Below are 102,686 nucleotides of genomic sequence, written 5' to 3'. Positions count from 1 at the left end.
ACAGAGAGAGACAGAGAGAGACAGAGAGAGAGAGAATTGTAAAGGAATATTTAAAATTCTACCTAAAAATACTTAAGTTTCATGGTTCATGACTGGGCTCAAGTGATAAAAGGCTAACAGATCAACTATTCATGAAAGCAGCTGATAGCAGGATACTTTTTTTAGGATGATTTAAAGAATAAAATGCAGGAAAAGCAAGTATCATCAATCAGCCATGATTTATTAAAAGCAAAAGCATTCCCATGAATACCTACACACACACACACACACACACACACACACACACACACACACACACCCCTCCAACAGTGTAGGCTTTTTGTTTGAAGTTGGGATGAATTCCCCTTTGCCCTCAAGAGTTGGCTAGTATAGGGAACTATTACAGGGGATTAAATATTCCAGATAATAGAGAGACCCTTCCCACCACAGAACCCTACAAGTAAGAGATTTGAACGTCCTGTGGTAGGGTGTGTGGGAAGAGTCTTAGTCTTAGAGAGGGACAGGACTCTTCCTAGAGCCTCTTTTCATTGTCTGTTTGTCTGCCAAGAATCTGTCTGAGTCTTTATTCCTTAAAGTTAAAATGCAATTGGATGGTTAACAAAAATAGTTTTGTTCTTCATCTTATCAATTTTTCTAAGTGGTTATATATGTTAAAGCTCACAAAAGATACTTTAGAATATGATGAAGGCAATGATACTAAACATATCCATTTTACACTAGTTGATAACTAGTAGAGATTTCAGAAAAAGCAAACAATTTTTTTTTTTTTTTTCGAGACAGGTTTTCTCTGTATAGCCCTGGCTGTCCTGGAACTCACTTTGTAGACCAGGATGGCCTCGAACTCAGAAATCTGCATGCCTCTGCCTCCTGATTGCTGGGATTAAAGGCGTGTGCCACCACACCCGACAAAAGCAAACAAATTTAAACGGAGTAACAAACTTAAAACCTCTGAGGATCCAGAGCAAAACCCTTGGGCAATAATTTATTACTTATGGCAGGTTTTCCATGACCAGAACAACAAAAAAAAAATCTTATACTCTTTTCCCGGAGACATTATATAAATTTTTAAACTGAAGCAAATGGCACTCCCCATAAGAAAAATAGGTGAAGGGGCTGGAGACTCCACTCAGCAATTTTTTTTTCTGAGGATCTGGGCTCAATTCACATCACCTACAGGGTGGCTCACAACCACCTGTAACTCCAGAGGATCTCAAACCCTTTCTGTCCCCTTCGGGCACTGGACATGCTTGTTTCACATAACTACTTGCAGGGGAAACACCTATTACACACATAGAATAAAAATAAATAAAAACTTTTTTAAAAGAAAGAAAAGTAGGTCTGAGTGATGATGAACTTGTTTTCTTAGACTCATAGAAATAATTTTTAAAAAAGGTATTGAAATTGTTTTGTGTTTTTTTGTATTTGTGTGTGTGTGTGTGTGTGTGTATGAGAGAGAGAGAGAGAGAGAGAGAGAGAGAGAGAGAGAGACTTGTGCTCCTTTAGAGGTCAGAAAACATGCTGCAGGAGGTGTGACCTCTCCTCAAGAGAATGCCTGAGGTTAAACCCAGGCGGTAGGCTTGGCTCCAAGTGCCTTTACTTTCTGGATCATCTAAAAAGCCTCTTTATAGGCTTTCATCATGAAAAAATTTAGAGATATAAAGGATAAATGGACAATGACATGAATAGCTATAGACTCATCCCATAATTTCTATAGCAGTAAGACTGTTGCCAAATTTGTTTTCTTTTCTCTCTGGACAAACTATTTGTAGCTGGAGACATTGCCTTTATTCTTTAATTTTATACAATAACAACCTATTGATATAATCACATCATTTTCATTAACAAAAGAATTCCAATTCTATATTACCCAGTATCTAGCCCACATTAAAACTACCCATAACCTGTTCCAGGTTTTCAATCCAGGAGCTAATAGGATTTGCATATAGCATTTTCCCGGCCCCCCACCAGCCCAAAAATCTTGCTAGCTTCTCCCTTTTGTCATTCCCTTGTTTCAGCCTCCTGAGTACTGGCATCAGTGGCCTGTGGGCCACACTGGGCAAAATCTTCCATAGCATCAGGCAGACATCTAGATCTTTGTTTTCTTTCTTTGCCTTTAGGTGCTGGGGATCGAATCCAGGGCCTTGAACATGCTGGGCAAGATTACATCACAAGCCTGCATTTTGTTTCCTTTTCTTTCTTTCACTTTTAATTGACTTTAAAAACAAATTTATTTGGGAGCCAAAGAAACAGCTCAGCCCACTTACTGTTCTTTCAGAGAAGCTAGGATCTGTTCCTAAAACCCACATGGTGGCTCATAAGCAAGCACATCTGTAACTCCATTTCCAGGTTATCCTACCCCCTCTTCCGACAACCTTGGGCACCCAGAACTCTCAGTACTCTGTAGTACAAGTAGGACAAGTACATACATGCAGACCAAAGAGCCATACACATACACATAAAATTAAATATAAATTAAAAAATAAAACCCCTTATTTCTGTATTTTTATTACTGTGTATATTCATATGAAGTGTGTGGGGGCACACACACCAAGGCAGAGAATAATTTTCTGTAGCCATTTTACACCTTCCATTTTTATGCAGGTTCTAGTCAACAAATTCAGGCCGCCAGGTTTGCTCACCAAGTGCAATTACCAATGAACGCTCCTGCCTCCCCATTTTCCAGAGATGGCTGTTTTTAGGAAATAATCCTCCTTTTACTTTGTTTCCATCTGTCTCTTAACATTGACTTTTACATTTTTATATTGGGAAGCAAATGTAGGCAAAAACACTTAGTATACACCCCATAGCAGAATCTGACTTATTTAAATCTTGTAATAGCCCTGGTTGGCCTTGGACTCAGTAAGTAGCCTAGACTGGCCTTGAATGCCTTAATTGTCCTGTCTCTACTTCCTAAGAGCTGGCATGATAACAGGTGTGGCCCACGGTGCCCACTTGGTTCAGTTGGTTTTCAAAACAGCCCAAGGGTAGTTGTTTTGTGGAATGTCCCAACATACAGTTTATGGCATTTGACTTCTAGACTTGACATTACATCATAGAAACATGGTGGCACCTTGAACATGCTCTGGCCTGTTTGTGGGTTGTGATCCACAGAAGTTGTCTATCCTTAAGGAGACCAGAGTGTAAGTGTTATTAAAGGCAGTGGTGGTGTATATCTTTAATTCCAGCCAGCACTCTGGAGGTAGAGGCAGGCTGATGTCTGTGAGTCTGAGGTCAGCCCAGTATAAGTTCCAGGATAGCCAAGGCTACACAGAGAAACCCTGTTTCAAAAAACCAAAACCAAAACAAAAAAAAAACAAAACAAACAACACACACACACACACACACACACACACACCCACATACACACACACAAGACGACCAGAGATCTCCTATTAGTTGAGTTAAGCCTTAAGCTCTTCAAAGACCTGGTTCATTTCAGAAAGATATTTTATTTAAATAATATTGTCAGAACAAAAGCTTTCAAGATCTGGAACATGTCTGTTTCAATCTGTTGATTTCCTGGCAATTCCTTGGTTTATAGTCATTAAAGGGGTCACATTCCCTATTATGCAAATCTTTAGGAAGCAGCATCAAAGAGTTCTGTCTTTTTACCATCAAATGTCCTTCAGCTACAGTTCAACTTTGATCAACTTTACCGTGGATTAAAATAACAGTAAAGTTGAGTTCACTGAGATCTTTTGACAGTACTTCCATGCAAAATTTGATCAGGTTCCCAAATTCTACCTCTCCTTTTCCCAAAGCACCTTGCTGGGTGTACAGGGGAAAGCTCTCACAGGAACCTCATCTTCAACTCCTTCAAACACTCCAACCTTGAATCTGTTTTACTGGTGAAAAACCCTTCACTTTTTTTTTTCTCTCCCAGACAGGAATCTTAGACTAGCCTGGACTAGAGGTTGACCTTGAACTTTCTGATCCTCTTGTCTCCAAGTGCGAGGATTATAGGCATCTGTCACCATGCCAGTTGATGTATTACTGGGCATTTAACACAATGCCTCTTGCAAACTAGCCAAGTGTCTTATCAACTAAGCTATATGTTCCCCTTTGCCCAAATGAATCGGGCTACATGAACTAGAAGGAATGGGCCATCCCAGGGCATTAGAAGTAAACAGGATTAGAAGGAATCCTACATGTGAAAGATCACGTAGTATAAGGGTATTTCTACCACAGCCCTGTAATGACTGCTTATAAACACATGTCGTTTGGGGTTGATACTTCTCTTGGAATACAGGCTTAAATAAACAAGTTTGTCTCTGGCTGACTGTGATGTTCTAGGGCCACAGACACAAGACTCTAATGGCCTGATTGACTGGCTTCCAGTTTCATAGTGTAGCACCTCGAGTTCTCAAACAGTTTACTTGAGTACTGAGTGAATAGCTAGTCTCTTATAAGTTTGGGGACTTTCCTAAGGTAAACAAATGGCTGGACTGCAAAAGTAATCACTGCATTTCCTCCCACCCTCATCCTGGTTTCCAGAATTCCTTTGCTCTCCTTTCACTAGCCTGCTTTCCCAAGTTTGATTTCCTATCCTGTGAAAGTATTGAAATTGCAAAAGAGACCTTTTTAATTATAAGTACTACAGTAATGAATTCAAGTACACTCATTTATCATAAAGGGCTTTCCCATCTGTCTCTAAAGCATACTTAGAAATGCTGTGTATTTGATAACATTAGCACCAAGCATCTTCCACATGTTAATGTTTAGCATTTTTAGATGTTGTTGCCATTTCCCTCCTCCTTACAACTTGGTGGTGGTTTCAGAAACAGCACATTCATCTGTGTATTAAGGACTGCCTGTGTGGTCTCTTCCTAATTTATTTGTTCTCCTGTCCTAGGGGATCCATCACAATCCCCCTAGGCAGGGAGATTAGGGAATGGGGCTGTCTGCCTTTGCCCACCCTGCCAGATGAGGAAACACAACTTCCCCAAGTCCCTCAAGTTCTTCTGGCCACTGTACAAATTGTTCTTGAGCATGGAGAGTTTCCAAAAGCCCTCATTAGCAACTCACAGCAAACATTTCTTTGCATTAGCTAATGATCCGGCCACACTTGTAAGCAAACAAAACCAATGTATCTAATCAATGCTGAAAACCAACCAAATGACTATTAAACATCTGGATGTAATTTTCTAGTTAGAACAAAATGAAAACATATGCAGGTCCCTTTGATCTTCATCTTAACAAAGAAATTGTTGATAAAAAGCATACTGGTCAGTCAATGTGTAATTTTCATGACGTCTGCTGGTTTCTCTTCAAATGCTCCCAGTTTAATTTGGTTGGTTTCCTGCAATCTCTAATTTTACCATATTGTGTGAAACCACAAGAGATTCTTTGGATGTGTTTTTATTTGCGGTTTTACTGCTGCATGGATCTGCTACTGATTTTTTTTTTTTCTTCTCTGCCTACTCCCCCCAACTTCCTCTCTTTGGGAATGGGATTTGAACGAAACGTTACAAGCACCACTGAGAAAAATTTCTTGTGTACTCTCCTCCTAGGTTTAAGAAAACACTTCAAACCAAACCAAACCAAACCAAACCAAACCAAACCAAACCAAACCAAACCAAACCCAAATCAACCCAGCCAGAGCATGTTGACTCTTGCTTATAATCCCATTAGTTTATAGGCAGAGACAGGGGGACTGGGCTAGCTGGGTTTTACATAGTTAGCTCCAGGCTAGCTAAGTTTATAAGCAATACCCCGTCTCAAATAAAAACATTACAAAACAAAGGCTGGGGATGTAGCTAAGCTGGTGGAATCCTTTCCTTGCCTGCACAAACCCTGTGTGGTGGCACTCTCATAATCCTAGAAGCAGGAGAATCAGTTTGAGGCCAGCTGGGACTACATGAAACCCCGTCTCAAAACAAAAGAAGACAAAATAGCCATGTTTATTTATTTCAAATGATTATTTATACTGTGTTGAAAAACTGTAATTAGAAAGAAATGAATGAAAATACACCTATATGTGCATCAAGATAAAATGAACCCAATAACAAACTCCTCTAGAGGATGAATGGGTATTATTTTTTCCAAGACACCTTTGGAGGTGGTATATTTAACATTATTGACAGATTTCAAAACAAAAGACTAAAGCCAGACTTGGTGGTACGTGTCTGCACCAAATCTCAGCACTTGAGAAGCAGTGGGAAGAGGACAGCTACATATTCAAGTTTGAGGCCAGTGTAGTCTACATACACAGTGAGTTCTAAGTTAGTTGCAATGCAGATTGAGACTGCTGTCTCAAAAACCAAATATACAAAAGTGTGAAATATCAAAAATTAGAGATCTATGAGTAAGACTATGTTCTTTTAAACAAGCAGGAGGTAACTGCACATATATTATTCATTTCAAGCACAGGATTAAAGCAACTTGATTGACCTAAACACCATCATCTGTAACAGTCTGATGAGTTTTACAATATAGTTATTATAGCACGCCAATCAGAACAAATATGATCTTGAGAATGAAAAAGGACAAAGCCCTCTCCTATTCTCAAGGAAGATAACCTAAATGGAAAGATGCCTTCAAAATCTAGACATCTTATATGTGCAATCAGAGGGCTTCCAATTTTAAAATACTGCATTAAAAAAAAAATCCAAAGAGTTGGTTTTCAAAGGCTGTTCCTAAGAAAGTATTAGTTAATAGAGTCATTTTAGTTTTTATTCACAACCAATTGTGAACTCTATTGAGTTCTGTGAACAGGTAGTGGAGAGTAAAGACAGAAAGTTAGAACTGATTTGGGGAGTGGGCAAGTAGCAACACTTTGCTTCTGACCCTAAACTTAGTATTTTTAAACTTAATTATCAGTGTGTTCCAGTAAGTGAAGTAACACCTGACAGATAAAACTTTTGGATAGGACCCCGGGGAGAAAACTTCACAGTAGGCACAAGCATAGACTTGCAGCATCCCAAGTGTTTCCAACCCAGCCTGGGAGGTGATCAAATGGACTGGCCACGGACTGGAGAAAGTGATCAAATCCCTAGAGAGAGTATGCTTTCTCAAGAACATCAGGATCACAGGAGTTCAAAAAGCGCTGAAGTGTTCCTTTGGCCAACCCACACACCACCAAATCTAACCAAGGAAAGAGAGCCCTGGTTTTCTTCTTTTTCATTTTGCATTCTATGAAAACTAGTAACATAAACCTCTTCCCAATTCCAAGAACGAGCAACAACCTCAAATTACACTGAATCAGTTTAAGCATTTATTGAGGTCTACAGATTGGTTGATGCTTTTCTTCTGTTGTTCATTTATATTTGATGCACTTTCAGACACGTAAGTAGTATACATGTTTAAAAAGATCATTTCAAATACCATAATGTAGTACCCATTTTTTTTTCGAGTATTTCAAAGAAAAAAATCTGTTAGGAGCAAATTTATATCTATTTCAGAAAGCTCCTTTCAGAAAGTCTCTATAAAGTAAAACAATGGGGACGGATGTATTGACGCCCCAAACTTGTTAACTAAGTTTCAACAAAAGATAAATACTTGCCAAAGCAGTGCCTTTCTTACCAGAGAAGTTACCACCAAGAAGCTAAAACTGCATCATTCACTCGTGGTTCAAATAAAAAACAGCTTCATGAACTGCTCTTAAAAGAAGGCACACAGGTGACGATACTACAGATTTTCTGTTAGAGAAACAGAAAAAAAAAAAAAAAAAACCCAGAAACAAATAAACAAAACCGGCGGCTCAACATTAGCTCGGTAGAATGTCTCCTTTATTTAAAACTTCGAAATTCCTCTTAAGTCAATCCTCATCAAACAAGATCCTCAAGCTGCTTCATTTACCAATTCTCAGTAGTTCGCACGCTTCTGCCAAAGCAACTTGGGAGGGGGAGGGGCAGGTTTCAGGTCTCAACCTTGATTTATCCCATTGCCTTTCATTTCCAGACATTTGAAACTGACTAGTGCTTTCCAGGCAGTCTCCAAAAAACGCTTGGCCATTTCCCTCCTATCCAAACAGTGAAAGCATTCCAAAACCGGAACTCATATTTCTCACGGGGCGCATCTCCTCTGTGCCTGAGACACGTGTATCAAAGACTGCCGGCACCGGCACCTAAGGGATCTTTCATGCGAAATGGAGACAGGTCGACCTTTCAAGAAGTGGCGCAAAATCCTTCGAAGCCGGTGCAGCGGTTCCAGTCTTGCCACGCTGTGTGTGCATGCCAGCTGCTGCGATACTCACGCACTTCCCATCAAAGGCACAGTTAACTTCTCGTGCGTCCGTGGAACGGCAGCTCGCGGAAAAATAAGCCTCCGATAAAGTTGTGAATGAAATCTCACCTTCAGAGTAGCACAAAGGGAACCAATACGGAAAAGCCGCGTTCTGTTCTTGTTACCAAGACGCATCCCTCCCCCAACAAGAAACCCCGTGGTTAGTCTCTGGTACTTTCACTGAGATTTCCTTCCAGGAAAAGCGGAGCGAGCCACAGGCTTCTGCAAACTTCAACCCCCTGCTTTTTTCTTGCCTGCCGCGCGCAGGTCGCTCGGGCTCGCGCGCACTCGCGCGCTCCCTTACTCGCCCCACGTTACTTTGATTGACAGCTCGGCCCGCCGCTCTCCTTCCCACCGACCTTCCGAAGCAGCTTGCCAATCTCGGCGTCTAGCCGCTCCCCATTGGCTGGCGTGGGCGCCCCGCAGCTCCTCGGGCACCGCGGCACTCAGAGCGCACAGGACGCGCTGGCGGAGGAGGGGCCCAGGTGGGTGGGCGGGGAGACGAGGCACAGAGGCCGCGCGAGGTGGGCGGGGCGAAGGCCAACACAGGCTGCGGCCGGCCTGCGTCAGTGCCCCACGTTGGTGCGGCGCACGCGGTTGGCTGAGCGGCTGCGGCTCCGCCCACGTCCGTGGCCGCCTGGGTGCTTGCAGCCCCCGCCACACGGCTCGGGCGGGGTGCTGGTTTGCTAGCGAGTGTGAAACCGCGTGTTAATGTAAGCGGCGCAAGAGGCGCGGGCGGCGGCAGGAGCAGCGGCGGGGACCCCGCGTCCCGGGGCAGAAGCCGGGACTCGCCTTCGACGTGGCCCGCCGCGGAGGGAGACAGAGCGGCAGCGTGCTCTCCGTCGCGTGGACGTTTGCCTCCGGGTCGTGAGAGAACTTTGCGGTGGCAGGAGCTGGTCAGCCCTTTGCTAAGAGCCAAGGAGGGGAAGGCAGGCGCAGGGAGCGCCCGAGCCGCGGAGAGCGACCGGCTGCCTGATGCCCGGGGTAGAGGCGCGGCGGGCGGCCAAAGAGCTGCACCGGGATCACTAGCCATCGACTGGAGGGAGGGCACATACTGGCGTGACCCTGCCAGGACCCCGCTAGGCTTCGAAGCTCCACGCCCCGCCGGAGACTCGGCAACGCCGGTGGAGAGCGACCGGTGACCCGGAGCTTACCGTCGTGGGAGCGGGTGACCTCCCGACCCGAGACGCGGCTCTCGCCGCTGGCTGTCTACGTGGGTTTTAGCCAAGGCGCCACCTGCACGACCGCCGACGCAGGGAGGAGACGCACAGCCCTCCTGCATTTGTGAGCCGCCGAAGGGAGCTCGCCGGGGGCACCGGGTGGAGGGCCACCGGAGGTCCGGGCGCCCCCGCTGCGCAGACTCGCAAGCGCGGGGCCGGCCGAGCCGCCCGCAATGTGGCCCTGAGGGCGGGGGCCGCACCCGTCGCGCCCTGGCCTTGCATCCCGAGTGCCCCGTGCGCCGGCCTGCTGCGCTGCTTCACGTTCCTCGGCGGGATTCAAGTTGGAAGTGGCGCGGAGGATAGAGCTATCCCGGAACAGAGCCGCGGCTGCCGCCAGAGCGATGTTCCCGCAGAGCCGGCACCCAGTGAGTCGCCGGCGTGGGTGGGACCTTGCCCCGCGCGGGAGCCCACGAAGCCCCATTTCCCCTTGCCCGGCCCCCTCCCACTGGATGTCTAGACGGGCGGACGGGCGTCGCGCAGTCACGGCCCGCTTATCCCGAGGCCGAAGTGAGCCCTCATCTCGCCTGTTTACATGTAGTCAGTGCGGCCGGGACTGGAGGCCGAGAGGGAGTTGGTATTTCATCTCCAGGTCCCGGGTCTTTCTCTCACCGGTTGGGGAGGGGCGGCCTGGACATCGAAACTCTGATTTGGGCCTTTTCAGCCTCCTCCGGGCCGGGTGACCCCAGAGCTCCGGGCACGCGCTGTCCACACTGGAGGCAGACTTATTTCTGAGCCTCCTGAGAAATTAGGGCCCCAGGAAGATCCGCTTTCTCCCTCTCTAAAGTGAACCGAGGGTTCTAGTTTGGGCCTCTGTTTTCCACCACTTCTAACTTTATGTATTTATTTATTTTTTGTTTATGTCCCATCCGCTTCTCCCTCTTACTTTTCTGCTTTATGCCCTCATCCTCATATCTCCTCCCTTGGTCCCTCATGCTGGTCACCTGCAGACGCCGCACCAAGCTGCAGGCCAGCCCTTTAAGTTCACTATCCCGGAGTCTCTGGACCGGATTAAAGAGGAATTCCAGTTCCTGCAGGCGCAGTATCACAGGTTCGTGTCGACCTGCTCAGGGTGGTGGTCACCTGGGGCGGGGGGGGGGGTGTCCCTTCTCACACACTGCCAGGCTGCTAGGGCTGCTGTACTTAGGGCTTGTGTCCAGGCGGTGGCGTGTGGAGTCACCGTTAAGCCCTGTCATTCACGTTAGCCCCCTTTCATCGCTCTTCCTGGGCCGTCCCTTCTGTTGTCTCCTCCTCCTCCCATTGTTTCCCCTTTGCGCATTTGTGGCTGTTCCAGGGAGTCCCTTTTCGTGTATTTTGGAGTTGCATGAGAACCGTCAATATTTGAGCTTCGTTTATTTATTTTGCAACAGGCTGAACTGAAACATGGGTTCAATCAATGGCTCAGTCCCTGAGTGTGTGTTCAGGAAAGCAAAGCCATGTTGCAATAGCTGTTTGCCATACAAGAAAATTGGATTGTCTGAGACAAAGTCCATTAGGGGATGCTAGATGCCGATAGCTGGGGCCTTCAAGGGTTATTAGGTGGTAAGGTATAGATAATGTGCGTGTTTGAGTAGACCAGGAGACTAGAGTCACATTCACCTCTGTTCTGGGCTCTTATGTAAGGATACCTTCTATGGATAGTTTAGTGGAAATTCTAGCTAAGCCCCCATCTATAGATAATAGAAAAGCTAATTATTTTTCTATGATGAGGTTTTGACTCATTGTTGCTAGGCAATAACTTCAAAGGTGATTTTTACTTTTGTCAAGCCTGAGGAAAAGGACCAAAGAAAAGCTTGGTGGCTTGAGTCTGAGTTTTCTTAAGTTAGTCAGAGGCTTTCTGATTTTTGACCTTTTATCTACTTTTATATCATATCTCCAGAACGTGGGGCATACTTGGGCACACTGTTTACTGAACAGGGACAGAAGAACTTCAACCCACTTCATTGCTGTAGCTGCTTGTCATAGCTTGGCAGCCATTCAAAAGGTTTTGAAAGGCACTAGTCACTGTACGGAGTGACTTTACCAGTAAAGTTTTCAAACCTGAAGACTGCCTGTGCTGGAGAATGGGGCTTGTGGGAAGGATGGAATTTTGATGCAGGCAAGAGAAGATTGGTGAGGACAGCTGAGGAATCTGTTTTGATAGGTTTTTCCTCTCACCAGTGTGCCCTAAGGAACAAAAAGAACAGTAGTTGGTGGATAGTCCCCATTGTTCACCACTTTTTCCAGCATTGAATACAAAGACAGCTTTTAGGATGTTTTCCCGGCTTACAACTTTTCCAAATTGTTTTTGCTTGAAATGCAAATATGTGAGGCAGATGTTAAAACAAGTGACATAATGTTTACCTTAAGCTGCCTATTTTGTTTTCCTAGTCTTAAATTGGAGTGTGAGAAACTGGCAAGTGAAAAGACAGAAATGCAGAGGCACTACGTGATGGTAGGTATCAAAGCCAGGGAGACGTTTCTCTCTGTATGTGATAGTGTGTGCCCTTGCTACAAACGGGAGTTAACGACATGCTTGGTTCTTCTCTTTACAGTATTATGAAATGTCATATGGATTAAACATTGAAATGCATAAACAGGTAAGCTGGAGCTAAATCTTAAGCTGTGAGATCAGTTTATAGGATCTTACAATACCGACTTTGTCCTTGGTCCCTGCATGTTGCGGGGCTGGGTGCTTGTGGGCTCTTTTTCTGCCCGGCTTTGAGTTGGTGTTAGTACTCTGCAGTAAGGGTTGTTTCTTCACGGTTACAGGACTAGGTAGGTGAGATGCTTTGGATGTGCTTATGGGTAGACAGGAACTGAGCTCCGTTTACTTTTCCACATGGATGGATTCCTCCTGTAAAGATCTCAGATATCTTGTGGTTCCTGGAGTTTAGAACAGCTAATATTTTCTTATGTTTGCGTATAAAATGTGGAAAGTACTTGGAAGTTTCTTTAATTGGATTTAATAAAGCATATGACTTGAGAGTGCTCTTAGGCTTTGGGGTTCCATAAAGTGACACTCAGGATTAGTGGCTTATTAGCAAACATGTTTTTGAAAAATTTCTCAGTTGATGCAGATTTGGAGGTGGAAAAAAAATGTCCTTTTACTGCCAATGAACGTGTTGGAAGGTGCTTCAGCCTTAGTGGTTTTAAAAGCATGAAAAGATTAGTGACTGGAAAGCTTTAGCAATGACTTGCGTTTGCAAGTTCCCATAAAATTCACACTTATGGTTACTATAATGGTGTATAAAAAGAGTATTGAGCTGGAACAAGACACTAAGGACCTCGTAAGAGAAGAAAAGCTAAATGATTGCTTAGCCCAGAGGACCCTCAATTGAGTAGTCATTGTCTGCCAAAGAAAGCATTAATGGCAGGGTGCAAGTGTTCTGGAGATATGCTGACATTCACTTTATCAAAATGCTGGTACAATAAGTCTTTTAGAAATCGATTGACTCTTAAAAAATTATCATCAGATGAAGTTGCACAGTTGGACACGTTTCAAAGTGCAACAATACATTTCTTACTTGATGTATATGTGCTATTTCATCTCAGACTCTTGTTTCATTAAATTAAAGAGCATGGCTGACTGGCTGGGGCATGGTGGAGAAATTGATTAGTTCGGCCTTCAGATCTTCCTTATATTCAAAGATTTTCATTAAGCAAGTTTGTTTCAGAGTTGAATTCTGCTTTTGTAACTCTGTACTCTTTGATTTTTTTAATTCGTCGTAGATTTCATAGTCTTCTATGTTAGATCTATTCTCAGATAAATGGTTTCAGAGCACAAAGTTCAGAGCCTTTCCCTAGTAATGTAATGATCCTTTTGAAAACTGTTTGTTTTACTGATTTGCAAATTCTTTGGGGGGGGTTGTTTTTCTGTGTTTCTGTGGCTAGTACTATGTTGAGGTTTTAAGTCAATGGTAGTCAGCTAGAATATCTTTGGGCATTTAAATTAAGTATGTAAATAAACTTGGTGTAGGTGTTTAATTTGTATCTTTTAAGTTACTCTGTTGGGTACTTTGTTTTTTCTGTTAAGTATTCTGAGCACTTAGCTTTTTCTTAAGGATTGAATGACTCCTGTACAGTGGAACTGCAAGCAACTCTCAGTCCTGGGATATGGGTTGGTCTTAATGGGGAAGCAGGAAGGTGTGTAGTTCTGGGTTCTGGTGGCTTTTTTTTACTATGTAGAGAGAAGGAGTAAGGAGCCATAAGGGGAGGGTGAACTCTGGGGTGAACAAAGTTTTCTCTTGGCTTCTGTACTGTTCTGTGTTGGGCATAAATGGTTATATACTGTCTCTTTGTATGGCAGTATGCATTAATAATACACTGTGTGTAATTTGGCCAGTAATTTGAAACAAGTGGGAAGCTGAGAGAGACCATATTTTTCATAGTAAGAGTATTAAGCCCCCTGAAATTTATGTCTTACTGTAAATGCTGACAGATCCTTCACTAGAATAGTGTGCAAAGTCGTGCTGTAATTTAGTTTAAAGTGATCTTACGTTTGAAAAACATCCTTCTCTGAATGTCACATGTTAATAGTAAGTTTTGAGGAGGCATTTGGTGCTGTTGGTGATCATAATTCTTATTAAAACTAGTGACGCCTGGCCCCCAGGGTGTAGCCAGGCTCAAATTGATGCTTTTTGCCGCCTGATCACCAGCATGGTCTAAGTGCTCATTATATTGTAGAGAGGGCCTTTGGAGCTCTCATTAGATTTGACAGGAATTCTCTCTAGGGGGAAACTGGGCATTAGCAAGACTCCTGACAGGCTGAAATTATTCCTGCTTTATGGCTTATAACCAAATGCTAGCAAGGCATCATCAGGGGACACAAAAAATTGTCATTTCTGACAACATCTTTGTTACTGAAGAAAGGATAGCACTGAGAAAAGGGTAGCAATGGGGAATTTTGCAGGGAGAGCACTTGAATGCTGTTAAGATTTGTCTCTAGTACAGCTCCTGCTTTTCCTTCCTAGCTTTCAACAGCTTTGTCAAGATCTCACCACTGACTTTTCTGTCTGGGAGTTTTAAAGTGGAAGTACATCCCAATCAAGAGCGGTATAATTGTGGTTTCCTTCCTTGGTGCGGTGCCCACAGTCCATGTTTATGTTGTGTCAACACTTCCTGATATAATCTTCCCATGACTGTTTCTCCTCCATTCTGCGGCTGGTTACAGAAAAGGCAGCTTATTGAGACATTTTTTTTTCCCTTAGTGATTTTTTAATAGGTTTTTGATGCCTTTCTCTTTCCTGTGTGGGTGGTAAATTTTTTTTTCTGATCAGCAGAGAGGTGGGACTTATTTGTGAGAAAGCAAGGCAATTCCGAGAACACTGAAGTGTTGAAAATTACATTGAAAATAACAAGCTGGTGTGAGTCTGGGTTCAAGAGCTGATCCCCAGTGTATGTACTGTAATTTTTTGTTGTGTCCTATGTCCCTTAATAGTTTGGGAAACAAGATGCATTGTATCACCTCTATATCTTTTCTACATGATGATAGAGCCAAGGATATAAGCATAGTGCGGTAGCAAGCACCTATACCAGCTTGGCAGTAAAGCAGGGGGATTTCGAATCTGAGATCAGCCAGGGTTGAGACCACCCCTCAAAGAAAAGATAGATGCAGCTGTAAATGGTTGTCCTCAACTTTGACTGTATCATTTTTAGTGGTAGTCTGCCTCCTATCTCACACATTGAGACTCGATGGGTGCCTTGTTCTACCTTGACAGAGCACCTGGAGGTGAGTGCTCAGCATCGTGGGAACTTGACCTGGGATTGCTTGATTCAGGAGTTACCAGAGCTGCATCCCATATCATTCAGGCTGCCTTGGGAATATGAAGCCAGTTGCAGAATCACTTTTGGACTTGTGTCCTGACCTATATCTCCTGCTGCGTGTCTTTCCAGGTCACTCGCTCTGTGTTGATCAGATTAAAATTTATAATTAAAAGCAGGTGGCCAGATGAATGTTCTGCAAGTTAGGAAAGTGACCAGTGTTGGTTTTCAGTTATTTGCTATTTGTGGGGATCCAGCCAGTGGAAGGTAGAACGCTGTGTCCCATCGAGCAGGACTGTCGTCATCCTAAATTGTATTCAAGAGCAAAATAAACATGGCAGGAATATGTTGGAGACTGGCAGCTAAGCAGTCACGGTTTATAATTGCTTTCTGTTAGAGTGGGTAGGATGACTTCTTGGGACTTCAGCCTGACACGGGGAAGGAAAGATGATCATTTTTCCCAGATCTGACTTTGGTGGGTGAAGAAGTCACATGATATTTCAGTAAAAACACAGTATTTTACATTGAATGAATTTTGGAGTGAAGGTACCATTCACAATTTAGATACATACTTTTAAACTGTGCCTAGAAAACAGATTTTTCTTTGGTATGTGCATGCTTGTAAATAACTGGTAGGGATTCATTCCTTAGGTGAGGCATTCCCTATTTTCCTTGTTCTCCTTCCATTCTGCTGCTGAGGAATGGCTCTTATTCCTCATGAACCTCTACTGCCCAATGCCCCAGGTTCTACTTTTTTAGTTGTGTGAGTTGTTTGTTTTCAGTTTCTTGTTTTGAGAATCTTAAAATATCTATCATATTTTATTTATTTTGCCTGTGTATATATGTGTATGTTGTGTGGGCACTCCATGTGCATTTGCATCTTAATTGGCTCCAAGATCTTTTCAAGGATGGAACCCAAGACCACCACACATGTCAGATATCTCATCTACTACTGAGCTATTAAAACCTTTCAGTCCTGAGAGACTCCCCTCCTCTCCCAATAACAGGCCCAGGAGTGACTAGCCAGAGGGCAGCACTTAGATTTAAGCTCTACCAAGTTTTAATCACCTTGTAGTACAAAGAGGGTAGCTGTCATCAAGATTGGAGTGTCCCTTAACTTGGTTTTCATGAGCCAGGCTTGTCCTTTACAAGCATAAGTTCAACGAGATAAAGCTGGTGTATTTAAAGCTTGGAGTCTGGAGTACAAGATTAGCTAGCAGGATTTTTTTTTTTTTTTTAAGCCAAACAGGCTTGATTTCCTACTACCAACAGTTTTTTTTTTTTTTTTTTCCCAGTCCTTTTCTATTGTCTAGGGGCCCATGTACCCAGACAAGGGACTTGCAGAATCTGGCTTGAAAATTAAGGAGGCATCAGAAAACAAGTTATTATAATTACTAGCTTTAAAAACAGATTTATATTCAGTTATGTGTATGTTGGGGGTTTCTACAGCACAGCAAGTTACGTGGCAGGTTCATGAGGAGGTGAGAAAAAGGAGTTGGAACCCCTGGAGCTGGGTTGCAGGTGTTTGTGGTCCATCCTGTGTGGGTTCAGGGAACTGGGAAAAGTCTTCTGCAAGAGCTGCTGCTGTTGTTTAGACGGGATCTCTGCTCTGTATATCCAAGCTGGCCTCAGACTAAGAATTGGACCTGGGAAGCTCTCAGTGCCATAGTCGCCTCTCCCACCTGACTATACTGTCTGAGGCAGACCCTGAGATCTATGGATTTGCTTCGGATACTTAAAGGTCACATACTTAGGGGCTGGGCATCTCAGGACTAAGGTTCCCTGGCCCTCAGCTTATGTCTATATAAACTGAAAGTGTGAATGAATTAAAGTCTGTTACCCAGTGCATGAGCCACACCAGCACTTGTTTACAGATCCAGCACTCTGTACAGACGGAGGGGAGCTCTTTACAGGAGCACTTAAGATGTTCTACCAAATAGTGTTTATCAAGAACCACAAACAGAAACACCTTTCTTCAGTAAATAAATCACCTCGAGTGGTTTTGAAAGATAGCTTTAGTTACTGGTTTATGACCACTTTACATTTCTGTCCAGTTGAGTTTTTGTTCTTTTCCTACTGTGGTTTCCAGAAGTGAATTAAATAAGAAGAAACAGAAGAAGCAGCCCAGGAGACTTTGACTCAGCCAACCCGTCCATCTCCATTGCTTGTGGATATTGTTTGGGAGGGTACGACAGCTGGAGCCCAGCTGGCCTTGAACTGTGACAAAATTGAATGTTTATACTTTAGGGTAGCCATTATAATAGTGTTAAAGAAGTGTATAGTACAATACGTAATGTGGGAAACCACTCTCCGCAACACCACACCCATGCCTTGAAACTTGGTAGTACTTGGGATGGAACCCAAGGCCTCACACATTCTTAGGCAAGTATTTTACATACCCAGCCCAACTTGTTATTTTAAAGATTGCTGGGGTATGTGTGTTAGGAGGCTAAGGGTAGGTGGGTGCATACTCATAAGTAGGAGAAAGATTTTCTGCTTTTTTTCTGGGGCAGAGTTTGATAGGATATTCACATACTGTTGATAGAACTTTTCATTGTATTTTGTATGTGATAACAGAAAAAAACTACAAAGAGTGATAGTTTCATAATTTCTCAGCTTATGCACTTACGATGTCTTTTTATGATGATGCAACAGTTACCTAGTAACCTGTGTTTAGCACAATTATTTCAAATGTTAACATTTAACATATGACTTGTTTATTACTTTGACCTACTTTGAAGCAACCACAGAATCATTAGCATTGACTTCTTTCCCATTTATATTTTCATAATGGTTTTCTTAGCTTAGGGTCAGTGGTACTTTGCCATTTTTGACAAAGATTCGGCTACTGATCCTTTTTGATATAAGAAAAAAAATATAGAAAATTCTGAATTTTTTATTAATGAAACTTTGTTAAGAACTGTGGAAACAGCCCCACCCAGGAACAGTATAGCTTAGCGGATGATGCTATGTTTTGATTATCCTTTAGAGGAGGTAAGAGCAGCTCGTGCTAATGTGTACACAGTCATGCTATTCTGTTAACTCGCCGGAGTGCATGTAGTATTTGACTGGGTTCGCTTTAGCAGCGTATGGATCCAGCCAGGGTATTTACACTGATGCCTTGTGCATCCTGTTCACTAGGAATTTGAGCACAAATCACTGGAGTCATTTTCTACCTACTTGCAGTCCATGTGTTATACTGCTGTGTTATGGTATTGTATACCTCTTGAGTGAGCTGGACATTTTGCATGTAGGGTTGAAATTATGTGTGCGAATATATCAGTCTATCTTTTTGGCTTTCCCAGTGTATCGCTGGTTAAACACACCTTAGCTCTGTCAGAGAACTTATTTCTAGGTCTGTGAGTACACTTGGAAATGGCAGACTTTCACATAGGGAATGCTTCAGGAGCTTCAGGCTCCTTTAAGGTTTAATTGTCATTCTGCCTGTCAGTCGTCTCCTTCTATGGCTGCTCTGAGTATTTTCCCTATTATTGTTACTTTCTGTTCTGCCTTTGTTTTCTGTCCTGCAGCTCTCTTAATCCAGACAAATGGATCGCTTTATGTTAATAGTTTTGGACTTTTCCTCAAACTTTTTTTTTAAACATTATGAAAAAGATTACTTTTTATTTATCACTTTTGACTTCCCAAATAGTAGTTTAAAGTAAAATTTGCTTGCCTTTTGAAATAGAATCTAAAATCTTAACCAAAGCACTTGTCTTCCTCAAACTTAACATGACTCCCTCAGCTTCCTTCAAGTTCCTTCTACCTCAGGGCTTTCTGAGAGCTCACAGCAGGTTGTCACACCAAGTATTACTTCAAATCTGAGCTTTGTCTTATGTCTTGTTTATTACTCCAGCTCTTGTCTTCAGTCTGCTGGTAGGCCGCTCATTGATCTATATTCCCAGGACTTGAGTTATACATCACAAACTTGATGTGGTTAGTATACTCTGATATTCTGTGGTGGCTGTGGTGTTTGTGACCATTTTGCAGCGCCATTCTTTGAGATTTGATGAGAAGTCCTTTACCAAAAACACCAAAAGAAAGCCAGCTCGTTGTGCCCATTTTAATGTACAGATACAATAAGTAGCCCTACCCAACAATGCAGACCCATCAGTAAGTTGATGGGACCCAGGTTAAAATCCTGAATTAAGAGTAGCAACAATCATCCTCTTGCTAAAATTTAAAATGAAATCTGTTCACATTGAGCACTTACAATGTTATATTTATTTTCTAAAACTCATTTGAGACTAGCTCTGTTTGGCCTAGAACTTGCTGTGCAGACCAGACTGGCTTCAAACTCAAATCCTCTGGCCTCTGCTTCTTGATTAAAGACACGTTGTTATGCCTGGCTCCATTTCTTCTCACAAGTAATTTATGGTTTGAAAATCCCAAGGCTTCCAGGCTTCAGGAACACACAGCTGTCTGACCTATTACATAGAAACTTTTTTAAAATTTTGTCCTATTTTTATTTATATTTATGTGTGTATTGTTGATGAACTCAAGTCCTTTCAAGAACATTTAGCTGCTGAGTATCTCTCTACCTCTCACCTCTACCCTGTGTTCTTTAGACAGGGACTCATGGATCCTAGGCTAGAGACAAACTCACCATGTACTTGCCTCCACCTAGATTGCTGAAATTATTTATAGGTATATGCCATCATTCCTGGTTTTCTACTCTGGGTTCTTAGAAGATTCGTCACAATAATATATTTACATTTGGATTTTAAAAAGGACAAACTAGCTTGCTGTTGTTGAAGCCTGGAATTCAGAGTGAACTGAATGGATATTGATTGTCATTTATGGACAGGCAAGCTGCTAGTAGAATTGGTGATTAAGGTCAGTCACAGTCTTCATGATTATTGCCACTGTTTTATTTTTATTTTTTAACTTTCAAGTTTTTACATTGTTATACCCTTTATTATGTTAAACTAAATATTCAGAAAGGGAGGGAGGCCTTGGAAAGATGGCTTAGCAGTTAAAGGACAGGTTCACAGCCATGCAGAGAAAAGGAGAGAAAAACACACAGTGAAAACTCATTAACACTCACTCATATGTATGGTGTCTGAAGTCTGTAAATTAAAACATTTTATGCTACTTGCCTTTTGTTGGTTTTGGTGTCTATAAGGGGGTTAGGGGTGGAATGGTCTTACCTAGCCAAGGCTGGTCTTAAAGCTAACTATTTTGCCAAGGATGTCTTTGAACTCCTGACCTACTTGCTTCATCTCTTAAGAGCTTGGCTTACCCAATTGAAGAAAGATCTGGAGTGTAGGTATGGGCTTGGTAAATGACAGGGACTTTTGTTTTTCAGCCTATGTTAGTCAGGTTTGATGTGAAGAAGGGGTCTTCATTTATATATTAGGAGTTCTATCTTAATGGATCCTTTCCTTTTTCAACTAAAATTATCTTTGTGCTTCAGCATGCTCAAATTACTGACTTACATAGTGTTAAGGCACTTTCTTCTCCAAAGCATAGACTGAAGCTTAAATAGAAAGGCCCATTTGGGAAGATGGTCCAGTGCATGAGAAACCTGATTTTGGATCTCCAGCAGTAACCACTGTTCAATGCTGTGCCTCTGTAGCCTTAATGTGTGGGTGGGTGGGTGGAGTGGGGCAAGTTGTAGGCAATTAGTAGGGTGTGGGTGGATAACCAGGGAGTGAGCTTTTTTTAGCCTAGTCAGTGAGTTCTGGGTTCAGTGCAAGACTTTATATCCAAAAAAAAAAAAAAAGAATGAAGAATGACTGATGAAAACACTCAACATCAACCTGGTTTCCCCATCCCACATGCATAACAGGCATCTTCTTCACTCCCCCTCCAAACCCCTACACAAAGGAAATGGCAGACTATGCCATCTTACACCTCCAGCCACCTTGCTTTTGGCCCCTAATGACCCTTTAAGGAACCTTGGAAATCTGCCTACAGTGTTTGCTAGGGAGACATTGTTTTATTATTAATAGTCAGTAAAAGTGTGTTCTCTCATACTTTTGCAAAATGAAGCTAATTTTGAAATTTGTATGTGTGGAAAGTGCCCTAGTCAAGAATTTCAGTTTCAGAGGGTAAAAGGAGCATAAAATGCTAAGGAGACTCCCTGTATGGGGGAGCACAGTGGTCTCCCTAAGGCTAGGTTCCCAGACAGCAGATTGGCTCTTCAGGAGCCAAGCTTTTGTTTATTCCAGCACCCTCCTATGCTTTGAGCAAATACTGAGTCAGACTACTTAGAAGTGTGGTGTCCAGTGGCGTCTTGACACGCTCGATTATAGAAGAAACTGCATCAGGGAGGTAAACCATTGGGATTTTCAGTAAATATATTACAGCACGCAAGTGACTTGCCGATACTGCTTGTTTAGCAGTTTGCGAGGGCAATGGCAGTATGGATTTTTGAATTAGAAGGGAAAGGCTGTTCTTTCTCTGTGCAGGAGCATCTACGTGATGTCTGGGGAGGAAATTGATTTGGAGAACAAAATGTAGCTGCCTTTATGCCATTTGAAAGGCTTCTGTAGATTCATGAGTGAAAATAAAAAGGTTGCTTTAGGGGTTAGGAAAGGGTGTCTTAACACTGATAAGCATCTTAGTACAGAATGGAAAGGGATGGAAGAAAGGCATTCTTTCCACATATAGCCTACAATTAGGTGCTTGTTCCACTCAGGGTGTTGTTGTTGTTTTTGTGGTTCTTGCTGTTGTTTGGCACATGGAGCCCTAGTACCCCCAGTTCACTATGAAGGCTGAAATTGAACTCCTGATCCCCCTGTTTCCACCTTAAAAGGATTGGGATTGTAGGCATGTGCCATCATTCACAACTATTTCTTTTTTTTTTCTTTTCTTTCTTTCTTCTTACCTATCTACTTATCTATTTATTTTTAATGATTCTTCTGAGATGAGCTGTACCATTGTAACTGAGCTAACTGGAGATATCTTCGTCCTCCCCAGGCGTTTACTGGAATAAGCCATCGTGCCCAGTTCAGATAGTTGTTCTTAATATTTTGGTTATCAAAGGTTCTTGTTTCATTACTGTGGAGTAGCTTTATTGGCATTAGGGTATATGTTGAGTCTTTTAGCCAGGGAGATTCTTGGGAATTACTTTACAAGAATTTCCTATCAGTTCCCTCTTTGTGGGTGGTTATTAATTGCATCACTTCCAATTATGAATTCAATAAGTAAGAATACGGACAAGTAAAATTAGTGGTGACCAGAGCAGCTCCCCACAAGTAGTTATTTGCATGGGGAGGGGTGTTATCAAAATTGTTAGCAGTCCTTATAAACTCCATTCACACTCTTGGCCTTGCACATCCTGCTCCATTTATATTTCCATCTTGTTTCTGTTTTTCAATCCTGGCATTCTTTTCTCTCTGTCTGATTTCACTTCATTTTTTTCATTGTAATTGTAAAGTCTTATTTTATTGATTTCCTCTTTAGATCATAAGCATTAAAAACCAAAATACAGCCATTGTTGACTGCCTCCACTCTTTAAAAAAATATAAAATCATTAAACTGACAAACATAGGCCAGCCAGCAGTGTGGCTCTCAAGTATTTAGTATATCTACCAGAAGAAATAAAGTGGGTTAGGTTTTTGTTTTGCTTTCCATTTATGAAGATGGATAAACAATAAATAAGACTTGGTTCATTTTTATAGAAGTGAGATAAAACAGGATAAATGGTAAAACAGGTGTATAAGTGTGTTTTAGATTCGTTTTAATGTAACAAAACTGAAATTGAAAGAAGTTGTCCTCCTGAAGATGAAGAGGTTTGTTTGCATAGTTACGAGAGTAAGTTGTGTGGTTAGAGAAAGTTCCAAACCTTGAAACAGGTATGTGTAGGCATTGTGTGTTTGTGTAGGGGGTAGTGTGTTTGTGTAGGGGGTACTGTCTGCATGTGGTTTTGTTTTTTCTATGGAATCTGTAAATTGCTGTGTAGAAGACTTGTATAATTGCTTTTCTGTATCTAGTACAGGCCTGGAGAGTTGGTTGACTTGAGAGCTGTGGCCTAAATGTTAATACTGGGAGAAGCAAAAACAAGAAAAGTGTTACCTTTGAGAGAAGGGCATAGCATAGTAGGCCTGTTCTCAGGGGCTAAAGAGTAAGTAGCCCAGCTGTCTGTATAGGAAGAACTGGTTGTTGACAGCTGCCTTGACCTGCCAGTTGGCTGGGGTTTCAGAGCCTTCCCATTTGTAAACAGGCTTACTCTCTTATGTTTTGAGGCTATGAGCTTCCTTGGAGCCAGTGTCTACACAACTGTAAAGACTGGATTTGCCACACTGAAGTTTATCCACTTTTTTTTTGGCCCATACATTTTAGCTGGCCAAAGGCCAAAATCATACTGCTAGATTCAAGAGGGGAAATGCTGACTAGTAAGAATCTAGTAAGAAACCTGTTTCTTATTGGCAGACAACCTTGGGTGTTGGGGTACTGTTGAAGTACATGAAGGATATTTTGGCTATTGCTTTCTCTAAGGGCACCTAGAGTTTTCCTGCTGGTTGTTATATTTGTATTCATTTGTATTTGTTGACTGATTTACAAAGAACTTGACTCAGTTCCCTTAAAAGCCCTGAGTTCCCTGGCAGTGTTTTTAAACAATACTTTTAGCTAGTGCTTTGGCCATATGTAGCATGGGCTCAACATGTAAAAAGTGATTTAAAGTAAGTTTTTCTCATCAGCTTCTGGGATTGCTCTTGTCAGTTTTCTTCTGCTGAGATTGACGTTGCTCATTGGTTTTTATGGAATGAGTGCCATGATTGCTTCTCAGACTCAGGCAGAGTCAGTGAAGAGCTTTCTGAGTAGACTTTGCATTGTGAGAATATTAGTATTGACACTGTTTATAATCTGGAGTACAGTTGGAAGACCAGATTCTGCTGTTCGTCCCCTACTAAATAATATGGCTGCACAGGGGAGATGAATGTGGCTCCTTTTCCAAGTCTATTACTCAGGAGGACTGTAAATTTGATTGGCTGTTACAATTCTAGCAGAATCATTCGATTTGAGAGCAATAGAAAAGATATCCAATTACTCAAATGATTTGCAGGGTTAGCCAACGTTGTCATGGAGACATGAGTTGGAACAAATTAAATTTTAAGCAATAAAATAATCTTAAAGCCCGTCTGGGAACAAGAAAATTTGGCAGTAGCACTTACCTGAATTGAATCTTAGCTTGACACGATGTTGTTTGACATTGATATACTGTGGGGGCCTAAACTTATATATGATACATTATCTTTAAAAAATAGCTAGCTAAACCAGGGAAGGAAAACATTGATATAAAACCAAGGGGCATGAACATTTATTCTGTGATTTAAAGGATAATTGGCCTTAGGTTCCTAAGATGTTTTATACTTAAGGATTTAAATGCCTTAAAGATAAAGTAGCTTTAGTTGGACATTTTAAGAAAAGATTGATTTAGCAGCCACATGAGTTTCAGGGCTGTTCTGCTCCTGTGTGTTTGCAAATGCAGTAGAAATCCTGTGGTTGCCTCTCAGTGAGGTTTGATGTGTGAGCATGCATATGTCTGTATGCACAATTGAAATTTTGGCATATACTGTGCTAAAGGTACATATTTGTATTTGCTAAGTTTCCTACTTTGTGGTGTCACTTGCAGACTGGAGAACTATTCCAAACTTGAGCTGATGACCTAAAACCGGAGCAAGCACTGGCTGGAGGTCTAGATGTTATTCCCCTTATTACTACATTGTTTAACTGGTCCCTGGTTGTGCCCTGGATTTGAAACCAGTGAAATGCCCAGAAGCAAGGTGGCAAGGGGACCTTTTACCCACATGCCTGTTAGGTAGATGGAGATGAAAACTGGTCTGAGGTTGAGCCATTTGCCACATTCTCACAGCCTTCGATTTTCCTCTCATGCTAACCACAGATCATCTCAAATGATTCAGTAATGACCAAAGTGCAATATTGACCTTTATTCCCTGGTGGATTATGGTGTTTCACAGTCCAAATGACAGGAAGTCTATTCAGTTCTGGAGAATGAGTGCAGCATTATTGAGTCAGCCTGGCCCTGTGGGAACCATACAAGTGCAGACCCGTGTAACAGAATACGTGGGTTAAATTTGGTTTCTGATGCTCTGGGAAATGAGAGCTGGCATGTCCTGGAACCCACACAGTTAGTGAGAGAGTATCTGGGATGTTTTCTGAAAACACCCACATGCATTGATTTGTCTGCTTTTAAAGTAACTTGTGACTTGGGTCTGGCCCTGTTGTAAATTTCTCTCATTTCTGTCACCTGGCTTGCTGTTATTCCTGTTGTACTTCTATAAACCCTAGGGTAAAAATATAATACCATGTTTCATAATTACAAATGGGCCTGACTGTAAATGGGCCTGACTGTGCATTTGGGGACTGTTTTCTTTGGCATAATTATTCTTATGTATATTTTGGTTAATCTGTGTAGCCAAATATCCCATCTCTTCTATACAACATCTAGTTTTTCTTAAGAATACAGGTAGGGTGTTGTTACCTTGGAAGACTGATAATTTTTTTTTTTTTAAAGATTGGTTTTCTCTATAGGTTATATTTCAGTGTTGTAACTCCTGCTCACATAAAGCACTGATTTAATTTGTAGTTAAAGTATAATTCTCGATTGCTTGACTTAAGAAAAGCTTCATCAGTATCCAGTAGGTCTGTATATACCCAAGCCATTGTGCGGACTATCTTCTAAATAGAGAAGCTTTTCTGGGGGTTATGCTTTGAAAATTTGTATGTAGTGTTTAAAATTTGTTCTAAAATGCTTTGGAGAGTTTTTTATCTTGGACAGTTGTCTGTTCAAATTGGTTTCTAACTTGCAGCCTTTGTACTGACTTGAGTATAGCTGGTACTAGTCCGTAGTCCCTGATGCCAGCATGGAGATAAGTCCCCTGCTCCCTCCCTCACTACTCTCTTCTGGACACTCTGGAGCTTTGCCTGCTTCCTGATGGTGATTGGAAAGAGATTTAAGCCTGCCTACCTGGGAAACCAGGACCACTGACCTCCTTCCTGAGGGACTGATTATTCCTGTCTGGTAGCTCAGCCTGGGAATGGAAAGGGAGTTCAGGGGCTGGGTTTTTCCAGCTAAAATTAAGTAAAACCTATACATGTCACTTGCACTACCACTCTGCTAGGCCATGGCTGTCCTTGGTCTGGGTCTTGCGTCATAGTTGGAGTAGCAGCTTTTCCTGAGATGCCTCTTGGGAAGAGCAGCTGCTGCCATGTCTGTACAGGTAATTTAGCTCTACATGGCATGTTTATAAAATTAGGGAATCCCTGGCCCACAGTTGCATCCACCATCCAGGATTTCAGTGTGTTACGGAAGCACACATGCAAAACTGTTTTGCCATTGATGGCCAAGATGTAAACCACAGGGGTAAAGAGCCTTTGCTTGTGTCACAGTAGACAGTACAAAACAGAGGCCACAGCTGTCTGGAGGTTAGAACCAACCAAATATAAGTGACTTGTGCCTCAGTAATAGCTGAAGTAAAGGGAGTGGTGTTTGTATCATTGCAGTGTACCCCACCTTGTCCAAGAGATACTTCTGTTTTTCAGCCAGTGTTACACTTTGCGTCCTTGTGTGGAATTTTAGTTGGCAGGTCATGTTTTGGTTTTGCAGTTGTGATTCTAATCTTCTGGGGATGGTGATGGTGATGTTGTCGATTGGGTTTTTCCTTCTACTAATCTTGCTGTTGGTATTTTGCTTTAAGGGCACCAGAAACTGTCTGTATTTCCATTCTGTAACAAGTCAATACGATTTCTTGTGAACAGGCCCTTTGTGAACTCTGTAACAAGGGTTTCTGAATAATAGAAATGAGCCAGTTACAAACCTAAACAGCTGTGATGCTTTTGTCAAAGATGCAGCTTTACCAAAGTGACAAATTAAAGCCCAAATGTTCTGCTTGGCAACAGTTGGGTCAAAACATTTAAATCATTAATTAGAAGGAGCTGAAAGGGGGGAGGGGTGCAACTTACACAAATACATCACAGGCTCAGACCTCATCTTAGAAAATGCAACTAGAAGAATTCTTTGGGGGGAAAATTAGGGCAGCCCTCAAGTGGGGCAGACAAGCTTGTCATTTGCAAATAAATCAAAAGACGGTCGTTGCAGGAAGGAGACCCAGTGACTAGAGTTGCTTTGTCATCCTTCGATGAGCCCCACACTCAAGCCTGTTATTAAAAATGAATGCATTCAAGAGGCTCTGCATTAAGAACATAAACAATTAAGGGCACTTGAGCTGGTCTGCTGAGAGCTCCTGAAGAGATGGCAGAGTTTTCTGCATTCTGCCTCCAGAGCCAGAGAATGGGAGCAATTAGTGTTGCTATCTCCACCCAGGCAGCCCTCACACTTTTTCCCTTTTTTTCCCTCCTTTCTTTCTTCCTTTCTCTGAACCCCTCCTTGTTTTCAGAGAGGCTGAGTATAAAGATGAGCAGGGAAAGCGATTGCTGAACCCAGTGGAAAGGCTCAGGTTTATCAAGTGACAGGGAAAGGGACCGCAAATGTTGTCATCCACAGTAACTGTGGTAAGTTCTGCTTGGCTGTCCCACCAAAGCTTTCTAGCCTTCGGTGCTGTTGGTTTTGTTTTAGTTAAAAGTTTTAAGAAGATATATTTATATTGCCACAGGAGTTGGGGGCGGTATCTGAATAGTACCTGACGTTATACAAGAGACAGATGTGACCCTGGGCCTTGGGCTTGTGTTCTTGTCTTGATCTTGTCTCATGGAACTGTAAAGAAGGCTGCTCATGCCACTCAGTGGTAATGCACACCTTTAATCCCAGCACTTGGGAGGCAGAGGCAGGCGGATTTCTAAGTTCAAGGCCAGGCTGGTCTACAAAGTGAGTTCCAGGACAGCCAGGGCTACCCAGAGAAACCCTCTCTCAAAAAAAAAAAAAAAAAAAAAAAAAAGCCCAAACCAACCAGACAAACAAAAAAACAAAAAGAAGGCTGCTCATATGTTATAACAAGGCTTTGGAGAGAATTCTGAATGTGCTACAGGTTGTTCTGACCTTAGGCTGATTTTATATTTTTATATATATACATATATATATACACACACACACACACACACGATTTTTTATATATATACATATATATGATTATATATACATATATGATTATATATATGACTGTATACATATATATGTATATAATTTTAAGTTATAGTGAGTTCCAAATGGCCCACCTTACTTAAAAAAAAAATCTTACAAACACTTTATTTACTGTTTTTCTCTAGGCCTCAAGATTGGTTCAGGGAAACCAAAACCAAATCAAACCAAATGGAGGAAAAAAAAAAACTGTAATAGCTTTGTCAGCCTTTAGTGTAAACACTACTTTTTAGGATCCTTCACTTAGTAATTGAATCCTGGTAGAGTTTCACCACCCTAAACTGACTTTGGGCAGAGTGCTACAGGACTGAGACCCTTGGACAATTACTCCTGCACAGTCCTTACCCTGCTTTGAGCTTCAAATGGCACTCATTATGCATTAAGTTTGGGTGTAGAGGGGAAGTGTATGAGCCCCAGGGAGTGGGCTCTTTAGTCCTTGTAATTGAACAAAGTGTGAGGAGTATGAGAAGAAAATGCTGATCTTTTGGGAATAGAGTCCTGAAATTGTCACACACACACATTCCCTAATGACATACTTTAGTTTAAAAGCCTTGTAGAATATTTCTAGTTTTCATCCATTGCTGGGTTTCAAGGTATCTTTTGGTTTTAGCTCCTTGAAAGTATGCCTGCACCTCTACATCTTTGTTATTTTGGTAGACTTAGGAATTAAACCTAGGGCTTTGTGCATGGAGAGTATGTCTTGCTTTTCTTCTGTTGTTGTTGTTAAATCTCTTTTTAACAGTCCAGCTGTTATCCACCTCTCAGTCTGCTCTCTCACTGTTGCTCATCCCATTCCTCCTCTGCTCCAGTCTCCAAGAGGATGTCCCTACCCTCACCCTACCAGACCTCTCCACTCCCTGAGATCTCAAGTCTCTCAAGGATTAGGTACATCTTCTCTCACAGGCAGTCCTCTGCTGTATATGTGTTGAGGGCCTTATATCAGCTGGTGTATGCTGCCTGATTGATGGCTAAGTGTCTGAGAAGTCTCAGGGTCAGGGTCCAAGTTAATTGTGACTGCTGACCTTCCTATAGGGTCGCACTCCTCCTCAGCTTCTTACAGCTTTTCCCTAATTCAACCACAGGGGTCCCCAGCTTTTGTCCATTGATTGGTTGTAAGTATCTGCATCTGACTCTTTCTGCTGCTCGTTGGGCCTCAGAGGGCAGCCATGCCAGGCTCCTATCTGTAAGTACATCAAGTAACAGTGTCAGACCTTGCAGCCTCCCGTTGAGCTAGATCCCAATTTGGGCTGGTCACTGAACCTCCTTTGCTCAGTTTTTCTCTCAGTTTTGTCCCTGCAGTTCTTTCAGACAGGAACAACTCCGGGTCAGAGTTTTGATTGGGATGGCAGCCCCGTCCCTCCACTTGATGCCCCGTCTTCTGCTAGAGATGAACTCCATCTCCTCACTCTTGGGCATTTCATCTATAGTCTCTCCCTTTGAGTCCTGAGCATCTCTCACTACCCAGGTCTCTGGTACATCTAGAGGTTCCCCCGACCTCCTACATGCCCCCCCCCCCCCCCCCCCCCCCGCTCCTCCCAGATTTTCTGTTTCTATTCTTTCTGCTGGACCTCAGGGCTTTACTCCTGTTTCCCCACCCTCAATACTGATCATGTTCCCCTTTTCCATTCCTGTCCCTTCTCTCCCTTTGCCACCCTTCCCACCACTGTGATTACTTTCTTCTCCCTCCCAGGTGGGATTGAAACATCCTCACTTGGACCTTTGGCTTGTGGTTTTGTTGTTTAGTTAGTCTGTGTGTGTGTGTGTGTGTGTGTGTGTGTGTGTGTGTGTGTGTATATATATATGGAGAAAGAGAGAGAGTGCATACATTCACCTTTATTTTTATATAACTATCATCTGATTAGTATTAATCCTTGAAAATTTCCCCAAGTTTCTTTGTCTGTTACCAGCTACAAGAAAGACTGTACATATTCTTTTTTCTGCATTTTTAATTAAATATTTTCTTTATTTACCTTTCAAATATTATCCCCTTTCCTAGTTACCCCTCTGAAAATCCCCTATCCTCTCTCCCCTCCCCCTGCTCACCTACCCACCGACTCCTGCTTCCTGGTCCTGCAGACCCCTATACTTGGGCATAGAATCTTCACAGGACCAAGGGCCTCTCCTCCCATTAATGAACAACTAGGCCATTCTCTGCTACATATGCAGCTAGAGCCTTCAGTCCCACCATGTGTTTTCTTTAATTGGTCATTTAGTCTCAGAGAGCTTTGGGGGTACTGGTTAGTTCATATTGTTGTTCTTCCTATAGGGCTGCAAACTCCTCCAGCTCCTTAGGTTCTTTCTCTAGGACCTGTGCTCAGTCCAGTGGATGGCTGTGAGCATCCACTTCTGTATTTGTTAGACACTGGCAGAGGCTCTCAGAAGACAGCTATATCAGGCTCCTGTCAGCAAGCTCTTGTTGGCATCCACAATAGTGTCTGGGTTTGGTGGTTGTTTATGGGATGTTTCCCCAGGTGGGGCAGTCTCTGGATGGTCATTCCTTCAGTCTCTGCTCCATACTTTGTAACTCCTTCAATAGGTATTTTGTTCCCCCTTCTAAGAAGGATCGAAGTATCCACAATTTTGTTCTTCCTTCTTCTTGAGTTTCATGTGTTTTGCAAATTGTATCTTGGGTACTCTGAGCTTCTGGGCTAATATCCACTTATCAGTGAGTGTATATCATGTGAGTTCATTTGTGATTGGATTACCTCACTTAGGATGATATCCTCCAGATCCATTCATTTGTCTAAGAAATTCATAAATTTATTGTTTTTAATAGAAATGTAGTACTCCATTGTGTAAATGTACCACATTTTCTGTATCCATTCCTCTGTTGAAGGACATCTGGGTTCTTTCCAGATTCTGGCTTTTATAAATAAGTCTGCTTTGAACATAGTGGAGCATGTGTCCTTATGACATGTTGGAGCATCTTCTGGGTTTATGCCCAGGAGTGGTATTGCTGGATCTTCCGGCAGTACTGTGTCCAGTTTTCTGAGGAACCGCCAAACTGATTTCCAGAGTGGTTGTACAAGCTTGCAATCCCACCAACAATGGAGGAGTGTTCCTCTTTCTCCACATCCTTACCAGCATCTGCTGTCACCTGAGTTTTTGATCTTAGCCATTTTGACTGGTATGATATCGAAATTCAGGGCTGTTTTGATTTGCATTTCCCTGATGGTTAAGGATGTTGAACATTTTTTTAGATGCTTCTCAGCCATTCAGTATTCCTCAGTTGAAAATTCTTTGTTTAGCTTTGTACCCCATTCTTTAATAGGGTTATTTGGTTTTCTGGAGTCTTAAGTTTTTGAATTCTTTGTATAAATTGGGTATTAGCCCTGTATCAGATTTAGGATTGGTAAAGTACTTTTTCCAATCTGTTGCTTGCCTTTTTGTCTTATTGACAGTGTCCTTTGCCTCACAGAATCTTTGCAGTTTTATGAGGTTCCATTTGTTAATTCTTGATCTTAAAACACAAGTCATTTGTGTTCTGTTCAGGAATATTTCCCCTGTGCCTAAGTGTTCAAGGCTCTTCCCCACTTTCTCCTCTGTAAGTTTCACTGTCTCTGGTTTTATGTGGAGTTCCTTGATTCACCTAGAATCGAGCTTTATAAGAGGATCTCAGAGATGGAAAGATCTCCCATACTCATGGATTGACAGGATTAGTATAGTAAAAATGGCTACCTTGAGTCTACAGATTCAATGTAATCCTCATCAAAATTTTAACTCAGTTCTTCAGAGTTAGAAAGGGCAATTTGCAAATTCATCTGGCATAACCTAGGTTAGCAAAAATTATTCTCAAAAATAAAAGAACCTCTGGTGGAATCACCATCTCTGACCTCAAGCTGTACTACAGAGCAATTGTGATAAAAACTGCGTGGTACTGGTACAGTATCAGACAAGTAAATCAGTTTAATAGAATTGAAGACCCAGAAATGAACCCACACATCTATGGTTACTTGATCTTTGGTAAAGGCACTCAAACCATCCAGTGGAAAAAAGACAGCATTTTCAACAAATGGTGCTGGCACATCTGGCTGTTATGTAGAAGAATGTGAATTGGCTTGTTAACCTTCTTGAGTTCTGTGGATTACATCCTGTGTATTCTGTACTCTTTTTTGCTAATATCCTCTTATTATTGACTACATACCATGCATGTCATGTCCTTTTGGGGTCTGAGTTACCTCACTCAGAATATTTTCTAGTTCCATCTATTTGCCTGTAAAACTCTGTCCCAAATTCCTACATACTGAATTGTTAATGCATTGGGAGGCAGAGGTAGTCAGATTTTTCTGAGTTTGAGGCTAGCCTGGTCTTAACAGACCCGTCTGGACAAAAAGAAAAAGAAGGATCCCAAGTACTGGATTACAGGCATATGGTATCATTCTCAGCTAACATCTGCGCCTGGTATCCTGTTCACAGTCTCTATAGGGTCCCATGGAACAGGAGTTACAAGAAATTTCACTATGTAGATGTTAGAAACTGAACACCAGACTTCTGTAAGAGCAACCAGTGCTTTTTCACCACTGAAACATCTCTTTAGTCCTATGTACATCACGTCTATAATTGGAAACTTTAAGTGCATTTGAAAGAGAATGAACAGAATGATGCTAGGATGTTTGGAAGGTGGGTTATGAGTACTACACCCGGCATGTCTCTACTCCTGTGTGCATTTGCTAGTGTGTTCCCTACACGAATCATACCCTCTGCCTGTACATGCCCTTTATAATGTGCTCTGTAATGCTATTCCATTGGTTGTCAGGAGAACTGGGTTTATATAAATCCATTCCTATGAAACCAAAGAGCTGGTCTGCTCATGGAACCAGAATCCAGTTGGAAGACAAAAGACAACTCCTGCATATACCTTACTGTAAAGTTCTTGCTTTCTCATGGGCATGACCTGTTCATTTTATAATTTTCTGCTCTTGATCCTTTCCCCAACTTAGTACATTCTTCTTAGTGTTAAATACCTTTGATTGGCCTTGAAATCATTATGTAGTAGAAGACCTTGAATTTCTCCAACTCCCTTATATATGGTCATATCTAGTCATTAACCCTTAGAGGTTCTTGTATCCATCCTGTCAATTGAGCTACATCTCTTGTACTGCAGATCCTTTCTATTACCCAATCTAGTAATAAAGGCAGCATTAAGTATTAAGCATAGACAGAAAACAATGAAATAATAAAGGCTTCTTTACAGATGACTTTATTGCCTCCTTCCCTCTTAATCTGCCTTTCTCCCCTCCTCTTTTGTTCTCCTCTTCTTTTTCTTTGTTTCCAGGTTTTAAGTTTGTTTTAGCTAAGCAGGGACTTTCCCTGCCTTATTTACATAGAGACTATACAGCTATTCAGGGCTCCTCTGTGCTTAGTCTAGCCAAGGTCATTTCAGCAAGGGCTTGGCATTTGGTGACACTGCATTTTCTCAACATGTCATGACTTGTCACACCCTAGACAGAGTTCTGTAATTACTAATATGTTTTATGGTTTATGTGCATTTTTGAGATGATGAATGTTAAAGTCTTTGGGGAATTAAGTAAAACCATTTTATTTTAAACATCAATTCTCTGTGAAGACTGTACTTAGCAGGAAAAATATTTTAGGCCATTGTAACTGGCATAAACACAATGAACTTTTTAAGCAGGTTTTTAAATCTAATTTTCATTTACTTAAAAAATGCAGTTTATTTTGGTATTTTTTTCCTCCCCTAGCTTCCCTCAGATCTTCCTTGTTCTCCTATCCATCCAACTTCATGGTCTCTCTTTCAAAGAAAAAAATAACAATGAAACAAGCACAAGACCAACCAAAGAAACACCATCATGATGTCCACTTGATGTTAAACAACTGCTTCTGAATATGGGGCCTACCCTGGAATATAGTTGATAAAGTGTCATTCCATTGAAGAAAACTGATTTTCCTTCCCCAGCATCTTTTCTTGTTGTTGTTGATAAAAAAAAAAAATTAGTAGATACAGGGATACTTTAACCCCTATGTTTGATGACTGGGTATGATCATATATCAGGGAGACTAGAAGTTCAAGGCCTTCTTGGTCAGGGTTGGGACTTTTTTTGCTCACAGCTGCTTCTCTTTGTTTTCAGTTTTTGTCTGCCTTGCACTTGTTCAGGTCTTCTGCATGTTGTCAGAGTTCGCACATGCACCGTTCTTGTCCTGTCTAGAAGGTACTGTTTCCTTGGAGTGGTCCCCCGACTTTGGCTATTCGACTTTTCCACTCTGCTCTTCTTCTGCATTGATCCCTCAGCCTGGAGGGGAGGGATTTAATGAAGATATACCATGTAAGGCTGAGTGCTCCAAGGTCTTTCACTTTTTGCAGTTTGTCCAGTTGTGGGTCCCTGTGTTAGTTCCCATCCACTGCAAGAAGCTTCGTATGCTCTGATCCATGGGTATAGCAGTATGTCATTAAGAGTTGTGTCATTGCTATGTTCATTTAGTGGAATAATGAAGGTACTTGGCTCATTAACAGTGCCCGGCTTGGGTTCTATCTCAAGGAACAGGCAATACAATACAATATAATACAAGAGTTGTTGGTCATGCTCTTAGGGTTTCTATTGCTGTTCATAAAACACCAGGACCAAAAGCAACCTAGAGAAGAAAGGCTTTATTTCAGCTCACAGCACCATATCATAGTACAGAATGGAGAGAAGTGAGGGTAGAACTCAAACTAGGTAGACACCTGGAGGCAGGAACTGAAGCAAAGAGAAATGCTGCTTACTGGCTTGATTACTGTGGCTTGTTCAGCCTGCTTCTTACAGCACTCAGGAGCAAAAGCCCCCAAGGTTAACACTGCACGCAATGAACTGAGCCTTTCCACACCAACCATCAATCAAGAAAATGTATCATAGGTTTTTCCATAGGTAGTCTGGTTGGGACAGTTTTCCCAGTTGAGGTTTCCTCTTCTGAAATGTGTTGACATAAAGGTATCAAATTATATCAACTTTGGAACTTCAAACCTCCAAAGTGGACCCAAAAGTATCCAACATAGTTGCTCCTGTTGAATTTGTACCACTCTTGTACCTGTGGGTCTGTTTTATAGGTAGGTCTCTATTGTAGGCTGCTAGGTTTGTAGCTGGATGAGATTGATAATTCCTTTTCACCTCTACCAGTGTGTATAGTACTTTGAACACTATACTGGTCAATAGGACTGCTTTATGTGGGCATCAATTTCCCTTCTCCATGTTTGATGACATAAGCTCTATCTTCAGCAACAGGGCATTATTGTCAGGTTGTGTAGTATAGCCAGCAGTCTTGGCAGTAGTGTGTAATATTTGGAGGACATCTGTTGGGACCCCTTTAGTGAACTTAAAAAAGATGTAACCCATTCTTGGTACTGGGAGTTTTATTGGTAACATATGATGTCTAGTAATAGGTAATGTTCCCCCATCATATGATAACTCCATTTAGATTCCATCTATACATGTCTATATTTTATGAAGCTTCTACTGTAGCAGGTCTCTATGAGGCCTTTTATTACCCCTGTCTTCCATCTTCTACCCTGCCTTCCTTACCCTTTTTCTCCATTTAATCCTGTTCTAGTTTCCTCATTATTCCTTTATGGCACTATTCTAATTTTCCTTCCTTCGAAGATCTCCTCCTCTCTTTCTCCCTGATCCCTTTCTAGCTAACCTCTGTGGGTATTCTGAATGAAATTCACAAACCTAAAACTTAAAGGTTAACATTCATATCAAGAGAAAACATACAGGAAACATCCAATTACCTGCAAATTTCCCTGCTTTTTCAAGAGCTTAATTGTATTCCATTGTGTAAAAGTAGCACATTTTTATTATCCATTCATCACTTTCTAGGCATTGAGGCTCTTTCCAGCTTCTGGTTACTATGAATATATCAGCAATAAACATGAACAGCTATCTCTGTAGTAGTATATAGTTTGGGTGTATGCCCTAGGTTAGTATAGGTGGATCTTGAGGTAGATATGTTTGCAGTATTCTGACGAACCTCCTCACTGATTTCCATAGTGGATCGACAAGTTTGTACTCCGAGGAACAGTGTTCTCCTTTTTACAAATCTTCACTACTATTTCCTATCATTTTGGATTTTTTAGTCTTGGCCATTCAGACTGGAGTATGATGAAATCTCAAAGTAGTTTTATTTGCATTCCCCTGATGGATAAGGACATTGATGGTTCTGTAAGTGTTTCTCAGCCATTTGTGTTTCATCATTTAAGAACTCTGTTTAGTTCAAGACCCTATTTTAAAACTGTGTTGTTTTCTTGACATTTACTTTGTTGAGTTCTTTGTATATTGTAAATACTAGATATCTCTGCCATTGCATAATTCACAAGAATTTTATTCTTTAGTCGATGTGTCTCTTGTTCAGTTAATGGTATCTTTTACTATTTAGAAGCTTTTCAGATTCATGAGGTCTTATTTATTAATTGTTGTTTTTAATGCTTGCACTGTCAGGATCTTGTTCAGAGAGCCTTTTCCTGTGCCAAGAATTTCAAGCCTACTTCCCACTTTCTCTTCTATCAGATTGAGGGTCTGGTCTTACGTTCAGAACTTTGATCCCCTTGGAGTTTTTATAGGATGATACTTTTTGGTTCTGTTTTCATTCTTCTGTACACAATTTGAATATCACCATTTGTTAAGATACTCCTTTTTTCTCCAGTATGTATTTTTGGGTTCTTTGGTCGAGGTATTAAGTTCTATTTCATTGATCAACTTGTTTTTTAGTTTTTTTTTTTTTTTCCTTACTATTGCTATTGGTCTGCAATACAATGTTACACTTGAAATGATATCTCTGGCAGTTTTGTTAAACAGCATTCTTTTAGCACTGTCACTGTCTCTGGCTATCTCTGTCTGTCTCTGTCTGTCTCTGTCTCTCTCTCTCTCTGTGTATGTTTGTGTGTCTGTGTCTCTCTGTGTGTGTGCATATGATTTAAGATTATTTTTTAATATTTGTGAAGAATGTTGCTGAGAATTGCATTGAATCTATAGAAAAGCAATGTTAATACTATGATGAACCTTAAATGTCTTCAGTTTACTCCTTCAGTATCATACAGTTTTTAATATACAAGTCTTTTACTTAATTTGGTTAGAGGTATTACAAGATTTTTTTTGAGGCTATCATGAAAGGTACTATTTCTATGATTTCTTTCCTAGTATGTTTGTTATTTGTATATAAGGTTACTGATTTGTATGTAGCAATTTTGTATCCCCACTACTTGCTGAAAATATTTTTAAACGATAGAAATTTCCTGTAGGTATCTTTAGAATCTTTTATGTATAAAATGTTATTGTCTATAAATAAGGACTTCTCCCCACCTCCTTGATCTCTTTTAGTTGTCTTTGTAACTAAGACTTTGCACACTGTATTGAACAGGTATGGAGAGAATGGACTTCCTTGTCTGGTTTGTGATTTTAGTAGACTTTGGGTTTCTCTCTGTTTAGAATGTTGGCTGAGGGCTTGTTGTAATTTGTCTTTGTCATGTTTCAATATGTCTCTTGTATACCTTGTTACTCTAGGGCCTTTTATTATGCAGGAATGTATGATTTTTATCAAAGGCCTTTGATGAGTGGAGGATATAAGTTAACATACAAAGTAATGGGTTGTATGGCATTTTCTTGCATATGTGTTATTATACTTCGTAAATTCATCCCCTTAACTACTCTCACTCATCCCTGCCTCCTCTTATAGCCCCCTAATTCTGCTTTACTGTCAAAAGTTCCATTAACCTCTCTCCACCCTCTGAAAAATCTCTTCCTTTTGGATCATGATTCTGTTTGTATTTTTGTCACACACACACACTTTCCTGCAGATGTTGTGATTTCATTTATCATCATGGTTGCATAAAATTGTATTGTGTTTATAGACCACGTTTTCTTTTTATCTGTTCCTCTGTTGATGGACACCTAGGCTGATTCTACTTCCTGACAGTTGTGAATGGTGAAATTCTATGTGGTGTATTGACTTATCCAAGAGTAATATCGCTGGCTTATGCAATAGTTCTATTTTCAGATTTTTGCAGAATCTCTACACTTCTATAGTGGTTTCACCAGTTTACATTTGCACCAGCAGTGTATAGTGAACAGAAACAAGCGAGGCTGTGTCAGTACCCCCTTTCTTCTACTTTTGTCCTTTATGTCTTTGAAAGCCAGATTGTGTTGACATGGTTTTTGATACCACATTGAGTGAACTTGCTGTAACTGTAAAAATGTCCCATAGTGATAACATTGAGAGTTCTCAATGAGAAGGTATTAGGGCTTTCAAACTCCAGATTAAAGTGACAGTATAATCTAAACCATGTAGATTTTTCTGACTCAAATACTGTATTTTTATTTATTTTTTAATTAAGAGTTGTGTATGATATTTCCCCACTACGTGTGCCTGTGCATCATGTGTATACCTGGTACCCACAGAGGCTAAACGAGGGCTTGGGAGCTGGAGTTGCAACTCTTTGTGAACCATTATGTGGGTGCCAGGAGTGGAACCTGGGTCCTCTGGGAGAGCAGCCATTTCTCTAACCCCATCATTATCTTTTAAGGGACCAATAAAATTTGCACTTATGCCTATTCTGTAGGGAGTTCTGGTATCTACAGTGTATTTCCAGGTAATTATTGGTAACATGGCTTAAGGAACAATTTTCTGTCTCCAGGAGTGAGATTTCAAGACTCAAGTTTCACCTTCTGAACTGACTGGGAGGTGTTCTAAACATGTGTGTGGCTTTGTCTTTGTAGACTGAAATCGCCAAGAGATTGAACACCATTTGTGCCCAAGTCATCCCATTTCTGTCTCAGGAAGTAAGTAAAATGTTCAGCTGTTAAAGTGCAATTATGTTGCTTCTGTTTGCAAATTAGCCAGTTTTAAGATGTTAATTTTATCACTGGGAACAAGTGTGAAGAACATCTGTTACATCTCAAATGTGTCAACCCTGTCATTCTGTCTAAGGCATTCAAGGGCAGGCTGCTGGAGGGGTGACAGTATCTCAACCCTAAATTATTATTTTTTTGAAAAGTGACCATGAAGCATAAAGAACCCCCCTTTCTCTCTCTGTGTGCGTGTGCGTGTGCGTGTGTGTGTGTGAGAGAGAGAGAGAGAGAGAGAGAGAGAGAGAGTGAGTGTGTGTGTGTGTGTGTGTGTGTGTGTGAGAGAGAGAGAGAGAGAGAGAGACAGACTGACTATGGCCTGGAACTCCTTGTGTAGAATAAGCTGGCCTCAAATTCACAAAGAGCTGTCTGACCCTTTCTCAGTGCCACCACTGCTGGCTAGGCATGTGTTTGAGTAATATGTGCTTGACATGATTCGGGTGCCCTTTTCTGTTTTCTTGAGCTGACTTGAAAAGTCACTACATTGGGATTGATCTACATGAAAGCAGGGACTTAATGTATAATCAAGATTTGTTCCATGGAGAGTGTAGGTGGTAATCATCATAAGGATAAAATGAGTATTCATATCATCTTGATTCACAGAATAATAGACATAGATAAGCCATGTGGTTTGAGTTTACGTTAAAATGTTCAGAGGGAGTCCTTCGTAGGACTAATTGGAGATTAGCTAAGCATTGTATTTCAGTTTTGCTTTGAAAGTGTTATCTTCTTTTCAGTACAGAGGAATAATGTTTTCAGTATGTAAAGATAAACTTATGGTGACACGGAAGGCCCAGCTTTGGGAGGTTAGAGTGTAGAGTTGGCTGTAGAGCACCCGGAACTCCCTCCTGATTTGTTGCCAGCTTTCATTGACCCTAGCTTCAACTAGTCTCCTCAAATTAACTGTGGCTATATTTTAATTAAGTGTAGAGTTGGGGAGTGGACAAGGTGAGTTTTCATTCTTTAAATTGAAAACAGAACTTTCTCCTTGGAGTGTAACACCAAAAGGCTAAGATAAATATTGGGGAAATTTTCTGTTTTTTTTTTTTTAAATACTGCTGATGCATCTAGATTTTTTTTTTTTTTAATCAGAGAAAATACAGACTGACTGGTTCCATTTTTAAGTTTCAAGAGAGGTGTTTGAATAAATGTCATGTGCACAAACACACCACCGTAACCTAGAACAGTCATCCATAATCCTGATTTTTTTAGTATCTAAAGACAGGTCACATTGATGTCCATTCTGATATTTACCACCCCACTAGGAGTTTAGTGATGCCTGGAACCCTTCAGAAATAAAGGGAAACACTACTCATTGTCCTTCTTGTGTGTTCTGCAAAGTGACTCTTGCATGATGACCTGGTTTTGGTCTTTGTTGTCAGAATAAACAGGGACATTCTTAGCTGATGCTAACACTTTTTTCTCCTTGTTTTCAAAGCATCAACAACAGGTGGCCCAGGCTGTGGAACGTGCCAAACAGGTGACCATGGCAGAGTTGAATGCCATCATCGGGGTACGTGGCCTACCAGGTCTACCTCCTACAGTGTGTATCACCAGCTTTTATTTCTTTATGGTTTGATGGCATAGCACACAACTAAGTTTGTGTAACCTAGAGATGGCTGATTTGATTAATCAGAGGGTGGAAGGGGGTTCGGTTGTGTGGAGATGTATAGGGAAGAGTAAGAAATAGCACAAGGTCCATGAGAGGAGAACACTAGAAGAGGATGGAAGTAACTCTCCTAAATGGAGAAGTAGAGACGTTTATTCAGTGATCCTTGGAACCACCCTTGCTTGCTACTAGTGGGGTAGAAGCTTTAGATCACTTTCTAAACACTTTCCTTGCTTTCTTCTGTGGAGTGCCATTCTACCACAGTGAGGTCAATATAGGACTCTGACTTATTCCCAAGTAGTTCTTGCCTTGTGCTTTCTAGGCACTGAAACCTGTATGGTTGTTTGATTCATTTCTTTCTTGTTCCCCATTCATGAATTTTAAAGTGGCATGCCAATGAAAAACTCCCTCACCAGGGAAGGAGTGTTAATTGTCTGCCCTAGTGCTTTGTGGCCTTTCAGGGTTCATGTCTCTGGAGTTCAGCTATCTCTTCTTGCTGGTGAAGTTGGTTTCTCTTGTCAATCACAAGTTATTTGTTCGGCATTAAGGGATCTTGTGAGCTGGGCATTCTGTCTCTTCCTTTGCTGGAGTTCAGCTCTACCCACTGTAGGACCTAAGGTGGTTCTCACGTGCTCTGCTCCTTTAGATTAAAGGAAAGAAGGAGCTGAAATGGAGGTGGGGTCCTTTATTTTATTCATAGGCAAGTTCCTCGAATGAATTCAAAATCACTCATTTATCAATTTATGTTAATTGCTTGTGAGAAGATGCCCTGCTGGTCTTTATAGTTCCCTCAGACACTTTGTAATGATAATTAGACATGCTGCTGTAGGGATTAAGAGTGCCATAGTCCAGTGCTGCGACAGACAATGGAACCAGTTAATCTATCAAGGTTTAAAATTACATCCCCACTGGAGATGGGAAAAACACCAGAGCCAAGGAGGATTAAAGAATGAGCCCCAGCTTGAAAACCCTCCTTTCATCAGTTTCTCAATTGCAGAGCTGCAGTTGGGGTGCCTGTGGTAAGCTATTGGCAGTCAATTAGGTGAAATAAACTGGGAGGGTGACCTTCATTTCCTTTTAATAGCTTTTTCCTCCGTGAACCAGGGAGCTTCAGTGGATTTTCAGCTTAGATTTTATTCAAGCCGCTTTATTGCACTTGACAGCTTAGCTCTGCATAAACAGTTCTCCCTCCTTCCCCCCAGGTCTGGGCTCTGTCTTTCTTCCCCTCCTGTATCACATTTTTGACTGTTACTTAGTGGGCTCTCTAATCACATTCAACAAAGAACACAATTATGCCTGCATTTGTCTGCTGCCTTCTCTACCCTTTTCTTGTGTAATGAATTGCTTTATTTCAGAGATCAAATCAAATATTCACTGGCATTTTTGCACATACCGTGTTTGATTAGAAGAGACTAATCGCGATTATACTTGGAGCTGGAGCTGGAGCTGGAGCAAGGAATTTTCTTTTTAACCCAATGAATGAGGATGGAAAAGCCTGTTTTGATTAAAAGAAAACATATGCAAAGCAGATCTCAAGGGCCCTGTTCAGCTTTGTGGGACATGTTTGTTTTCTGATAGGATCTAAATTTTTACATGTAATTTTTCTGGTCTTTGTTTGGCAGTACTGGGGATTGAACCTGCGGCCTCACACATACTAAAAAGTACCCTCTACAAGTGAGCCACATGGCCAGTTATGTGTAAATTTTCAATAATAGAATCAATACTGGTCTGTAATTTCTCAGAGACACTGCTCAGACCTGGAAAATCTTTGTACCTACTTTGCAAAAGGAGGAAATGTATTAGCCAGACAGATATTTATACTTAATATTCATTTTGAATAGAATCAGAAAATAAAAATAGGTTATTTCAGAAGGGTGGATGAATTGCAAATTTTATTAATGGCTTTAGTTTAGGAAAACGTGTTGAGATTATAAAGTAAGATTAGCTTGATAGTAATAACCCAAGTTGGAGAATTGGGCCAAGAGTTAATGTTTCACGGTGTTTTCAGCATTTTAGCATATACAGTTTTTAGTCACTCAGATGGTAGGATCTGTATATTAATTTATGACAGGAGCTTTGAAAGCTTGCACTGATCAGAAATAGCCCCTGACTTTAGTTTCATGCTATGGCATATGCTTGATTTTTGCTTGAAAAGAATTGCATATATCCTAGAAATTGGAAGTAGCATAAAATCGGACTGACAATTCAGTGGACCTTTGCACCCCTTCATTGCACATGCAGTGTGCCAGCCTGTCTGGCCAGAGGGGAGGAAGCACTGGGAGATTGTTCATTCAGCAGCTGTGCAGAGAAAATGCAGCCTGTTTGATAGCAGCTGTCAGTATTGTTCTAGGATGGGTTAGGGTAAGGAACAATGGGAGAGGCCAAGCTCTTCATCTTCATTGACTTTCAGGCTAAGAAAAGAAAAGGTTTAGTTAGACATCTATTTTAAGTGTGAAAGATCATGAAAGAGTACCCTTTAAAATGCAAATGGGATGAAACCCTTCCCTTCCTTTCAAGGTACTATCTCTTTTGGGTTGCTGGACCTAGCTAAAGATATTTTAGCAAAGTAGCCTGAACTTGTCAAGGACCCAAAACTCTTGGTGAACTCAGCTTCTGTTCTTGGCCCCTGAGTGCTCTTGACTGGGGGAGTAGGAAAGTTCTTTTTTTGTGTCCTTGTTGAGTGAGTAATGCCAGTTTCTTACCAGCCTGTTAATGTTCTCCAATCTATGAGATTTTAGTTCTTTTCTACTTGCCTCAATCAGCCTTTACCTAGAGTACTAATATTTAAGGGAGATTTTTTTTTAACTTAGTTCCTTTTCAACTAAATTACTCAAATATTTTTTAAAGATAGGATTTTACTGTATAGCTCTAGCTGATTTGCAACTAGCTGTGTAGACCGTGTTGAACAACCTCACAGAGATGCCTCTGAGTGCCTCTGCTTTCTGAGTACTAGGATTAAAGGTACTTGGCCAACACACCTGGTCTTTTGTTGACCTGCTGAAAGCAGCTTTGATAGCAAACTTGTTGACTGGCAGAATATTAACTACAACACTGCTTTTCTTTTGTGTGTGAGTGCTCGTTTGTGCATGCATGTGTGCGTGCGAGCGAGTGCGCATGCGTGTTGATCCTTCTGCTGTTTACATAGGTATTTCTTCAAACTTAGGATCTTGGATGTGCTGCTACACATGCATTTTACTGCTGAGCTAGCTCTGAAGTTCAAATGGGAGGACAGATGGAGGTATAGCTAGACCATGTTGGTTTTCATACTCAGTAGGAGAGTACCCTAGTACCCTGCCTTTGTGATTTTAAGAGGTACAGTAGAAATTATCTTTCCTGTCTACAAAATACTAGATCTTTTGGTAGTGGCCTCATTGTTAACTATATAAGAAAATTTGAACAGTTTTCTATACCACTATGTGAACTCTGGAACTCAAGAAATTAGAAGGTAATCTGGGGAATCTTATTTTTTCTTTGTAATCTACTTGATTACAAAGAAGATAGTGTGACTTATTTTTCATGCATATATCTTCTATGAAGACAAGGATGGTTTCATTTACTGGTTAGATTTCTACATTCCTGCTCATAGGCAAACTCACACCTCTGTATACTTTAAATCAACTTTGTATGAAACAAACAAACAAAAAGAAAGCTTAGATTTTTGTGCATTTGATAGCTGTGGAATGTGTGTGGGTGGGGGATGCCTGTGTGTCTGCCCAGGGAGGGGGCTACAATTGCCGAAGATAATCACTTACGGATATAAAAACCACTGCACTGTTGCCTGAGATGATTGGGTCAGGGATTAGCAAACTTGGATTATTTTCCTTCAGCTATAGGTGTTGGTTCTCGGTGAGACTGTAGTGTTGGAACTTTAAAGAGGATGAGCTTCGTAGTCTTAGGGCTATGCAGCCGATAGCAGGGAAGCCCAGCTCTTAACCCAGCCTTACATGCCTTTCTAGAAGAGTGGCCATCCTGCTACTTGGAGACCACAAAGGTACAGTAAACATGGATCTTGTTTCAAAGACTTAAACCTTAAATTCCAGTAGTCTAGGAAGTCCTACCATGTTCTGCCCCCACTTCTTCTTTCATAAAATGGTCTCACTGTATAGCTAGCCCAGGCTGACCTGAAACTCAAATACAACTGTTTGAGCTTTCCTCATACAAGGATTATAGATGTATGTACCACTACATCCAGCTAGAAAATCAGTTTTTCTGTATATTCTGTTTCTCCTGGTTAAGTCAGTTTGATTTTTGATGTTAGTTTTTTAATAGAATACTACCTAGTATCTCACATAGATATGGAGCTCGGCCTTGATGTCAGGATATTTTCATAAATGATTTTCCCACAGTTAATGTGCATTGTAGTAACTGGAAATGTTGTAATTTCTCTTCCAGGTGCTAAGATGTGAATTTTAGTTGATTCCTTGGTATGAGCGTGTCATACTTAAACACATACATGTTTTTAAGAGGGAGAAACTGCTTCATAGAATATAGGATATCACGTTTTATAGGTTAAGCATGGTTATATGAGCTTTTTTAATATTGAGAGACAGTTCATGTTAAATTGACCCTTTAAGTCATACAGTTCATTGGTTAGTGTATTTAACCATCACTGTCTCATTCTGAAATGTATTTGTCACTACTGAAAGAAACCCTGTGTCTATTACCATTGACTTCCCATGTCCTCTTTTCTAGCACTAGCTTGAATATATAAATAAATTAATATAATATATAGCCATTCGTATTTGTAGCACACTGTCTTCAAGGTGTTCCTGCCTTCTAGCTAAGTATCCCTAAGTGGCCTGGGAATTGCTATGTAGACCAGGCTGACTACAAACTCACAGGAATTTTCCTGCTTACTATGCCTCTGGAGTGTTGGGATTAAAGAATAAACTCTGATACTCAGATAATTTATGTTTTGAGACAGGGTCTGTGGAGCTGAGAAAGACCTTGAACTTCTGACTTTGATCATAGTCTTCTGAGTGCTAGGATTGTAGATATGCTGTACTGTGGCCCTTACGCAGTACTAGGCATCAGCTCCAGGGCTAAATGTACATTAGGGAAATGCTCTACCAAGTAAATTAGAGTTGATTATTTTTAGTCAATTTTATTAAGGAACAATAACATGGCATGTATTTATCCCTTTTATTTTTCCTTTTGTAAGTTCAATAGATGATCAGGCTACTTGGTGGCTGTTTTGGATAATCCTGCTATGAATTATTTCCAGGAGTTGATTTCTATCCTTTCACCAAATGTGTCCTCAGGATAGGACTCAGTTCTTCAGGCTTGCCAGCAGGGGACTATCTCTGGTCCCATTTGTAAGTTTTTAATGCAGATTTTTCTCTTCTGTTGGGAGTAAACCTAGGAGTGGGATTTGTAGGTCATTAGGTAGCTTTATCTTTAATTCCCAACATCCATTCTATTTTCCAAGTGCCTGCACCATTTTATATCTCCCGTGGTGTGTGTGGATTCCAGTTTCTGTCCCATACATTTTCATACCTTGTCTACTTTGTAGCGTCTAGTCACTCTGGTGTAAAGAGGTAGCTTCCTGTGTTTTAATTTACAACTCCTTTCTGGTTTTTGAAAGGGATCTACGTAACATGGTTTTTTAAAGTGTGTTCTTGTTCAGACCCTTTAAGTACTAGAGATCAGACATAAGTCAGGCAGTGAAGGTGGGATAGATAGTGTAGTGGCTGGACAAATGAGTTGGCCTCAACAAAATTCAGAAAGAGTAAAGATGGCAAGTATTGAGAGGTGTGGCTGTTTCTTACTAATCCCTTTCTGGGTTTCTGTCACTTTCTTTTTGCTTTTTCAGGTTTATTGGAGCACTATTGACAAATAGAAATTCTATTTAAGAAGTATAACTTAGTATTTTGATTATATTATCACAATCAAGCAGATGAACATGTTAATCATCCCATAGTCTAATATCTGTGTAGGCACTTAAGATCTCTTAGCAATGTCAAATACACAACATGCTATCCACACAGCCCATGGCCACCATGCCTTAACTTAGATTTCCAGAAGTTACCCTATATAAATTGAAACTTTGAATCATTTGGTCATCATCTTCTATTTTCCCAACTCCTGGTGACTACTTCTCATTCTACTCTGTTCTTTTCTTAGAATCCAGACCTAGGTTGGGTCTGGGGATGTCGATTAATTAAGAGTGCTTGTCTACGACACATGAAGCTCTGAATTGGATCTCCAATACCTCCACAAATTGTTTATAGTGGAAAATATCTCAAATTTTAAAAGTCAGGGTTATCTTAGCTACATAATGAGTTGGAGGATGCCACCCCCACCCCCAGCTACTCAAGGGTCTGGATTAACAGTGATAGCAGCAAAGCACATACATTGGCTGTTGGAATGATACTGCAGTGAGCATGTGAATGCAGATGTCTGTTTGAGACAATTTTATTTCCTTCAGATATATATCTACAATAGGATTGCTGTATCACTTGTTTTGAATTTTTTATTTTTATTTTTTAGAAGCTGTCTAGTGTTTTCTATAATAATGTTAGGAGTTTGGGTTCCCAGAAACACTATCTGTAGATTCACTTTTTGCTATACCTTTTACTAAAACTTGTTTGGTTTCCTTTGATATTATCTTCCTGAAAGTCATCTCAGTGTTTCTGAATGTCTGCTGATGACCAGTGATAGATGCATTTTGATATTTCCTTGATGTGACCCATCTTTTGAGAATTCCTTTTGTCTGTTAATTTGTCATTTCCTATTGCCGAATTCCATTATGATTTGCAGATATTTTGTCTATTTCTTGGATCATCCATGTGCTATTTTCTGGGCACTTTTAGTGCATGGCTACTTTATCTTTATTTCTTTCAAGTGGCTGGAGAATTGTTGGTCCCAGTGAGCAGCTGCTTTCTGTTTGTCACTTTTGCCCCTCTTGGAGAAAGAGGCCTCTCATGTAATAGGAGATTTCAGACAGTTCTTGTAGTGGCCTTGAGGGCCATGCTGCCAGCCAAACTTCCCACTTGGTCATTCAGGGAGCCGCTTTCTTTATGTTCTCCAGACCCCGAGATAAGAACCGAAGCCACCTGTCTTGTCAAAAACAGCTGTACACACTGTTTTTCTTGTGTCTCTATGTAGTGTTAATCTACTGAGAAGTCCTAATTTTTAAAAAAGCAATTCTAATGCCTGTATAGGCGTGAGAATTAACCCATCCTGCTGTCATGTTAAAAACAAGTGACAGATGACATTTGGGTCTGGAGGGCAGGTGCATAAAAGTTTTCTAAATGACAGAACTGTTGTTTGGCTGTCTAGCAATGCCAGCATTGTATTTGACCTAAGACACATTTTTAACTGCTGTTGCTGCTTTGTACTCTGGGAAAGAGTGATATGTACCAGACTGTCTTAGGAACCTTGGAGAGAAAGTGTTCCTTTAGTAACAGATGGAATGAGGTGTAGGCTGCCCCTCTAGAGTTAACTGAATCTGATGGGAACCTTCTATTTAAAATACATGTTTTATTTATTTTAAGATTTCTGCTTTTCCCATATTATCTGCTTTTGGAAGGAAGGCCAATGCTGTGTCTGGGAACTTGATTCTCCTTTACAAGTCTCCTTGAAAGAGAGCAGGGATATGGGAACAAGCATTGAGAAGTATCATTGAGAGAAGCTATGCTCAGGAAGTCTAAGAACAAGCTTGTGTTTGTCACTGCCCCTAGGCTCCATGGTAAAGGTGGATTTGTGACTGAGTACATGGAATTGGGTGATCTCTACAGCATTTGTCCTGGCTGCCCTGGGAGAAAAACAAAGTTGTCTTTGGAGGAGTTGACTTCTTCCTCCCTTGTGCTATGAACGTGAACTTGACCTTTTTTTTTAGGAAGCAGAGAGGATTTTAGTGCTCGAGGCTCTGAGCCCTGTGTCATATTTGAATCTTTGCACCCTACTTTAGGTGAGTTGTGGCTTCAGCTGGGATATTAAACATGAGTGTGTTTCCTTGGCTCAGAGACAGAATGGGAGGCACACACTCAAGTTTCCAGTAGCCTATAACATCTAGATGGTTGTGACCCATCTCTTTGTTCCTCAGTTTTACTACTTTTTATGACATATTTGCTATTGAGCTCTTAAAATTATATAATTTATAAAAATATTTTTGTTAAAGGAAATAAAAATGTTTTACCTGATCCAAAGATGATTGATCCCAGTTACCTCTAAGTGACAAGACATCTGTTTTTGCAGGGCCAGGAGAACAGGACAGGGTAGGAGTGGAAGTTCTCTGGGAAGTTAGTCTGTTGAATATCCCCATTGATAGCCATTACCCCAACTCTTTGGTTTAAACACACACATCCTTCACAACTGACAAAGTTTATTTAGGGCTATGTAAGCTCAGCCCTCTTTTTAGTAGTGTATTTTGATCAGCTTTCTAGTTTTGTTTTTTTGTTTTTTTTTTAATCTTCGTGGATATCTAGATAAATGCTCCCTAGCACAGACTGGCTGCCAACTAAAATCCTGACTCTGAGGTGCTCAGCCAGTGGTTCAGTCATGCAAGTTTGTGGAGGGCTAAGAGGGGTGTCATGCTGTGCTTGTCTGTTCTGCTCTGTGCAGTCTCTTCTTCTCTAATCAGAGCTGTGCCTAATGACCCGAGGCGGGCTTGTGTTCGCTTCACTGCTTCTCCGAAGCTGGACGAGGCTCGTGCTCGCGATGTAATGATAGTAATTGCTAGCAGGGCAGGCCTGCTCTTCATCCTCCTCCAAGCACATTTCTTATGGCAGGTGTCTCGTTCCTAATTAAGTGCTAATGAGCATGCCTAGCGGACCGAGATGCTGCTGCCAGCTTCTTCAGTTTTATGTCTCACTGTTGCTGAGCTCTTAAAAGGTGACAGAGCAAGAATTAGTGTCTTTTGGATGACAGGAAGGTGATTTTACATGTAAAGAAACTGTGATTGTGATCTCAAGTGGAGAATGAGTAATTTATAAATACTTTTCAAGAACGTTATTAATGCTGTCTGTTTGGGCCTCACCCCTGTTTTCCATTTACCCCTCTAATTAAAACTAATTCTCTTAGGAGTTGAAGTTTGAGATGAAGGTGTACTACTAAAGCTTTTTAAAGGTTCTGGGAGTGAAAAAATTAACTGTAAAAATCATGATTTTAAAATCAATGATTTTCATTGCTTAAGATGTTGCTTTTTGTTTACTCCTGAGGGTAGGAAGCGTATCTGAATTGGAATTAAAAATGAATTTCTGGTGTGGGTGGAAGCTACTGAACTCAGCTGTGAAGTATTCTGTGTGTTCCAGTCAGGAATGGGCAATAAACAAGCAAGCCATTTACTCCTGAGAAATGAGCATGAATTAGAACCTTAAGAATTTTCAAATATTACACCTTAGAAATATTTAACTGTTTTTAATATTTAACTGTTTATACTGTCTCATCAAAAATAAATTCTACATTGGACTGCTGAAATACATCTAGATAGATGGTTCAGGGCCGTTTCTTAAATATTTGCTTATTTTAAGTGTAGTGCATGAGAGCAGTAGTGTGGTTTCTTAAGGACAGGTTTGTAACTTTTGCAGTGTATTAGGTGATAGAGTCAGCATAGATGGCAGAACAGAGTGGGGCCTCTAAATCTCTGCAGTCAGTAGACAGTGCTTCTCCTCTCCAGGTTTCAACCTATCGGGCTCAACACTTTGTTCTGTAACATAGTCAAGGTGTGTGGGGCTGGATTTCAGGAATGAAGTTTGGGTGAAAAGAGTAACTGAAACCTTGACTTGAAGGTTTCTTCCAGTGGTCAGCCTGCTTCCTAGGCCCATCTCCTGCCTAGGGTAGTATGGGGCAGCTGTAGGGCTCACTGGCACTTTCCTTCACCCTAGTGAACCTCAGCAAATGCCATGGAGCTTGGTTGCTTCTGAGAAATGAGGAAGCCACTGCTTCCTTATAGGGCTTGGTGAGTTAGGGACACAGTACAAAGTGTCATCCAGATGTTAGCACTTCTTGCTCTCTGAGTTTTGTGATAGTTAATGTTGAGTGAAATGTATTTACCCCATAAATAGTGTGGTTACTTCATTGAGGGGTATTTACCATATACCTTGGTTAACTTCAGTTAGCTCAGGACAGGTGTCCAGCTTAGAGTCAGTGACACATTGAAGTTTCGCCTCAGAGGCACTTAAATCTAGATGAGGTATATACATAAATCTTTTAAAGTAGCCAGACATGCCCAATAATGAAGTTTGTTCAGGTAGCTTGCAGCAAAAAGTGGCAGGTGAAAACTCTAGGTTAGATTTGGGGATTGGCTGGGGTGATTACTGAGGGACAAAAACTTTTGATGAGTTGAAAGCACTAACCTCATTTCCTCTTTCCTACCTCTGTCTCTGTTTCCTTCTCTGTGTCCAACTTGTGGTTCCTTCCTACATGTTCTGTTATTTCTACTTTTCCCCTGGATGGTTTCTCTGTCACCACTACTGCCACCTCCTCTTACTCCTCTTCTTTCTCCTGTTTCTCCTCTTCTTCCTTCTACTTCTCTACCCCTTCTCTTCCTCTTCCTCCTCCTCCTCCTCCTCCAACCACTGCCAACAGCAGCAGCAGTTGCAAGCTCAGCATCTCTCCCATGGCCATGGACCCCCAGTACCTCTCACGCCTCACCCTTCAGGACTTCAGCCTCCTGGCATCCCGCCCCTTGGGGGCAGTGCCAGCCTTCTCGCGCTGTCTAGTGCTCTGAGTGGGCAGTCTCACTTGGCAATAAAAGATGACAAGAAGCACCATGATGCAGAGCGCCACAGAGGTGAGAGGCCGGGCAAGCCAGATTAGGCTTTGCTCCCATACTCAGACAGTGCTGCAGAGATGTGCCTCGCTGTGGAAAGCCCCAGCCCCACACAGAGAGCAAACAGTGAGATAACAGGAGCTGTCTGTCGCAAAGCTTGCTTTCCACTGACACTCAGTTCACCCTGCCACTCTGCAAGGTTTGCCTTGGGCAGCTGTGGGGTTTTTCCGATCTTGCTAGCCTGCAGGCATCTTGACATCTTAGTAACTGCCTTTTTAATCCCAGTGGCCTGTACCATATTATGGAGAACTGTTAACTGCTTAATTGGGTAATTTTCAAAGAAAGTGATGTTTGTTAAATGGGGCGAAATAAGAAGTTAAATTTGAAAGTGAATGTGTTCAAATGAAAGGCTTGACAATTGCATCTGTTACTAGTTTTGTAGGCTTTAATCCTAGTATGCATTAAATATTGGGCAAATTGCACTTGACTAATTTTTGAAGAAAAGTAATTTATTCTGTCAAGAAATTAAAAATAGGCTTTGTGTATGGTTAAACTGTAAATCTTATGTTTACAAAAATACTGTAATCTTCAGGAAATCACTGTATTAGGAATGTGCAATGACTTATATAAATAAAGCCATTTTTTGAAACTGCCTGGGGCCTGTGTTCTAATTATTCCCCCCTTTTTTATTTCTGTTCTTGCCTCTGTGTCTGAACGGGCGTGTCTGTGCATTTCTTGGTAACCTCCGGAGCAGACAGAGAGCCTGGCACGGTAAGTACCCCAGCGCCTGTTGCACATGAACACAGACCCACTTGCTTTTCCAAGCTGCCTTCTTCGAACACAAGCACCAAACAGACACACAGACACCCCGCGTGTAGTGACCTGGGTTTCTCAGTTTTTCTTTTTAAAAATCAAAAATTTTATTTTTGTGAGTACTTGCCCTCTCTTCTGTTGTATAAACCTGGCCTTTGAGGAGAGGCACCTGCTTTGAAAGTAAAGCTGTCTGCTGCAATTTCTTACTGCTCAATGTACAGCCCAGACCTGCTTAAAATTTTGTGCTATATGTGGAGTCTAGGTTGCATATAGTTTTAAAAGAATATTCATTTTTTGCCATAACAACTATCTTATTTCAATCTAAATGGTATGTTGTCCTTGTGAATGCACCTTAGTTTCTAGCTTTCCATATGTTTTCTTTGCATATTTTATTGTAGTGTAGCCTTAATCTTAAATTTACTTTAGACCTAAGACTGCATCTAGTAGTAAATTCTTAAAGACCTGGAGCTTCATAACCGGGGCTGTGTGCTTATAGACTTCATGTTTTCACAAGCCCGAGTCACGTATACCCTTTTATGTGCTGAATGCTTACACTGCATCTGACAATGTTGGGGATACACATTTTAAAGATGCAGAATGATAATCTACTCTGCTTAATGAAGGTGGCCCCCAGATTCTTCCTATTTATCGTCATTTCCGAACACAGTAATATTTTGGCCATCTTTAAAGGTGATTTTAAAAAAGAAAGAAAGAAATAGGACAATGAATTTTAAATCATTCCTTCCCTGTCTTTTTTCTTCCTTTCTGTCTTGAGAACTGAACTCAGGGCCTCTTGCCTGGAAGGAAGGAAAGTTCTGTATCCTGGAGCTGGCTCCCAGTGCTGTGCTGTCTGTTCGTCCGTCCGTTCGTCCGTCCATCCTTCCTTCCTCCCTCCCTCCCTTCCTTCCTTCCTTTCTCTTTCAATCTCTCCCTCTCCCTCTCCCTCTGCACATCCCCCCCCCCCTTTCTGTGTGTGTGTGTGTGGTGTAGAGTGATTCTATTATTTCTACAATGTAGGTCCCAGGAAATGAGCTCAGGTTATCAGACTTGGCGGCAAGTGTCCTTCACAGACACACACACACACACACACACACACACACACACACACACACACCTGTCAGATGGATCTCACTGCACAGCCCTGGGTGCTGAGTCAGAGGTATGTGCCAACATCTTAAAGTTTTGTTGTAGGCGTTTAGGAAGAAGATTGCATTTTGACAAGTTCAGGACCCCCTACCACCTTTCTGTGTAGAATAGGCACTGCTTTAAAAGTTCTCCTTGAGATAAGCACTGCTGTGCTCTTGTATTGGGATTTATCTAGGGGCATGAGTAATTAAAGGGAAAAGTAGTTAGGTTTTTAATGATTGCAGTATAGGGTTTTAAAGTTAGTTTTAGAAGGAAGGGAAGAAAACAGACCAAAGCTTTAAATAGAAAATAAAATAGCTAACAGGCAGAGTATAGGTTTTAGTAAATTGGCTTTGTTTTTTGAAGAAACCCTTATATTTTACTATTTTGGTTTCATTATGGACTGTCATCTTTTCTTCCATGTTCATTCAGCACAGTACAACATTTTAAAACCCCAGCTTTGGACCTGTAAAATCAGCAGATGATGTAGTAAAGAACTGTGTTGCATGTTTTCATCTGAATTAATTTTATTTGAGAGGGGGCTTTTCTAATTTAATATTTCTTGCCTCTCTTATTACTCTTTAGCCTTAAATGAATGTATTCATAGAGTGCTCCTTACATGTGTGGATGCTACAGTTAGGAGTAGGTACACAGCAAAGGCATTTTGTCAGTCAAGGACAGGACAAGTGACAGAAATGCTAAAAGACACATGACAGCTCAAGTGTTTCCACTGGCAGGGGACTGAGAAATGCCTTGGGTACAAACTGAAGGTGCTAGAGGCCTTGCCCATATGTAATCTTTCCAGTAGTCACTCATAATTTTGGCTAGAATTGTAAGATATCTGTTGGATATCCATTTTTAAATTAGTCTTTTAGTTAGCATATAAGGTAAAAGGTTTCATTATGGCTTTTCAGACTAACATGAGTTTGTTTGCTTATATTCACTCACTCCTTACCCTTGTCTTTCACTTTTCTTTGTTACTACTCCCAAATGTCTCCTCCCTCTAGTTGCATCCTCAAAAGAGTATATGACAGTTCCTGAATTGTAGAAAGCTATAGATTATTTCTGAACTTCATAGAAACATGGAGGATTCCAATAATATAAAAGAAGTGATGATGGCTTATGTCCTTTAACATGTGAAAATCTTGATAAGTTTAGAAGTGTGTGTGTGTGTGTGTGTGTGTGTGTGTGTGTGCTGTTTTTCTGTCTAGTCATTAAATCTTCGGTGGTTAAAATGGGAAAAGCCAAACATTAATATAGTTTGTAGAGGAGTTGAATTGTTCTCTTTACCTAAGGTAGGTTTCAATCCATTTACATAAAATTAGCTTCTCAACTTGGTGTAAAATTGAATATGAGAACTAGTGGGTAATGAAGTGTGTACATTCTAGTGCTTAAAATATTATAGTACTACTTGATAAAGCAGGTGGAGTTGTGAATCTGATTTTACTTGACTCTTTACTGCTATCTTCCTTCACTAGAGAGATGAAAATGATGGTTTCAAACCAATCTGATTCAATGTTTCTCTTTTTAAAATAAAATTACTGAAGACCCCTAAGGACTTGTTTCTTTTGGTGATACATTTTGACATTTACAAGATTAGAATAAAACTTTAAAAACCATTTAGATACAGAGCTATTCAGTTGTGTTAATCATTTTAATAGTAATGAAAAAGCAATGTTTTCTTTAAAACAGGCTTTTAATGAGTGAATTGCTTTTTCATATTTTCAAATATCTTTAATGCTGGCTTAAAAGAAACTTGACTACATCTTGACTAGCTGGTATATTCAATCTGATACAGTTGTTTTCATGTCATTCTTGAAGAAAATGTGTCTTAAGAGATTTGTGAAAGTCTCTGGGCCATTTTTTTGGGGATGGGGGTTCTTGGCTCAAATTCACACAACTTGAGCCATGAGAATACTGACTCTTTACTGCTATTTTTTGCTGCTTTTATATTAAACATACTGCTTAAATCAAATGCAAAATGTGCAGATCCAGAGAAGAAGGGCTGTATGGTAGGTGCTTCATCTTTATCTCCCAATGATAGTACTACTCTAACCTAAAAGCATAAAAAAACAAATGAACTTCACATAGGCAGTGTGTTTTAATGTAAAGGCTGATGAGCCAGAATACCACAAAGGGCTTGTGCTGGACTTTCCTTCTCGTTTGTTTAGTTTTGACCTATACTTCTCAAAATCCATTCCCTGCCTGCCTGTTTGTTGGTTGTTGTTTCTTAATTATTTTGTGTGCAGATATCTGTGGGAACAGGTGTGCCATGATACGCATGGAGAGGTCTGAGAACTATTTGTGGGAGTCAGTTCTCATCTTTATCAATCTGTCTGCTGAGCCAACTTGCCAGCCTCTTCCTTTTACTAGAGACAAGGATTATACTCTAAGTCCAGGCTGACCTCAGACTCGTGGCAATTTTCTTGTCTCCACTTGCTGAGTGTTGGGATTTCAGTCAAGAGCCTACCATGTCTTTGTTGTTTGTTTGTTTGTTTTTGCTTTTAATTTATAAGCCTTTGCATGTTAGTATGGCTGTTGAACAAATAAATAGTAAAGAAAGGCCATATTCAGTGAATGAGTGTTTGCCTATGTGTATATGCACCACATGTGCTCCTCTTGCTTGCCAAGGCCAGAAGAAGGCTTAGGATGGAACAGACACCATGTGAGCCCTAGGAAGTTAACCTGGATCCTCTGCGAGAGCAACAAATATTCTTCACTGCTGAGCTATTAATAATAAAAGAAGTAATGTACAGATACTGTTTGGTTTAAAGGTGACTTGCATTAAATTTTGTCTAAAAGGAGTGTCACTTAAACACATCTGCTTGAAGTTCTTAGCATTAGAGGACCAGCAAATAATTAGATTTCTTTAAAAAGAAAAGGCAAAACAGGCTAGATGTGGTAAGTGCACACCTGTAATCCCAGTAAGTGTGGGTTCTTCCCTTTAAAATGCAATTAGGAGAGCAGGCAAGATGGCTCAGCTAAGAAAGGTGCTTCATGACCTGAGCTCAATCCCTTGGGCTCACATGGTAGAAGGAGAGAATTGACATCTGCCAATTGTCTTCTAACCTGTACATGCTTGCTGTTCTAGGTATATAGCCCTACCCCTTTGGGTACATACATATACTCCGAAAACAAAAGTATTTTTAAAATGTAAAAGAGAGGTTGTATAGTGCATTTATGGATGTGAGGGTCCATCTGCCTGGGTGGCTGTGTGTCCTCCATGGAGCTGATCCAACCGAGCAGACCTGCTCAGTACAGCACATTCAGCTTTGTTGAAGGTAAATAAGGGTAGTGAACAGTCTTCTGCCTGACTATATACAGATTACATTTTGAGAAAAGATGGCTTGGAAATTCAGGCAAAAATTGCGATGACTCCTGTTGAATGTTAACTTTCAGGTACTGTACCTAGGCAGTTGCCTCTCTACACAGTCTTGTTTTGGCAGTATTATCACTGCCTGAAAAACCTGAAATTCTTGCTGTGAATTACCTCCTGAAGGAGACAAGATCACCTAGTGATCTTAGGTGGTTAGGGTTGGGGTTGGTATGTACCTCTGATGGTGGGGGTGGACTCTCTTTCCTCAGATGAGTGCTAAGGCCTGTGCCACCTGGAAGGACATTTAGGTCCGTCCCACTGTGATCACTGCAAACACGGGTGTCTTTCACCGCTATCAAGTTTTATTTTTATTTTTTTTTAATTTTATTTTTATGTGTACGGGTGTTTTGCCTATATGTAAGTGTATGTATCACATGTGTGCCTCGTATTCTCAGAGACTAGATTGGAATGGATCCTGTATTGCAGATGTTTGTAAGCTGCTGTGTAGGTGCTAGGAAATGAACCAAAGTCCTGTGAGATGAGCCAGTGCTCTTAACCACTGAGCCATCTGTCCAGTCCAGCCCCCATAGCCAGTTTTAGACTTCAGTTTGCATCTTATAATTCAAAGATGTTATGAGCAGGCATGTGGTTCTTTTCCTTTTTTTCTTTTGACCTTGTGATGATTGCTATTTTCCCACTGGAAATTCCTATCAGCAGCCAGCCAGTACAGCATCTGTATGTTTGAGGTGAGCTGTAGACATAACTGCTATCAGAAATCCAAATGACTCGGGTCCTGACCTAATGTTTTGTCAATCTGGGGCCATTTCTTACATTAGAAAATGCAATTTGAGTGTCTTATCGGAAGTGCTTGGGTCTAAAGAATGTTTCAGACCTGAGTTTTAGATTTTGGGAATATTTGTAGACATACTGGTTGTAAATTAAAATACTCTGAAGTCTAAAGCTATTGTTTAAAAAGTTCAGGTTTAGGAGCTTTGTAATTTTGCCTTTTAGCTTAGAGATACTTGGCCATATCTGGGCTGTAGAGAATAGAGAGGCACTAGAGTACCCCAGTAAGCAGGCTTGGCACACTGACTTTGCTGTCTCTGTGTTAGGAGTTGGAGACATAATTGTGCTAAATCCACTTAAGTTGTGTTTAAGTATTTGTTCTGTTCCAGAGTGAATTTGGTTTACTTTTTTAGAAAAGGAGTGTGAAGGGAAATTTAGGGGGCTGAGAGGTGGTGACAGAGTTACACAGACATTCAAGTATAATATCACAGGCTCAGTCTCATCTCCTGCAAGGCCCACCTGCATTTGGCAGGATAGATCTCTGTGGTCCTGGTACAATTTACCCACATTCTGCATGTAACTGTGAGACAGATGAGCCCTCTTCAGGCTTGCTGTAGAGTTTGGAGAGGTTGTGTGTGTGCCCTGTGGATACATCTCCTACTTTTCGTGTTGACAAGTGGTGATCCCTATGGTTATGAGTAAAAGTACATTTTCTTTTTTGAAGTGGGTAGTAGAAAATGTGAATGACTGATTTGTACTGCTGCAAAAGTATAGTGTAGGGTGATGGCTTAATTGCCGTCGTGTGTAGATGAGACAACAGACAGATGTGATGGGGTGCATCTTTACCTAATTGTTTTAATGTTCCCCAAGAAGTTAATTGTCAGTGTGGAATGTACTATCAAATTAGGTTCCCACCGTCTTAGTGTAACCGAGGATAAATGAGGTGTCTCAAGTCTCCAATCTGTGCCTCTGACACAACCACTTGTCCTGCCGGGAAGAGAATGTTCCCAAGGGAGTCAGCATAGCAGCTGGAGAATCTATTTGAATTGTGCTCTCTCTTGACATGAGGAAAGCCTGTCTAACATTTGCTATGTCAGTAAGTGGCTCTCTTGTTTGCTATTGGTGGTTTCAGGGTTTAAACTTGTCAGAGAAGTTTCTCAAGTGGATGGAGGTTTCTGAGTGTTTGAGAAATGTAGCATTCACAAGGCATTTTGTAAAATACAGGATTCTCTGAGTCGCATTTGTGCAATCACTACTGATAAGTTGCTAAAGAAGAATAAAGTTCTTGGAACAAGATCATAAAGACTGCTTTTATCCTTATCAAAGTACCTGGGTCTTTGCTGCTGTATATAGTGGGTTCCCAGAGTGCAGTGATAGGTCAAGATAAACTAATATCAAACTGGCTTGAGGTTTAGCCAGTGCTTATCCTATAAATTCTTACAGAAAAGTATGGTTGTAAAATTGCATTTGGATATTTAATGTTGGATATTTTAAGTAACTATTGGCCTCTCTTACCACTAGGTTGAATACTTTGCTGTCTTGCTCAGTCTTAGCCCTTTACTGCAATAGACAACGCCCTGGTGTATTTTATGAAGGATGTTCCCTGTTAGAACAGTGTCATCGCTCTTCCTCAAGGGAATGCACACAGGTGGTTTTCTTTGGAGATTTTTTTTTTTCTCTGAAATAGGTATTCATGTAGTCTAGGCTGCCCTTGAATGCCTGCCTGAACTTCCTGCTTGTTGCAATTCCAGGCTTGTACCACTCTGCTAGCATTCCAGGTTGTTTTACTGGGAGCTTTTCCCCTGAAGAACTCCACAGCTGTCCTCTGGGTAGTATGGGTAGATGTGACTCTAGGAAGCTCATATCTTTAATAGTTATTTGTTTGCTGTTGGTGTAGATGTTCCAAGATTTCTTCTGCTCAAATAATTGCAGGTTGTCCTAAGGGAAGAAGCCCCTTTATGCTGGGCTCTTCACTTTGTCCAATCATTTCCTGTGTAGTTTCTACATACAAACAGGAGAAACTAAGCAAGTGAGGGTGACCTGTATTTTCTTTCTGAGATATATCAGATAAGTCTCTCCCTTTAGAGCATAAACATGTACAGCACATAAGGCTATAGTACAGAATTTTAAGTTTGTTTAGTAAACATTGGTTTTAGACTCTAATTTGTTCATGTCTATCATATTCTCGTGGGCTGCATAAATCTTAGTTTGAGTTCTTGTAGAAAACACAAGAACAGTAAGGTGATTTTGTTTATTTAACAGATTTTTAAAACAAAAACTTAAAATGCAGCCTGAAAAATCCCAGTCCTTTTGTGGTAGAATCCTGCCCAGTGTTGACAGTGCTTGACAAGCCCTGTAGATTATTTATATTTATCAGCAGCAAGGTGAACTGACAGCCTTGTGTTTTGGCCAAGATAAAAAACTTGTTGTGGTTCTGGTTCTAATGTTGGTGAAAACCTGGTGCTCTTTTAAGTCTTGACTCAGCAGGCATCTATTTGATGAGTTCTGTGCAGGAAAATAGAATCTTTGCAAGCTCTTTGCCATGACACACAGGTCTATAAGGTCTATAAAACTCTGATCTGTATAGACCAGCACCCAGGAATAGATGTATTGCTTATGGCTTTACTGAGGAGTTTGCAAGCACATGTCTTGGCTCATTAGTAGTAGGATTTATGAATGGAAATGCAGTCAGTCTATCTTTATGGTTGTATATATGTGAAGGTGTGCTTATTGGTGCAGAAATGTATAGAGGCTTGAGGTCATAGAGGCTTGAGGTCAACTTTGGTTATCTTCTTAGGTTGCTCACCAACAGTCTTTCAGACAAGGTTTCTCACTGAATCTCATGCTGGTCATTTCAGTGAGACCGGTGGACCAGTGAGCCCTTGGATTCACTTATCTCTGGCCTGCCTGTCAGTGCTGGGGTGCAAGACACAGCTGCTTTTACATGGGTGCTAGTGATCTAAATGCACTGTTTTCATGATCACACAATAAGCATTTAATCACGAGTCATTCCCTCAGCCCCTTTTCTCTGTTGTTATTTGTTGTTCTGCATTTTGTTTATTTTTATTCTATGTGCCTGTGTGTGGGTGTGACTGAGTTTATGCGATCAATATGTGTACAGGTGCCCAAGGAGGCCCAAGGTGTTAGATTCCATGGAACAAAATTATAGGAAGTTGTAAACTTCCTCATGTGGGTTGGGTACTGAGAACTGAACCCAGGTCCTTTGCAAGAACAGTAAATGCTCTTAACTACGGAACATTCTTTCTTAGCCCCTCATGCCCCTCACCCCCATTTTATTTAAGAGACAGGGAATCTCATTTTAGTTTCCAATAAAATCTGTTAACTTTGAAGTGGACTATTTGGTTTTTTTAATTGTATGTTTACACTTGGTATGGAAAGTTTGTAAACCAAATAGATCAAGATGTTGTGCATCTGACTGGTAAGGAAGAGGTGTCAGAGAACATATGTCAGCCATTGGTATGTCACAATAGATTGTTTGGATATTTGAATACAAGTATTTTCTGAAACTGAGTTTAGGATTTGCTTTCTTGGGAGAGGAAGCACTTACACATTCTATCACTGAAAGTGGAATGGTTGTAGTCATAGGCCAGTCATATCTACTCTCTGGACATTATTTGGTGTTCCAAGTAGTATACAAAATGAAAAGGAATATCTTTTAAAGGTTGCCTTTGCCTCTGCCTATATAGGAATCTGCTATCCTTTCTGTCTGATGTGTTATTGCTCTTTCCCAGTATGTAGTGGTATAGATTCTACTGAAGGCCTTTTACATGCTAGGAAAGTGCTTGGCCAGCTCAACTGCAAGTGGTTTAGGAACTTGAAGCCATTTCAATTACATTGCTTCGCAGCCTTCTTTTAAATGCTTTTAAGAAGACTTGAACGTAGAGTCATAAATTTTGAAGGAACAAAGTGGCCATTCAGTCAGTATTTCAGTTTTATCTTTTAGCTCTTAATACATGTATATATCAGTGACTCATAATATAATGACAGTCAAGATAACTCTCCTTCATCCATAGGAACAAGCAGCAGGTGGGTCACTAGAGGTACTTTTACTATCACAAGAAATTCAGCAGTACCTAGAAGTTACTTAGAGATCCAGGAGAGCAAAGGTGATACATCAAATACACACACACACACACACACACACACACACACACGCACATCTTGGGTAGTAGTTGGAAGACAGGACAGGAACATTGCTGTTGCTTTCTGAATAGTGCAGTAGGCTAGAGCATTACACTCAGAAAAACTGGTAATGGAAGCAAAGGTATAGGATACATTGTGTCTTTCTTGGAGAGTGGACTTAAAGCTTAGTAGATATTTGGCAGTGGCATGAGTCAGGTTTACTGGCTCTGACTGATGCTCTAGGCCTCCCTTGCCCACCTTCTTTGCTGCTTTTTTGAATTAAATTAATAGGATCAAAAGCATTAAGAGATGCTTTTTTTTTTTTTTTAACTGTAGCCTACTAGTTGAATGGGACCAATTTTTTGATAACCAGGGATGTTAACTACTAGTCCAGACCAATTTAGGGGAGTTTGCAGAGCTTTTCATAATTTTTCAGGTTATAGGCCTCATATAAGCTACAGAAATGGAAATTACAGTAGTAAGTATTGAACTTACAGAAGCAGAGGTCTCAAAACATGGTAACCTCACAGGTCTGCCCCAGAAATATTAGTGTCTCAGCAGAAACTGATGTTATAGAAGTGTAGAACGCTTTGGGATTTAGACTGAGTAGTGTGGGCAGTTACTGCTGATCTTGCAGGAGAGACTTTAAAGTTGCTTCAGACCTGGATTCTGTAACTTCTTTTTTTTTTTTTAATATATATTTACTTATTCACTTTACATCCAGCTCACTGTCCCCTCTCCCAGTCACTTCCTCCCACAACCCTTCCCCCCACTTCTCTTGTGAGAGGGTGGAACCCCTTGGACATCCCCCTATCCTGGCATTTCAAGTCTCTGAAAGGCTAGGCGCTTCCTCTCCCTTTGAGTCCTTTGTAAGGAAGGCACTGTTGCAGATCAGATGTAAAGTTGAGTGAGATACAACCCTACTCAGGATTCATTTGCTCTGTTCAGGGCCTGGATATAACCTCAGGGCTAGAATGTCTCAAATATACTAGGAACTGCTTTGCAGGGGTTTTATTAATTCCCATCCTTTGCCAGCATGGGCCCTGGTTGGAGTCTGTGTGGTTTAAGGAGGTGATTTTAAATCATCAGTTCATGGATCTAGTCATTTCACCTTTCAGCCCCAGGCTCTGTGGGCCTTTGAGCTGCTCCATACTGAATTGTGTGGGTCATTCTACCTTTTATCTAATCCTCCTGGCCATTTGTTTTGTTTGAACAACCATGAATAAAAAAAAGCTCAGCTTTTTGGATCAACTCTAAAGTGGGACAAGAGGTTTCAAACTGCCTTCTAGTCTCTAGGTTTTTTTGGTTTTTGTTTGTTTGTTTGTTTCTGTATGTGGTGAAATTGTTCAAGTGGGGTATGGGACTTATCCCTGTAAGCTTGGACAGCCAACCATCTTGCTGATTGTTTCTGGTAAGGAATGAAACCACAGCCTTAAAAATTATTATTTATTTACTTCTGGTACATACTGTGTACTGTGGTCCTCTTTGGGCCGGGAAAGGTAGCATAATCGCTGACCCTCTGCCCCTTAGTTCTCAAGCAGCTTGGCAGAAATTGGGGTTATCTGGGCTTTGTGAAAGGCAGTTTTTGCACTGCTCATTCAGTATTGTTCAAGGTAGTAACACATCACTGAACAAATTGGGCCCTTGCATATGCTAATCCAGTTCTTACAAGAGCTCTTTGTAACATGTTCTGCTTTAGCCTGAGGGGAGATGGGAATTGAAGGGATGGGCAGGTCATGTCATGTGACCTCAAAATATCTAAAATGCCTGTTTTCTTTGGGTCAACAGTTCATACTCAGCATGTGCTGATGAAAGTGTCCTGTATGGTTTGTGACATAGCTTAGTCAAAGGTTTTGCTTTTGTGTAAGAGCTGCATTTGCTATTCAAGGTTCACAACTAGCTAAGATTTCTTCTTTGGATATTAAATTTCAGTGGTATTGACTAACAATACCAAATCGTATTTCCAACAGTAAATTAAAAGAACTTAAAAATACTTCATTGTTGTGTGGGAAATGTGATTTGCCATCTAGGAACTGCTATTACTCCCACCTGCATCTTTGGTGCCTTTTCTGGTCATAATATGTGCCTAAAAAATAAAGTGCTATCAGGAATTATTCAAAGGCTGTTCATATTCCTCACCAAAGTCTCGGGGAAAATGAATAAAGACACATCTATAACCAATCAGCAAGTGCCTATTTTCCTGACACTAGACAGAAGCACAGTTTGAGTAAATAGGGCCTCAAGGATCTGCCAGGGTTTAAACAGGTAAGTGTAAAGTCAGGTTTCTTTAGAAGCTCTGTCTAAATGTTTGCCACAGGGTCTTAAGACTCAGAACATAACAGGGTTGCATGATTATTGGTGTGTCCAGTCTCTAAAACAGTTTTCCAGGTTGGGTTTCCTTGCATACAAAGAGGCCTAGGAAGAAACCTTTATTAGTACTTTTTTGTCTTGCAGAGTAATTCCCTCTTGGTCCCAGACAGCCTAAGAGGCACAGATAAGCGCAGAAATGGTCCAGAGTTTTCCAGTGACATCAAAAAAAGGAAGGTGGATGATAAGGATAACTATGTAAGTGAATAAAGGACTTTCCCATAATAATCATTTATTTACTGCTTTCCCTATGAGCAAGTATCCAGGTGAAATGCTAGAGTGAAATAATTCTCTCTTCATAGTGTAAAGCAGGTAAGTTTATACACTGGACGATGTTGTTTCCTGTCAGCGCTACCTATTATATTGCACTTCATTTGGGCTTAGATTTTTCTAAGTTAGTCGCAAAGAGAACTTGAGAGAATCAAGTTAGTTGTATGAGGCAATAGACCAGTCAGTACCTGGAGGCTGAAGCAGGAGGATTACAATAAAGCCAAATTGGGCTATTTAGAGAGAACTTGTCTTTAGTCAGAATTTGCAGAGATAGCTCTGTGGTAGAGTACTTTTAACATATGCCAGGCCTTGGATTTGATCCCCCACATGGTAAAACACATAATACAACAAAATAAACAAAAAACAAGCAAAACTAACATCAGACTGACTTGAGCCACTTGCCTGTTGGCCTTGAAGGAAGTATCTACTTTGGAGCTGCTGGGAAATTTAGACACAAGGCTTCTGTTTCTTGCTGGCTTGCCTCAGCCTTTAGCTAATAATAACAGTTTGTGTGCTGGGATTAGTGCCAGGAACCCTGTTCTCTGACACAGATTATTTCATTTAGTTCTTACTAAAACTTGCCAACTTGGGTATCATCTTCATTTCAGAGCTAATGGAACTTGCCCAGAGCTTGTGTTTCAGCAGAGGTCATGGGTTAGTAGCACTCTGGAAGCACCTTATTCCAAAGCCATGCTGTATTGCGGCCCTGAAGCTATATTTAGAATTGGCCTTTTTCTAGAGGTCCTAGATCAGTTCACAGTTTATATCATGATTTAATAAACATCTCAAAAACCAAGGTCATTGTCTCTCCAGTTTAACCCAAGCCCTTTAAATATCCTTCTGCCTCTATCTGTTGCTCAGAGCTGCATGCGTTTGCCTTTTCATTTGGAACATTCAATGCCAGCAATCAAGAAGGTCTGTGATGTTCAGAAGGTAGATCATGTGCTGATGCCTGGTTCTGTGTTATTGGGTTCTCTACGAGGCTTGGATATTTAATTTAGCAACATGGAACTTAGAATCAATATCTTGCTTGGCCTGGCCTAATGGTGTTCTGGCACTAATGTCTCCTTACAAAAATGGGATTGGGGTGATATAATGAGATTATATTAGAACATGTGAGAGGCAAAACCTAAGACCAGAACTATTTGACAGAAGTTTACTGTATTATGCTGGTTTATATTTGCAGAAGGCCCAATACAAAACTTCATTTCAGTTATCAAAAGTAAGAATGATTCACTTCAGGATGCCCTGGGAGGGGTTAGAGGGTGCTGGACATGAGAATCTAGAAAACAACACAAAACTCTTAAAACAGGATGAAGATAGCTTTCTACAGCAGAGTAAGATGAATTCTGTTTACCACATCCTGTTACATGTTTATGAAGAAGTATAAGGCAGGAGTTTGAGATCCCAAATAGAAATGATGAATGTAGGAATATTAATTATCCTACTTGGGTCATCATAATTCTGTATATGTCATGTTTTTCATTGAAAGGAAAGGTTTTTTTTTTTTCTAAATTAAAAAGGAGTGCGATGGTAATAAATTCTTTGCTATAGTTAATCCATTTCACCTTTTGTACTGTGAACATTTTAATAATTCTTTTCTGACAAGAGAAGCCCTTCTAGTTTATGGTTGTTCACCATGGCTACTCTCCACAGCTGGGAACATTTGTGCTTTTCTTTGACACTAGGAGAAGATACATTTTCTTTATTATTTTTTTTCAATGAAAATATTTCAGTAAATTTTTAATTTGGATGTTCTGACTTCATCATTGGCTGTCAGTTTATGTTGCTGATAACTCCATATACTTTCGTATTGGACTAGAAGTGCTGCCTGGCTCTGAAAGCTAAGACTACCCCTATCCCCACCCCAGTCCCTGTGACATACCTTGTCCAGTAAAGCCAAACTTATCAAACATAGTCACCAACTAGGGGCCAAGTGTTCGGACACCTGAGCCTGTAGAGGATACTTATTTATACCACACTAAGAAAATAGAATTTCTCAAACTTTAATATGGGAGTGAACTCAACTTTAACTGAGCAGTTTTTCTGAATGCAATGTAACCCTGGGATTTCCTGTGACTAGCCACCTTCATATCTCAGTGAAAAGACAGTAAAGACCCTTATGCTGGGTGGTAGTGCCCTCCAGCTACCTCTGTCTGTTTTCTTTCCATCTCTCAATACCTTAGACTAAAGAGCCTTATCTTTTTTTTTTACTCCCATATGTATGGTGCCTGAATGTACTTGTGGGTGCATGAAGTTGACATTGTGTCTTTGATAGACCTCCAATTATTATTATTATTATTATTATTATTATTTATTATTATTATTTTGGAGGGAGACGGTTTGAGACAGGGTTTCTCTGTATAGCCCTGGCTGACCTGGAACTCACTCTGTAGACCAGGCTGGCCTCGAACTCAGAAATCCACCTGCCTCTGCCTCCCAAGTGCAGGGATTAAAGGCGTGTGCCACCACTGCCCGGCCCCAATTTTTTGTTTTATAGAGGCAAGAGTCTTGCCAATTTTCCATAGTCCATCTAGAATGCCCAGAGATCCCCTGTCTCTGTCTCCTGAGTACTGGAGTTACAGGTACCCTCTGAGCCTGTATAACATTCCTGTGAATTCTGGGGATTTGAACTCCAGTCCTCATACACAGCAAGTACTTTAGCCATTAAATCTTAAGCCACCTGCTCCCCTATTCTTTTGAAACAGAACATCTTATATAGTAGACAGGCAGGCTTCAACTCACTTTGTAACCAAATATGACCTTGACTTGAACTTTCATGACTTGAGTACTATGCAGCACTACATCTGATATTGTACAGCTCTAGGGATCAAATCCAGGGCTTGCCCATAGTAGACACTCTGAACTGAGCTGCATCACCAGCTTCCAAAAGTTTATTCTTTACACGTGATAGATCTTTTATTTTCTGCTATAACTAGTGACCTCGTGGGAAGGTGGTGTAAGTTAATTTATCTTTTTAGTTATGAATTGCCTGTGAACCCCATATTGACTAGCTGTATATCTTCAAGTATAAAAGCAATGGTGTATTATTGTTCTTTACTTTGAAATCAAGTGAACTGAATTCTGATAAAAAGGTATACAAATTGTTATTCTAAGAAAGACACTGTGAATTGAGACATCAAGCCTGCAATGTATGTATGTTTTATGAGCATATTGAGACTAGGCAGCTGGCTTGTACTACAGCAACATTCAGCAAGAGTTCAGTGTACCCCAGGTTATAGGGGGTGGGGGGGAGGTGGTTGGTAAATGCTTATAGACTGGAAGGAAGCAAGTGTGTTTAGTTTATCTGCTACCAAGAACTACTGAGAGAAATTAACAGTTCAAAATGTATTCTTAGCCTTTTCTAATCAAAATTAATTTTTTTCTAGGACAGTGATGGGGACAAGAGTGATGACAACTTAGTTGTGGATGTGTCTAATGAGGTAACAGTGTTTTTCGTGAAGGATTCTCTTGAATAGTGTTGAGAAAAGTACAGTTGTAAGTGAGTGTGGAGTTGAATCACAGTTGGTTGAGTCTTATACCTTCATGTATCAAGAATGTAATGGATGCTTATAAATGGGTAGTCATAACCTAACTGAAGCTGTAATTTCTCTTTCAAAACATGAGGTTTGGGAATGGACCTCAGTTCAAGAGTGTTTGTCTGCCATTGGTGCCAACTCTGTTTGATCCCCAACCCCCCAGAAAGAAAAATCTGTTTCCTAAGTCATTTTAATTTCTGTGGTTGATGTCTGGCTAGAGGATGTTCCTGGGTATTGGGAGAGAGAGGATTGTTTTTCTTATGATATGGTTCTGGGTGTTTTATAAATACCATTTTGTTCATTTAGTGAGCATTACACTCCTCAAATCTAAAAGATTTTCAGTATTATCCTTTAGTTGAGAGTATGAGAAAGTATGTTCATTCTGAGCTAAAACATGTCAACTTGTTATTGTGTGTTGAGGACCCTTCTTCTCCACATGCAAGCCCCACACACTCACCCCGGGAAAATGGAATTGACAAAAACCGTCTGCTGAAGAAAGATGCTTCAGGTAGCCCGGCATCCACAGCCTCCTCTGGAAGTTCCTCTTCCCTGAAATCCAAAGAAGTGAGCCTGGTAGGTAGGAGCTGCTTTTTTTCTGGGTGACACTGCTATTTCCTTTGTGGAACATGGGATCCTGAAGTGTGTGAAGTGGGGATTTTGCTGCTTAAAGCTTTTGTGTTCAAGTGTTAAGACACTTGCTGTCCTATTTACTGTTCACCTTTACCTCATTTGTCTCTCAGAGCACAATTAGAGTGGGTGTAGAAGTTTCTGTGTGCATCGATCGTTTTTCTCCTTAGATATGCTCAGCTCTGTGACACTTAATAAGTGGTAGTGAATAACTGTCACAAGGAATCTTGATTTTGCTAAGCTACTGTTTATGGGGTAAACTGAGCCATTGTGCATATCACATTCTCATTGGCATGTACACAGGAGGCATGGGATCTTCAGAGCCCATTCATCATAGCCCATTCATGTGGTCCTTAAGCCACTGAACAAATCTTGTATAACTTCGGATGGTAGTGCTTGCCTGTAGTGCCTATATTTGGGAGGATCTGGCAGGAAGGAAGCTCTTGAGTTAGAGGTCAAGTCTGTCTTACATTGTGAGACTACCTCAAAGTAAGTCTTTACCTTGGTGGCCTCAGGGCTATCTCTTTATGCAAATAGAGTAAAGTAAAACCTGAGTAACTTGTTGAGAACATTCTATCAAATCCTAAGCCAGAGCTGAGGGTTTTGGCTCACTCTGTTTTCTACACCCTGGTCCTTCTTGAGCAGTGTTCTAGGGACACAGGAGTTGAGAGATAAAAGAAGATACCCTTTTTATGGAATTACTGTCTCAAGTTATAAAGGTTGCCAACAGGTGATAAGTCTCCTCTGTGCACGGATGGGTCTTCATTAGCTAGGTAGCCATAGAGAAGAGCAGTGTGGGAAGGGTGCTTCCGGAACTTTATCTCTGAAGTGCTGGTTTGCTTCTAAAGTAATTGGTAGTTCAGTGTCTGTCACCATCAGTCTGAGTCCCCAAAAGATGAGGCTGAGAAAAGGGTTTCACTTTGGAGATTTGTAGGCCAGGTATGCCCTTCGAAGTGACTTGGAAAGAATCTCCATGTGGTCATCTTTCTAACCCAGCAAAGACCTAAAGTTCACAAGCTTCATGGAAAACTTGTTGTAAAATAAAATTTGTGGAGGATCATGCTCTGTGTGTCTCCGGCTCGAGTTTTAATCTGGCAGGAAGAGGAAAGGTCAACATTTCTCACTCACAAGTTAATGCTGTCGACATTGTGTGGATTTATGAAAATTGGCTAGGGTGTCGCTAGAAGGTGCCCAGTGCCCCAGCTGCTGTTGTGATAAATTGTGTAATATGGCTTGGATTAAAAATAATACTCATTTAATTTGTTTAATGATACCAGCATGAAAAAGCCAACACTCCTGTTCTGAAATCCAGCACACCGACGCCTCGGAGCGACATGCCAACCCCAGGCACCAGTGCTACTCCAGGCCTCCGTCCAGGTCTTGGCAAGCCTCCAGCCATGGAACCCCTTGTCAACCAAGCAGGTCAGCACCCCTTCCCCTACTGTGCTTTGTTTCTTCTGCCCCAGCTTGATGTGCTGTCTGCTAATCTCCTGACAGTTTGCCCCTGAATGTGAAGCACTTGGAGCTGTTCTCCTGTCTAAAAAGGCATGGTAGCAAGCACATTTGTCCTGGATTCCAGCAGCTGCACCAGTTACTCTCCAGCTGTTTACATTCAGCTTCTCTTTTATTTAAAAATAGTCCAAATCCTAGTGGTTACAGTAAAGTTCCTGATAATTATTCCAAACATAATCTTACAAGTCTGTCATTGTATGTCTGAGTGATGTTGCTAATATTAAGCCCCTTGTCAACCAACCAACCAGCCAACCGAAGTGGCTGATTTTGTAGCCAATGTATACATTTTGCTGCCTATAGATGGCTAGGTTTTGTTTGTTTGTTTTATTGTTTTGTTTTGTTTTTTGCTACATCTTTGGGAGTCAGGAAGTTGGGAGGTTTTGCTGATACTCTAGCCCATGAGGTCACTCATAACGTTGAATTTGATCTTCCTCATTGGACAAGCTAAAAAGTAGCAGCCTGAGTCCAGGGGAATTAGGCACCAGAATCCCCTTCCTAAAGCCTTGCTCTGGTTTGCATAAATCCAGGATTTGGTTTTCATTTGGATTTGGTACCAGGGAGTGGAAAGTTCGGACTCAAGGAGAAATCTTGGATTTTATCCAGAAAGTCTTCTTTTGAGATTAAGTCAGGTAAACACGCAGACTCTGTACCTTGGCTTGCCCTTTATGAATTGAGTGCAAAGATGTCGATTAATCCTCCTGGCTTCCTGGTGCGGCTGCTTTGCCAATGAGGAAATATGGGGGTTGTGCTTTCTGTCCTTGAGGAATGGACCTTGTGTCTAGATTGGGGATCATGATTGCTATCCCCTGAAGCCCCGCCCATCATCATAACTAATGACTAGAATCATTGGTCAGGTTTGGCATGATAGTCAGTCTCATCATACATGGCATGTTTCCTTGCAGCAGCTGGCCTGAGGACGCCCCTGGCGGTGCCTGGCCCATACCCTGCCCCCTTTGGCATGGTGCCCCATGCGGGCATGAACGGAGAGCTGACCAGCCCTGGTGCTGCCTATGCAGGTCTACACAGCATGTCTCCACAGATGAGCGCTGCAGCTGCTGCAGCAGCTGCTGCTGTGGTGGCCTATGGGCGCTCCCCAATGGTAGGTCATGTGCTTGGGTGTGCCCCAGGGACTAGGCAACCCAAAGGGTTCAGGGCCCAAGGTGTGTAGTACTCAGGCAGTGAGCTTCTGGGTATACAAACTTGGATGAAAGGCATAGAGTTGCATCCTGGGTGATTGGGTCTAAGATATATACCCTTACTGCCTTGAATGGGATACACCCAACGACATGCTTGAAAACCGACACCAAAGATGATTCTCACTGTTCAAGTCCCATATTTACTTTCTTGTCAGCTTTGGGCTATTAAGCTAGAGAAAATGTCTTTTGTTTCATTGTATCTGTAGATGAAAACAGCAGTGTTTAGAGGTCCTTGGATGGATGGTTCCAGAATAGGTCACCAATTTTTTTAAATCTGAAAATATTGAAGTGATTATAGTCATGTATTTTTGAGCTCTTTTCCCTTTTTTTCCATCATAAAAATTTTTTTGAGAAGCCTTAGCCTTTTCTTTCCATGCCTATATGTTCTTTAAAGAGAATACTCTGGCTTAGGTAAAAGAAGCCATTTTTGTATGCCTTGGACAGATTTTAAAGCCATTAGGCCAGTCTTTCCATGTTGCCCTATCTTTTGCCACTCAAATGGACTAGTTTTTTAGCTAAAAGATACAGAATTGCATTTGAAAGGTAAAATTACACAAGGAAAAGGAGTAAAATACAACTCACAGCAAATCTCTCCTGTAAGCCATTGGAAATATATTATGGTCAGGTTTTTTTTTTTTTTCCCCTTTACCTCCTTGGGTAGATTGCCCCTTGTAATCAAGTGTTAAAGTGGCTAATTGTTTTTATGGTGCACAAATAGGGATAGCATAGAGTCTATAAATACTGACCATGATACATCGGTTTTGGTTACCATGATGGGGGGGTGGGGTGGGGGTGCTCTTGTCATTTGAGGATAATAGCCTGTTACACTTCAGCATTCCAAAGTTCTCTAACCTGTCCCCAAGGAAGAAAAGAATGAAATAGCCCATGGTATTAGTGCTAGACTGGTTAGTATTCTTCCTGTGCTTCCTGTCCTGCGTAAGGCAGGACAGCTAATGTCTATGGAAAATGTTTATCCTGGAAAGCTGGTACCGGGAGTGTACAAGTTGATCATACTTCATCTCCACATCACAAAAAGGAAGTGGGTTTGTAGTGTTTTAGATGAGGTTTCCACACTGTACCTTTTCTTTGGAAAAATACCAGCCCTTATTTCTGTACCCACTGAACATTGCTTAGGGGATATATGGATTTATTATATGAACTAAATGTCCACAGAGTGTACACCTTGCATGAACTGAGTCTGCCGTGCTGTACTTTCATTTCCAGGTTGGTTTTGATCCTCCTCCTCACATGAGAGTACCTTCTATCCCCCCCAACCTGGCAGGAATACCTGGAGGGAAACCGTGAGTACCTTTGTTCCTTGGTTTTGGTCTGTTTCAGAAGTGGTAGTGTCAGCAGTGTGGAATCCCCAAGGGAAGATAGGTTTGGATGTTTCCAAGGAGACTTCTAAGGAGTGCTACCACTTTTCTATAAATACGTAACTTGTAGGTGTCATGCCTCTATCTTCTCCATGAGTGTGAGCTCCTGGGCTCATGCGTTTAGTTATTTTTGAAGAGAAGCAATAGAAGAGATGACAGGTAGGAGGAAAGAGCTGGAGATGCTTTTTGCAGGAAGCTGCTATCTTGATGTGTGGTTGAAAGACAGCTGCTACATTTTCACTCATGTTGTACACAGGTAAATTGTCAGAAACTCTTAAAAGCATAGACTTAAACTGCTAATCTCTTTACCCAGAACAATGCAACATTTTCTGTGTTTTGGTAGAATAAGTTATTTGGTTGGTTTGTCTTGTGGAACACCCATGTCCCACTTTTGCTGGGTACTTTACTTTGCCGTATAACACTTATAAGAGGCACAGCTTCCTTATGAGGGAACAAGGGACGTAAATTAAAGGATATAAAAGCATCCAGAGTGTGAAAACACTGTGTTGTTTTATTCTGACTTATTAAAGAAACAAATAAAAAAATCACTCCCTTTTAGTGTAAGTTAATAGAAGCATTCTTTCAAAGAGTTACTGATTTTTCTCAAGTTTTATACAAATCAGAATTAAAATGTAAAAGCAAAGTCAATCTCTATGTGTGTGGGGTGGTGCTGTGTGGCTGGGGGTATTATGAAGTATTGACTTTACAAATGAGAGATTCTAAAGGGTATGCCTCGGGCCTCCATTTAGTCCTTATCTTACCCCTTACACTCAAGGCTTGTCTTTACCTTCTATCTTTGTGTCTTGAGGGAATATGAAGGACAAGTAGCTGTCTAGTAGGAAGAGATACCGAGTTGCAATACTGGAATAGATGGTTGGTGTTCAGGACATGTGTAACGTAGACCATATTTCTTAAAGTTTGTATATGCATGTGTTTGTGTGCACGTGGTTATAGATGCACCTAAACATGCACACAGGCATGATTTGAAGCAAAACATAGGGATATTCTAAGTCTTTCCTTGGATTGTAGGTATCTGTATTTCTTTGTGTTTGAAGCTGTGCTAACACTAGTCTTAGTGATACTGAAGGCCCTGCACTCAGGAGGCAGAGTCAGGGTGATTGCAACTTTGGATTCTTAGACTATACACCACAATGCTCTTTCAACACCACCACCAACAAAAAGGCCTACAACTATAATTTAACATTATAATGTGCTTAGAGACAAAGGCTATAGTAGCAGATTGTTAAAACTTAAGGTGTTCATTGATATCTGGATCTGAACTGCCACTACTAACATGTATGCGGAGATGAGGTGAGCTGCAGTATGTGCGGAATACAGAATTAATTGATAGTATGGAATCAGTGAAATTCCCCATTACTAGGTTCTGGTTATGAAGTCTTATTGCTACGATTAACCCATTAGTTTGCCTGAGTGAATACCTACAATTTATTCCTCGGTGCTTTCCAGAGATTTATAGTGATACATATAGTCAGAGTGATATTTCTGAAACAGGATAATTTATTTGAAGAAAGAACACAAATTCTAAGTACTATTTGATATAAGAGTCAGTAGTTTTGAAGTGACTGTCAGCTGTCTAAAGCTATTAGTGACTGGGCTCATTTGTGACAGTGGCAAGTGTTTACAGACCATCCTTTGATAGAACTGATTGGAGGCACTTAAGAGAAATAGAGACAAATCAACATGTCCTGGATAGGAAGAACAAAGAATAACAATTATGCAAATAAGTCTGAGAAAGAGCAGCTGAAGGAATATTTGGTTAGGCCTGCTGGAGGTGGGATAGGTATTCATGGTTTCAAAATAATATCCTGTATTTGAGAACAAAGGACTCTTCAGGAATAGGCTTCTCCCTGTGTTTCCTACATTGAGGGCCTGGTAGTGTGGCCACTAAAAGAACAACTATCAACTACAATTCCACTTGTGTTAAGTTATGTATAGGCAGAGCAGTAAATGACAGGTAAACACACACATGAACAAAATTGGGATGGGAAATGCCCTTAGAAAGGAGCATACACAGTGCTAAAGCTCATGTGGGAAGCACTATGTCAGCCAGAATCCATCAAAGGGACAGCCAGATCATACAGTGGGAAAGAAGTAAAGGACTCATGTACACATGGATGAGTGCCTCCAGACAACGACCTCTGGGTTCAGCTGGGCTGGAGAGACATTTACATCTGTGGTATAAATGTTGATGTCTGTATCAAGTTGGTTATGGTAACCTCTTCATGTAACAGCATACCTCTGAAGAGATATGCCCAAGGACAGGCAACTTGCAAATGTGAACATCTTCAGGCCCTACCCCCAGAGGCCACACTGTGCTGCCAAATGGACATCCTCTTGATATTTGTAGGCTCACTTGCAAAACACAGCATTTTACCCATTGCTTTAGTCTTTCCTTATAGGGTACAGTTTGAGGCCACCACATCTGCTCATCAAGTTTCCAGGCACTGTTACTTCTTCCCTGTGCCTCTTGTATTGGGACCTACTGCCTGGCTAGAGGGGACCTGAATGGGAGCTCACAGCCCAGGAAGTATGTGGTACAAAAGAAGCATTTGTCCTCTACTCTTTCAGTCTTGCCATGGTCTTGGGGCAGTGGTTTTTCATTTTCCGAATGCTGTGACTCCTTAATACAGATCCTCATGCAGTGGTGACCCCAACCATAAAATTATTTTTGTTCCTACTTTATAACTAATTTTGCTGCTGTGACAAATTACAATGTAAATATCTATGTTTTCTGATGAACTTAGATGACCCCTGTGAAAAGGTCATTGAACCCCCAACGGATATGCAAGCCACATGTTGAAAACCACTGTTATGGGGACTAAACTAAGGAGACAGATTGACAGAATGCACATAAATTGTATTAAGTTTTTATGTATTGTTGAGATTCCTCACAAGATATTAACCTTATAAAGAAGAATCAAGGCAGATAACTCATACAAGAACACTTATACAGAATGGAATGATGACAAGACAAGGGAGTTGTAGTAGCTGTGATGTTTTGGAAAATGAATGGAAGAAAGGATTATTTTGATCTAGGGTTCCTAGACTTTGGTGATAAGCTGCAGGGTAGATAAGTTTAAGACTTTGTTTTATGGGAGGTGGCATAGAAAGTCTTTCAAACTAATATGCCAATGAAATATAATTTAGGTGGTGTCTTTGTTTGCTTTCCATTGCTGTGGTAAACTCCATGACCAAAAGTAACACGGGGGTGGGGTGGCGGGGAGGAAAGCGTTCATTGAACCTGCATTCTTAACTAAACAGCTTATCATTAAGGAAAAAAAGGGCAGAAACCTGGAGCAGGAACAGAAGGAGAAATATAGAGGGATGCTGTTTGCTGGCTTGCTCCTCAGGCTTATGTTTAGCTTTCTTTCTTACACCTCCCAGGACCATCTCCCAAGGATGATGTGAATTTGGAAATGCTTGGGATTATACAGTGGTGGGACGCTTACCTAAACCATAGCTCTGTTGAAGACTTTGCACACATTGCTTGCTCCCTCGGATGTCGTGCCCATGGAGCCTCCACAGATATATTTTCACAGACATTTGCATTCTGGTAGCCCTCTATTAGGTCTGTGACATTGACCTTGAATTATAGTCACATGAGCAAGTCCTGTTTCTACCTTCTTCCTCCTAGTAGAACTAAAGTTCCCATAATTCCCTTGTCCCTTGAGCAGAGATACCCTTTTGGGGTAGTAGTTGAAAGTCAGACTAATTATAATTGGCTGCAGATTGTAGAGTAGTGTACTGGCTAGTTTTGTGTCAACTTGATGCAGGCTGGAGTTATCACAGAGAAAGGAGCTTCAGTTGGGGAAATGCCTCCATGAGATCCAGCTGTGGGGCATTTTCTCAATTAGTGATCAAGGGGGGAGAGGCCCCTTGTGGGTGGGACCATCTCTGGGCTGGTAGTCTTGGGTCCTATAAGAGAGCAGACTGAGCAAGTCAGGGGAGGCAAGCCAGTAAAGAACATCCCTCCATGGCCTCTGCATCAGCTCCTGCTTTCTGACATGCTTGAGTTCCAGTTCCGATTTCCCTTGGTGATGAATAGCAGTATGGAAGTGTAATCTTAATAAACCCTTTCCTCCCCAACTGCTTCTTGGTCATGATGTTTGTGCAGGAATAGAAACCCTGACTAAGACAGGTAGTTCAAGTTCTTTCACCCTGTGCTTGAACATCAGGCACATAATTCTGAAGTCTTCTACTTACTTGTTTAGAACTTAAATCAGGCTTTTAAAGTTCTTTTGGGTGTATAGAGCCTAAAGGGAAAAGAAAATCATGCCATTAGAGAGAAATTCCCTCTTAGGAAGAAACTGTTTTATAGTAGGTAACTTCTAGCCAAGAGGGGCTCAGTGCCAGCATCTTCCATCCCATCTCCCTCTGCCTTTTCTGATGATTAACATGGGTACCATAGCTAGCTAGCTTAGTAGATTTGAAAACTTAGTTGTCTTCACACTTAGATGATGTGTTAGGGTTCTTCAGAGAAACAGAACTAATATATAATAGAGAGGAAGGGAACTTCATATGAAGAATTCACCCACATGATTATGAAAACTGAGAAATCCCATGGTCTGCCATCAGTAAGCTAGAATCCTGGGGAATCTGACTGAGTCTGAAGGCAGGGGAATGGGATGGATGGGAAAGGTATAGCAGTTTCAGCTGGAGTTTCAGTCCAAGTCTGATGGCCTGAGAGGGTACTGGTGTCACAATGACAGACCAGGCTAAGCAGAGAGTGAAATAAACAATAAACCTTTCTCAAACTTTTTGCTGTTTTGGCTGGGGTTTTTGTTTTGTTATGTATTTTGTTTTGTTTTGTATGTGCTGTTTTTGCCATTGTTTTGGACAATGCCCAGTGTTGCCTGCCTATATTGGTGAGATGCTAATGTCTTTAGAAACACCTCCCAGACACAGCTAGGATGTTTTCAGCCATCTGGGCATTCCCTAGTCTGGGCAGATTGACACATAAAATTAACCACCACAGTGATATTTGGCTTTTGAAGGCTGTTGCCTGCTAAAAATAGTGTCTATTCTGTGTTTTGCTTTTGCTGTGTGGGTATTAGTTTAATTTGTTTTCAACTGCTGGGTCGTCTGGTTTCTTTAGTTACCTTGAATCAGGGCTTGTCTTTGATGTGTAGTTATAGTTGTCCCTCCACAAACCCCCTTTTCAGAAATGACTGCGTTTATGAGATAGGAATAGAGCCTGTGTATTTCTTCTTCACATTTATTTACAACAGGTGGTTTCTTTTGCTAGTATTTTAAAATTGTCTAACATAGCCATGTTTCCTCCAGAAACCTTGGGGCAAAACCTTAGGTTTTGTAGTGTTTGGCAACCTTGCTCTGTTGGAAATGTTTACCACGTTAGTTCTTGGGCATCTCATGTTGACTCTCCTGAGTAATATCCCTTTGTATCAACATCTTATATGTTTTTTTTCTGCTAGTGATCAGGCAACAGTAGATGACTTGTTCAGACTCAATGGTTAAGCACTAGTTCTTCTATGGGTTGATGGAGACATTTCATTCGACTTTAAAGAGCTGTGGGACAGTAAAGGCAGAAATGTCCTATGTGATAGATGCTGTAGTAAAGATTCAGAGGAAGAGCTACCTGCAGGGAGTGGTGGATGGGACCCACGTGATGTGTACCTGAGAGAGAGGGGATGCTCTTCTAGGCAAAAGGGAACATTCCAAGTAATGTGGGACAGACACCTTGAAGATTGGCAGCAGGTGATGTTTTGGGGGCTGGCTTGTGCTCCTAAGTGGCAAAGAGCTTTAGTGCCCTATGAAACAGGACTAGTTGTCTTTAAAATCTTGAAGGACCTCAGAATCTGTAATGAGGCTAGAGAGCTAGTCAAGGTTTTTGAACTGTTCAGGCTTTTTGTACCTGTTATTATAGTAAGGACTTTCACATCAGCAGTTCCATGTCCTTGGGCAACAGAGACTTACCCTTCGTCTCTAGAGTCTCTGCTTCATTACTGTTTACTGGATTCTGCCAGTGCGGTTTGATCAATTTCCAGGTCACCAGCAAGTCTTTAAACACAGGTTTTCCTTTGGTTGCAGAACACAGCATAGCTTTGTTAACAGGAGACAGACTGCTTGCTCAGAATACATTCTTGCTATTCAGCTTACTGTTCTGGGAAGAACCTCAGGAGAGGACCCTTTCCTTTTAGCACTTCATTGCTACCATGTGCCCAATAACTGAGAAGCCCTTTGCTCTCAATAGGTGCTGATTTCATTTCCTTTTAAAGTGGTAAGTCCAGTGGGCTTTCCTTTTACCTCTCTAGTTACACCTCCTGATTTCAGAATGAGAAGTGAATGAATCAGTAGGAGTTTAGCCAGAAGGCTATGGAAACAGGGGCCTCCTCGTGGGTATGGGCTTAGTGTAGTAGAGTGGTCCCAGATCCTTCAGTTTCTGGGTCATAGTTTGCTACTACTGTCCTCTTCCCTGTGGACATTTGTTCACATCTTTACCTATGGACTTGTCACTGAGCTTGATCTTGTGACCCACTTACCTCATTAGACATCTCTTGCTTGCCTGATTGTTCCCACCTGTGTTTTTCTCTTTTCCTGGATCCCAGGATACTTGCACTTGCCCACCGGAAGGATTTTCAGCAGAGCCTCATTGGCTGTTACATCTGTGGTGGGTTAACAACACTGCTGTTTCCTGGAAACTCACTGTAGTTCCCAGTACTGTCCAAACACCAACCCTTACAAACACCAATCCTTAGCACCAGAATGTGCTCCTATTGTATTCTTTTTGGTTTTGAGGTGTTGTTGTTGTTTTGTTTGTTTATTTTTTGAGCCCTGTGCATCAGAGAACAGATATCTCATAGGCTGGAGAATAGCTAGTCAGTAAGAGCATACACTTTTGGTATAGCTATCGAGCTAGTGCCCCGGGTAGAGTCCATTTCACATAAAAGTTTAGGTTTTTCAGCCTGGTCTTGGACTTAATGTAGTGGGTGAGTTGGTTAGGAGAGCATCCCTATACTTTTTCTTGAATAGATAAGTGGGCCATTTAAAAGATATAACATAGGTACAGAGCAGTGCATGTAGGATGTGTATACTGCTCAATTGCTTTTTATTGGCAGTACCTACCTCTTCCAACAGCAATTACATGGAGGAGGAATACAAACCTTTCTCTTAGAAGGTCTGCTCATCACTTCAGCCACGGGGAAAACTGATACTGTTTTTTGCCTCTTTATGAGCTTATACAAACATAATCAGGCCATTCTTTCGTCTGACCTTATCTGTAATTCAGGTCTAAAAGAATAGTCCTCACTTATTGACAGTTTCAGATCAAGTGCAATCTGAAAGTATTAACACCATAAATAAACAGATTTTATTTATGTGTTTAGAGAGGGAGACAGAAGGAGGATATGTATATGTGTATGTGTATATGCATATGTATGTATATTGTGGTGTGTATATGTATGTATATTGTGGTATGTAACAATGAGATTCTGGGATTCTGAGTAGTAGATTTGCTTCATGTCACATGGAAAGTCAGTTGCTGTCTTATCTATTGGTTTTGCTCTATCTGAATACACTAAATATATACACGTGATCGCACAGTCTCACAATATTGTTCAGCCTAGCCTCAAATTCAGGGTTCCCCTGCCTCTGCCCCTGAAGAGTGCTACCCCAATCAACCTCATATATTGTAGTTTGTGCATTGTGGTGCTTGTGTCTTTAATAATAATGACCTCAAAGTATAAAGGTGTTGATTTGATTAGAATGTGTGATACTTGTTCTGTTTCATTATTACTATCTTATTCTTCTTGATTTGTAAATTAAACAAACATAATGTTTAAATAGATTCCGTAGATTGTACATTGGAAAGCTAGCTATAATGTGGTCTTTTGTTTTAGGCGTCCACCTGGGACCCAGTAATGTATACCACGAGGATAAGGAAAGGCAGTTGTGCTAACAGTTTGTTTGCAACTTCTCCATTCTGTTATTCCTAATTCCTCAGCCTATAGAGAAGGTAGTGTCTTCTGGGGTCTCTACCATTGATGTTGACATGATACCGTGTTTTGAAGGTTCCTGTTATTTTTGTGGGTGAATAACTAATTCCAGCCATCTCTGATCCCCTCTTGTTTTTCTCTCTATGGATCCCTGGAGGATGGCTCACAGCCTGAGTATTGTTCTGGTTTGTTCATTTGTTGAGGCTCTATAGCTTCTTAGCCCCCAGGACTGATTTATTAGCATCCATATGGGCTTCCCACGGGACAGATGGGTGTTCAAAGCTCTCATTGCAGTGTAAATCCATTTTAAATTGCCTCAATATGACGCTTACAAGCTCCTGTGTTGTTGGAAAAAGAGCACACCTGGGAGATAGATCTCCCAAAGACTAGTAGACAGCTCTCCCATCTGTACTTGGTACAGATACTTTGTTAATCTGAAACATTTAACTCTGTAACCAGTGGGATTCTAATTGAAGATAAAATAGCCTCCCACTGAAAACCTGGCATTGCTGGAAGGGCACCTGATGCAAATTTGTTTCCTTGTTGGGGCCCCATCTTGATGTATGAAGACCAAGTCTATTATGAGGAACACCATTCCCTAGGCAGGAGAGCCTCGACAATGCTAAAAGGAGAAAGCTAGGTGAGAGTAAGCAAGTGAGGTTGGATCCATGTGTTTATTCTCTCTGCTCTTGACTGGATTTGATACTTTAGTCTCCTTGCTTGACTTCACCTTAGTTGGGGACTCTAACATGGGATTGCAAGCCAGGTAAACCCTTCTTTCTCGAAGTTGCTTGTTGTCAGAGGTTTGTTGTTGTTTTAATCAGAGCAACAGAAATGGAACAGAACCATTACATAACTTTGCTGGTAGATTTTGTCCTACCAGTTATTTGAAGTCCAGAATTCTTGAAGGGCAGAAATAATAGACTCAAACCTCTAAGCTTTGGTAGTTTTGTCTCCAAGGGAACAAAGTACTATTTGATTGAAACTACTGATATCCCATAATAAGTATTGTCAGTCCCTATTCAAATAACTGTATTATGCATATATATATTTCGGTATTGGGAAGAATACAGAGAGTCTTTCTGAATAGAAAAAAGTCAGTGCGTGATTTAGAGGATTGAAGAATTAAGGGCTGAGGGAGTGAGATATATATATAAAATCTCCCAGAAAATTCTTTGTGGCTCCTGTTCTGTAGCTCAGTTATTCAAACTGAGTTATACTAGCTGATTGCTAGGCCTGATGACACAAGCCAGCTACCCTAGCTAATTGGGGAGGTTCAACAGGAAGATGAAAAGTTCAATGCCATCCTGTATGACTTAGTAGTACTCTGTACCCAAAAAGGGGAGCTAGAGATAGAGTTCTGTAGTAGAGACGTTGCTTAGCATGCATAAGGCACTGAATTTCAAACCTCCACAACGCAAGGGAAAAGAACCAGAACCAAACCACCAGAGTAACCTTCATTATTCTGTCTCCATCACTAGGAGTCATGATAAAACAGCATTGTTAACAGCTGGTGACATATAGCCTCTTTCCAGTGGCCATTAAAGCCAGTTTTCCAAGAGATAATGGACATTTAAGATCTTTTCTGTAGATGAAGGGAGGAACATTTAAAGTCTCATTTATTTGATATGTTGCTTCTATGGAGGGAAATAGTAACCAATCTTTATTTCCAGGCCAGCGAATGTGCATTTTAAGTACAGCCTCATTGAGAGTTCATATTGAGTATCAGTTTTCAGTTTTCTGCCAAGTTATTTTGTACAGTTGAGTTATTAGCAGAATAAAAAGTTCAAGAGCTCTGTTAGTATTTATGGTGTTTCAGAAAGGACTCATCCTTACCCAAGGAGGTAGCAGGAACAGAAAAATCCTTCAGGCTTTGTTTATGCTTGGTGACAAGAACTCCTAGATCTGTGATGTCTGAGCTAGGAGACAAATGGGGCCCTCCAGTTTAGGATGAGAGGAGAAGCCCTGCACATCTTCCACTCGAGAGTGGCTTTGCTGTGTGTTTTATGATGCCCATTGTGTGCTAGCTCTAGGGAGTCAAGTAGCAATTTAATACAGTGGAAGAAAAAAAAAATAAGTCTTGAATTTTGTTGCCAGAGATAAAAGTACATGATGAGGATTAGGCTCATTTGTGCTGAACAGGGAAGAGAACTGCAGGCAGACTACATGAAAGTTTCACTTGCTTATGAAAGTCAGCAACCCAGGGCAGGTGTCAGCCCAGCAGGATCTTCTACCACCTTCTGAAGTGACTTCTCATCTTCAAAGTCAGCTTGCAGTCTGAAGGACTTTCTGAGTCCAGTCAGCTTGCTTACGTAGGCATTGGGAAGGAAAGGCATCACTCGTTTTTTTCTTTATTGTTTTCACCGAACCTTGGCCTTGCACACCCTATGTAGAGCTCAACCCTGAGCTGTCCCCAGTTCCTTTGCTTTACTTTTGGAAATGTTAGAGAAACTTTAATTTTTAGGTAAGTTTCAGGTTAATAGAAAAATGTGCAGAAAGTACTCAAGTGTCCCCCTTTCCTAGCCCCCTTTCAAGTAAAGAACTAAATTGAAAGTCCTCTCTGCAAGTTCCACCTGCTTCCCGTTGTACAGCATTTGCTGCCCTGGCTAATGTGGACGGGGAAGATGCTCTTTTAGCTGGTTGCTTTGCCTCCATCAGATAAAATTGTCATTTTGAGGTAAATATGAGAAATTGTTGGGTAGGAAATCTGTCATTTGATATCAGAATTTCTTTCTTTTTTTCTTGGTTATGTAAGAGGAGTCTGAGACAGAAGTGTAAAATAATATGTTTTAAAAGCAGTTTTTTAAAAAAAATTTAAGTTATTTTATGTTTACATGTATATTTTATACATATATGTTAATATACCATGTGTGTCTGTTCATGGAAGAAATAACAAGGTTTCAGAGCCCCTAGAAGTAGATTTACCAATGTTTGTGAGTGCTGGGAGTAGAACCCATGTCCTCTACAAGAGCAACCAGTGCACAGAACCACTGATATCTTTTCCAGAAACTCTTTTTGTTTGCATGTTTATATGTTTGTATTTTCATTATAAGATACATTATTTTTAAGATTTGTTTATTTTATGTATATGAGTACTCTATCTGCATGTACACCTGTGTGGCAGAAGGTGGCATCAGGTAATATTACAGATGGTTGTGAGGCACCCAGGAATTGAACTCAGGACCTCTGGAAGAGCAGACAGTGCTCTTAACCTCTGAACCATCTCTCCAGCCCCATGATTAGAGTTCTTAAAGACATCATCTTAAGTGCTTTAAATTATAAGAAATCATGTATGAGGGATGTAGAAGGCTACATCAGTTTAGAAGCACATTTTTATAGTGAGACTTGAAAGAATACTTTTCAGAATTTGTAAGAAACAATTAAAAACATTTAAATTGAGTTTTATATACTTTATAGAGTTTTGTATACTTTAGAGCATTGTAGAATAGTAGCTTGAATGCAGACTTTAACTGTTGAGACTTTTGAATTCAGAAGGAGAAACCATGACAAGAGCGTGCCTCCTTCCCATCTCCAGGCTGCAGCTCCCTTTGTGATAAGTGCTTTTCTTCCATTTAGAGCATACTCCTTCCACGTTACTGCTGATGGCCAAATGCAGCCCGTTCCTTTTCCCCCTGATGCCCTCATTGGACCTGGGATTCCCCGACATGCTCGGCAGATCAACACCCTCAACCACGGGGAGGTGGTGTGTGCAGTGACCATCAGCAACCCCACAAGGCACGTGTACACAGGTGGCAAGGGCTGCGTTAAGGTCTGGGACATCAGCCACCCTGGCAACAAGAGCCCCGTCTCTCAGCTGGATTGTCTGGTGAGCAAGCATCAGGTTCACCTGAGCCATTTTCATAAGCAGAGAGTAGAAGCCCCTCTGTTTCCTATGTTAGGTGGTCAAGCTTCTGCCCTATTCATTCATTGAGTAGGATTCAGTTATTGCCACTACACTGGTTAAATCCCAGTGTTGATAGACTTATTTTTGGAGATGTTTTGCAGTGGTTTGGAGCTCACTTTGAACACATGATTTCTAAGATGGTATCCTATGCAATAGAGAAAAAGTAGTTAATGTGGACTGTTGATCCCAGCTATCTACTCATTGTTAAATTTCCCTGTAAACTTTAGCTAAATATTAAACATCAACATTTGCTAATATGGCATGAAAACCCTTCCAAACTGGTTTGGTATTGTCAAGTGGGTGGGAAGGTAGCTTTTCCTTTCTGCCATAGCTGTAGTAAGACTGGAACAGAAAGAATTGTCTCCCAAAACACTAAGCTACTCTGTCAAGAACTTAGAAGCACCTATTTGCCTTATGATTGCCAGACCTGTAATGTTGTTCTTCAGCAGACTGTGAACTGGGCTGTCCTGACTATATATCTAAATAGTGTTATTCTCAAACAAGAAGGGCAGATAAAGACCTAACAAGCAAGTGAGGGGGGGGGGGGGGGGGGTTGGTGTGGGTGTGTTTGGGGTGATGCTTTTGTTGTGATAGTGCATACTTAGACTGAAAGCACTCTTTGTCCCTCTATCTGGGTTTGCTTAGATGGAGAGTCATCTTTTGGCCTTTTGATTAAGAAAGTTCCATAGGACAATAGCTATGGTAATATTGAGGAAGCCAATCCATTAAATTCTTAAATAAGTACTCAGAACTCATTGGGCAGTGTCAGAAAAAATGAAAACGAAAGCATGTTTGGGGGGTCTGCACTGTCCAACAGTAAATGATGGTGCGGGCAGTGTTCTCCACAGGAAAGTGCACTCACACCTGCCTTGCACCTAGATGCTTTCAAGTCTGTCTGTACAGTTGCAAATCAGGAATACAGCTTGGCAGCCCTGTGAGTTTATTTACTCTTTGGAAGAAGACAATGGCAGTTGAGCCCTGGTCTTTCCTGTAGAACAGAGTATTCATAAAATCTCTCTTGAAGTTAAAAAACAGAACAGCATTTAGGAATACACAGTATTATCAGTTGGCAATGCTCCACAGTGATTACATTTTTCTATTCCACAGAATAGAGATAACTATATCCGTTCCTGTAAATTGCTACCTGATGGCTGTACTCTCATAGTGGGAGGGGAAGCCAGTACTCTATCCATCTGGGACCTGGCAGCTCCAACTCCCCGCATAAAGGCAGAGCTGACATCCTCAGCCCCTGCCTGTTATGCTCTGGCCATCAGCCCCGACTCCAAGGTCTGCTTCTCATGCTGCAGTGACGGCAACATCGCAGTGTGGGACCTGCACAACCAGACCCTGGTGAGGTGAGTACAGGGACTTTCCTAGGGAAGCCTCAGTTAAGAAGCTGCTGTTTGTTGAGTGTTGAAACAGAGGCTATCTGGCCACCTGTGGGTGACGAGCGCACTTGGCATATGCTAGAGGGTCACCAAGACCCTCTTTCCCATTCTTTCGTCCACACTGAGATGTCAGATGCGGCTGTGTCAAGGGACAACATAATGTGGAGTAAATGATAATACAAGAGTCTCCAATCCAAATGGTTTGAGCTTGGCCAGTGTCTTGTTTGTGCAGATGGAAATCTACTGACACAAGACAACAAAAAAAACATTAAAAATAAGCTTTCATTGCATTGAAACCACAAAATAGCTTTAAAATAATCTGTATTTCTCATAGCTAACTAAGAGGGTTATTCCACTTGGAAGCACATGGGCTTTTTTCTTTCCCTTTCACTTTCAAATTCTAAGTTTGGTGCTCTGTGGTAATAGGGGATGGGGGACCTTCTTGACATTGAAGTTTCTAAGCAGTTCTATTCTGGGTCTTTTCTGGTTCTGAAGGTGGGTCCTGACCTCTCTGATCTGCCCTGGCGAAAGCATGCTCAACATGTAGAGTCAAATTTCTGAAAGTCACTGCATGCACACACACACACACACACACACACACACACACACACACACCCCATCTGCCAACCCCAGACCCCACTGTGCTCATGTTCTCTCTACTGAACTGACTTTGTTGCCTCCTGCCCTTCCAGGGGTCAGAAATCCTTGCCACCCAGTTGATTTGGGATGCCCTTTGAACATGGTGTGAAGGTCCTGTGAAAAGAAAGCCTTGTACTGGGGCTGAGAGCTGGCAAGTGTCTGTCCTCCTCAGTACTTTTCTTTGTCTCTACCTAACTCCTTTGAGGTCAAGAGGCCTGCTTGACCCTTGGTCTCTGGGAGTCCACATTTTCTCATGCAAGGCCCTTTATGATTCAGAAGGGCTGAGTACACAGAGTTCACACTGTGCTAGCAGGAAGGGCCCTACTGGAAGATTATCTTCTAAATGAATGTGTTCTTGGACTAAGCCTTTGACTTTCTGTGGGTTCAAGCCTTGGCCACCAAAGGACTGGTCTTTATCTTTCCTTAAGGAAATTGGGTTTTGTGTGTTTATCTTTATTGTCTCTTAGTACTTAAATTCTTTTCCAGACTAGGGAAGAGTTTCACTGGGTCTGTTTATCAAGAGGCCATAGGATACCTGGCTTCTGGCAGCATCCTGCAAGCCAGTCCATTTCTTTAGGCCTTGGATCTTGAAAAAGGAAACAGAACCTGCAGGGGCTGTTTCCTGTGCTCCTCAGGGAAAGGTTACTTTGATACTGCACACCAACAAACACTGACATGACACAGTGAGTCCAAAACCAACAACACAACAGTGTTTACCTTGAGCTCTGGCAGGAAATCATTATTCAGTCTGGTTTGTTTTATCAGGCAATTCCAGGGCCACACAGACGGAGCCAGCTGTATTGACATTTCTAATGATGGCACCAAGCTCTGGACAGGCGGTTTAGACAACACTGTGAGGTCCTGGGACCTGAGAGAAGGGAGGCAGCTACAGCAGCATGACTTCACTTCACAGGTGAGTGCTTGGCTCTGGCCTGCTGTGGAGTCAGAAGGGGTCTGTGGATCGTTCTCCCACCTCAGCATCATGCAGGGTACCATGATAAGCAGATGTGTTTAAAACCATAGACATACAACACACACACACACACACACACACACACACACACACACACACACAGGGGATGGTTACAAAGAATCCTGTGTGTCAAACCATGTTAAGATGCTTTATGTACACGTGGTTTTGGTGAAAAGAATTTATACAGTAGAGAATATACAGGTTTTCTTCAGCAGGATGCAGTCTGTTGTGTATATTAACACCATCAAATGCAGAAGGAGAGTGAAATGAATGTTAATTTGTTTCAAGGAGTCTTAAGAACATGTGAATACCCGTCTCCTTTCTTAAACTTAAAAAACAACCATGTTGAAGTCCCAACACTGAGGGGCAAGTGGACTCCTAACCAAGAAGCTATTTGCAATTGATACCCACTGGTAATGGAAAATCAGTTTTCTCCAATGGAGGGTCATTAGGTACATCTACTACCCTCGGGGCAGGCCCATACCTCAGAGTAATTGACCAACACAAACTCCATGGGGCATTGGGAGATAGGGGTCTTTTTTATGTTCTTTTGTTTGCTTGGGGGTTTTGGTTTTTGTTTTGTTTTTGTTTTTTGTTTTTTTGGTTTTTTGGTTTTTTTGACTTACTGATGTTTTGCTTGTTTGTATGTTTGTGATAGAAGGGCAGGAGAAAGAATATAAAGGTGGTTGGGTAAGAAGGTGGGGGGAGGGGACATGATAAAAATATATAATCATGATCACCTAGATCTATAGAAGGCTTTAGAGGCTTGACTCTAACACAAGGCAGTCCTACTACTTCAGCCTCCACAATACTAGGATTAAAGGTGTACACTACTATGACTGAGTAGAATTTTAAAATAATATAAAAACATAACAACTTTTGGAGACTGTAGACTTATTTGGCAGAAGCAGTTCTCACCCTTTACTGGTGTCTTCTTCTTAGTAACGCTGTTCTTCTGTGTATTACTCAGCCCCCGCCCCTTGCTCGCTTATGATGTGTTTTTTGTTTAAACGTAATAAAAATTTAAAAATCGGGTAAAAATGGAAAGCAACTACATATATTGTTTTAATTTCCTTCTGTTCCTCTGATAAGATATGACAGAAAGCAGCTTAGAAGAAAAATAGTTTAGTTAGTTAACTATTCCAGATCACAGTCCATTGTTGTCAGAAAGTCACATTGCTTCCATAGTCGAGGAGCAAAGAGGAAGGAAGTACTCACACATGCTGGTACAATGTCTGTGTTCTTTTCATTCACTCTGTGAAGGGGTAACACAAACGTAGTGGGTCTTCCCATTTCAAATAACCCAACTAAGAAAACATTTCACAGGCTTGCCTACAGGCTGACCAATCCAGGTAACTCTTCACTGAAATTCTTCCCACACAACTCTAGGTTGTATCAGCTCTCACATATACTAATGTAGGTGACTATTGATTTTAGTTTCAGAACTTTTCCTAGTCTACCATTCTGTGGAATATGCACAATATTATTTTTGGTCACCAGTTTTAAACTTAAGAAAATTTCAAATGTCTATAAATGTCAAACATATATATGCCTATATCAAATACAGACAATTATATTCCCTATCCTAAGCTATTGTTACCTGGCTAGTTTTGTTATATCATCCTCATTCCAAACGCTGAATTACATATCTTAGACATTGTATTTCTCACGTAAGTATTTCAGTTAGTGTCTTTTAATGACAACTTCCAATGTTATTATTAAAGATAATATCGTATTTCACAGCATGGGTGGAACTTTTAATCTTCCATTGTGTTCAGTAGAGGATTCTGGGTTGGGTTGCATCCCCTGCCCCTTCCCAGTGTGGATTTGGCAGATTAAACCCATTTTTCGACCCCATGCTTATGCCACTTGCTGACGTCTCACTTCCTTAATTTCTTGAGTAAACTCATCAGGGATCCTGTTTTACCTATAACAGATCTTCTCTTTGGGATACTGCCCAACTGGGGAGTGGCTTGCTGTGGGCATGGAAAGCAGCAACGTGGAAGTTCTGCATGTGAACAAGCCTGACAAGTACCAGCTGCACCTCCATGAGAGCTGCGTGCTGTCCCTAAAATTTGCTTATTGTGGTGAGTTCAGCTACAAGAGCTTCAATGGCCTAAATGGGGAAATACTTTTTAAAATATGCTTAGAGATGGTATCTGGGGAAAAATGTGTTGCTCCATGCAGCTGGATGCAGTAATTCTATTGCCCCTCAGAGCAGAGTAATGTGTGTCTCAGCCTGCTTTGTTAATTTGAGAAAAGTCAGCAGGCACTGAAATATATGGTAGGGGTGGGGCGTAATTGCTGGTGCTCTGAAGTGTGGAGGGTAATGATGTTTAGAATAGGACCGTAGTGAAATCACTATGTGCTGACTGTATAACCAGAATCCAGGGTCAGAAGGATGTTAGCTGTACTCAGATTCTTTTTTCCTGAATGAGAACAGAGAAGGGAACGTCCATGTGGAGACTGTGGTGTGCTTTGTGTGGCCACATATTTATTCACTCTGGCTGTGAGGATAGATGGGTGACTGATACTAGTTGCACATTCTGTATGCATCTGATAAATGAGCATTTCTGATTAGTTCAATATTGAATTCTTTTGCTCTCATTGTTTCCATAAGAATGAAAATGGCTATGAAACTGAGTCATGTACTGAATGTGTACATGCGAGAGTACACACACACACACACACACACACTTACAAACACGCTCAGGTGGGTGTCAAAGCCAGCTATCTTCCTGCCACTCAGATGACCAACAATGCCCAAGGCTTACCTGTTCTTTGACCTTCCCACACTGTCCATGAGGCTTGGATTCCAAGTACACAAGGCCACATGCTCGAAATCTGAATATGTAGACATGCTTGCACGTGTTTATCCACTCAGTAATCTCCAGCCTTCTTTGAGTATGAACAGGATCACACCAAGGAGCCTAGATGTAAAACTTGCCTGGATCATAGACCAACCCTTTGGACATGGACCTTAGTATGATAAAAATGTTCTCTTTGGGGGATAGCTAGATCATTTCCTGGATAAAAACAGTTGTTATTACTCAAGCACAGTGATGTGAGTTCAGCCTTTGAAACCCATGTAAAAAACTAGATGAGGTAGCTCACATCTGTAAACCCAGCATTTCTACAGTGTGATGAGAGCAGGAGACAGGAGAATGGCCTCTGAAGCTTGTAGGACAGCAATATAAACAATAATAAAGATCTTGTCTCAGTACAGGGGAACACCAGGGCCAAGAAGTGGGAGTGGGTGGGTAGGGGAGTGGGGGGCAGGGTATGGGGCACTTTTGGGATAGCATTTGACATGTAAATGAAGAAAATACCTAATTATTTATATATATATATATATATATATATATATATATATAACATATATATATATAAAACATATATATATATATGTTATAATATATATTATATAATATTGAACATCTGGAAAAATAAAAAAGATCTTGTCTCAGCAACAGCGCAGGAAAGAACCAGCTTTACAGAGTTGTTCTCCCATGTTCACACATGCTCCCTGGCCTGTGCATTTACACTCAGACACACATGCACATACACCAAACACTAAAACTAGTGCAAATTAACTAATTCCAACAGGGGGGGATTTTAATATTGCTGAAATCACCTGTGCCTTTGCTAATTCTAGGCAAATGGTTTGTGAGTACTGGAAAAGACAACCTCCTAAATGCCTGGCGGACACCATATGGAGCCAGCATCTTCCAGGTATGGACATGCTTACCTCGTGACCTTTGAAATAACTAGTGAGGCTGTCTCTACAATGGGACACATTAAATATTCTCTGCCTGCTGTTTTTTCTTACAGTCCAAAGAATCTTCATCAGTGCTTAGCTGTGACATCTCTGTGGATGATAAATACATAGTCACTGGCTCAGGGGACAAAAAGGCTACCGTTTATGAGGTCATCTACTGAGAATACCACGGCTTCATATATACAGTTGGATTGGGCCAAATGTTTGGAATTTGTAGAAATAGAAGTTATAATTTAAAAAAACAGAAACAACATCAAGAAACCTGAAGAAACCTGTTTCCAAATCTTGACACAGAACTGCTTTGAGTCTACAAAGCGAAGGCAACAAGCCTTATCAGTAGACAGCCAGCCGCCTGTCTAACTTTGGGCACCACAATCACACAGAAGCCAGGAGTGGGATAGAAGAGCTACCTGCTGCCTTGCCTGTCAGTCCTGCCTTGGCCCACTGTGAGCTTACCTTTCTGTTCCTTGCAATTCAGTTCACCTTGAGTCCTTTGTAGAGCAGTGGTGTCTGCAATGAACTTGTTTCTTGGTTTTGCATCTTGTGATTTTTTTTCTTTTTGTATTTTTTTGTTGTTTCAACATTTGTATAAATTGTAAATATATTTGGTTTATTACAGTAAAACCTTTAGTACCAGTAAGTGGTCTTCCTCCTTGACTCTTTTTAATCAATACAGTCGATTGATGTGGGTTTTTGCGAGTAAAGTCCATACACACATAGGTAGGTTCTTAGTACACTTGTTTTTGCAGAAATGCATTTGACTATGAACATCTGCTGTATTGGGACTGATCCCATCAAGTCCTTGGGGATCAACGGAGACTCAGGATCAGAACTGGAATTTTCAGTTCATGACAGCTTTAATAGACAAAATTGGAATTACCTTTAATACTCATTCTTTGAGGCTCTTGTGGTTAAGACTTAAAACTATTACTATGACTTTTACTTTGTTTTTACAGGCTCTTACACTATATTTTATGCTCACCTTAAGCTGGTAGCTATCCTCTTGTCTCAGCCTGGAGTACTAGTGTGTGCCACCCTTGTGACTTTTTTAAACTTAGATAATATATCAAACAATGATCCTGTTTTCACACATTTTCACCCCTCCTGCCTTCTTTCTCCCTCATCCTTACTCCAAAGAAACCCCATCTGATATATGTGGTTAAATCTAAGAGTGTGCGGTCACAAATTAAAATTGTGCATTTTCCTAGTATCCTACTGACAAACCAAACCATTATTATAGGAAGGCCCAGTCTTATCTACATTCTTTCTCTTGTATTTCAAGGAATATATTGATGATTTATGTTTTGTTTTATGATGTGTGCTGTTCAGAAAGCTCTGGAGTTTACTCCCTGGAAAACTGAAGTGGAAAGTCAGCTGGTTATGTCTCATTAGTACTTACTTGATCTATTATACTGATTTGCTTAATCCAGCAAGCTTTGCCCCGTTCATCTCATTAAGACTGCCCCTGCAGCTCTGGATCTTGCAGTCTGGAATTAATCTTTTGTTCTTATTTTTATAGACACATTTTTACTAATTTGATTAGGTGATATCTGTAACCCTGGGCTCTTAATAAGCTACCAAACGTGTTTTCTTTTGAAAAGGCTATACAACTTATGCTTTTTATATTTGCTGTTGACTTCTATGTATTAGGAAAAAACATGGTTAGTAAGTAGCTAAGGAATTTCCTGTGCCCTTGTTTACTTATGATTCAGTGAATTTGTAGTTGTTCTTTATGCTTTTCATTTGTCATCAAGACCTTTTTATATCTTTAAAAATACTAGTTTTCACCCAAAAACTTTTTTTCAAGGTTTATTAAATATTTTTTATTAAGCAAGTAGCAAATACTAATGGCCAAAACTGATTTCTCTCTCCCTTCTCTATATTGTGGAGTAGGTTTCTCCTTGACTTCCACCAAGACAATCAGCTATAGAGTGATGAAAGACTGCAGATTTGTTTCTCTCCTATCTTAGACTCGGGCACAGGCCAGCAGTATTGCTATAGGTATACAGATTTACTTCCAACTACAAGTAGAGAAGGATGGAAGTCCAGGGAAATAAGCTTGTGAATAGAATCTATTAAATCCCTTTCATTCACCAGTACGTTAGCTAGAACAAACACGGTGTGTCCAGCCTAAAGGGAAGCAGCTTTCGGAGCTGAGAATGGAAAGGTGGAATTTGGGAAACTGTTCAGGTCATCATTTCTCACTTGTAGAATGTTAAAAATTCTGTGCCTATTGCTCAAGGTATTGCGAACCATAAGTTGATACTCAACATGATATAGTGACACGTGTCTCATAAATGCAGCATGAATGGGGTCATTGTCTTTTCCTTTATAGTATAACTCCACATTAATTGTGTGTGTGTTTGTATGTGTGTGTCTACATACACGTAGGAGCTTTTACGTTTGTAGGTTTCTATATGACTGTTTTGAAGGTCTTTAATGTTATTAATCTTTCTGTTTTCCTTCCTCTACCCTCTCCTCCTATTCCCAACCCAAACTTAATCCTTCATGTTTCATTATTCCAGTTCAACCCTTTATGCAACCGTGTGCTACGTTGTCTCCCTTGAAAGCCTCCCCCCACCACATACACACTAGTTTCCTCACATCTATGGGTATTCCAGATATACACATCTGAAGATTCAAAGTTAATATCTACAAATAAAAGAAAACATTAAGTGTTTGTCTTTGTGAGTCTGGAGTTACCTTACTCAAAATGATTGTTTCTAGCTTTTGTTAATTTACCTACACATTTCAAAAGTTTGTCTTTTTTTCTTTTGTAACAACTAAATAAAATTGCAGTGTGTAACTATACTTCCTTTTCAATATCCATTCATCAGTTGATGGATATTTAGGTTGTTTCCATTTCCTGACTATTGTGAGAAGAGCAGCTATGAATATTGATAACCAGGTCTCTCTATAGTAGGATATAGAGTCCTTTGGGTCTGTGTCCAAGAGTGGAATAGCTGTATCCTGTGGAGATCTATTTCTAGTATTTTAAGAATTATCTGATTTTCCTAGTGGTTATACCTGTTTGTACTCCCATCAGCAGTGATTAGCATTCTTCTTTCTCCATATCTAAATCAACATTTGTTGTTGCTTGCTCTTTTTTATTTTAGCTATCTGTCTCCACTGTAAGGTGAAATCTCAAAGTAATGTTAATTTGCATTTCTCTGATGGCTAAGAATGTTGAACATTAAAAACCAAAATGTGTTTCAGCCATTTGTAGTTCTTATCTTCAGAACCTTCTGTTGATGCCTGTGCCATATATGTCGTTAGTTTTCTTGATATTCACTGTTTTGAGTTCTTGGTATATTCTAGATACAAACCTCTGTCAGCTGTATAGCGGATAAAGTTTTTTCCCCTTATTCTCTAGGCTGTCTTCCCTCGGGTGATGGTGTGCTTTGTTGTACACCCCTTTTAGATTAATGAGGTTGTACTTATTTATTAGTGTTAACGTACTACCAGAATCCTATTCAGAAAGACCTCTCCTGTGCCTGTAAAACAAGCACCTTCCCTACCTACTCCTTTCTCAGATTTAAGGTATCAGGTCTAATGTTGAGATCTGTGATCCCGTGGGCATTGACTTTTATACAGGGAAGATAGAGGGGGCGAGGTTCCTTTACATATCACTATCCAGTTTGACCAGCAGCATTTGATGAGGATGTCATTTGTCCAGTAGGTTGTTGGCCTCTTTGTCCAAAGTTTAGTAGCTATAAGGATTGTGAACTTATATGCTGGACTTTAGTTCTATTACATTGATCAATGTGTCTGCTTTATGCCAGTGCCATGTTGTTTGTATTGTGATAGCTTTTTTACACCTTAAAAATCTGAGGTGTTGACAGCTACTAGCATTTTGTTGTTCAGAACTGTTTCAGTTTTCCTGGGTATTTTGAATTTCCATATAGGATTTAAGATTTTTTTTTAATTTCTGTGAAGAATTGTGTTGGAGTTTTGATGGAATCTGCACCGTATTGGTAGATTACTTTTGATAGGATGGCCATTTTCACAATACTCTACCAACCAATAAACGTGGGGGTAGGGGGTGACTTTCTGTTTTCACATCTTTCATATTTTCTTCAATTTTGTTTTTTATTGTCTTAAAGCTTTTTATTGTGTAAGTCTTTCACTTCCTTAGATTTATTCCAAGGTTTGTTTGCTTGTTTCTGAAGCTGTTGTGAATGGAATTGCTTGCCTGGTTTCTTTCTCAGTGTGTTGGTTTTTTGTTCTTAGGAAGGCTACTAGGTTTTTGTGTTAATTTTGTGTCCTCTTACTTTGTCAAGTATGTTTATCAGCTGTAGGAAATTTCTGGTAGAGTCCTTAGGGTCTTTTCTGTGTAGACGTATGTCATCTACAAATAAGGATACTTTGTCTATTCTTTTCATATTTACAGGGCCTTTATCTCCTTCACTTGCTTAATTAGCCTGAATAGATTGGAGGAGAGTGGGCATGGAAATGATTTTTCTTTTTTTCCCCATTTGGGATGATGTTGGCTGTGAACTTACTGTTTATTGCCTTTTTTAAGGTTGAGCTATGTCCCCTGTATTCCTAGATTCTTTAGGACTTTTCTCATGAAAGTATGTTGGGTTTTATCAAAGGTTTTTCTCTGTCTAAAGAGATAATCAGTAGATTTTCATTATTCAGTCTATCTGTGTAGTAGATTATACTTATTTCTATGTATGTGGTAGATTACATTTATTTATGTATGTATATTGAATAATCTCTGTATCCCTGGGATGAAACTGACTTCATTATAATGGGTAATCTTTATGATGTGTTCTTGAATTCAGTTTGCAAATTGAAGTGGAAACTTAAGGGTTCTTTGGAAAGTCAGTTGTGTTGAATGGTATTTTCTTGGAGCAAACACTTGAAGGAGTATTTTCTGGAAGCAGACACAGATGAAAGGATGTTTTGCTAAATCAAGCATGTGGGACACATGAAGGATTCATCACTAATGATATGCCTATATTGATCTGACTTACACTGCACAGCTGAGCTCTATTTGTTGTGACTTCATAGAATTGCATCAAAAGAAAAAAAAAAAAAACCTTTAAGTTGATTGGCAAAGTGATGTCAGCTGATACAGATTCAAGTGAAGTTTTGCTAAGTCAGACTCACATGCTCAGGCAAGATGTGGTGAGGACATGTAATACTTGGGGGGAGTGTAAGTAGGACTTGGGTAGGCTTGGCTTGCTTGCTAGTAGAGCTAGCCGTACAACTCATCTTCACATCTTCACTGAGAGGCACAGCCAAGAACTTCTGGCATTCCCTTTGGCCTTGATTCTTCCTGTAGAATCGTGGTGATTAGGCTGAGGCCTGGCTGTCTCTGCTAGGTCATGCTACCACTGCTGATTCAAGTTTGCTATCCTGACACTATTGAACTGGCTGGTTTGTTGGTATATTCATGAAGGATTTACAAGTGGATTGAGCTGCCATTGCTGAGCTGAACTGAACTGCTGATCTCCTGACAATGCAGATGGGATTTGCTCCAAAGAACCATTTCTAAACAGGTGCACCCCTCCCCACCTCCACCCAACCCTCTGTATCCTTTCTTTTCCTCTACCTCTGGTGGGTGGAGGTGGAGGGCTACAATGAAAGTTAAAGGGTTTAAGAACCAACATTAAAAGTAGGTCCTGAAAAAAATTAACATTATTCTAAGGGGTTTTTATTGAGAGTTTTTCCATTCATTCATATTTATCAAAGAGATTGAACTATGATTCTCTTTTGTGTACAGGGAGGTCTTTCTCTGATTTTGGTATAAGGGTGATACTGGCATTGTAAAAATTATGAAATGTCCTTTAATTTCCTATTTTGTGGAATAATTTGAGGCATATTTGTATGAGTTCTTTTGAAGGTGTTAGAAATCTGTGCCGAACCCATCCATCTGGTGCTATGCTGTTTTGAATTGGAGGATTTTAATTACTGGATCTTTCTCGTTGGATGTTATAGTTCTATTTAAATTATTTATTTCATCTTGATACAGAATTAACTTTTTAGGTGATATGTATCTAGAAATTAATTTATGTCTTTCAGATATTCCAATTTGTTAGAATATAGATATTTTTTAAAATATTGTCATGATTCTCTAAATCTCCTTTTTATATAACTTAGTGTATATTATAATGACTATTAATTTGAACCCTTCTTTTCATTGATTTGTCTAAAGGTTTGTCAACCTTTTCAGAGAACCAACGCCTTATTAAATTGATTCTTTGTTTCGTTTTGTTTTCTAATTCATTCATTTTCAGAGCTGATTTTGATTGTCTCTGCCCATCTACTTTGATTTTTTCCCAAGGACTTTGTGTGTATTATTAATTTGAGATGCCTTGCTTGCTTGCTTACTTGCTTTCTCCCCCCCCCCTTTCTCTTTCTTTTTCTTCCTTCCTTCCTTCCTTTTAGCTGTAGTGTTATGGAATTTTTTCTTAGGACTGACTGTTTTCATTGTGTCCCATAGATTTTGGGATGTTGTGTTTTCATTCAGTAGTTTTAGGAATTAATAAAATTCTTAATTTCTTTCTTTATTCAGTTAACACTCAGATTTTATTTGTTGTCTACAAGCTTGTGAACTGTCTGTGGTTTCTGTCATTGATACATAGCTTTATACCATTGTGGCAAGATAGGAAATAGGGTGTAATTTGAAGTTTGCTGTATATTTTAGGCCTTTTTGTTTTGTATCATAATAGTAGTGATTTTAGAGAATGTTTCATAGACTCCTGAGAAATTATTCTTGTGATAATTAGCTTAAATTATGCATGTAAAACAAAGCATATCTGAATCTCTTTGATACAGATTATGTGTGATTACATCAAAACACTTTTATAAAGTATATATGACACTCTCCATAAAGATAAATTTTGTAGATTGGTAGAAATGTCCATGAGCTACACATATTGAAACAAAGGTCATCAGGCTAGAGAACACCTCCAGTCCAGCCTTCTCAGTGGAAAGGGGGCTTTGCATTCCTTCTCTGAGAGAACATCCCTGTGTGCTTGATAATCTGGGTTCCCAGAGTACATATGTGCAAGCACAAAGGCCTCCAGACCTCTGTATTTAATGGACAGTTTTGTTAGGTCTAGTAATCTTGTTTGAAACATGGGATTGTTCAGCACTTGGAATACATGTAGGCTCTTCTGGCTTTAATATGTTCTATTCTAATGTAAGTGCCTTTATCTCTCTCATAGAGCTTTCAGTGCTCTATGAGAGCTCTTTAGTCTGTGTTCTTAATATTTGAACCATAAAATATGAATTACTTTCTTCTCTGGACTTGTCTATTTGGTATTCTGTAGGTATTTTGTACCTAGATGAGCATAATTTTAGGTTTGGGAAATAATCTTGTATGGATTTACTGGAGATATTCTATGCATTTGCTGTAGCATTCTGTATTTCTTTTTATGCCTTTAATTCAGGAAGTTGAGGTTTGTTTTTTTGTTTGTTTCTTTCTTTCTTCCTTTTTTTTTTTCCTTTTATCCCTAGTTTATAGAATTTTGGTCTTCTGATAGTTTTGGTTGACTCTCTGTGTTCTTTTGGTATGTGTTTCATCACTTTTGGCCTTGGTCTATACTGTTTTGTGCCATGTGCTCAATTTTATTTTGGCTTTTTACATTGTAGAGCTTTGGGATACATTATTAGGTTATTTATTAGTGTGAACACTTTCAGGCGTAGAAGCATGAGCAGTGCAACTTCCCATTTAGGGTCCCTTCAGCTCATGGGTCCTGGAACCATTTTTTGGTAAGTTCTTCTAAGTTGAAGTCAGCTCCTACACTGTTCCAGCTCCTTCTTGAAGTCTAGCTGGTTACCTTAGGAGAAGGGCCCGAGAACTTTCTTCCTAAGACTCTTTGAGCTGCTGGCAGAAAAGGGGGACTGGTGGTCTTGTGAAGCTTGAGAGCTTTCAAGTTAACATACTCCCTCATCAGGCACTTACTAAGGTTCACTTTGAGTTTTTATCAGCACTCAGTACCATCCTGGGAAATAACCTATAGTTCCTCTATGTTTGCACTTAGAAGTATACAGCCAATATTAATTATTCTTATTTTTTGACATTAATTCTTTCAAAGAATTCTTAAGAAGTTTGGCTTCCAGAGCTACTTTTATTATCAGTCAGTCTGTCTCTGTCTCTGTCTCTCTCTCTCCCGCCCACCATCTCCTGTTTATTTTCTATAGACTTGTATTCTAAGTATTTTTAAGAATCTGTAATTTGTGAAAATTAGTTGTGTTAATGATCCTTTGATTACCTCAGTGGAGTAATTGAGTGTATGAATGTCCTTTTCATTACTTTAACAAAATACCTGATGGACTCAGTTTGAAAAGTAAAAGTTTGAAGAGCCACTCAGTCTCTCTTCAGGTTTTTGTTTCTGTAAAAAACACCATGACCATGGCAACACTTATAAAAGAAAACATTTAATTAGGGTTTGCTTACAGTTCAGGGCTTTTGTCCATTCTCAGCATTACAGGAAACATGGCTACACAGAGGCAGACATGATGCTGGAGAAGTAACTTAGAGTTGTACATCTATATTCTCAGGCAGCAAGAGAGTGACAGTGGGCCTGGTTTGAGCTCCTGAAACTTCAAAGCTTACCCAGTGACACACTTCCTCCAACAAGGTCACACCTCCTAATAGTGCCACTCTATGAGTCTGTGGGGTCCATTTTCATTCAGGCCACCATAGGCTCACTATCCCCTTTAAGGACACAGCCTCAACTACCTTTACAAGCTGAAGACTCAGCCTTTAACATGAGACCTCTTATGAGATGTCGCAGATCCAAATTATCTACAGAAATTTAAATAGTAAACAAACCATCTTAAGAACAGAGATGTGTAGCCTGCCCTGAGCTACTGTTTTAACAGCTCTGTAGTTGTATAAGTAACACTACAGTTGAAATAGAAATCAAGAAACAGCCCAGTTGTAATGAACATCAAGGAACTGTCCAGTGGGTAGCATGTATTGGAAGAATGCTTTGGAATGAAGTTCTGCCTAAGTGTACACATTTATCACTGATCTGTAGCCTAGCTCTTAGTTCTTCTCAGGTCTTTCTTCAACTGAGACCCTGAAACACCCTTACAGGGCTATTGGCAGGATTAAAGAAGTTAGAATCTTTGTAGAAATAAATATGCGTTTCTTGAGATGTTTCTAATTGGGCCCATTTCGACTATTGAACCCAACCAAATGGTAGTTACCTACAGTTGACTTAGGTAGTCAAGGTAAAGAGTAACATAACTTTTTATGCAATGTAACCAGTACACTTGTGACTCTATTTCCCTTAAATGATATCATGGCTATTCTTGGTTGTCAACTTTAACTTCTGGAATTAACTAAGATCCAAATAGCTGTACACACTAATGAAAGATTTTTTTTTCTTCATAATTGAATCATTTGAGGTGGGAAAACAAACTTTTCCACTGGGTCTTTGAGGTGGGAAAATATACCTTTATTCCAGATCTTTTAAGGTGGAAAGATCCACCTTAAGTCTGGACCACAGCTTCTACTTGGAAGAAGGAAGCTCTCTCTTCTTGCCTGCTTGCTCTCACTCTTGCTAGTAAGTCTATTCCTTTGCTGGCATTCGAACCTACTTCTTCGGGATTCCAGCATCTACTGAAGACCAGCTGACACATCCAACCTTGTGGACTGATTAACTACTAGATTCTTGGACCTTCCATTCATAGGCAGTGGTTGTTGAATTATCAGGACCACAGGATTGTAAGCAATTCTAATAAGTGTGTGTGTGTAAATAGATACTCATTTTGTAAGTTTTGTTCCATTAGAAAACCCTGAATAACACAGATTTATTACTTGAAGTACAGTCACTTTTGCTGTAAATGATCATATCTCTTGCTGTGAGTAGGGCATGGTATGTCATTTTTCCCTTGTTGTATGTCTACATAAAAATTTGTCCAGCAAAATGATTCATCTTTACTGTATGCTATGAAACTAATGTGATTAGGTTAGGTGCACACAACAACCAAAACCATTTGCAAAATATTTGGCAGCCTGTTCTCAAACCAGAGTCCTTGTAATGTCACTAAAGGAAGAGGCTGACTACAAGCATTAAGTAGAAGCCAAACATCACCATCCTCATATTTCTATATTTTTTGTTTTATTTCCCTTGAGTTTCCCTTAATGTACATATATATGTAAGCATTCTATATTCTGCTCATTAGGGATTGCAAGTTCTTATTCTTTCTATGTCTTCATAGTTGGCATATTATTCCTGACTCAAGCAGATGAAAGACCATTGTTGAATCACTAAAGTGATATACGTTTTACAGTCAATAATAATGCTGTACCGAACATTTCCATGAAGAACCTCTTTCTTTCCTCCTCCTTCCTATTCCTTCTTTTCTTTTTCCTCCTCCTCCTTTGAGCTGTTGCTTTGGAGTGATCTCAAGACTTGGCATATTCAATCATAGAGTGTAAATATAGTCTAAGTGTGTTTTTACCCTTCCCTCCTTGCCCCATGGTTTGCCTCCATACTGTTTCCCTTTCATGTTTGAGCCAGGCTGGCTTTGCACACAGCAATCCTCCTGCACCAGCTTTCTGATTGCTAGAATTACATGAGCAAATCACTGTGTCTTCGTGCAGCCACATTTGGTTTTGATGGTTGACTTTTTTTCATTCAAGCATATAGGTAAATGCAGCTGCCTCTGACCAAAACAAGTGTCTCAATGAGGCTTTATTTTTACCAAGCACTTTAAGAATAACACCTTTCACAAAGAATCTTTTATATGGAAGAATTGAAGGAAAGAACAAATCATTTTTTTCTATAATATGAACTGTAAGCACTCAAGCAAGGGCAATGCCGGAGCCTGTACACTCTGAAGTTTTTTTTTGGTTTTTTGTTTTTTGGATTTTTTTGGAAGTATGTGAAGTGGTCCATGTGCTACTCTGTGTAAAAGAGCATTAATGAGAAAGACAAAGCTCTTATTCTCTGGGTGAGTGGGTAAGTGGCTAACTGCCTAGAGTTTTCCCATAGGAGAGCAGATTCCTTTTGTGGTTTTCAGAGCTTGCTCTTCAACTTTCACCGTTCTACTGGGTCCAAGTGCAGTGTTCTGCAGTAGTGAAAGCCTGATACATAACCCCACTTCTGGAGTGTGAAGTGAGACCATTCTTAACAGTTTAGCTCAAAGCAGCTCTCTCAATCCCCTCTCCCCATGTAAATCAGACAGCCATTTTCATGCTACTGTATCCTCTATTTAATGTAGTGTGCAATGAAAGCCTTTTTAAAAAAAAACAAAAACCAAAAACCCAACTGTAGTCCTTTGAAAAAAATCTGCCTGTGTGAAGACACACTGACTAGACTCGTGTGTGAATGTGATCTAGTGAGACTTGGTTGCAGTGAGACTTGGCTGCAGTTTCACCCTTTTACCCATATAAGAAAAGTGGACATGAGGAATTTACAAAGAAAAAAATGTGTGTGAGCAGGTTGGTCAGAGCCATGGTGAGAGCTGTGTGGCCTGAGTATGAGAGATGAGACAGTTGTTACCAGGTCAGGTCAGGTCAATAAAGGAAACTTTGTTGTATTTTTTGAAAACCTTCTGAGATGCCTATTCTTTTTTTTTTTTTTTTT

At 40.6% G+C, this 102,686-nt stretch overlaps 1 protein-coding gene across 20 annotated transcripts; it reads left to right on the top strand.

The window, feature by feature from the left end:
- Positions 1–8,872: 8,872 nt before the first annotated feature.
- Tle1 (TLE family member 1, transcriptional corepressor) lies at positions 8,873–91,768 on the top strand. 20 transcript variants are annotated; one of them, XM_021161418.2, is made up of 21 exons: positions 8,873–9,808; positions 10,391–10,491; positions 11,811–11,874; positions 11,975–12,019; positions 38,952–39,014; positions 40,519–40,593; positions 51,223–51,424; positions 52,158–52,174; positions 64,041–64,151; positions 67,613–67,666; positions 68,183–68,335; positions 69,667–69,811; positions 70,429–70,530; positions 70,804–71,000; positions 72,322–72,398; positions 84,023–84,272; positions 85,458–85,705; positions 87,143–87,290; positions 89,287–89,437; positions 91,006–91,082; positions 91,182–91,768. In XM_021161418.2, the coding sequence occupies exons 1-21, from the start codon at positions 9,785–9,787 to the stop codon at positions 91,287–91,289; spliced, it is 2,412 nt and encodes an 803-aa protein (XP_021017077.1). In that variant the 5' UTR covers positions 8,873–9,784; the 3' UTR covers positions 91,290–91,768. The 20 variants fall into 20 exon arrangements, with proteins under 20 accessions (XP_021017077.1, XP_021017076.1, XP_021017073.1 ...); XM_021161417.2 differs by having other exon boundaries at positions 51,220–51,424; XM_021161414.2 differs by having other exon boundaries at positions 40,519–40,623; positions 51,220–51,424.
- Positions 91,769–102,686: the final 10,918 nt, after the last annotated feature.

This window comes from Mus caroli, chromosome 4, assembly GCF_900094665.2.
Source record: "Mus caroli chromosome 4, CAROLI_EIJ_v1.1, whole genome shotgun sequence".
Taxonomy (NCBI): Eukaryota; Metazoa; Chordata; class Mammalia; order Rodentia; family Muridae; genus Mus; species Mus caroli.
This window is presented reverse-complemented; position numbering and strand designations above follow the sequence as displayed.

What these genes read in the sequence shown, in the direction of transcription:
- Tle1 (XM_021161412.2), top strand. Translation starts at nt 9,785, where the DNA reads ATGTTCCCGCAGAGCCGGCACCCA. An exon ending in TACCAGGTCTACCTCCTACA is followed by an intron (nt 40,624 to 51,219) that starts GTGTGTATCACC and finishes CACTGCCAACAG; the next exon opens with CAGCAGCAGTTGCAAGCTCA. An exon ending in ATGGAGCCAGCATCTTCCAG is followed by an intron (nt 91,083 to 91,181) that starts GTATGGACATGC and finishes TTTTTCTTACAG; the next exon opens with TCCAAAGAATCTTCATCAGT.